The 114924-nt window shown below is 43.9% G+C and overlaps 3 protein-coding genes and 2 long non-coding RNA genes across 11 annotated transcripts; 2 read left to right on the forward strand and 3 right to left on the reverse strand.

Moving 5' to 3' along the window:
• Positions 1-1016: 1016 nt before the first annotated feature.
• On the reverse strand, positions 1017-10459 carry Nmral1 (NmrA like redox sensor 1). The gene is made up of 5 exons (XM_021185110.2): positions 10179-10459; positions 5906-6144; positions 3736-3985; positions 2962-3152; positions 1017-1319 (listed from the first exon to the last, which is right to left on the reverse strand). Exons 1-5 carry the CDS (start codon positions 10216-10218, stop codon positions 1140-1142), a joined length of 900 nt encoding a protein of 299 aa, XP_021040769.1. The 5' UTR covers positions 10219-10459; the 3' UTR covers positions 1017-1139.
• A 7175-nt stretch (positions 10460-17634) lies between these two features.
• On the forward strand, positions 17635-54563 carry Hmox2 (heme oxygenase 2). 3 transcript variants are annotated; one of them, XM_021185273.2, is made up of 6 exons: positions 17635-17823; positions 50867-50988; positions 52008-52125; positions 52957-53448; positions 54079-54205; positions 54294-54563. In XM_021185273.2, the coding sequence occupies exons 2-6, from the start codon at positions 50903-50905 to the stop codon at positions 54419-54421; spliced, it is 951 nt and encodes a 316-aa protein (XP_021040932.1). In that variant the 5' UTR covers positions 17635-17823; positions 50867-50902; the 3' UTR covers positions 54422-54563. The 3 variants fall into 3 exon arrangements, with proteins under 3 accessions (XP_021040932.1, XP_021040933.1, XP_085688575.1); XM_021185274.3 differs by lacking the exon at positions 17635-17823 and adding an exon at positions 37284-37443; XM_085832449.1 differs by lacking the exon at positions 17635-17823 and adding an exon at positions 50238-50407.
• LOC147000571 (uncharacterized) lies at positions 21328-26751 on the forward strand. Its single transcript, XR_015045720.1, has 2 exons — positions 21328-21731; positions 26045-26751. It is a non-coding gene; the product is annotated as an uncharacterized LOC147000571 (long non-coding RNA).
• A 642-nt stretch (positions 54564-55205) lies between the features above and the next one.
• Positions 55206-78623, reverse strand: Cdip1 (cell death inducing p53 target 1). Of its 5 annotated transcripts, none has more exons than XM_021185056.3 (6): positions 78486-78623; positions 58994-59058; positions 58401-58508; positions 57997-58152; positions 57101-57374; positions 55206-57005 (listed from the first exon to the last, which is right to left on the reverse strand). In XM_021185056.3, exons 3-6 carry the CDS (start codon positions 58483-58485, stop codon positions 56894-56896), a joined length of 627 nt encoding a protein of 208 aa, XP_021040715.1. In that variant the 5' UTR covers positions 58486-58508; positions 58994-59058; positions 78486-78623; the 3' UTR covers positions 55206-56893. The 5 variants fall into 5 exon arrangements, with proteins under 5 accessions (XP_021040715.1, XP_021040716.1, XP_021040719.1 ...); XM_021185057.3 differs by lacking the exon at positions 78486-78623 and adding an exon at positions 78161-78344; XM_021185060.3 differs by lacking the exon at positions 78486-78623 and adding an exon at positions 77705-78092.
• A 17594-nt stretch (positions 78624-96217) lies between these two features.
• On the reverse strand, positions 96218-108291 carry LOC147000572 (uncharacterized). The gene is made up of 3 exons (XR_015045756.1): positions 108177-108291; positions 98165-98215; positions 96218-96329 (listed from the first exon to the last, which is right to left on the reverse strand). It is a non-coding gene; the product is annotated as an uncharacterized LOC147000572 (long non-coding RNA).
• Between the last annotated feature and the right edge of the window lie 6633 nt (positions 108292-114924).

Here is a 114924-nt window from a genome sequence, read left to right on the forward strand (position 1 = left end):
CAGAGGTCCTGAGCTTAATTCCCAGCAACCACATGGTGGCTCACAACCATCTATAATGGGATCTGATGCCCTCTTCTGGTGTGTCTGAAGACAGCGATAGTGTACTCACATACAAAAAAAAAAATAAAATAAATCTTTTTTAAAACAAAAAACAAACCCATACACAGGTTGAAGTTCACAGAGGTATCATGAAATCTCAGCAAGTGACTTGGGTTTTCTGGGCCTTTGTTACTCCCTCTGAAAAGCTTAGAGCTAAGTTGACCTATCATGCAAGTCTTAGCCACAGGCACCATTACCTCAAGTCCATGGCTCTGCCACATCTTTCTGTTTGTTCTATTTTAATCCGCCTCAAGCAGCACAATAGCAGGGCCTAACCTCCATGCTGCTGGAATCACCTCCCACCCAGAACTCCGAGTTACTGCTTAGTAGTTTCTGTGTCCATCTTGGCAGCTCTTGACCCAACTGAGCAGCCCTCTGCACCGTGTTCTCTTGGCTCCTTTATGTGATCGCTCTGGTTTCTCCCTCCTTCCCTCCTGCACACCCTCCTAAGGCATGGCTCCTCTCTTCTCCTTCCTCAAAGTCCCAGACACCTAAACCCCACCTCTCTCTTCTCCCCAGCTATTGGTTGCTGGCATCTTTATTTACCAGTCAGAATTAACTGAAGGCAGGTTCCCAGAAGCTCCTTGCAGACTCCAAATCTTGGAGGCCAGCACTTAGCGTTAGAATACAAGTAGTGTTAGGCCTACCTACGACAGTCAGTCTTCCGTCAACAATTCAGAGTGCACAGGTGGCCTCAGTGCCTGTGGTCCTGCCTGCCTGCCTGGGAGTGGTCAGGGGTGTTGCCTCCCAGTGCATGCACAACGCTCAGGGTTGAGAGTGGAGTAAGTACTTCATGACTTTAAACACACCAAGTAAGCCTGCGCCTCCTATTCCGGTTTTGTTGGTTTTGTTTGTGTGCTCTCAGGGCCCGTTTCCATGCAGCTGCCCCTCCAGCTCACTTCCCACAGACAGAGGCCTTTTCTTTTGGGAAATCATCTGTGAAAACAATGGTTTTATTTGGGAGGGGAAAAAAAAAACTAAACACAGAACTGTATACAAGAAAGAGTATTGTGCTTGTTGTCCCCACGAGTGCTTCAAGATCACAGCTGTGCAAAGTCCCCTTTGTGCTGCTCCAGCCACTGGTCCAGTGTCTGGGCTTTGGGGTTGAGTCGCAGGGTCAGATGAATGTTCCGATCAGGTTTCAGGATATAGAAACGGAACATGTTGGCCAAGTCTTGAGCCCCCTGGAAACCAAGCTTCTCGTAGTCCTCAGGAGTTGTCTGGAAACAGAGAATCCACCATGTCTGTCTCCTCTACAGCCTTGGTGATGCCAGAAGACTGGCTTCCTCCAGAGTCCCAAAAAGCCAGGGTGGGCTGGGTATCACCCAAAACTATGTTGGCCCTAAAGCCACTAACTCAAACCCTTGCCGTAAGGCCAAACGAACACTTTCAACTAGAAAGCCAGAAATACGGAAACCCGAGCTCTCCCTGCTACCTGGCACCCATCAGTTGAAAGGCTACTCTTTCAAGGTCATGGGATGAAAGCCATCCATCCTGCCTTTCAGAGCAGAAATCAACAGTATCACTTTCTTGTTCAAAAGCCAACACTATTCCTATTTTCCTCCCAAACCCAATCTAGCCTTTTGTGCTCCTCAGGCTCCATCTTCATAGCTTAGTCCCGCCTCTTTTTAAGGCCACATGGCCACTTAGTGCACTTATTTATTCTTTTGCCCCTCACCCCAGATGGCTGTCTTGTAACTTACTCTGTAGACCAGGCTAGTGGCACAAACACAAAACATTTTTAAAAGATTCTGGTGATGCACCCCTTTAATCCCAGCACTTGGGAGGCAGAGGCAGGTGGATCTCTGAGTTAGAGGCCAGCCTGATCTACCCATTGGGTTCCAGGATAGCCAGGGCTATATAGAGAAACTCTGTCTTGAAAAAAAAAAATTAAGGAAGCTTTGTCTATTATTATATTTAATTCTCACAGCAACCCTTGAAAGTGGATACTATTAGTATACCTGTTCTATAGGTCTTAAGAGACAGGTCATGGAATGTGTCCAGGCTCCTGGGCTAGCTCTGGGCTGGAACCAGGCTCTGAAGCCCAGGATCAGCTCCCCAGACCCCACTTCCTGCTGATGTTCTGCTTGGGTCCGTGTGAGAGATTTGTGGGTGACTTAGACGTCTTGACTCAGCATTTCCCAGGATGTTTTTAATGAACAGGTTTTGGATTCATAAGAAGGAGAAATACTAAAAACAGTGTTATCTGGAGGCCTGGACAGGAATTGTGAGGTCAGCAGAAGGAGGCCAGACTTGTCTCTCCCATTGTCCCTCTAACACCCGTCCTTCAGAGGGGCTTGGCAGACTCTCAGATTTCACTTCCCCAAGGGGTCAAGGGCCACAGGATTAACAATTGCTCAGATAGTCCTTCCCACCCCCCAACCCCCCAGAAGACCCCTGTGGGGGCCAGTGAGATGGTTCAGTAAAAGTACCTACTGCCAAATCTGATGACCTAAGTTTGGTCCCCAGGACCCATGAGGTAGAAGTAGAGAACTGACTGCCATTAGCTGTTCTCTGCAGAAATGCTGAGGCACATACATGTACACACACACACACACACACACACACATTTGCACATAAATAATTGGCCAAGAAAAACAAAAAACAAACAAACAAAAAACCTAGCCAGGAGTAATGGCACACACCTTTAATCTCAGAACTCAGGAGACAGAAGCCAGTAGACCTCTGAGTTTGAGGCCAGCCTGGTCTACATAGTGAGTTCCAAGACAGCCGGTGTTACATAGTAAGACCCTGTCTCAAAGACAAACGAAAACAAAAAAACCCAAAAACTAAACCAAAACAGAAAAATGTCTGGGGAGTTAGGGGCTGAGGCGTCCCAGCTCTGGGGAGGGAGGAACCCACCTTGGCATGATGTACAGCCTTGCCAGTGTGCTTGCTAAGCAAGGCAGCATACTCCTCTGCGGTGTGCCTGCAGGTACTGAGCCCGATGTTCTGCCCTACGAACTCTTCTGGCTTCTTCAGCAAGCTGAGCACCACAGGGCCCAGGTCACTCACAGACATTCCATCCATGGGGACATCACCCATGGGCAAGTCTGTGAGAACAGAGAGGGTTTCCCAGCAGTCAGTTCTCTGGGCATCCACACACATCAGTGTTGGTCTTTGTCTTTGTGTGGTGCCAGTGGTCTGACATTCCCTGGGTGGGTAGAACTCCCAATCTCTGTGCCAACAACACCAGCACCCTCAGAGGTGATATTCATAGAGGCAAAGAGTGGCCAGCAGCCACCAGCCCTATCAACCTCGCCTCTAGTGCTTCCTGCTCTATCTACCCACTTGACCAACTGGCAGGACACAAGCTGGCCAAGGTTCCTTTCAAGCTGGGCCAGGGCATCCTGTTCGTTTACAAACTGGACAGCAAGCACCATCCACATCCTCTGCTTCCTCTTCTGAGAACAGTAATAACCCTGGCTGGGTTTCTCATTCCTCCAAGGGACCAGTGTTAAACCATTTCACAGAACATGGAGTCACGGTCTACCTAGATGACCTGTCTAGTCTCAAGCCTAACGTTAGGGGACCCGGGCTTAGACCAGAGTGATCTGACAACAGTCCCACTTTGGGCTCCAGCTGATGCTCCATGTACTGAGAACTCTGTTTCACTGTGTCGGGTAGGGCACTCACCCAGCAAGAAGCTTTTTCCATCTGCAGCTTTCTGGGGCAGGAAATAGGAAAGGAGGTTCTCGAAATAACAAGGCAGCCGCACACTGGTCATGGGAACACCAATGTCTCGGAAGTATTCCTCCACCTCCCCTTTGCCATCAAAGTGTCCTGCGGCCAGCTTCCCAGCCGTCAGCTTCCTGATGTTCTCCAGGCCACTGTACACTACATAATGGAGGCCCAAGCGTTTGGCTAGATCGGCTAGAAGCTTGCCCTAGTAAGCAGGAAAGAAGAGACCACAAGGGCAAGAGGAAGAGCATGAGTCCCTGATCCTCTTCCTCTACCCCAAGGAAGCCCTCGGCTCAGGAATAATGTTCATGTACAGCACTACACAAAGCTTGCAAACTCTAGGGTCACCTTTAAGCTCATGGGTTTTCTAAGGAAAAGGGAGCCAAGAGGTGAAGCCAGGAAGATCAGGAGTTCAAGGCTAACCTCAGCTACATGAGACAATGTCTAAAAAAAATTGAAAGATTTAAGACGGAGCAGATCTGCCTTGGGAAGGGCACAGAAGCCTTTTTGGTGTGCATACCCATGGCCTTTGTGACCATGGCGCTCAGCTGACACCGTTGGAGAGCTCAGAGCCATCTTCGGAGAAGATACAGCTTCATGGTTGAGCACATGAGCCACTCAGGGTCATCTGGGTTGAGATGAACGGACTTCTGTGTGACCCAGGACAAGTGGTCTAACCACTGTGACTCCACTGCTTAATAAACAGTGATCTATGTCATTAAAATTGGGGGTATATAATCGCATCCCTCCAAAAGATCTGTCCGTACCTTACCCCTGCAAAGTTGTAAATGTGACTTGATTTGGGGACAAGGTCTTTGTAGGTAGCATTCAGAGTTGAGAATTGACCGTCCTAGATTAATTACATGACTCCTAAATCCAAAATAAGTATTCTCCTAAGAGAAATGAGCCAAGGGTCTGGAGTGGAGGCTCATCAGTTAAGAGGCCTGGCTGTTCTTCCAGAGGACCAAGATTCAGTGTTCAGCATCCACACAGCAGCTCACAACTGTCTGCAACTCCAGTTCTAGGGCATCTGTCACCCTTTTTCTGGCCTCCGTGGATACTGTATGGAAGTGGTACACAGACATAAATGCAGGCAGCACCCCTGTGGTGATCTGAATGAGGACAGCCCCCGCAGACTCACTTGTTTGAATACTTGGTCCCACTGGTGGGGCTGTTTGAGAAGAATTAGGAGGTGTAGTTTTGTCGGGGAAGGTGCGGCACTGGGAATGAGCTTTCAAGTTCCAAAAGCCCAAACCATTCCTTATGTAGCTCTCTTTGAGCCTCTTGCCCATGCATCAGAATACTTCTCCAGTGCCTGCCTGCCTGCCTGCCTGCCTGCCTGCCTGCCTGCTGCCATGCTTCCAGCCATGAAGATCATAGACTCCTACCCTCTGGAAGTATGAGCCCTGATAGACATTTTTTAAAAATAAGTTGCTTTGGTTATGGTTCCCTTTACAGCAACAGGCAATACCACAAACAAAGTAAAAATAAATAAATAATAATTATCATCATCATCATCATCATGCCAGGCATGGTGGCATTTGCCTATAATCCTAGCACTGAAGATCACAAGTTCTCGGCCCACTTGGGCTACATAGGCAAGACCTGGCCTTACCCCTCCCTACCAGAATAAAACACAAGAAGCCACGAGAATATAGAAACAGATATTGGTGTGACACAGCCATAGGCTTAGTCACACCCAGAGCCACAGAAGCACTGAGGAAGCATTTCTCCCCAAGCTCTAGAAAGGACCGTGATCTTCCTGACACCTTAATATGCATCTCCAGCTTTTAGAACTGTGAGGCAATTTCTGTGCTTTTGAACTACTCAGAGTAGTTCTCATGACCCAAGGGAGCTCACAAGGGCTTCCAGGAGTAAGGACACAAATCTATTTCAACCAGATCTTTGTCCCAAGTGCTGTGGGATGTACGTGGTTTATCCCTGCAAAGGGTTCATGAACTAGGTCGAGGGTGTGTCCTGCATCAGTTTGCAGAACAGTTTGGAAAATAGCAGGGGCTTCAGTGTTCTGCCCTCCCTTGCAAATCAGAGCTACCTTCTGGATCAGCTGGGGTCCACAGGCCTTGCCTGAGACCCACTAAACCAAGCCCTGGCTCCTCATACCTACCTGCTGCACTTCTCGGTCCTGGCTGCATGTCTCCCAGTAATTGGTCACAATGAAGGTGGCATGAGCTCCAGCCAAGGCCAGCTCCATGCTAGCTGCATCGTCCTGGTCTCCTCGCACTACCTCAGCACCTTGCCGCTTCAGCTCTTTGGCTGCCCTCTGCTCAGGGTTTCTTGTTACCACTCGGATCCTGAATGTCCCATCTTCTAGCAATGCACGGGCCACAGAGCCACCTTGTGCACCTGTGAAGAGTCAAATATGTCACAACCACCAGAATCAGAGTGAAAGAACAGTCTAGAAGGGATTACTCCACCAAAGCAAGCCTGCCCAAGAAACACGGTGTCTCCTTAACCTGTCTTTAGGTTTTCTATATTTGTGGGGAGATTAGCTAGTTTTGTTTTTAGACAGTCTTGCTGTGTGCCCTAACCTGAACCTCAAATGTAGCACATGCTGGCCCTGAACTCACTGGGTGTTTTTTATTAGAGAATTTGAACTCCTTCTCCTTTGGGTTCATTCTCGGGAATGTTGGGAATACAGGGATGAACCACACCACAACATGCCTAATACCCTTTTTTTTTGGAAAGTTTTCTATTTTATGTGTATGAGTGTTTATAATGTATGTATGTATATGTGTGCCTGGTGTGCCTGGAAGCCAGAGAGAGCTTAGAATCCTTAAAACTAGAATTACAGACAGTGTGAGCTGCCTTACATGGGTGGTGGGAATTGAAGTCAGGTCTTCAGTAAGTGGCTCTTTACTTTAAAATGTATAATTTGGGCTGGAGAGATGGCTCAGCGGTTAAGAGCACTGACTGCTCTTCCAGAGATTCTGAGTTCAATTACCAGCAACCACATGGTGGCTCACAACCATCTGTAATAGGATCTGAAGCCCTCTTCTGATGTGTCTGAAGACAGCTACACTATACTTATATAAATAAAAATAAATAAATAATTTTTTAAATGTATAATTCAAGAGATGATGGTGAGCCGGGTGGTGGTGGCACACGCCTTTGATCCCAGCACTTGGGAGGCAGAGGTAGGCGGATTTCTGAGTTCGAGGCCAGCCTGGTCTACAGAGTGAGTTCTAAGATAGCCAGGGCTATATAGAGAAACCCTGTTTCGAAAAAACAAAAATAATAAAAAATAGAATAAAAAAATAAGAGCTGATGGTGTAGTCTGATAGTAGTGTTTGCCTAGAATGTTATATGAGACCCTAAGTTCAATCCCAAACACTGTACACACAACAACAACAAAGGAATAAAGTGTATAATAAAACTCTTTTAATGTACTCACTAAATTGTGAAGCCAGTTTTATCTAACTCTGCCACCTTGTGTCCTCATCCCCAAAGAAGCCTCATCTCCATTAAGAGCCATTCTTTAAGGGCAGTGGTGGCACATCTTTAATCCCAGCACTTGAGGAACAAAGGCAGGTGGCTCTCTGTGAGTCTGAGGCCAGCCTGGTCTACAGAGTGAGTTCCAGGACAGCCAGAGCTACACAGAGAAACCCTGTCTCCAAAAAAAAAAAAGTATTAAATAAAACATAAAAATATAAAGGACATGGATATACATGTGCTGCTAGCTAGAAATGTAGATGTGGGGCTGGTGAGATGGCTCAGTGGGTAAGAGCACCCGACTGCTCTTCCAAAGGTCTGGAGTTCAAATCCCAGCAACCACATGGTGGCTCACAACCATCTGTAACAAGATCTGACTCCCTCTTCTGGAGTGTCTGAAGATAGCTACAGTGTACTTACATATAATAAATAAATAAATCTTAAAAAAAAAAAAAAGAAATGTAGATGTGGGCCAGTGAGCTGGCTCAGGAGGCAAGAGGCTTGCAGCCAAGTGTGACCACCTGGACCTTCACGTGTGCACTCCCAAGCAGTACATCAAAAAAAAAAAAAAAAATTGTAGATTAATCTTGAACTGACAGAAGACAGTCACCAAAGGACACAAGTGTGATTCCATTTGCATGAAAGTCAACAGGATAAACCCCAAGTAAATTAGTGGTTGACAAGTTAATGGAAGGGAAATGGGAGAATGACTCTTGTTGGTTTTGTTTCTTGTTTATTTGAGGCAGGGTTTCTCTGTGTAGCCCTGACTGTCCTGGAATTCACTCTGTATACTAGGCTGGCCTCGAACTCCCAGAGATCTGCCTGCCTCTACCTCTTGAGTGCTGGGATTAAAGGCCTGTGTCACCACTACCCAGCAGTTTTATTTATTTTTTTATTATGTATCAGTGTTTTGCTTGCATGGATCTGCACCATGTGTGCAGTACCTGAGGAGGCCAGAAGAGGGAGTTGGATCCCCTGGAATTGGAATTAGATAGTTGTGAGCAACCAAGTAGGGTTGCTGGGAACCAAACCCAAGTCCTCTACAAGAGTAACAGGTGTTCTTCCTCTGAGCCATCTCTCCAGCCTCGTTTTAGTGCATTTTCTAAGCAGACAGTGGCCAGTGTATCATGTCAGCTACTCCAGGGGCTGATGGGGGAGGGCAGTTTGGACCTCAGAAGTTTACAGCCAGTCTGCTTGGATGACACAATCCAAGAAAGGAAAATTGGGCCAGGTATGGGGGCCAATGCCTCCAATCCCACCACTCAGGGAGCAGAAGTAGGTGGATGTCTGCAAGTTCAAAGCCAGTTTGGGCTACATGTTGAGTTTTTGGACTAGCCAGGGCCACAAAATGAGGCTGTGCCTCAAAACACCAAAAGCAAAACTTTTTCTTTTCCCAACTGTACTGTAGGGGTGGGGGTGGGGCACAGATCAGTGGTAGAGCACCTGACTTGTGAGGCCTTGGATTCCATCTCTAGCACCACAAACACTTAAAGCCCCAACAGTAAACAACAGCCATAATTGAGGTGAGAAAGCAGGGTCAGAAGCTGCAGGCTATGAACCACGGAGTGGCTATGGGTAAAGGCCCAAGCCTAACACTTGAGTGCCATTTCTGGGACCCACATGGTGGAAGGAGAGAACCAATTTTTCTTCACTTTCACCTCCACAAGTGCTCAGTGGCAATGTGCACACCCACAACATAAATAAAATTTAATGACACATTGTAATGGGCTACCCTAATGAGGTTCTGTCTTGAGTAATAATAATAATATGACCCTTCTCAAAATAAAAATAAATAACAGGGCTGGAAAGATGGCTTGCAGTGCAGGCTGCTCTCACAGAGGACCAAAGTGTGGCTTGGTATTCACACATCAGCTGACAATCACAGCTCAAATTCCAGGGGATCCAGTATCCTCCTCTAGCCTGGTCAGGCACTGCCAGCTGGGGTATAGACATACATGCTTGCAAAACACCCCCACACAAAATAAGACTAACTTCACAACCACCTCAGTTCACAAGTTCAGCATGTGATTCAGAGGTACAGCCCTTGCCCAGTATCCAGGAAGCCTTAGGTTTAATCATCAGTCCTAGAAAAGTAAACAAACAACAAAAACAAACAACAAACAAAACCCCTTAGCTATTAGAAAGGAAATTAGGTGGAGCAGGTGGGGAGGTGGGTGGGAGAAAAGTGGCATGCTGCTGTCTGAAAATGTGGCCTATGCGTACATTTATTCTGGTATGAAACCAAGGAAACTTGTCATCTAGGGGAGGAGAGGGAGAAAAGTCAATTTCAGTATTCTGCGCAAAAGGATGCGCACACATGCCTACACACACACAGAAGTCGCTCTGTAGACCATCTTGAACTTTCAGAAAGCCTCCTGCCTGTTTTAGGAGCGACTCCATGCTTGATCATATATATTTAGTTGCATATATATATTCAAAACCAACCTGCTTTTGTAAGATTTGTGGTAGCTCAAAATGACCACTGTTGTAAAAAGTTAAGTAAATGTCAAGATGTTCTTTTCCCAGAATTGGCCTCCTGTCCTTAAGTTTACTCGCTACGAGATAGTCCTCTGATTGTTTAGAAAAAAGCCCACACAATGTCTCCGGTCCTTTAGTCTGCCCCCTTAATGCGGTTAAAGGTTAACCAATGATAAACTGCCAGCCCTAAACTGTGACTGAGAACTGCTCTAAAAAATGTATAAAAGATGTGGTTTAGCTACTCGGGATCGCTTCCATCCCGATTTCAGGACTCCCCCAGCATGCTGAATCAATAAACCTCTTGCGTTTTGTATCGATCTCTGTCTCTGCGTCTCTGTGAGTGGGACATCCCGGACGTAAGGCTTTTCAGGTTTTACATTTTCAGGTTTTGCCGCCCCCAACCACCCATATGTGTGAGAACCACAGCCGTTCTTCCTACAAACAAAGGTCCGGAGGCCTGGCTCGCTCACCTGTGGCTCCAAAAACCACCACCAGTTTCCTATCAGCCATGGGGTCCAGAGCCCAAAGAGCGTGATCCCAAGAGGCTTGGGGTGGCAGAGTTGGCGAAGGGCAGAATCTCTACCCTGAGACGTCCGGTCCCTGAAGACGTCCAGAGATTCTGTCTGGCAATACCCAGTACCAAGTCCCCAGACCACAACTCGGGTGACAAAAGGGTAAAACAAGGGTCCGAGAATGGGCTTTGGCGGGATCTGCAGGCCTACAGCAGAGTCCACTAAAAAGGAGGGGGGGATGCAATTCTGTGCAAGCCGCCAGCCCCTACTGGAACCTCCTCTACCCTAACAGAGCCCGTTCAGGCCGCGCTAGTCTGTGGCCTGCCAGCTGCCACGCTTCCAGGGGGGGCGCCTGCGGTCCTGGTCCTGACCCTTCTCTTGCTCACTCAACCTGCCCTCCCCCGCGCTCCAAGGCCTGATGGTTCCTCCCTTCACGCTCCTGCTGCTTCTGGGTTTAAGCGCCCGAGTGAGCACATATCTACATTACGTAAAACATTGACCTATACTCATAAAATGCTTTTGGTATTATTTATTCCTAGGATTGCTATTTATTATTATTGTAATTGGTTTTTTTTTTTTTTTTTTTTTTTTTTTTTTTTGGTTTTTCGAGACAGGGTTTCTCTGTGTAGTCCTGGCTGTCCTGGAGCTCACTTTGTAGACCAGGCTGGCCTCGAACTCAGAAATCCGCCTGCCTCTGCCTCCCGAGTGCTGGGATTAAAGGCGTGCGCCACCACGCCCGGCTATTATTGTAATTGTTATTATCGATGTCCCACGATGTAGTCATCTGGCCTGGAAGTTGATATGTAGACCAGGCTCTGCCTTTCCAGTACTGGTGCCACACCTGGTTGACTTGGCTACTATTTTAATAAATACATGAGCATCTATCTTCTTTTGCACACATTGGCTGTCACCTAGTGGCTTGGCTCTTAACCCTCTGAAAGCTATCTGTGGGACTCCTTTGTATGTCTAATTAACTTTTGTAGGAACTGTAATTTTTTTTTTCTTTTTTTGAGGCAGGGTTTTCTTTGTGTATCCCTGGTTGTCCTGGAACTCACTCTGTGGAACAGGCTGGCCTCAAACTCACAGATCCACCTGCCTCTGCCTCCAGGTGCTGGGATTAAAGGCGTGCGCCACCACCACCACCACCAGGCTCTTTTTAAAGACAAGTGAGATTTCTATTCAGCTCACACTTGGGTGTGCCATATAAGTTCTCTGAGAAGTTATTGCTGAGTGCACCATCCATTTCCAGTCCTTAGTTTCTCTCACATCAAATTCCTCCTTAGCATCTTCTCCAGAGCATAAATTAGAGCATGTATTCCGTTGCTTGGTTGCTAATGGCTCTGGAAGAAGTGCCTGCACTAAGACAGGCAAATGACTGTTGATGAATTAGTTAACCAATAAGCTGTGAATACTGCAGCTCCTGTGGAAGCCAAAAACACCCACCACATTAGTTTACTTTCCTTTGAATCTAGCATTTGAGATACCCCAGGGAATCATTTGTTTTTGATGTGTTTATTTTTTAATTTATTTTTATCATTTTTAGTTTTGTGTATGTATGTGTGTGGGCAGGTATACATATAAGTTCATTTTGCCTGCAGAGGCCATAGTGTGAGGAGTTACAGATGTCCCCCAGCCACTGGAGTTATAGATGTCCCTCAGCCACTGGAGTTACAGATGTCCCTCAGCCACTGGAGTTACAGATGTCCCTCAGCCACTGGAGTTACAGATGTCCCTCAGCCACCGGAGTGGGTGCTACACATCAGACTCAATCCACTGGAAGAACATTTTTGTTTGTTTTGTTTTTTGTTTTGGGACAGAATCTCTTCTATATAGTCCTTGCTGTCCTGAAACTCACTAGGTGGATTAGGCTGGTCTTGAACTCACAGAGATTCACCAACCTTTTGACACCTGATGTGTGGGTTTTGTTTTGTTTTGAAAGGTTTATTTATTTACTTTATGTATATGAGTACACTGTAGTTGTCTTCAGACACACCAGAAGAGGGCGTCAGATCACATTGCAGATGGTTGTGAGCCACCATGTGGTTTCTGGGAATTGAATTCAGGACCTCTGGAAGAACAGTCAGTGCTCTTAACCACTGATCCATCTCTCTAGCCAACCCATGGTTTGTTTTTTGAGACAGGGTCTTATTATGTAGTCTAGCTGGTCTCAAATTTGGGAGTCTCTTGCCTCTGCCTCCAGAATACTGGTATTATAAGCATATATCACTCTGCGTGGATGGTTATGCTATGTAAGATAGTGACCCTTGCTTTAAAAAAATGCATGTGCTTATTATTTAATAAATTCACATTTAGGGCTGGAGAGATGACTCAGTAGTTAAAAGCACTGACTGCTCTACCAGAAGTCCTGAGTTAAGTTCCCAGCAACCACATGGTGGTTCACAACCATCTGCAATGTGATCTGACGTCCTCTTCTGGTGTGTAGAAGACAGCAGTAGTGTACTGATACACATAAAATAAATAAATAAATCTTTAAAAAATAAATGAATTCACATTTATATTTTTGTTTACATTTACAAATGCATGTCATTTGTGAATTTTCTTTTAATAGCATATGTTAGTTATCTGTAATAATGGGTAGACATTTTATGCATGTATAAAGTCACCACATTCGCCCCCTACTATCTCTTCTTGTTCTCCTGCTCCTGCTCATCTCCTTCCTTTCCAGCCAGTCCTCCTTCTATTTTCATACTTGTTTTTTTTCTTTTTCTTTTTTCTTTCTTTTCTTTCTTTTTTTTTTTTTTTTTTTTTTTTTTTTGGTTTTTCTAGACAGGGTTTCTCTGTATAGCCCTGGCTGTCCTGGAACTCACTTTGTAGACCACGCTGGCCTCAAACTCAGAAATCCACCTGCCTCTGCCTCCCAAGTGCTGGGATTAAAGGCGTGTGCCACCATGCCCCGCTACTTGTTTTCTTAAAATATTTTATTCTAAAATGAATGAAAAAATAAATAAATTATAAAAAAAAATTTATTCCATTTTTGCCTTTGTGAATATGTGTGTGAGTGTGTGCATGTGACTACAGGTGTCTGTGGAGAACAAAAGATGGTGTTTGCTCCACTGAACTGGAGTTACATTTGGCTGTGAGATGCTTGGTGTGGGTGCTGGGGACTGAGCTGCCATCTTCTGGAAGAGCAGCAAGTACTCTTAACTTCTGAGACATCTCTCTAGCCCTACACACACCCCTTTTTTTCCATAATGATTTCACTATGGTTGCTTACTGCAGCTTGGGATAAGTGGAGAGGTCATGTATTGGAACGTGGGCATCCACTTATGAATTTATTTTGTGTATATCTCTTGTCATCTCTGCCACCCTATGATATTATGCTTCTGTGCCTCTGAGACCAAGGGAATCCACATCTTACTGGGGTGTCAGGCAGGTGCTGAGCAATTGTAGAACACTGCAAACATCTGTTAAAATCACTCCTTGATGTTGATGCTAAGTTCTTCAGTTCCTATTGTAAACACTCCTTCGGTTTCATTTTCTTGCCGATAAGCAGAACCTTTGGGGAACTGAGACCATCCAATTCCCTAATCAGCTGCTGTTGGACTTGGTTTTGCTGACTTAAGTAAAAGAATTGTCAAACTGAGTTTGAGCCAGCTGGGCTGTATTGTGCCAGCACCAGCCACCTAGAGAAAACTAATGATTGCAAGCTTAAAGATTGTCAGCTGCTGAAGGCACAGCTTCTTCAGCAAGGGCTGTTTGAAAGTCTGCTATACCAACCTATTGCTTAACAAGAGCCCCAGTGAACTCTAAATAATCTTGCAATTATTTCTATTTAGGGAAGAGGGGAAACAGGATTTCTTGTGGCCTAGCAAAAAGATGAGTGTGATTGGTCTTAAAAAGCTAGGCTCTGAATGGTCCAAGTTCGAGTCTCAGTATCTCTCATTGGTGCTTAAGAGGCAAGACTGTGATTGGCCAAAACAAATAGCTGAGGTTTGTCCAAAGCAGATGGCTATGACTGGTTTCTCTTCCAAACACCCTTGTCAGGCTGTGTAGGGTCAACTCATGGGTTTGCCACAAGACTTCTCTCAGCTGGCATAGCTGCCATAGTTCTACCCGGCAGCTTCTTAACTGGATGAATTTTGGTTTTGTGTTATTTCTGTTCTTCCCTCTTTTCAATAGAGTTGGCCAAGAGTTAAGATGGAGAAGGCAGCAGAAACAGAAGTGGAAATGGAGGGTTGTTGGAGAACCCTGCTCTTAAGGTCACAGTCTGCCATATCTGATTAGCTCTCTGAGCTCCCTGCAAAATGGAGGACTTCCTTCCTCAGAGGAGCTTCCCGTTCTGTGACTAACCTTACTTAGAGAGTGTCTCTGGGCACAGATGCCTGACTTTATCTGTGGTGTGACTCTGAACAGAGCTCTCTACAAACTCTGGATGCCTCAGTACATGAGTTCCACTCTAGTTTCCCACCTGAATGATAACTGGGTGCTGTGTTATAACCAATCCACCATTCCTGCCCATATGGTAAGTAGGTAATGTGTTTAGGACCAATCAGCCCTATCCACCCATACCTGAAAAGCCTTATATACCCTACCCCTGGAAGAGTAAAGTAGAGCTGTCTCACTGACCATGTCCCTGCAAGTCTATCATCCTCACAGCCCTCTGAACCTGCTTTCTGCTCTTGCTTCCTCTGCCTTCATGAGCTGGTGGCCAGCGACCTCTGAGGAGAAGAGAGACCTACAATAGGTGACTCAAGAGGCAGCTGTGTGGTTCGTGGAACCACCAGGTCAAGGCAGCCAACTATTTGACATCAGAAAAGGAAGTTGAACAGATGAAGAAAAGCCAGCATAGGAAGGACAGTGGATGCAGAGAGACAAGAAAGAGCAAAGAGCTGAGACTGAGGGAACCAGAGAAGAAAGACTGCAAGGACCTGGGCACAGAACTGCCAAGTCTTCAGGGTCTTAGGGTCTGAGACTCTGAACCAACACTATAACCAACCTTGCCTCTTAGCACTGATCTCCATCCTTCTGCGAGGCCACGAGGAAAAGAGCTTTTCTTTTAGCCTAGGTGCACATCTTTGTAAGGTCATCTTGAATTCACTGAGACTCGTGAAATCAAAAGGTCCAATACAAACTGTTTGAACCAGCCTTCGGGAGCCCATATGATCATCTGTAATCATCAGTTAGCTTTCTTGAGGTGTCTGTGGGGTGTTCCAGATGTCTGGTACTGGCAGAAGAACAGCCATTTGGATGACAGTCCTTTCCTTAAAGACAGGTAGGCATCAAGAAAGAGTCTAAGGCAGCCGTCAAATGAAGAGTCACACTGGACCACCCTGAACATCTTTGCTTACTTTTAGAACCACAAACATTAGAAGGAGTGCTTGCCTTTAGCTAAGTGTTAGTGCTAAAATCACTAACAGTGGTTTTAACAGCTGTTGGTTTTACCAGAGCCCAACACCTGTATAGTGCCCCAATAAGAGATGGGTCTCGGGCTGGTGAGATGGCTCAGTGGGTAAGAGCACCTGACTACTCTTCCGAAGGTCTGGAGTTCAAATCCCAGAAACCACATGGTGCTCACAACCATCCGTAATGAGATCTGACTCCCTCTTCTGGAGTGTCTGAAGACAGCTACAGTGTACTTGCATATAATAAATAAATAAATAAATAAATAAATAAATAAATCTTTAAAAAACATTAAAAAAAAAAGAGAGAGATGGGTCTCTTTAATCTATCTTGCTTCCAACTGGCACCCATCAAGTGCCCTAATGATCACACCCACCCCCCAGGAGAACACCTGACTGCCTCCACTTTGTTAAAAAGCCCTACTGAGCTGGGCAGTGGTGGCGCATGCCTTTAATCCCAGCACTTGGCAGAGGCAGGTAGACTTCTGGGTTTGAGGCCAGCCTGGTCTGCAGAGTTTCAGGACAGCCAGAGCTACATATTGAGATCCTGTCTAGAAAAACAAAACAAAAGGAAGCCATAGGAACTGAAGGACCTTAAATCGTTATGATATCAGGACACCCATTGGTGCCAGGACAGATCTAGCAATGAATAAATTAGGTAAGAAAAGAGGTGGTACTCTGGTTTTTGGAAATGTTCACCATGAAAAGCTCTGATAATATAGCACAGTGGCAGAGTTCTTGTCTAGCATGCTGGAGATCCTGGATTCAATCCCTAGTAGTGCGTCCTCTTTCAACAACAACAACAACAAGAACAACAACAACACAGAAAAGAAGGCTCTGAGGAGAGCTTACATGAACCACTTTCTTGTAACTCTGTCCCAATAAAATCCAGCACCCTGGTCCTGCTCATGGAGAAACTGCCTTCATACTTTGGTCATCAATTACATTATCTAGGCTGCTTCCAGAACTTGTTGGTTTTGTGTGAATAGTGTTGAGTAGGAAAAGATTCTGCAAATTTGGTTAAAACTTCTAGTGTGGAACTCTTCCTAGCTTGTGGGTGCATCGTGCACCTGAATAACAGAGAGGTAGAAAGAGAACATTTGTTGGGTTGGGGAGACATAACTCTGCAAAAGGAAGGAGCTTTTTTATGTCCTCCTTGCTCAATGACACGGAGACCTTTATATTTATTATAAAGGTGAGGCGCAGAGCCAGGCAGACTCTAAGCTATCCTCACCAAGTATGCTGGCCTACTTCCCAGCCATGTGGGCCTTTCCTGCCTTCTCAGGCTTGCTCTGGCTCCTCCTCCTTCACTCCTGTTCTGTTTCGTCTCCTTCCTCTCCCACCTGAGATGCTCTCCCTGTCTCTGGCCTCAGAAGTCCTGCCTTATACTCTCCTGCCCAGCCATAGGCTATTAAGCTCTTTATTTAACCAATCAGGAGGTGATAGAGAATAATATTTTATAAAATACTGAGTCATACTAAAGTCGAGACTGGAGCTGGACCTCTGGGTACAGGAATCAGACTAAGAATACAGAGTGCACAGAAATGTCCCTCAGCATAACTCAGTAAGAGAGCTTACTCAAAATCTAGAATTCCATCTCCAGCACAAAACCAAACCAAAACTTTAATAGTTAAAAAAGTAATTAAGTGCTGGGCAGTGGTGGCGCATGCATTTAATAACCCCAGCACTTGGGAGGCAGAGGCAGGCGAATTTCTGAGTTCGAGGCCAGCCTGGTCTACAGAGTGAGTTCCAGGACAGCCAGGGCTATACAGAGAAACCCTGTCTCGAAACACCTCGCCCCCCACAAAAGAATCTAATAATTCTTCCCCAACAAGTTACATTCCTAACCCGTTGTGTTTTTGTTTCAGCACTGACAAATGCTCACACTGTAGCCTAGGTTGCTCTTGAATTCTCCAACCTCAGCCCCACCCCTGTCCCCCACCGAGTGCTGGGATTCCAGGCTTGAGCCCCCACTCTCGATCAACAAGCAGTTGGCTTTTGCTGACACGCCTCCTTCCTCTCCGGTTAATATTACTACTCCCCACTCCGAAGCTTTCTCGGAAGGCAGGGTCGGCTCGCCCACGAGCCTCCCGCTAGCTGCCGCGCGCCTGGGGGCGTGGCCTGGTGACTCCGCCCCTCGCTGCGTGCGCACGTCCTACCGTCCTGGCGCTCGCCCTCTCGGCTGCGAAGGTACAGAGAGAGTCGCAGACGCGGGGACTGAGTGACCTGCGGAGCTACTGACGGTGAGTGGTCCGCTCTGTGCCCGGTCCTCTCCTCCCGGCTCCTTGCATGGCGGCGGCCTTCTTCGAAGCTCTGCTCCGCTGTCTCCCCGCGACTCGTCCTCAGCCCGAGGGGACGTCGGGCGGGGGGTGGCCGGAAGCGGGCTGAGGCGGGCGAGGGAGCGAGCGGGAGACTGGGGGTCGGAGAGGGGGCGCCGAGCGGACCTTGAGCGTCAGATGAGCCCGAAACCGCGGACGTCGCGCTCTAGACGGCCTTTGAGCTCCATCCCCAAGAGTCCTCTGGTGTTCCCGTGGGCACAGCCCCTCCCAGCGTCACGAATGCTCTTGAGGTGACTCCGGGGTCGAAGTTAGTGCAGCAGCGCAGCACATGAGCCTACCTGAGGTCCCAGAGGAGCCCGGGGCGTGGCGGCCTTCTTGGTCAGCCTTCAGTGGCTCCCCTCGGTGGCAAGATCCCTTAGAATCCCTATGGGGACTTGATGAGTGACCTGTGGTTCCGAGTGCAAGACTGGGAGGACTCAGTCGTAGATGTAGCCGGTTGGTCTGGACCAGGAGGTCACCTGTCACCACCAAAGCACAGAGCTCCAGGTGACTTAATTGTTCTGTAAGAACTGCCGGGACCGCCTTGCACACTGCTTGCACAAGGACTGTCTGTGTCATGCCGTTTAAATTGGTTCTGAAGGACCAGTTGTGGCCTGTGTTCAGTTGTGGGCACCGCAAACCAACTAGAGGAGGGAGTGTTCCCGAAAGACAGAAACATCATATACTGTCCAGTTGAGGGAGAGCGCTTGCTCTTCAGTCCTTTCTAAATCCTTGAGTGTTTTACCACCTATAAAGTGAGATTGTTGAGAGACTCGTGAAGTAAATCCACTAACATCCCACAGGCGAGATAACGGCCCGGAGATCTTAGTTATGCATGGACATCCTGTGATTTTTCAGAAGTGGATTAGAGATTAGAAATGGTTTTGTTTAAGTGGTCATACTGGCCTTAAACAGTCCAGTCATGTAGAAGGTTTTGTGTGTTCCTATTTCTGGTATAGTGCTACAGTTTATAATAGTTATTATAAATGTCATTTAATACATAATTATAAAGATTATTTTGGCGATGCAGTTTGAACAAGATGAGCATGTATTTTACTACTGAGCCCACAACCCTACCCAGTGTTTTGTGTTTTGAGAAGGAAATCTTGCCATGTAGTGTGCACTAACTGAATTTGAGATCCTCAGGCTCCTAACTGCTAGGATTATGATGAGCTTGCACTATAGTGCCCAGCCTAAATCTTTTTTCCCCCTCTTTGAGTCAGGCTCTCTCAAAATTATTTAGTCCTGTCTTTAAACTGTCTCTATAGACAGGCCTCAACTCACAGAGATCCCACTGCCTCTGCCTCCTCTGTGCTGGGATTAAGGTATGTACATCCATCATGCTGTTTTGTCAATGTTTTTAGTTTCTTTGAAGAGTAAAAAGTATTCAGTTTTTTCTTTTTTTCCCAGAAACATCACAAGACATAATCTGTTTGCTAGGAGTTCCCAGTTCAGTAGGATATTTATAAATTCACTTGATAAAAATTGGTAAACATTTGCTGATAAAGTGCCTCAGCCAAAACACTGATTAGGGTGTGAGGATCTGTGAGCCTTGGAAAGTTGTGTGTTTACTGAATGGCCTGATCTCACTGGGGACCTGAAGAGGAAATCCTGCAAGGCCCCTGGTTTGACTTGAGTTCCTTTCTTTCTTTGCTTGTGGCAGTCAGTTGAGACGTTGAGTCACTAGATATAGGAATATGAGTGCTCTACAATTGCTAAAGCCACTGAGCTACAGAGGTCAAATGTTAATTGTCTTTAACTTAGTCAGATGTGTTGAAACTTGGCAGACTTGGATAGTTGGGCCTACCTTGACTTTTAAAAATTCCTTTAATAGCTGACTGTACTGGACAACTGCCCTTTGCATCAGAATTGCACCAAAAACTGGAATATCACCCTTCCAGAAGGCAGATCTTTTAGAAACTGTAATTGCATAATTCAGAGTAAAATTCATAACTTAGCTTTTCACTCCTTGGAGAAACAAAACAAAATAAAACCTCAAATGGTCTTTGAATCTTACTGGCCATAGTTAAGTAAAAAATTAAATGTATTCCTTTTTTGGATGCTTGGGAAGCAACCAATGGGAATTTCGGAGCTGGTATAAGACAGTGATCTGCTGTAATTCCAGCATTTGGAGTTGTTCAAGGACATTCTTGACTACTTATGTCCATTGGTGTTTTTCCCACGTTTGTGTCTATGTGAGAGTGTCTGATCCCCTGGAACTGGAGTTAAAGACAGTTATGAGCTGCCATGTGGATGCTGGGAATTAAACCTTTAGAAGAGCAGTCAGTGCTCTTAACTGCTGAGCCATTTCTCCAGCCCCCTAATACCAGTTCTTGGCAATAGAGAGAGATTTTTTTGCTTGCTAAAATTTGTAGCCAGGCATTGGTTTTTAGACTTTTTTTTGTAGCATCTGAGCTGGAGTTGGGGTGCAAGGTAATCTACTTGAAAATTCAGGAGCAGCCAGACAGTGGTGGCATATGCCTTTAATTTCATCGCTTGGGGGGCAGAGCAGGCAGATCTCTGAGTTCAAAGTTCAAAACCAGCCTAGTCTATAGAAAGAGTTCTAGGATAGCCAAGGCTACACAGAGAAACCTTGTCTTGAAACAACAACATTACATGTATGCTCATCAGGGAGGTCGGAGCACAGCTTGTGGAGGTTGGTTCTCCTTCCACAGTGAGATCTAGGGATCAAACTCACATCGTTAAGCTTGCACTGTTACCAGAGGATCCATCTTGCTGTCCAAGAAAGAGACTTTTTTTTTTTTTTCGGTTTTTTGAGACAGGGTTTCTCTGTATAGCTCTGGCTGTCCTCCTGCCTCTGCCTCCTGAGTACTGGGATTAAAGGCCTGAGCCACCACACCTGGGTAGAAAGAGACTTTTTTAGTTGGCTGTTTAAATTTTAAAAACTGAGATGGGGGTTGTTGAGGTTGGAGAGCTCCGTGTTGGTTCTTTCTTTACAACCATTTGAGTCCCAGGGATCAAACTCAGGTGGTCATGTTTGGTGGCCTTTCTCCACTCTACTCTCACTGGCCCTGTTTTGCTTTTGAGATGAGGCTTTCACTTTGTAACCTAGAGTAGACTTGAACTGGAGATCCTTCTGTTTCAGCTCTTTGAGTGCTGGTATGACAGTGTTTCCCATTACACCCAGTTAAAAAATGCATGCCCTGCTTTTTTATTCTTAATTTTTTTTTTTTTTTTTTTTTTTTTTTTTTTTTTTTTTTTTTTTTTTGGTTTTTCGAGACAGGGTTTCTCTGTGTAGCCCTGGCTGTCCTGGCACTCACTTTGTAGACCAGGCTGGCCTCGAACTCAGAAATCCGCCTGCCTCTGCCTCCCGAGTGCTGGGATTAAAGGCGTGCGCCACCACGCCCGGCTTATTCTTAATTTTTTTAGATTATTTTTTACTTATGAGTGTTTTGCCAGCATGTTAAGTTGTGTACTATATGTGCACCAAGTACCTGAAGGTCCCTTGGATCTAGAATTATGAATGGATGTAAGCTACCATGTGGCTTACAGATCCTGAACCTGGGTCTTCAAAAGCAAGTGTTTTTACCCATGGAGCCATCTCTCCAGCTGCTGTTCTTTTTAAAGACAGTCTTACCTGACTGGCCTGGAACTCCATATATTAAGATTGAAGGGATCTTCTGCCTCCTAAATATTGGAATAAAAAATTTCTTTTCCTTCTTTGACACAGGGTCTCTCTCAATGTGCTTGTATGTTAACCTGAACTCACCAGGATCTTCATCTTCTGCTTTTCTAGTGCGGGGATTGTTTGCACTACCATTCCTAGCCCAGGCTTTAGTTTTTATAGCCACAAAAGTGGTTACTAATGCTTGGTGAGTTCCCAGTCTTTGGAACCTTTAAATACTGCTTATTTATTTAAGATGGGGATTACTAAAACCATCTATTTGGTAATTCTGAGATTGGGACTGGGAATCTGTGGTTTTTAGGATTTGATTCCTTTTTTTGTTGCGGGGGTGGGGGGTGGGGGGGTGGGGGGGAGGAAGAGGGTGGTAGTTCTCTGTGTAGCCATGGCTGTCCTGGAACTCTCTGCAAGCTATGCTGGCCTCAAAAGTCTTGAGAACTGCCTGCCTCTGCCCCTCAAGTACTGGGATTAAAAAGTGTGTATTACCAACATCCAGCTAGAATTTGATTCTTGCCTGGCGTGGTGGCGCACGCCTTTAATCCCAGCACTTGGAAGGCAGAGGCAGGCAGATTTCTGAGTTCGAGGCCAGCCTGGTCTACAAAGTGAGTTCTAGGATAGCCAGGGCTATAAGAGAAACCCTGTCTGGAAAAACAAACAAACTAAAAAGAATTTGATTTTTTTTTTTTTTTTTTTTGGTTTTTTCGAGACAGGGTTTCTCTGTATAGCCCTGGCTGTCCTGGAACTCACTTTGTAGACCAGGCTGGCCTCGAACTCAGAAATCCACCTGCCTCTGCCTCCCAAGTGCTGGGATTAAAGGCGTGCGCCACCACGCCCGGCCCCAAGAATTTGATTCTTGATTAGTCCTTTGGAATAAAGCCCAGACTGAGCAGAGAAGGGAATGAACTGGAAGACTTAGAAGTTAATGGGCTACATGGCAAAAGAGGACGACAGGGTAATTGTCAGTACTGTTAGCTGTGTTCTCAGTTTGTGTGCAAGAGGCCAACCAAGCAGATGTTACCCTCTTTCTGCCTAGGGGAAAATTAAGTTTTGTCTCAGGAATGGCTTTTGTTTCCTTCCCAGGAGTATCATGAACCTAATTATTGACATAGTTCTCAGTAACTTTAAAAGGGCTTTAGGGAAGAACAGAATAATGAGCCTGCTGTCTTGTCCCTAGCTTGCCTTGAATACTCCCAGCTTTTGCTTTTTTTTCCCCCTGAGATTTTCTTAGTTTTAAGAGACACTGGTTGTACTGTAGTTTGTATTCATTTACCTGAGAGTCCAAACTACTCTTTTCTTTCTTTTTCATTCTCTCTCTCTCTCTCTCTCTCTCTTTGGCAGGTACTCATTTTGTAGGTCCAGGTTCACTTTGAATTTATGTTGACCCTCCTGAGCATTTTGCATGTGGGGGTTACAAGCAAGTGTCCAATTTGTGACTTATTAGTACTTTTTATCTTTTTTGTTTGGTTGGTTGGGTTTTTTGTTGTTGTTTTTTCAAGACAGGGTTTCTCTGTGTAGCCCTGGCTGTCCTGGAACTCACTCTGTAGACCAGGCTGGCCTTGAACTCAGCAATCCGCCTCTCCCTCCCAAATGCTGGGGTTATTAAAGGCGTGTGCCACCACTGCCCAGCTACTTTTTATCTATTAAAAGTACTATATTAGTACTTTTTAAAGCATATGTTGTTAGTTAATCTAGTTGTCTGGCTTGTCTCTAAAGTAGTTATTATAATTATATTTTTCTGACAAACATGATGACCTAAGCATACAGGTGAACTGAAGGAATTGATGGGTAGTATATTTGAAATTAGAGCTACTCTGTCAAACCTAGAATCTCCATGGTACTGTTATCTATGTTGTATAGCTAGCATGTGTAGAATGTTGCACCCTGTTACATGTTATATTTTTACTTTTCCTATCACACTTATTTGAAAGCTATTTGAAATCCAAAACAACATCCTAAGCCCTCTTTGCTTTTTTTTTTTTTTAATTTTTATTTTACGTGCATTGGTGTTTTGTATGTGTGTATGTCTGTGTGAGAGTATCTGAGCCTCTGGAACTGGAGTTACAGTTGTGGACTGCCATGTGGGTGCTGGCAATTGAACCCAGGCTCTCTAGAAGATCAGCCAATGCTCTTAACCACTGAGCCATCTCTCCAGCCCCCTTCTAGCTGAAGAGTGTATTTGTTGATAGTATGTAGCAGCACTTGCTCAAATAGTATAATTCCCCTCATAGATCCTTGATTTGCTGGTTTCTTCTGGAAGCTATTACTGTGGCCCCTCTAAAACATTTGTTTTTAATTTCTTCTAAAATGGGGGGGGGGCACTGAGTCAGTAAAGTGTTTGCCATAAATGCCTGATTTCTGATCCCCAACATGCATGTAAAAAGCTGGTGTAGGGGTTAGAGAGGTGCCTAAGAAGATAACTTGGTTCTCTTGGAGAGGACTAGAATTATGTTCCCAGCATGGATGGTTCACAACTCCTTGTAGCTCAAATTCCATGTGATACAATGCCTATATTTGGCCTCCACCAATACTTGCATGCTTGTATACATACAGACTGACATACAGACACACATATCTTAAGGGAGGGAGGGAGGGAAGGGTGAGTGAGCGAGTTCTTGGGGCAGCACACATCTGAAGACTGCTGGATATAGGTAGATTGCCGGAGTTGGCTGGCCAACCAGTCTGGCCATATCTATAAGTTTCAGGCTGTGGGAGAGATCCTGTCATTTTTTTTTTTAAAGGTATAGAAGCAATTGAAGAAGACAGATGATATCAACCTCTGGCCTTCACATACACTTACATGTATATATGCACTTATATGCACATGTAAACACATAAAACGATATGGGTGAACAACTAGATGGGTGAGATGTAGGCAGTGGCTTTGAGTGTCTTTCTGAAATCTCAGCCTATTCTTTCTAGTAGCTAGTCTGTCTTGGCTCTTTGAATTTTTCTGTGTATATGATTGGTTATATCATTAACCATTGTTATATCATTTCAACTTTTACCTCTTTTCTCTCCAGAAGAGGTCTGAGATTAGGACTGAAAGTGTCCTCTTTAATACATTGGTTATTTTCACTAGACAGCTCTGAAGCTATCCCAGAGCACAAGCAGAAACACTGCATTAGAATAACAGACTCTTCTTCTATCTGGGAAACTTACGAATTCAGCAGCTCTGTGACAGACTATGATTTAAAACCAAGTATTAGAACCAGGGTGGAATTTTTTGTTGTTGGTTTATTGTTTTGTTTTGCTTTTGAAGCAGCTACCTCCAAACTCACAGAGATCCACCTGCCTCTGCTTCCCAAGTGTTGAGATTAAAGGCGTGTACCACTATATCCAGTCAGAACTAAGGATTCTTTTTTTTTTTTTTTTGGTTTTTTTTTTTTTTTGGTTTTTCAAGACAGGGTTTCTCTTTATAGCTCTGGCTGTCCTGGAGCTCACTTTGTAGACCAGGCTGGCCTCGAACTCAGAAATCCGCCTGCCTCTGCCTCCCGAGTGCTGGGATTAAAGGCGTGCGCCACCACGCCCGGCAGAACTAAGGATTCTTATGTCATTCTCTGTAAGGACTAAAGGAACTATGTATCTCTTAAAAATCTCAGTATCACACTGGCATATATTTCCAAATTGTAAAGGAGTTGACATGTTAAGTACATATGCCGAGTGGTATGAGGATAGCGGAGCAGAAATGTGAACCTGTTGAGGGGCGTGGTGGCGCTTGCCTTTAATCCCAGCACTCCGGAGGCAGAGGCAGGCAGATTTCTGAGTTCGAGGCCAGCCTGGTCTACAAAGTAAGTTCCAGGACAGCCAGGACTATACAGAGAAACCCTGTCTCGAAAAACAAAAACAACAACAAAAAAAGTGAACCCGTTTGGGAAGTGTGTATTCAATCTCTAAGCTGTGCCAAGTGAAGTTATACTAAAGACATCAAAAATCTTATTATTATTACTTACTAGGAACTGTTATTCTTACTAGGAACTGTTCTCATCTTGGAAAACCCAGAACAGTACAATTGCTGTAAGATTTATCATTATCCTCCTGATGATCAGTGTTTTGAGGAGTCAGGAAAGTTAAAGAGCTGAAAGATTGAAAAGTTGGAGAACTAGAACCAAACCCACAGTAGGTCAGGTAAAAGGAAAAGGAAAGCAGGAAGGAGTCCAAAGAGGAGAAAGCTTTAGACAAGTCCCCAGTTGTAGTGCAAGTCTCATGCTCAGAAAGTGTCACTCATAAATTTCTAAAACAGGGTTTTTAAAAAAAAATTTATTTTTTATGTATATATGAGTACACTGTAGCTGTCTTCAAACACATCAGAAGAGGGCATTGGATCCCATTATAGATGGTTGTGAGCTACCGTGTGGTTGCTGGGAATTGAACTCAGGACCTCTGGAAGAGGCTAAGAGAGTCTTAACCTCTGAGCCACACCTTTCCAGCCCCCTAAAAGAGGGTTCTTAGCCTGAAATTTTGGGTGTATAGGTTAACTTTATGGAGATCTATTCTTGGTTACAGATGGAACAGGAAACTTCTTTTTCTGTATAAAATAATCGATTTGACCTGGAATCCTTCATCTGATTCTCAGCACAATGAAGAATGACAAAGGGTTATTTCTGGCAAATAGCCTTCCTTCTCATATTCAGAAGTGGACAACTGTATCTTTCTACCTGTTAGACACTATTCCAACTGAACTACATCCAGACTCAGACTTTTGTCTTTTGCTTTTCAGCAAATGGTAGTCATTGATTATTTTTTTCTTTGTGTTGATAACTAGGGCCTTGGTGTGGTGTTTTAAACTATAGTATGTGAATTGGTTGTATAGTTGTATTGGTTTTACCTTCTAGTGGTTAGCTCCTTTCTTGAAGGAACAAATGTAAAAAGGTGCTGCTGTGAAGTGCAGACTCTCAGGACAACTGAGAGGATACAAGGATTTGTTTCCTTAAACTGAACTAGACAACAAGGAATTTCTGATGGAGTCTGAGAAGCATTTGTTGCCATGATTGTAAAAGAATTGCTCCTGGGCCTGGAGAGATGGCTCAGTGGTTAAGAGCACTGGCTGCTCTTCCAGAGGTCCTGAGATCAATTCCCAGCAAACACATGGTGGCTCACAACCATCTGTAATGGAATCCAATGCCCTCTTTTGGTGTGTTTAAAGGCAGCTACAGTGTACTGATATAAATAAAATAAATAAATCTTAAAAAAAAAAAAAAGGATCATGAAATGCTCTTGCAGAGGACCAAGGTTCAATCCCTGGTACCCACTGGTGGTTCACAACATTTACAACTCTAGTTCCAGGATCTAACTCTCTCTTTTGACCTCTGAGGTCACCAGGCATACATACATATGGTACATATAATCACAAGAGTTGAAAAGCCGGGTGTGGTGGCGCACGCCTTTAATCCCAGCACTTGGGAGGCAGAGGCAGGTGGATTTCTGAGTTCGAGGCCAGCCTGCTCTACAAAGTGAGTTCCAGGACAGCCAGAGCTATACACAGAAACCCTGTCTCAAAAAAAAAAAAAAAAAAAAAGGAGTTGAAACATGCATATATTATGTTGTAACAAAATTAATCTTAAATTTTGTATCAATATACAAAGATTTTAACCAATGAAAACCTTAAACTTGTATCAATATACAAACTTTTGTGCCAGTGTAACAAAAGATATCCTCAGTACTGCATCAAAATATAAAGATCTCTTATCAATGTTAGATTATGTCTATAAAATATTTTTAGTTTAAGAGTAGATTTAATAGTCTACTCCTATTTGTCTAGTTTCTTATATTTCTATATTCTCAATTTTCTTCTCAACCCGTTTTTCCCTTACTCTGGTGGTTTGAATATGCTTGGCCTAGGAAGTGGCACTATTTGGAGGTGTGGCCTTGTGGTAGGTGTGGCCTTGTTGGAGGAAGTGTGTCACTGTGGGTGTGGGCTTTGAGAGCTTCCTCCTAGCTTCCTGAGGATGCCAGTCTTCTCCTATTTGCCTTTGGACAAAATGTTGAACTCTCAACTCCTCCTATGCCATGCCTACCTGGACACTGCCCTCTGAAACAACTGACCCTCTGAAACTGTAAGCCAGCCCAGTTAAATGTTGTTAAGCGTTGCCGTGGTCATTATGTGTGTTCAGCAGTAAAATCTAAGATCCTTACCTAGGAAAGGATAGAGAAGAGGAAAGGAAGATAGAAATTCCTGAGTCTAAGCTCCCTATTTTGTTTTCTCCCTGTCCATTACCATTATTATTTGCAGTCATCCCTAAATGACAACATATCTATAAATCATAAAATGACTATAACCATCCACCCTAACTTAAGGGACTGGGACTAAGGCAGCCTTATAATTGCTTCCTGCTGAATTGGGGTGAAGAATTCCTGTTTGGGTTCCCAAAAGGAAATTGGAAAAATGGCTAAGTCAAAAGAAAGCTAGCCAGGCGTGGTGGCACACGCCTTTAATCCCAGCACTCGGGAGGCAGAGACAGGCAGATTTCTTAGTTTGGGGCCAGCCTGGTCTACAGAGTGAGTTCCAGGACAGCCAGGGCTACACAGAGAAACCCTGTCTCCAAAAACAAACAAACAAACAAACAAACAAACAAACCCTGTCTCCATAAATAAATAAATAAATAAATAAATAAATAAATAAAGCTAGCTGGTATCATTTGTTGTCCAGTCTCCATACTTTGAGAAAGTTCAGAGCTTAACTGAAGTCCTGATTGGAACTTCTGATCCTAGAGAACCATGGGCACTGGGTGGTGTAGCACAACACCTGGAGTTCTCCATGCTACTGAGGTATCTTGATAGCCTGAGCATTTAGCCAATGAGCTTCCATTCCTGGGCATCTGGGATCAGCAGTCCTTGGTGAAGCTGTTCTAAAAGCAAGTCTCTGGAAACTTCATCAGTTTGAGGCAGGATCAATCAGGGAGCTGGAACAGCGGGTTTCAGCATCTCAGCAACCCTGAGAGTGAGTTCTGTCAGGGCTACCCTCTTGGTCTTCCATTCTGTAATATATAAATCTTAGAAGCAATATACACAGTTCTATAAAGACATCTGAATGGAATGTGCAGGGTGCACATATCAATTAAGGATGATTTTTCTGCTCTTAGTTTGAACAGGTGAAAAAGACAACTGCCTTTTTTTTAGAGGTTAGTTTGATTATATAACCAAACTACAATATAAATCTCTATTCAAGCTATCTGAAAGGATAGCACGATGAATCCTGAGGACTATGTAGCCAATAAGACCCATTGGCTATGTATAGCTGAAGTTCTGGCTAGAGACATTTTTATGTCTTAGCCAGTTTCAGGGCTGTTCCCATGTAGAGGGTTCAGCAAATCATGTTACCTATCCTGTTTGGTCTTCTTGATTTTTTTTCTTCCTGTCTGTAGCCGAGACCCCTATCAAATCTGATTCTTATTACTTTGGAAAGATTCCAGAGCCTTTCTTCTTACCTTTTAACATAAACTTAGAGCCTGTCTCCCAAAATAGCATATCCTTTGTCTGGCAGTCTAAAGTCATTCAGAGTATAGGTTAATCCAATTTAGTAGCCCCTTTTCTATCTTGGTCTGCTTTATTTTGACCTATTTCGTAGAGAGTTTGTAATACCATCACAACTGTAGAACTTACAACTGCTGTAATTTAAAACAATTAAAACAGTTGTTTTATTGAGACAGGGTGTTTCTGCGTAGCTTGGGCTGACTTGGATTTGCTCTATAGATTAGACTGACCTCGAACTGACCTCGAACTCACAAAGAACCTGTGTTCCTGCCTTTGTCTTCCAAGTATTGAGATCAAAGACCTGAGTTTATTTACTATTTATGTACCCTTGATAACATATCAATTCCCATTTCTTTCTCCCGTCATTGGAGATGAGTATCTCTGTGGATAAATACGTCTATATCCCCCCTTCTCTTTTTATAATTCAAGATTGATGTGGGTGGGGTGGGCAGGGCAGTGTGTGTGTGGGGGGTATGGGGGCCTTTTGGGATAGCATTGGAAATGTAAATGAAGAAAATACCTAATAAGTAAAAAAATAAAAATACAAAAATCACAAAAAAAACAGAAACAAAAACAAAATAAAAACCAAACAGACAAAAGAGATTGATGTGTATTTATTTATTGATTGATTGATTGATTGGTTTTTTGAGACAGGGTTTCTCTGTGTAGTCCTGGCTATCTTGGAACTCACTCTGTAGCCAGGCTGGCTTCGAACTCAGAAATCCGCCTGCCTCTGCCTCCCAAGTGCTGGGATTGAAGGCGTGTGCCACCACGCCTGGCTATATTTATTTTTTAAAATTATTAAGGATATTTATACTTATTCTTAAAAGCCTACATACTATCTTTAATTTATAAATGTGTCATTCTGAAGTTTAGAGTGTCATTTGCAAGTAGCTGAATCTATCATCAGAGGGTCCCACTCTGACTTTATTGTGTAGACCAGACAAAGAACCTTTTATTGGACTAAAGAGAAAACATCTTATGTATTGTATGGATGCATCACCTATCCATTAAAATGCCTGTGCTCTATGGCTTAGGCAAGAAATAGAAGGTGGGACATCGAGAGGAGAAAGAATTCTGGTAGAGGAAGAGGTGGGAAATTTGTTGGGAAGATGTGATGAGATGGATGCATGGTACCTTTGCACAGATAACCAGCCATGTGGCAGAATGTAGGTTAGAAAACATGGGATATTTTAAGTTATGTTTATTCAGAGAAGAGCCTAGCTATATGGCCAAGGTATTTGTAAATATATTTTGAGTCTGAGTTTTATTTCTGGGAGCATGAGGCTGGAAGGAAGAACCAGGGCCAAACTTCAACAATTTGCCTCTACCTTTGCCTCTGTTTCTTAACTCTCTGGGAGCCCTATTATGATTATTACTATTATTATTATTATTACTTTTGTGGTATATGCCTTTAACCCCAGCACTTGGGAGGCAGAGGAGGGCATCTCTTTGAGTTCAAGGTCAGCCTGTTTTACACACTGAGTTCCAGGACAGCCAGAGAGCTATGTAGTAAGACCCTGTCTTTTCTTTTTTTTTTTTTTTGGTATATGTCTGTATATTATGTATGTGTGGGTATGTTTGCCAGTGTTTGTTTGTCTATGTGAAGGCCAAAGGTCAACTTCAGATAGCTTCTTTTATTTAATTTTTTTAAAATTTAAATTATTTTATTTATTTACATTGAAAATGTTGCCCCCTCCCAGTGTTTTTCACCCCAACCCTCTTCCCCTTCACCTCTGAGAGGGTGCCTCCCCCAATCCCCTTTCCTGGGGCATCAGGATTCTCTCCCACTGAGGCCAGATAAGGCAGCCCTCTGCTACATATGGAGGGGAGGAGCTAGGACTAGCTCATGTATGCTTTCTGGTTGGTGGCTCAGTCTCTGGATGCTCCCAGAGGTCCAGGTTGGTTGACATTGTTGGTCTTCCTGTGGGATTGCCATCCTCTTCAGCTCTTTCAATCCTTCATCTAACTCTCCCACAGGGGTCTTGACCTCAGTCTAATGGTTGGCTGTAAATATCTGCATCTGTCTCAGTCAACTGCTGGTAGAGCCTCTCAGAAGACAGCCATACTAGTCTCCTGTCTGCAAGCACAACATGGCATCAGTAGTAGTGTCAGGGTATGGTGCTTGCCCATAGGATGGATCCCAAGTTGAGCCAGTCACTGATCAGCCATTTCTTCAGTCTCTGCTCCCTTTTTGTCCCATTTCTTTTAGATGGGAACAATTCTGGGCCAGAAATTTTGAAGGTGGGTTGGTGTCCCTGTCCCTCCACTAGGAGCCTTGTCTAACTGTAGGAGGTGGTCTCTTCAGGATCCATCTCCTCACTGTTGAGCAATTTTGGCTAAGGTCACCCCCAGTGAGTCCTTGGATCCTCTCACATTCCACATCTCTGGGACTTTCTAGAGGTTCCCCCAACTCCCCACCCAGGCAGCCACATATTTCCATTCATTCTTCTGGCTCTTTGGGTTTCTCTCCTGTTTTCCCCTCATACCTGATCCTGCTCCCCTTTTCCCTCCCGTCTCCTCTCCCTCCCTTCAGGTAGCTTCCTTAGATTGCTTTCCACTTGGAGTTTTGAGACAGGCAGGGCTTCACTAAACCCAGGGTTTGCAGTTTGAACTAGATTGTCTTGTCACTGAGTCTAGAATCTTCCTACTGTTGCATCTTGCCCCATACCCTACTAGGGTTACAGGTGCATGCCACCATGCCCAGTTTTTATGTGGGTACTGGGAAATTTTAAATCTTCATGCTTGCACAGCAGGAACTTTACCCACTGAACCATCTCTCAACTCTGCTAGGCAAGCATTCTACTATTGAATTGTATTCTCAGTTATATATTTATTTATCTTTAAAAGGTGAGGCGGAGATTTAACTTGCTTTGTGGAAGGCTTACTTATTATGCTCTGAAGCTCTGGGTTTGTTCCCTAGTACTGCCTAAACAAAACAAAACCACAGAGGTCACTCAGGGCTCTCAGACTTTCCAAGACCTTACAGAATTCAAAGATGGATGGTTGTGGTTGCACTGTGCCCATCCATGGAAAGTGAGGGGGCCTATCTAAAACAATGTGACCCTCTAAAGAGTGAACAGAAAGCACCACATGCTTGATGCTCTCTCAAGGCCAGTCTTACCCCTACTAGTAGTTTCCGCTATAAAAATACTGCTCTGTAGAGTGATATCCTGTCATTAACTACATAGCTATTTTCTTTATTTCTGTAATTATATTTTATTTGTATGTATGTAAGTTTCTCTCTGTCTCTGTCTCTCTCTGTCTCTCTCTGTGTGTCTGTGTATGATTATCTGTGCAGATGGCCACAGAAGCCAGAAGAGTATGTTGGATTCACTGGAACAGGAGTTATAGGCAGGCCTTACTTGAGTGCTAGGAAACTCTGGAAGAGCAGCAATTGTTCTTAACTGCTGAGCCACATCTCTCTAGTCCCCCTGAGATTCATCTTGTTATTCGTTCATTGTCTTGTCTTCAGCTCTTTGAGCATGCCTCAGTTTCTCTTTCCTTTTTTTGAAAAAAATTTTATGGGTTTTTAGAGACAGGGTTTTAAGTATTACCAGCCCTGACTGTCCTGAACTTGCTTTGAAGACCAGGCTGGCTTTGAATTTACAGAGATCCACCTGTTTCTGCCTCCTGAGTGCTGGGACTAAAGGGGTATATCACCACGCCCTGCTTAAGAATACCTCAATTTGCCGGCGTGGTGGCACACGCCTTTAATCCCAGCACTTGGGAGGCAGAGGCAGGTGGATTTCTGAGTTCGAGCCCAGCCTGCTCTACAAAGTGAGTTCCAGGACAGCCAGAGCTATACAGAGAAACCCTGTCTCAAAAAACCAAAAAAAAAAAAAAAAAAGAATACCTCAATTCTAGAAACCATTCATCCAACAAATTCTTTATTATGTTTATGCATCATAAAATGATGATGCAGAAGAAACTTGAAGTAGTAAAATTGATGTTATAAAGGATTTACTAATAAACTTGCTTATGAGCCAGGTGCATGTTTCAGGAGGCAGAGGCAGTCGGATGTCTGTGTATTTGAGGCCAGCCTGGTCTACATAGTAAGTTCAGGACAGCCAGGGTGGTTAAATAGAGATACCCTATCTAAAAACAAACAAACAAAAGCCCAGTGGCTTAGGAAATATTAAACTATACAAAGTAGAATTTAGTTGAACACTCTAGTGTACCTACTAGGTTTGTTAGAAACTGTTAGAAAACTTTGTTACATAATTGAAGGTTTCTGACTTAAAACCAACCACTAGGTCCATCCTCATATCATGCTCAAGGGTAGTTCAGGGGGCCAGCTCAGGGCTACAACCATAATTGAGTCCTGTTCTGCCTTAAAGTTCCTCAAGCTCTTATTAGGAAAACTGTAATTCTGTTAAGTGGGCAAGATAGACCTGGCAATGACTCCACAAAGAACAATACTGGTTTGGTTAGGTTCCCTCCGTCCGTCCGTCCCTCCCTCCCTCCCTCCCTTCCTTCCTTCTTTCCTTCCTTCCTTCCTTCCTTCCCACTGGTGTACTTAAGAAATAAGTCTGGGAGCTAGAGAGATGTCTCCATGGTTAAGAGTACTAATTGATTATTTTTTAAAAAAGATATAATTCTGGCAATATCAATATACAATTCTGGTGATATCTTTGCTGTGCAAATATCCCATCTGTCCAAGTAGCCAGACTTGAGTTTCCTGTCTTTGTTTAAATTGTTAAAAGTGTAACCTGGGGCTGGGATTGAAAGAGATTTAAGGATGACAACGTATGTGGAATGCATAAGCCTTCTCATTGGGCGTTAGCCAGAGTCCGGGTCTTGATATTAAAGATCTTTCTTGCACGACCACTCCCTGGCCCCCACCCCAGACAGGGTTTTCTCTGTGTATTCAGGGCTGTCCTGGAGTTTGGTTTATTAGACCAGCTGGCCTCAAACTCACAGAGGTCCTCCTGCCTCTGCCTCTCAAGTATTAGCATCAAAAGATGTGTACCATCACCACCTGGCTATATCCCCCATTTTTTGTTTGATGTTTTTTGAGATAGGGTCTTACTATGTGGCCCGTCTGACCTAGAACACACTATGTAAACCAGGCTGGCACCAGATTTGTGGCAATCCTCTTGCTTCAGCTTCCTGACTGCTGTGATTACACCTGTGCATCACCTCACCACATCCAGCATGTTATTTTGAGACAGAATCTCTCCACCTGACTCCTGTCTTTCTGTTTGAGCATTCTGAGTTTTGGGATTACAGCTGTATGAGTGTATGCCTGTAATCATCCTCTTCAGTTTTGACAGTTTCAGACTCATTTATTTTCTCATACTACCTTGCAGAATTGTTACTACAGAGAGTAGAAACTCAGAGAAATTAAAATAAGTAGATTTTCCTGTCTTTTTTCTTTTCTTTTCCTTTTTTTTTTTTTTTTTTTTTTTTGAGACAGGATTTCTCTGTGTAGCCCTGGCTGTTCTGGAACTTACTCTGTAGACCAGGCTGGCCTCGAACTCAGAAATCCGCCTGCCTCTGCCTCCCAAGTGCTGGGGTTAAACACATGTGCCACTACTGCCCAGCTTACATGTTCCTGTCTTATGTTTTGTCACATAAGCTTGTACATGACAGAACCAGGGTTTGCTTCTAATTGTGAGCAATGAAAGCTTGTGCTTTAACTACAGCTACATCCATGTGATGCCTCTTGTCCCGTGTAGCCAGCAGGCTTCTCTGTTGACTGATTTCAGTTAGCTTTTATTGAGTGCTTACTATTGTTGAGACTCTAGAGCTCATCACTCAGTACCTCATTTCAACCTCTTGTTTGTTGTAATAGCACACATGGTAGACTGCTATGCAGGAAGATGTCTGGGCATATGCCTGTTGCTAGATTTGTTGAACTCATTTTCTAGAAACATTCAGATGGAGAGATTCCATCTTCAGGCCATAGGATAATGTAATATGATACAAATACTAAAATATGTATCTAAACTAATAGTCATATACAACATTCACGTAAATAGCAAATGACTTTGGGTTGGAAAGATGATGTTCTGGGAATCCACTAGTTAATAAAATAACACAACTCAGAAATATCTGGTGTAAATTAAGTAAATGCATGGTAGCAGCCTGTTTCTTCTTCCTCTCAATCCTAGGGAGTATCATTGAGGAGCCAAAGTGTCTAGAAAGTTTTTCTAGAAATCTCGTGGAAAGTTCTGCTAAGTAATCACTGTGTCACTATTATTTTTTGCCTTTTAAATATAATTATGTGAGGTATGATACAGGTAACTTTTTGCTAACAGTGAATGATTGTGAATTTATCTTAGAAATTTGATTGAGGAGCTGGGCGTGGTAGTGCCCGACTTTAACCCCAGCACTCAGGAGGCAGAGGCAGGCGGATTTCTGAGTTCGAGGCCAGCCTGGTCTACAGAGTGAGTTCCAGGGCAGCCAAGGCTACACAGAAAAACCCTGTCTGGAAAAAAACAAAAAAAAAAAAAACAACAAAAAAAATTGATTGAAGATATAGATCATTTGATAGGATGCTTGTCTTATATACATACGGTTCTGATTTCAATCCTCAGCAAAAATAAAGTTTGATTGCATTAAAGTACATTCCTGTATATTGACCAGCATCTAACAGTCTTTTTCACACACACACACACACACGATTTCTCTGTGTACTCCTAGCTGTCCCGGGACTTACTCTGTAGTCCAAGTTGGCCTCAAACTCAGAGAGATTTATCTGCTTCTGCTGCTTTTTTTTTTTTTTTCCCCAGAGCTGAGGACCGAACCCAGGGCCTTGCGCTTGCTAGGCAAGGGCTCTACCACTGAGCTTAATCCCCAACCCCTGCTTCTGCTTCTTAAGTGCTGAGGTTAAGGCTCACACCACCACTGCCCAGCATTTTATTTTTAATTATATTTGTATACATCTGAATGTATTTGTGTGGTGCCTGCAGAGCCAGAAGAGGGTGTCAGATCCCAGGAGTTAGAGTTACTGGAGTTACTGATAGTTGCTAGTTTCTGGTAGTTGTGAATCACCACCCAACATAGAGTGTTTGAATTCAGTTTCTCACTAAGAACAGTATGTGCTCTTAATTGCTGAACCATCTCTCCAGCCCCAAAGGCTTTTTATCATAGAAAAAACTTGATGAGTCTATACTCCAGTGTGTGGCTCTTCCTATGGGACATAGTTGTCTGTATGTAAATCAACCGTTATTTAATGAGAACACAGTTGAAGACCCTCACTCCTAGAGACTTCTGGTGCTTTGCTCATTAAGGTAGGAAAAAAAGTGTAAGATGAAAGTTGAGTCCTGACAGTCCCTCAAGGCTGTTCTTGAACAAATAATAAAAGAATAAAGGCTGTGCTTTATTCTCTACTACTATAGATTCAAAGCTATATAAAACATAAAGCAGCCATTGGAGTTACTTGATCTTGTTGAGGAATGTCACTGTTAGGAAGTCTTGGAATACTCCCATACTCTGTAAGCCCCTAGGAAGCATATACGATGAAATGTAGAAGGTGCCAGTTGATGAAAGTCTTAGCTTGTAGTTGTTGGTTTTACAGAACTTTTCCTCACTCCTCTTATCCTACCATTTCCAAACAACAAAATCTTTTTTTAAAATTAAAATTAGATTTCTTATTTTTTTTAGTTTTATGTGTGTTTTGCATGTATATATGTATGTGTACCATTTACATTCCTGGCATCCACAGGAATTCAGAATAGAGTATTGGATCCCCTGGAACTGGAGTTAAAGATGGTTGTGAACCACCATGTGTGTACTGAGAAATGAACCCAGGTCTTCTGGAATGAGAGCAAGTGCTTTTAACCACTCTCCAGCCCCATTATTACACATTTTCAGAAGCAGATAGGACTGCTTAGATTTTTAAGTTATCACTACACAGACCCAGAAATGGGTTCTCTCTCCCCCTCCCTCCTTCTCTCCCTTTCTCCTTTTCCTCCTGCCCTCCCTCTCTCCTGCCCTCCCTCCTCTCTCTCTCTCTCTCTCTCTCTCTCTCTCTCTCTCTCTCTCGTTCTCTTGCTCTTGTGCTCTCGCTCTTTTTTCTTCCCTTAAACTCACAGAGCTCTGCTTGTATGTCTTCCAACTGCTGGGATTAAAAGCCTTCACCACCACCTCCCAGCTTACACACTGAGATCCCTGGATCTCCTCTCTTGGAATCACCACTCCTGGCTGATTCTTGTATCTAGATCTTCTGTTGCTCTCGATTGCTATGGCAACTAGTGCTATAGAGATGTGGAGACCCTATTGTGACTTCTTTAGTGTAAGAATGCCTCCAGAGCCTCTAATTTTATTATCCACCAAGGCTTGATAGGTCTGGCTGTTTCTCTCCAGTCACAAGAGTGTTGGGGTGTGCCACCTCCCCCTTTGGGACCACCTTGGGTTGCCCTCTTAACAAAGTTGGCCTTACCTAGGAGCAGTCATCTTGGATTGTATAATTTGAATGAGCCAAGGTAGGTGTTTGAGAGATAGGAAGTGCACCTCTTAGTCGTGTGTGTGTGTGTGTGTGTGTGTGTGTGTGTGCGCGCGCATGTGGAGGCTAGAGGTCAACACTGGGTACTTTGCTCAGTCCTTCTCCACCTTAGTTGTTGAAACAGGTTCTCTCACTAAACTTGTTGCTCATTGATTTGGCTAGGCTGCCTGGTCAGTGAGCTCCAGGGATCTGCCTTTCTCCTCACCCTCAGAACTGAGGCTAGAGATGTGCCACTGTTTCTATGTGGGTCATGTGAATCTGAATGCAGGTCCTCATTGATTTTACCCACTAAGCTGTGTCCTCAGCTCACTTTTAAAATGGAAGCTTAAGTATTTATATTTCAGAAATCATAGGGTTGTGCTTTTCATTCTGAAACAAACTAGAGTTTATTACCTTCCTGTAGGAATAAATGCAGTGTGATACAGGCACCTGTACCTCAGTTTCTGTGTAGCCTGGAGTGTGTGGTAATACTACCCTAACTCTCACATGTGTGAACCAGTGAAAACTAGTTGGGGACACAGGAAGAATCTCTTGCATTCTGAATGACTCAGATTTAGTTCCAACTTGACTGTCACAGTGTTTCATGTAGCCAAAGCTGGCCTCATATTTACTTTGTAGCCAAGAATGTCCTTGAAGTCTTCCTGCTTCTACCTCTGGAGTGCTAGGATTACAGGGCTGTACCAACATTTTCAGTTTATTCAGTGCTTGGGATTTAACCCAGGTCTCTGTCTGTGCTGGACAAACACTATACAGCTGAGCTATAGCCCCAGCCAAATTTTGGTCCCCCTTCCCCCCTCCTTCATTAGATTAAGGAAACAACACAAGGCCTCTGCGATTGTTTCATTTTAGCTTTGTTGCTCTCTCTCTCTCTTTTTAAAGATTTATTTTTATATGCATTGGTATTCTGCCTGCATGTATGTCTATGTGAGGGTACCAGGTGGACTTTCAGACAGTTGTGAGCTGCCAGGTGGGAGCTGGGAATTGAATCTGGGTCCTCTGGAAGGGCAGCCAGTGCTTTAGTGAACCATCTCTTCAGCCCATTGATTTTAGTTTCTTTATAGTCAGTAGAACACTGCTGAAAAGTGCTTTAGCCTGATGGAGTACCCAGATCTGTCATGCTTATGGCCCATGGTCCTCTGTTTTGCCCTACAGGAGAATAGCTTCTAAGGCTCTTTAGTGTTACTAGAGTACCTGGGAGCTGGGTGTGCATTTTGGAGCCATCTTAATTGCTGATTCTTTCTCTCTCTCCAACCTGATATGTGATTCTTGTAGGGTCCACTATCAGCTCAGGACACCCCAAGACCAGGTTCTCAGCACAGAGATTTATTTGCCCTAGAGGGACAGAGGGCAAGGAATAAGAGACAAAGACAGGAGATAGAGGACAGGGAGAAGGGAGAGGGGGAAGGGATATTTGTCTTGGGGGACAAAAGACTGCCTCTGGATAGAGAGGACACAGATGTAGCCCATAGGCGAATGGCAGTTTATAAAGGTAAAGGGGAAACCCTGTGCTTAATTTAACTGGGCATGTTAATTAAGTGAGCCAAAGGGAAGTTCTCATTGCTGGACTTCAGTACTTTGATAGCTGGGACTTAGTAGTCAGCCTCAGGAGGAGGAAGTGGCCAAGTGAGGAGGGAATAGACATTGGTGGCTAGGTAGTACTTTAGCTAGGTAGTGCTTTAGCTAGGTAGTGCTTTAGCTAGGTAGTGCTTTAGCTAGGTAGTGCTTTAGCTAGGTAGTGCTTTAGCTAGGTAGTGCTTTAGCTAGGTAGTACTTTAGCTAGGTAGTGCTTTAGCTAGGTAGTGCTTTAGCTAGGTAGTGCTTTAGCTAGGTAGTGCTTTAGCTAGGTAGTGCTTTAGCTAGGTAGTGCTTTAGCTAGGTAGTGCTTTAGCTAGGTAGTACTTTAGCTAGGTAGTGCTTTAGCTAGGTAGTACTTTAGCTAGGTAGTACTTTAGCTAGGTAGTGCTTTAGCTAGATAGTACTTTAGCTAGGTAGTACTTTAGCTAGGCAGAGAGAAGGAGGGAGAAGGGCAGGGCCTGCCAGAGCCATGTTTGCCATGCTCTGACAGGCTATAGTTTCTTCAATTCTCAGTTATTTTTAAAAATTAAAAAAAAATTATACATGTATTACAGTGCATTTTGACTCTATACTTTACAGCTCTTGCTTTTATAGAAGCTGATGACAGCCTTTGTGCCTGAGTGAAAGAAAATTAGTGACTACTTATGTATGTGGTACAAGGTTTTAAGCTCGCTCAAAATTATCAGAGCCTTTTCTTTTCTCTGCCTCTACCCTACCCCACCCTTTGCACCCCATTGAATTGAATTTCTTTGTGTAGCCTTGGCTGTCCTGAAACTCATCTGTAGACCAGGCTGGCTTGGAAATCAGAGATCCACTTGTCCCTGCCTCTAGAGAGCTGGGATTCCCACCTTTTATTTGTTTGTTTGTTTTTTATTTTTTTGTTTGTTTGTTTGTTTGTTTTTGAGACAGGGTTTCTCTGTATAGCCCTGGCTGTCCTGGAACTCACTTTGTAGACCAGGCTGGCCTCGAACTCAGAAATCTGCCTGCCTCTGCCTCCCCAGTGCTGGGATTAAAGGCATGCGCCGTCACGCCTGGCCCCACCATTTTTTTAAAAATTATTTATTTTGGTGAGATCTTTATCTTAATGGTTATCTAGGGTTTATCTGTGTTTTTTGTTTGTTTGTATTTTCCCCAGCATTTCTTCAAGGAAAATTGGTGTTTGTACTTTTTTTTTTTTTTTAAAAAGAACAAAGAGTTCTACTAAGGGTTGCTAGAGAAATGGCTCAGGGGTTTAGAGTTCTGACTGCTCTACCAGAGGGCCTGGATTTGATTCCCAGCACCAACATGGCAGCTCATCACTTCTGTAACTCCAGTCTCAGGAGATATGACACTACAAGTATACATACACAGACATAGACACACACACACCACACACAGACACACACACACAGAATACTCTAACATATACATACATGCAGGCAAAACATCTCTACACATTATATATATATACATATATATATATATATATATATATATATATATATATATATGTATATATATATGTATATATATATGTATATATATATATACACACACACATAGATATACACACATATACATATAATATATACATATATCTATACTGTTTATAGTTACACACACACACACACATCCTGCTTAAATCATTTTAGAATTCAGTCAAAGTTCTATCTGCACATTTCATTTTTTCTTACGATACTAGAATCACTACCTTCTTGGTCCGGATATTTATCTCATACAATGTTAGATGGTAGTCAGGGAGCAGGAGGAGTATGCTGTTAATTTAATTTATTGTAGGAATGCCCTCCCTCCCTCCCTCCCTCCCTCCCTCCCTCCCTCCCTCCCTCCCTCCCAGTCTGGGACTATGAGAAGAAGTAAGCTTAGTGTTTCACATATGCTGGGCAAATAGGAAGGCTGTTTAACCAGTGAAATAAAAGAGTAAATAAAAAGGGAAGAAAAGGAAACATGACTGGTCCTGGGCTTCAGTACCAAATGATTGGGGAAAAAAGGAAAAAGGAAAGGGATACGAGTGTTCCTAGGTATGGTCGAGAGAAAGTTTGTTATAGAGTTGTGGGAGAGTGTAGTTAGGCAGGGACACCTGACCAATCCAGACTGAGCTGGGCCATGTGAGAAAGGGGGAGGGGTGCAGCAGCCAGGAGACCAAAAGTACAAAAGGAGTGAGCCTGTATCCAGAGTGGATGGATTTATATAGGGGAGAGGAGCCCAATCCCCTGAGCTGTAGAGTTCAGGGTAGGCCAGCTAGAAGGACCCTGTAACAAGATGGAGCAAAGGGATTGTTGAGAGAATCTGGGGCAAGGTCTGCTTTGATGTATTAAGTAGGCACCACAGTCATTTGTTCCAGGTTTGAAACCTAACACCCAGGACTCTTGATTTACCTCAGCAGTCAGTTTCGGATCCTTCTCTGTATGTGTTTACCATTGCATCCTTGGAGTTTTGACTGCTAGTGCTAGTATTTGGACATGCTAGAGATGAGGGCACCCGTCTTCCTCAATTAAAAAAATGCTTCTGGAAGGAGCCTTAGACATCCTGAGTTGATGTCACTTATTGAGGTTTATAAAAGGCTGGTGCTTTTAGATCAAGTTTTTGTTACTGTTTTTTGAGATTAGGTTTCACTATGTAGCTTAAGCTGCCCTGAACTGCCTCACTCCCCCATTAAAAGATTACAAGGATGGACCACTACACCCTGATTTTTCTCCCCAGTGCTGGGGTTAGAATATAGGACCTCAAGAATACTAGAAAATGTTCTGCCAAGGACTAACCTACCCTGTGCATTTAGCTTTTTTTTTTTTAATTTTTATTAGATATTTTCTTTATATACATTTCAAATGCTATCCCAAAAGTTCCCTATACCCTCCCTCCACCCTGCTCCCCTACCCCCACTCCTGCTTCTTGGCCCTGGCATTCCCCTGTACTGGGGCATATAAAGTTTGCAATACCAAGGGGCCTCCCTTCCCAGTGATTGCTGACTAGGCCATCTTCTGCTACAAATGCAGCTAGAGACACGAGCTCTGGGGGGTACTGGTTAGTTCATAATTGTTCTTCCACCTATAGGGTTGCAGACCCCTTCAGCTCCTTGGGTGCTTTCTCTAGCTTCTCCATTGGGGGCCCTGTGATCCATCCAATAGATGACTGTGAGCATCCACTTCTGTATTTGCCAGGCACTGGCATAGCCTCATAAGAGACAGCTATATCAGGGTCCCTTCAGCAAAATCTTTCTGGCGTATGCAATAGTGTCTGGGTTTGGTTGCTGATTATGGGATGGATCCCCGGGTGGGGTAGTCTCTGGATAGTACATCCTTTCGTCTTAGCTCCAAACTTTGTCTCTGTAACTCCTTTCATGGGTATTTTGTTCCCTATTCTAAGGAGGAATGAAGTATCCACCCATTGGTCTTTCCTCTTCTTGAGTTTCTTGTGTTTTGCAAATTGTATCTTGGGTGTTCTGTGTTTCTGGGCTAATATTCACTTATCAGTGAGTGCATATCTAATGACTTCTTTTGTGATTGGGTTACCTCACTAAGGATGATATCCTCCAGATACATCCATTTGTCCAAGAATTTCATAAATCCATTGTTTTTAATAGGCATTTAGCGTTCTTGCTACTTAGTCAGATTTGTGTCACTGGGTCTTTACTTTTCCAGGATTCCCTGTCTGATCTTGCTGTTGATAAAGCAAGAGGTTAATAGTCATCTGTTCAGTGAACTGTGGAGTTGAACTTCAACAAATCAAATGAGGAAAGAGTGAAGTTTATGTAAAAAAGAGTGAAACTTGTATTAGATTTCCTGGGGAATGACAGTGTCAGAGTTCAGAGACCTTGGCCCATTTATTATGGAAACTCAGAAACTGTTTATCGAGATAACATGGTCTCCATAGGGTGTTGAGAGGCCTCTATTATCAAATGTCTTGTTGGGTTAGAATTGATTTAGCTGTCTGTTGTCCTAGCACCCAACACAGCTAACAATTAAACTGAGCCAGCCCAAAGAATGCCATTTGGTGTGGGCATTCTTTCTTGCCTTGGGAACATGAAAAGAATATTGCCATTTCTTCACACTGCAATAGAAGGGCTGTTTTCTGGTATGACGTGTCTAGAATCATATGAATTGGCTGGATTTCTCATACTTCCTTCCTCATTGTTCCACAGTTGTCCCGTTGCTATTTCTTAGTTTTTGTGCTGTTTGGGAAAGGATCTCATGTATCCCATGCTGGCCTTGAACTCTTATATATCCATCTTTGAACCTCCTGCCTTCACCTCCTGCGTGTTGGCGTATGCTACTGTGCCCAGGTCACTAAACCTAGTTGTGGTGAAACCCGGCACTTTCCCAGTTGTTAAATCTTACCAACACTTTCTCAATAAGAGATCGGCATTTAAGGCAGCATTACATTTATTTCATATAGTATTTTCATGAAAGGTATCATTGCAGTCCTCATAGCATTTGAGAAGGTGAGTAGTTTTTCTTGGCCTGTTTTATGGATGAGGAAACTCAGCTTTCAGGAAATTATGGCTCATACAGTGCCAAGAGCTACTGAAGATGGAGACTTCATCTCTCAAATCAAAATATTTTTATCCCCAAAGTCTGGGCCTTTTATGCAGGGTCAAGCTGCACCTTCCACCCTTGAAGATGAGCTGGGATTCTAGTAATTTCTAGCCATAAGTAGGAGTCCAGAGGTAGCTGCAGTATACTGGCAGGTCCACATAGCATGTCCCTCCAATACCAGGTGAAGTGGCAGCTAACCTAGAAAACAGCTTACATCTTCTCTGTACATCCATTTGCTACATGGCTACATGAAATGCAAAACTGGTCCCTTAGTATTTAGTTAATTCTTTTTGGTTTTGTTTTTTGTTTCTGTGTTTTGTGGGGTGTTTTGTTTTGTTTTGTGTGTGTAGGGGAGGGGTGTTGTTATTGTTTTCTGAGACATGTTTTCTTTTTGTAGCTCTGGCTGTCCCTCTGTAGATCAGGCTGGCCCCAGATCCATCCACCTGCCTCTACCTCCTGAGTGCTGGGATTAAAGACATGTGCCACTACCACCCAGCTTAGTTAATTCTTTTAAAAATTATTTTAATTACTAGGGGAGGAATTTGGTGTGCTTTGTGTGGGTGAATGTAGGCTTGTTTGGGACTTGGTTCACTCACCAACCCACAATGATTTTCAGGCTCATGATCAAAACAATTTTACCCTGTTTATGTGCAATTCTTACAAATGCTAGATTTTATTTTCCCCCATCCCTCTTGGCTGTTTTGTATTGTTTTCAAATAGGGTCTTACTACATAGCTCAAACTGGCTTTGGCATTTCTGGCAGTCCTCCTGTTGCACTTCTCAAGTGCTGTGATAACAGGCATTCACAAATGCTAGATTTTAAATAGTGCTAAAGAGTCCAAGTTACTCTCTATGCTGCCTTCAGGAACTGGGTTTATTATGTTGGTCATTTCCTGGTTCTGGCAAGGTCTGAAAAGCTCACCCAGGAATGCCTAATACTAATTCCATTTCCTAAGGTTGATACTGTGAATCATTCCACAATATATGCATGTTTAAAATCATCACATTGTGTACAATAAATATATATAATTATTTGTCAACTAAAACTTTGAAAGTAAAGAGAAAAAAGAACCAGATCTGAAGTTAAAATCAAATCTTATACTGGCCAATTTAGAGTCATGGCACCCAACACATAACTTTCATTTAGCTTATATTTCCAGTGCATTCTGTGTGCACATTGTAACAGTTATAATGCAGGTTGGAGGCTATGAGGTGTGCTGATAAACTGAGTCTGAGGGAAATCTTCATCTGCTGGGTAGGAAGCTTCTTGTTTAAGTGGAGGTGGTCACATATAGGGCAAGATGGTGCCAGTTCAATATAGGACTGAAATCTTGAACTGTAGACAGCCATTTCTTTTCTGTGTTCAGTATAGAATGAATATAAGAAGTCTTTATTATTAGATGGGAAATGAACCATGATATAGTCCTTAGGTTACATTTCTGCTAGGCAGCAGTGCTCTGAATTACCTGGCCTTGTGAAATTTTTGGAGCTAGTCTCCATGAAGGAGAGTTTCTTTGAATAACGTGTTATTTCAGAAAGTCATGGTGCCTTTGCAGTGATTTACCAGGAGCAATGTCTTTGAGGTGGGTGTTCTAGATCTGCTGGGTGTGTCTGTAGGAACCTCTTGCTGGAAGTCTCTGTGATAGGAACTTGCTGCTTCACTCAAATCAGGTATTAGCATGAAAACCATAGCTGATTGAAAAACAGCTGGCTGCATGAGAATATAGAGTAGCAGTCAGTTTTTTAAAGGGGGAGGGTGCACAGAAGTGACCTTTCTGGAACTTGTGATAGCAGAAGGGCCAAGGACTGACTTTCTTGTTGATTAGTTCAGGAACTATCTTAACTAGTTTGCTTATACCATCCAATTCCTATCTCTGGGTTTCCTTCTTACCCTTTCCTTCCTTGTATTTATTTGTCTCTTTCCCTTTTTTTCTTTCTAATAGGACCATGCTACATAAAAGAAACAGCCAGTTGGCTAAGTTGTTCGACAAAAATTATGACTGAAAGTTTTCCAAATTTCCTATCAGTATTAGTGTACCTATATACTGATGTAATCCATGCTGGGCAAGAACTGTACCTCTGAGCCACACCCCCTGTATGCTGTTATGTATAGTTGTAGTCAGTGGTTTGGCTCTTTTAATGTGTGTGTGCATGATCACAGCTTAATCAGCTTGCCATAGCTGTGCTAGCATTCCATTGTTTACTGTCCTTTGAGTAACTTAGTGTCCTTGGCTGTCAGGCTGTGTGATTTATTTTCTTACTTTATAGTGTGACTATATATTATTATTGTACAGATTGCTATAAGCAATTAAAAAAAAGATTTATTTATTTATTATTTATTGTAAGTACACTGTAGCTGTCTTCAGACACCAGAAGAGGGAATCAGGTCTCATGACAGATGGTTGTGAGCCATCATGTGGTTGCTGGGATTTGAACTCAGGACCTCTGAAAGAACAGTCAGTGCTCTTAACCGTTGAGCCATCTCTCTACCTCTGAAAGAACAGTCAGTGCTCTTAACTGTTGAGCCATCTCTCTAGCGCAGCTATGAGCAATTTTAAAGAAGTATATCCTAGAGTGAGCAGAGGATTTGGAAATGTATCTTTTCAGAGATTGGAGATAATTGTTTCCACTGGGGCAAGGTAACCTCTTAGTGTTACTCTATATGGTCAGTCCCTTGAGGAATGGTGATTAGGTGACAGGAATGGACACAAGTTGTCTCCCTTAGCAGTAGCCTATGATGGTTGAACGTGATACTGAGCCTTCCCAGGAAGGGAGCTTTCAGACACCTTAAGGACTCAGTATTCTTTAAAGGGAATAAGTAAATTGTACTTGGAGTTTAGAAACCTTAAAATGATAGGCAGAGGGCTATTAGTATTATTTTATTATTTTAAAAATATATATTGTAAATTAGATGTGGTAATACACGTGTGTGATCTAGATGGCTGAAGCGAGGCTGGAGGATTGAGATTGAAAATAATCTGTCCGGGTGGTGGTGGCGCACGCCTTTAATTCCACCACTTGGGAGGCAGAGGCAGGCAGATTTCTGAGTTCAAGGCTAGCCTGGTCTACAGAGTGAGTTCCAGGACAGCCAGGGCTACACAGAGAAACCCTGTCTTGAAAACAAAAAAACGGAAATTATCTGGGCTAAACCAGGCATAGTGGTGCTCACCTTTAAAGCAGAGGAAAGTTGATCTCTGTGAGTTCAAGGTCAGGCTGCTCTTCACAGTTCCAGGATGGTCAGAGCTACATAGTGAGATGACCGCCTCCCGCCCCCCCCCCCCAAAAAAAAAAAAGAAGAGGAGAGGAAGAGAGAGAGAGAGAGAGAGAGAGAGAGAGAGAGAGAGAGAGAGAGAGAGAGAGAGAGAGAGAAAGGAAATAGTATAGCCCGAGCTACATAGCCAGATTCTCTATAGGTCAGGCTATTTTCAGTCTCAAAGTAAGATACATACTGTTGGTATATTTAACACCTTTCCTCTGCCCCTCCCCTTTTATAGGCCTTTTTCCAAGGATAATCTGGAACTCCTGCCCCTACTTCAAAAGTACTAGGATAACAAGCATGTGCCATTATACCTCTTCTTATTCCTTCCTTCCTTCCTTCCTTCCTTCCTTCCTTCCTTCCTTCCTTCCTTCCTTCCTTCCTCCCTTCCTCCCTCCCTCCCTCCCTCCCTCCCTCCCCCCTCCCTCCACTACCTAACTACCTAGGCTTAGAGAGTGTTTTGTTTTGTTTAACACCAACAAGGCTTTATAGAAAGTCCAGTATCCCATGTCCTGGAGCAAAAATAGTTGAAAAGACAGCTGTAGCCCTTTCTTGGAGCCAGACTTCAGTCTGTTTCACTGGCTGTAAAGACCAAAGTAGGGGCTAGCAGATGGTAAGATTGAAAAGGATGGTTAGTGGGATGGTTTGGGGGGGGGGGGCAACACACACAAACTAAGTGTTCAGAATATGAAAATGATGAATGGGTACCAATGAAAGCCAACTTTTCCTTTTCCTTTAGTATTTTTAAAAGATGAAAAAGGTCTTGTTGCTTAAGAAAACTACACTCTAGAATGAGCATTTTGTAACAGATAAAACAGGAATTATACTTAGTCACTGCTATCCATTGTAATAATTGAGGTACAAGTATCATTTTCAGAACCATTGAAGTGATAAACAGCATTAATATTATTTTACTGTTTTATCTACCTCCACACATGGTAACCTTTGTGGCTGTGCTCGTCCCTGACATTGCCATGCTGTACTTTGAAAAGCAAGGGATCTGCAATTCTAAGATGTTTAGCTTTGTCTTCAACATCATGGTGCAACCTAGAAGCTCTGGAACACTTTACTGCACTGTACCCTTCTCTCTCATGAGTAGCCAAGGGCTCTCATCTTGGTACTCTCTTTGCCTTGTTGCTGTCACTGAGAGAGCAGAAGCATTTCTTGTCTGTTAGAGTCCCCAGAGGTGTGGGGCATAGCCTCCTCAACTTTCACTGCTCCGCCCCTCATCCCACCTCCTTTCCTGCCTTTTTTGTGCATTTGGTTTTTTTTGTGTGTTTGTTTGTTTGTTTTCGTGGTCTTAATAAGAGACCAAACCTATTCCATCTTGGGACCAGCCTCCATCTAAAAAAAAGAAACCAAAAACCTGAGAACTTGAACTGCAGCAGAATCCAAGTTCCCAAGTTCCAGAAAGGACCCCATGGCTTGTCCTTGGTCCATATCCCAGGGTTACTCCCTAGCTATTTCCTAGCAACAGCTAATCAAAGATTAGTCTGATTGTCTGAGATGTACTTTCAGACAGTTGGTGATTGTTCACAGTCTTGCTTCAGGACACCCACCTGTCAGCTTACAATAGTTATTCTATTAGATGCCTGCCAGGCTGGATACCCCCTTCCCATCCTACTGTGTCAGGGTTGGGTTGGAGGAGAGCCCAAGCCTGAGCTTGTAATAGAGACCCTAATGTGAGTTGTGGTCTTTTGGGGTTCATGAACACTTCTGGGCATAACAGTAGTAGGTAGCCCTGATGGGCAGGAACTCAAATTATAGACTTGTAAATCCACACTAGTTGTTTGCAAATCCTTAGAAGGCCCCTGTAAGAGTCACCCTACAATTGACAAAGCTTGCCTCAGCCCCTCATGAGGAATCTGGCAGCAGAGAAGCCTTGTACTACTATCGTTATCATGTTGTCTCTTTAATCTGCTGCCCCGACATTCCCAACTTTGAACCCTTATATTGTCCTTCTGGAAGCCACTCTACATTCCATGTTTGATGGCCATCTGCCTTTACATTCTGATGGACAATTCTGTGTACCATAGTTCAGAAGAATGTATGCTTTGGAGTCAAGCGAATGTTGTCTGTACTATGTAATTTTTTTTTTATTTCACTCTCATATTTCATTAAACCTCAATCAGAATGCAAGAAGAAGACCTGGTTTATTGGCACATATCTGCAATCCAGTACTCGGGAGGCTGGGGCATTAAGATTATCACAAGTTTAGTTTGGGCTACAGATCTATTTCAAAAATGCTCAAGAGGTGCTGATGTGTGTTTATTAAAAAAAAAAAAAAAATGAAGGGGCTGGAGAGATGGCTCAGTGGTTAAGAGCACTGACTGCTCTTCCAAAGGTCCTGAGTTCAATTCCCAGCACCCACATGATGGCTCACAACCATCTATATAGCTACAGTGTACTCATACGTTAAATAAATAAATCTTAAAACTCTGGGGTTCAGTTCTCAACACCCACACAGTGGCTCACGACCATCTGTAACTGCAGTTCCAAAGGATTCTCAGTACCCTCTTCTGACTTCTCGGGCACCAGGCATGCACATGATACACATACATGCAGGTAAGACACTCTGTATATGTTAGCTTAAAAGAAATCCACTTCATTTTTTTTTTTTTTAATTGAGGACTGTGCTGAGCAAACCACACACTACCCTAAAACCCAAAAGATGGCAGATAGGTCCCTAGAAGAAGTGATATGTACTAATATGATCCTGTAGGGGGAGGTATGTTTTTGATATATTTTGTTTTTGTTTTCTTTCTTTCCAAGGGCCTTAGCCTTTTCTCTTTTTCTTTCTTTCCTTCTTTCTCTTATTTTCTTTCTTGCTTTTTTTTAAGACAAGGTTTCTCTGTGTAGTCTTTACTGTCCTGGAACTTGCAATGTAGACCAGGCTGGCCTCAAAATCAGAGCTCCATCTGCTTCTGCCTTCCAATTGCTGGGATTAACAGTGGGTGCCATCACTGCCCGGGCTTCCAAGGGTGTTTTCTACAGGGCTGGACATTTGAACCCAGGGTCTCACACATGTTAGGCAAGCACTTTTCCCTGAGCTACATACACTCCTACCTTATGGGCTGCTCTTACACCTAATTGTCTCCCTTGTGGAAAATGCTCAGTAAACAAGCACTGATTGAGGTAGAAAATTTCTTCTTTTCCTTGGCCCAGTTTGGCCAGATATGGCTCCAGAGTTGGAATTTTTGTCTTTATGAGTGTCTTTCTTAGTTGGTGCTATTGTGTCACACTGCTCATCTAGAAAGTTCCCCATGGGTGCCCCCTTTATATACTGCTAAAGTAGAATAGTCTCCAGGGATGGAGGATGATATGTTATGGGATTGTACTTTTCTTGCTGATGAAAGCTCAGCCTTGAAGTAGGTGTGGGAATTAATCAGCTAGTTTATTATTCCACACACCCGGCAGAGTACAGACTAGGCTGGGGACAGTTTGCTAGGTGACTTATTTGAAGGTACCTCAGGATTGTTGATTTGTTCTATTCTACAGTGGAGCTGTTAGGCACAGCCTGGCTTAACTAAATTCTTGTTAATACTCTGTTCTCATTCCTCTCATCTGGCAGCCCACAACAGGTAAAACTGTGGTAAAATGGAAGCTTTGCATTGTTACGAAGCTGAGAGGTCCTGAAGCTTTTATCTTTTTTTTTTTTTTTAATGTAGCTTTCTTTTATGTCTTTGGTAGCTTTTTATTTATGTATAATTTCAAACATGCAGAAAAAAGATTAGCCTCGTGAAGAACTTCTGTATCCCTTTTAGCCAGACTTTCAGCACTTTCGCCTTCTTGTTTCACATCCATACAGACATCTTAAGTGCTGACAGTAGTTGCAGATAGCATCCCATTTACTTCTGAATGCCAGTGTGTATTGCCTAAGAACAAAGCATTATTATAACCCACTGTCCATTTTCAGATTTGTCCATATTCTGAAATGCTCCCCGTAATGGCAGAGCTTTGAGGTGCAGGGCTGTCTCCTCTGTTCTGTTGGCTTACATCAGAAAAGGTTACTCAGTCATAAATTCCTTGTGTTTCTACAGGACCAGAGTGAGGGCAGCACAGACTACTCAGCCACAATGTCTTCAGAGGTGGAGACCTCGGACGGGGTAGATGAGTCAGAGAAGAAGAACTCTATGGCACCAGAAAAGGAAAACCATACCAAGTGAGTGAAAGCAACTGGCTGCTGCTTCTCAGGAGGCCTCCACACCTGTCCTGTCAGTGTGCCTGACTCAGTGTGTACTAGGAAATGCTCATCAGCACTGAGCTGTATAGATGTTTGGATACTAGCCCCTGCTGCGCATTGTTCCTTAGCTTCTCATTAGAGTCCTGTCACTGGCTAAGTTATTTCTTATATCTTACTATATTTGCTAATAAACCAGTTCTTAGGACGTGGGGTGAGATACAAAATGATCAAAAAAAATTAGTGTGCAGAGACTAGACCACAAGAAAACCAAATTTTTCTTATGCTAACAGATGGAGTGTATAGATACACAGGCGTCCTTCCTAGGTTCCATTGTACTTATGATGATACTTTTCTTCCATATCCATTTGTTGATGTAACTTTATCCTGAGTAATTCTATTAAATATAAAACTGGTGGACGCAGTGGATTTCTGAGTTCAAGGCCTTCCTGGTCTACAGAATGAGTTCCAGGACAGTCAGAACTACACAGAAACCCTGTCTCAAAGACAAAAAGAAAAAAGAAAAGGAAGGAAGGGAGGAGGGAAGGAGAGAGAGAGAGAGAGAAAGAGAGAGAGAGAGAGAGAGAGAGAGAGAGAGAGGCCAACTAAGCCAACTAAGCTGCCTCTCAGCTATCTTATCTTCCCACACCTAGGCCCAGCCACACAAAAGGCAGCTCTTTCCTGGATAGATTTAAGTTTTGCTTCTTCAGCCACTAGGTGGCTACAGAAGCAAAGCATCGTTCATTTGGGTGCTGACTAACAAGATACCAATCCAGGCACTTTTGAGGAGACCATAGTAAACTTCATGTCCACTGAGTTTTTGTGCCAGATTGTCAAATCTCGCCCTGTTCTCAGCTCAGTTAACTCATGCTGGACTGAAATAGTGTCTGAGCAGCTCCTGCTTCCAGTCTCTATCTTGGCTCTAAACTGTCTTTTGCCCTTTAGTCCTTCCTGGAGAACTGGAAAGGGCTACTGTCTCACTCAAAGTTCATCCCCCACAGAATGGCAGACCTTTCTGAGCTCCTGAAGGAAGGGACCAAGGAAGCACATGACCGAGCAGAAAATACCCAGTTTGTCAAAGACTTCTTGAAAGGAAACATTAAGAAGGAGCTATTTAAGGTTTGTGTCCCTCGGTCAGATGGGGGGTTGGGTTCTAATCTTTAATAAGGGGTGGGAGGTGGGGTGGCTTTAGTCAGCTGAGGAAGTTGCCCTGTAACTACTCTAAGAAAGAAGCTGCTGGGTCTCTGCTACTTTTTCTTGAAGATAGTCTGGCTACATAGTCCATATAGGCCCTAACCCTGGTTCTTCATCCTTACTTCCTGAGTACTAGGGATGAAAGGTATGTGCCACCATGCCCAGCCATATATTTGTTTTCCTGGTGTTAAGCCATGGCTATCCTAGCATTAATGGAGTAACAAAAATATATTTACAAATATTCACTAGCAGCTTCCTAGGTGTATTAAAGTAGTTAAATATATTTTAAAAGGGTCACAGTTGGGTCTTTAGGAACTGGACAAGTGGCCTGTCTTGAGCCATTCTTAAAACAAGGTGATGGTGGTGGTTGGGGGTACTGGAGAGATGGCTCAGAGGTTAAAAGCACTGTCTGCTCTTCCAGAGGTCCTAAGTTCAACCCAGCAACCACATGGTGGTTCATAGCCATCTGTAGTGAGATCTGATGCCCTCTTCTGGCATGCAGATAAAGCCCCTATTCATTCTTATATATATGCGTGTGTGTGTGTGTGTGTGTGTGTGTGTGTGTGTGTGTGTGAGAGAGAGAGAGAATGTGTGTGTGTGTGTGTGTGTGTGTGTGTGAGAGAGAGAGAGAGAGAGAGAGAGAGAGAGAGAGAGAGAGAGAGAGAATATAATCTTAAAAAAATAAAAACATGGTGGGTTCTAGAGTTGCTGGCTTGGCTTATAGCTCTCTTCCACAATCTTCCATCACACTCACAGCTGGCCACCACTGCACTTTACTTCACATACTCAGCCCTTGAGGAGGAAATGGATCGCAACAAGGACCACCCAGCCTTCGCCCCCTTATATTTCCCCACGGAGCTACACCGGAAGGCAGCACTGATCAAGGACATGGAGTATTTCTTTGGTGAAAACTGGGAGGAGCAGGTGAAGTGCTCCGAGGCTGCCCAGAAGTATGTGGATCGGATTCACTACGTAGGGCAAAATGAGCCAGAGCTGCTGGTGGCCCATGCTTATACTCGTTACATGGGGGACCTTTCAGGAGGCCAGGTGCTGAAGAAGGTTGCCCAGAGGGCACTAAAACTTCCCAGCACTGGGGAAGGGACCCAGTTCTACCTGTTTGAGCATGTGGACAATGCCCAGCAATTCAAGCAGTTCTACCGCGCTAGAATGAATGCCTTGGACCTGAATTTGAAGACCAAAGAGAGGATTGTGGAGGAGGCCAATAAAGCCTTTGAATATAACATGCAGGTATTACTGGGCACTGATCATGGAACCTGATCCATGGATGCATGAGTTCGATTCTTTTAGCAGTAGAGACAAAGCCAGAGATTTCTTGAGAGGCTATTGGTATCATGACAAATAAGCTCCTACATGCCCTAGAAAAAGGTGAGGGAACCAGTTAGCCATCAGGGAGCATGGAGCAGTGTATGGCTCCCAGGAGACCTGGCTTGAAGCCCGTAACTAGTGCTGGAAAGGGCAAACCCCCAGCATTTGAAAGGTCTGAAATAGACCTATTTCTCTCTATCTCACTACAGGATGTCAGGGTTGTGGAATGGTATAGAGCCAAATTCATTGGGAAGTAGAATAAGTAGGTTTTATAAGTCTCAGGTAGGGCTGATCTTACAGAAGCCATTTCTGTCCCTAGTACCTCAGTGTTGGGAGAGGATAGCTGTGGGCACTCAAGTTGTTAGTAGCAGTTACTTGAGCTCCCACTAAGACATATGCAGGATAGTTTTCACTTTTCTGGCTTGATGTTCAGCTGGTTTGCAGTCCTCATCAGGTGTATCTGGGCTCTAGCTTCTCCGTGGGTCATCTGTAGAGTGTAAATTCTGAGTCTCCTTAGTTTAGGGATGGCCTCTGATGACTTCTGTTCCTCAGATATTCAGTGAACTGGACCAGGCTGGCTCCATGCTAGCAAGAGAAACCCTGGAGGATGGGCTCCCGGTACATGATGGGAAGGGAGATGTACGTAAATGCCCCTTTTATGCTGCTCAGCCAGACAAAGGTAGGTTGTGGGTCCTGAACTAACATTTCTGGAGCAGGTATATCATTGCCTTCCATTGATGCCATGTCTTATGTTGTGTTGCATGCAGGTACACTAGGAGGCAGCAACTGCCCCTTCCAGACAACCGTGGCTGTGCTGAGGAAGCCTAGCCTGCAGCTCATTCTGGCTGCCAGTGTGGCCTTGGTAGCTGGACTCTTGGCCTGGTACTACATGTGAAGGACCTGTCATGTTTGCATCCTACCCCAAGTGACCTGTTCCCATCCCTATCTCCACCTCTGCCTAAAACTACCACCTCAGGTGACTTTTTTTTAATGCTGGGTTTGAGAAAACAAGCAACCAATAAAAGCCAGACACTAGAGCCTCTGCCTAACAGCATTTTCTCAGATAAAGGATGTCACTCTATTAACAGCCAGTGCTCTACTGCAGTCAGTCTTGGACTTCTGATCTGGCAGTGCTCCAGGAATTTTGCCATTTAGGAGGCCTGGGTACACTGTTTTCTTAGCAGTACTTGGAATGGTCATTGCCATGCTGGGAGTGAGATGCCCATACACACAGGGTTTGTGGGAAAGGGTCATGCCAGCTGATGATGGCTCAGTTTTCTAGGCCTTTTGACAGTCTTTTCGAGTGGAAGCTATGCATTCCTGCCTCCAAAGCCTAAAGAGCTTATTCTGCATAACCAGGATCTCCCTATAAATAAGTCTATTAGCCTGATCTGTCTCAACTGACTGGTGTACCTGCCATAGCACTCTAAAAACAAACGCCACACACTTCCCTCCTAACTGGGATAGGATAGAGTCCCTCAGAAACAGCATACAAACAGCATGACACACCTTGCCAATTTCCTAGCACCTTCTATATTTCCATGTATTCATGCTAAATACCATAAAGATCCTTAATTATCTGCTTGGACCTGTGATTTTCCTAACTCAAAATCTTTGAGGTTTCTTATTTCAAAAGCACATACTTAGATTTAAACAATGCATGGTCTAAAATAGAAATATGAAGTTAAATATTTTTATTAGTAGGAATCTATTCCTATAAAAGTCTTTGTGTGAAAAAATGGTAGAACAGCAGGGAAACTCAGAAAGACTTGAGCCACCACCTTCACAGTTCAGAAGATTGATTTTACCAAGAACTGAGTGCCGAGACTTCAGTGTGTCAGCTTCAGACTGTCAGGTCTTAGTCCAGTAGTGCGGTCTTGTTTAAGGACGAAAGAGCTATAGCTATAGGTTAGGAGGTCACTAAGCTAAGACGGGGCTCCAGTTCTCAGGTTCTTCAGCCTGGGCATCTAATTATGCAAACGGCAGAAACCAATGCCCTGGCCCAGAACAGCTGGGTTCCCCCAGGGCAGGTCTATATATAATTCTGGTTTGGTGTAATTGGGTTCTTAAATGTGTTGTTTCCCAGGCCAAGGCTCCTGCCTGCCACTAGACTACCTATAGTCCCACCCTGTCTCTCAGAAAAGAAGGAAGCCAGGCAAGACAGCAGAGGCCCAGGGCAGGGGAGTGAAAGGGCCATTTAATGAAACTACAAACCAGGCCACAGTTCACAGTGATAGGAGGCCATGCAGTGTGAGAGACCAGGAGAGGGACAGCAGCAGGATACAGCGTCCACACGGGCATATTCACAGACTGTTCAAGAAATGACCAGGTTTGGGTCTATACCCTGGGCACGACTCATGTCCCTAGGATACTCCCACCACTTGTGACTTCTTCCTGGTCCCCAGCCCAGTGCCACAGCTGTTCCTACTGAGCTCCAATATGGAAGCAAGTCAACTATGGCAAAAAGGCTGGCACTTATTCCAGAGACCAATGAACCTACAAGGAGGCACTTCTGATCTGCCATGTCACAAACCACCAGGCAGAAGTTGCACCCCCACATAGCACAGACACAGAAGTAGACAGGACATGGGCATTCATTCCTTCCAGTCCCAGAAAATATAGGGGTTCACAGAGGTGTGGCCAGAAAGGAGCTCTGTACACTGACTGACTCAAAGAAGCTAGGTAAGAACAGGGGCAAGTTCTTCTTGGTTACCAGAGCTTTAAATAGCCCAGGATCCTCTTTGCTTCATACCAGGTAGCTCTTGAGTGTTTCCATACCTGAGAGTTCTGAGGTCCAGGGCTGGCAGTCATTCTTTCTTTCTTTCCCTATCTTGGTACCCCAGACAAGAAGCCCCACTTAAACCCAGGCCTTAAGACCCTGTCTTGCTTGGGTCTACTTAACTTTAGATGATACTCTGACTTCATTCCAGCAGGTCAGCAACAACTGTGGTTCCAGGTTCTACCCTCAGTGTAGGCCCTAGTCTTGGGGACCCGTTAATGCCTCTGGGTGCTTTTGGTCCCAGGAAGAGTAAGGACCAGCCTGGACCTTATACTTATACAGAAAAGGAGAAATGAGGGCCCTAGTAAGAGCCTCTCTAGCTTATCTTCTGAATTGCAAATGTCCAAGCAACACACAAGATTAGTGCCACCCCATGCCACCCACTGGCCCTTGGCCTTAAATCCAACAGAATTGTTGCTGGAAGAGTCGGATGCTCAGGGAAGGGCAAGGTGAGGACAGGATTTCCAGAGTACAGTGGCAGAACTTCCAACCCTAAGTGGGGAGTTGAGGGGATAGTGACCACTGAGCATGGGGAGCAAAGCACATGGGGGCCAGACTAATAGGTGGGGGAGTCCAAGTCTGGCTCTGTTAGCACAAGCGCTTGTATGTGCAGATGTAGGCTTTGCAGCTGGGACATGTGTGCGTCACATCCTTGAAGTCATTGATGAGGCAGGGGATCAAACAGCAGCCCAGGTCACACCTGAATTGAAGACAGAGATAGGCTGAGGCCTGAGAAGGCTCAGGCAGCACATAGAGCCCCAGCAGCACCACCACTTACCAGTGCCCCACACCTACCCCATGAAGCAGCAGAAGAAACCCAGCACAAAGTTCATCAGGCCTATCTCGTAGGAGATCTTGGTGGTGATGGCCTGCTGGCAGTGAGGACACACTGTCTGCACTGGTGCGCCTTCAAAGATCTCTCCCTGCAGTACTGTCACCGTGGTGGCTGCCCCTGATGGGACCAATACGGTGGCCGTGTGGCCCCCAGGGCCAGGGTAGGGCCCTGGTGGGTAGGGTCCTGGTGGATAATAGCCCATAGGTGGGTGAGGGCCTGGAGGAGGGTAGAAACCTGGAACAGCACACAGAAAGGTCACTGGCTGGCTGGGAGAAACACAGAACATATGATCCCAACACTCAATGCACAACCCACAGCTTCTTGCTGTCTTCCAGAAGAGGGCCAGAGTGTCAGCAGGAAGAGGCCTTGGCTCAAGGTGACCATTTATAATGACCCATTTGATCCCTACCACATTAAGACCAAGACAGATGTGGCAGAGAGCTAGGAGTATATAGCTCTACTCCACTTAACTTCCTTGCCTCTGGCATGCCAAGACTTCTTTTATGCCTGCAAGGATAAGGACTTAAGTAAAAAGAAAAGTACCATTTCTCTATGCATACAAAGCTTTTGCAAGTCAATATCTGAAATACCAAAGACAACCCAACCTAACCCAGATACTGCAGGAACCACACACGTTGGGCCTGAGTGTAGCGCCAGTGAGCTACTGGTGAACAAAGGTCCAGGCCTTCTTTGGGGGCTTATGTCCTTAGTAGGAAAAAACTCCCACCTTACCACAGTCCTTAGCATGAGCCACTATAACCTTCCTTGGTGGATGCAAAGTTCCTCCTAGCTGCCATTTTCATTTTATATGGAATGACTGGTGACTTTCCATAGTGAATTTGGGGTCTTAACTCACCTGCAGGCATGTAGGTGCCATCTGCATTCATATGGGGGGGCACAAAGCCAGGCTGAGGCACTGGTTGGCCAGGTGGCTCATAGGGTGGAGGGGCAATGTCAGCAGAAGGTAGTGGCATGCCTGGTGGAGGCTGCATCACAGCTGGCGAGGTTCGGCCTGAATAGAGATGGGCAGAAAGAAGATGGCTCAGCTTCTGCTCCACACAGAAGCAGGACACAGGATGACCCTGAAGCAGGATTTGAAAAGCCCCAACTACACTTGGAATGGAGAGCTGTGACAGGGATCCCAGAAGGCAGAAGCCAGTAAAGACCCTTAAGACAAAAGCCAATGACAGGGTACTGGCCCAGCAGTCCCATTAATGGGCCTTATCCAGACCTCTACCAATGATAATTTAACATCCTTACCTGGGGTAAGTGGGGCTCCACTTTTTTCCTCCAGTAGTGGGGCTGTAGGACCTCCTGGATAAGGAGGGGGTGGCTCATTAGACATCTTTGCTGCTGATACTCCTGGATCTGGAGGAGAAACAAGTTTAGCTCCTTGCTTCCATGCAAGGCCAACACACTAGGTTGTGACCATCTTTCGATGCTCATCAACCCACACACATGCATGTTTTCTCTGGCTCCTCTCAGGGAGCCTCTGGCTCAAACTCAGCTACCTGAGCTCTTCTACCATTTCCTTTCCTCAAAAGTGTGACAAGGACCAGGGTTGGTGGCTAGATCCAGCAGTACCCTTGGGATACTCTATCTCTGCCAGGGACAACCCACCAGAGCTACCCTCCTTTATACTGCTCCATGGTCACCCATATTTTTTTGGAAGCTGGAGGGTAAGGACAGAACTCTTGGTGACAAGGCCCAGCAGTCCTGTCTGAGAACCTAACCCCAGTCACTACCCAAGGAAGCTTGGCACCTACAGTCTCCCAACTCAACTGAGCTATGGGGGGCAGACTTTCTACCTTTCTACTTTCTGCAACATGGTTTGGAAAGGGGTGATTTCTTACCTCAGATTTCTGGTGCAGAGAACAGAAGTAGGTGAGAGTAATTCAGCGGAGGCAGATCTAGGAGGCTATTTCAGGGAAAGAGAAAGCAACAACTTTAATCCCAGGCTTCCAGGTAAGCTATTTCCCCAATACTCACAGCTTAACCACCCCACACCCCGAGTGGCACAGCTGCTGAATCCTCTGTGGGCCCACCATTCTCCATCCTATAGATCCAATTCCAAGGCTTGAAAGGAAGCAAAAAGAGTCAGCTGTGGGTTGGTGTCTGGCTCTGGCTTGTCTCCTGTTTTGCTTGGTATGAAAAGGAAAGAGTCAGTCAAAGGAAACAATCTGTTTTATTCCTTTCATCAGATGTCCAGAGTACCTGCTATAAGGCATTAGTGGAGAAGTAGACACACTCAGGTCTTACCTTCACTCTATTTAACATAAAAGATTAGTCATTAGTAGCAGCTTGAAGTGGGGACTGCCTTTTGTTAACTACAAAGCAGTAAGAAATCGAAAAAGTCCAGTACTACGGTATGTTCAATAAAAACGACATTTCTAGCAAAGCCTAGAGCCCTTACAGTAAGTCCAAACACAGAAGTACCAAGCCACTTAAATTTTTTTCCCATTTTGAAATAGAATCCCACCACTGTGTAGTCCAGTCTGGCCTTCAACTCTTCATCTTCCTGCCTAGTCTACCATAAGCTAGGATTATAGGCATATACCAGGACAACTTGCTTCCTATGTTTAACAAATCAGGGGCAGGGGCTGAGGGATCAGATCCCAAGCTTTGGGGTCAAATTTTGTGGTGATCTGAATAGGAATTGCCCTCATAGACTAGTGTTTGTCCATTGAGAGTAGCACTTATAGGAGGTGTGGCCTTGTTGGAGGAAGTGTGTCACTGTGGAGGCAGGCTTAGAGGTCTTATGTGTTCAATCTAGGCCTAATAATGTGGCAGTCTCCTGCTAAAGATCAAGATGTAAAACTTTCAGCTCCTTCTCTTGCACCATGTCTGACTGCATGCCACCATGCTGCTTCTCAGCCTGTTGATAATAGACTAAACCCCTAAAACTGTAAGCTAAACCCAATTAAATGTTTTTTTTCCTTTTTAAGAGCTGTGGTCATGGTGTCTCTTCACACTAATAAAATCCTAACTATGACAAATTTTAATACAGGTTTGAGAAACTCCATTCATGATCAATGTAGCCTAACACCCTCCATGCTCTTCTGCAGGAAGTTACTGCTTTGCCTGCACACAACTGCAGCTTCAGCCCATCTTTCCTTAGGCAGGCCCACATCTGAGGCTTCCAGGATCCACTACTTCAGATTATAGGACTACTCCTCTACAAAGCTATCCTTGCATTTCACAGTCCCCACCTACAGATAATGTCTGACTTTGAAATGCCATGAGCATTTCATTCAGCTGCTTTGGGTGCTGCTTGTTCCAAGTAACGATAATAGAGTGGAAACCTGCTGGGTGTCCCAGCAGTGCAACCCTGCCTGGCTTCCTCTCATTCTGTATGAAGCTCTACCAGAGAGTTGCATACTCTACCTTTGCTTGGCCACACCCACCCACCAGACTGAGCTCTTGTTTCTCTGAAGAACTCCAGATGGGAATTTTCACAGGAACAAGGATGCAAGTGACATTCTGAGATGCCTACCAAGACCTAAGGAACACTACAGAGTCATGAAGCCAAGCAAAACTGCTTTACTCCCCAACCCCAGGCCAGGCCATGTAGACTGACTCAGCTTCAAGTTAAAACAAAAACAACCCACAGTCTTGTAATTTGGGGTCAGCAAAGCACCAGAACTCCTGCTCCCTCAGAGGAGAAAGGATCAGCCTTGTTTCCAGTAAACCGAATGGACAGCAAAGAGATCTGGAGTCAGTCAAACCTGGCCTCAAGTCCATGGCATTAGCATGTCAAAGTCCTTACCTTCCTGTATGAGAAACCTCCTTCCCCAGGCCCAGACAGAACCCAATCTCTAGTACATCCATCGGGAGGAGGTCCTGCTGAGAGGTGTTCTAAAGTTACATCTTGGTGATAGCTACAAAGCTCTATTAACATATTAAAAGCACCAAACATAATTAACAGTGGGAAATCATTCATACGAATAAATTGTTAGGCAATTCAATGAGTATAAAAATCACAGATTATACTAAGACAGCTATAAAAGCACTTAATCTTATGGGATCCTGTTGTATATGCAATTCATCCTTCACCAAAACATTATGTAGCATGTGGCTGTACTTTGAAAAGAACATGATTCCAAAATAGGACCCTGAAGGCAGTATTGCGTGGTATGATCTTGTCAACCTGGCACACCTGGGAAACAAGACTCTCCAATGAAGAACTGCCTCCATAAGACTGACCTTCAGTATGTTTTCTTGATTGCAAACTGACATAGGAGTGGCCAGCCCACCTTGGGCAGTAATAACCCTGTAGGTCTGGCAGCAAACCAGTAAGCAGTGCTTTTTGGTTTTGTTTCTTTTTTAAGGTTTCCCCTTGAACTACTGTCCTGGCTTCCCTTGATGGTGATAGACCTGTAAGCTGTAAACTAAAACAAACCCCTTCCTCTGCAAGTTGCTTTTGGTTATGATGTTTTATCACTTCAACAAATTGCTGTTGTGATTAAAAAAAAAAAAAAAAAAAGGGACACTTGAGATGGAAAGTGAGAAAGAAATGGGGCCTGGACTTTTGGTGTGCCGGGTTCAGTTGCTTTCCTCTTTGGGTCTTTTGCTTCCCAGACAAGTTTCAAGTACAGGTCGCAGGGGCCTGAGAACTGTCTCTGGCATTCTGCTTGGCTCTCAACTATTTATTATGCAGTGCAATTGATTTAACGCCAAGGCAGAGCCTGGCTGCTGGTACAGGGCCCCTTGGAGTGGGGGCATATCTCCTGGCCAGCACAGCATAGGGTCTGAAGGCAAACTTAGTTCTCTGGTTGAAGCTGTCTAACACAACAACAGAGGGTAACCAACATACTCCCATGGTCTTTCTGTTTCCCAGAGTGCCAGTGAGCAGGCATTCTACTAAGGCCAGGAGAAGAAAGGGGAATTTTGAGTCCTGAGACCTATTGGTGCAATCAGACTGGTCAGCTCTGTGCACGAATTCTCACAGGACTGAAGACAAGTACTGAGGGGATGAGGTAAAAGGTGAGTGAGGACAAGGCTCAGAGGGACTTTCTGACATGACTTTTTCCATGTCTACAAGACCAATGGTTCTCCAAACTTTTGTTCTGTGGACTTCTTTATACCAGGTTATCAAGGACTTCAAATAGACTATCTCTCAATATGGCATTAGAAAATATTTAAGTACTTAATAAAGAATTTTTAAAAAATTAGTTTGGCCATGCAGTGGTAATGGTGCAAGCCTTTAATTCCAGAACTCAGTAGGCAGAAGCACATCACTGTGAGTTCAAGGCCATCTGATCTACAGAGTTAGTTCCAGGACAGTCAGGCTACACAAAAAAACCCAGTCTCTAAAAGACAAAAATAAAAAAGTTCAAGGATAAGGATGTAGCTTGGGGAGAGCAATCTCCTTACATATGCAAGGTCCTAGGTTCAATCCCCACCATAAATAAATAAATAAATAAAGCAAGTGAGATCACAGTGGCAAATTAAGTTTCCAAAATTCCGATTACTATTCACCAATAGAACAAAATTTAACAGTGGCAACAAACCAATTACACATTTATCATCTAGGAATGGTGGCTCAGCATTTGGGAGGTTGTGGCAGGAAGACTGCTGTAAACTTGAAGTAAATTGAGCTACAGAGTAAGACAAGGCCTCAAAAAATCCAAACCAAGGGTCAAAGAGATGGCTCAGCAGTTAGGAGCATTTGTTCAGTTCTCAGCATCCACATAGTAGTTTACAACCATCCAGTTCTAGGGAATCCAATGCCCTCTTCTGATATCCACAGGCACCAGGCACATATGTGATAAACCCGGCCCAACACTCATACATATAATTTTATTTTTTAATCCAAGCCAGTGGGCTATGAAGATAACTCAATAAGTTAAAGTGTGTGCTGTGTAAGTCTAGGAACCTGAGTTTGATCTTTGGAACCCATAAAAAGTGAAGAACCAACTCACTGAGTTGTCTATTCACCTCCATTCAAGTGCTGCAGTGTACACACCCTCACAAAAAAATGCAAAGAAGTTATAGCAACATAGGGAGACAAAAAATGTTTCCCTATGGAATAACTTTGCCTATATTCAACACGGTATCTCTGAATGCCTAAATCACCCATTTGTTTGTGCTGGTAATTCTTTGGGGAGGAGGGGAGCACAGAAGAAGGAACTTAGGACCTCAAATGTGCACTTTGCCACTAACACCCTGCATTAAAAAAATAAAGTGTGCTTATATCTGTTTATCTGTTTGCTAAGGTGTGTTGATGAGTGGCTTTGGAGCCCAGAAGAAAGTGTCAGTCTCTTGAGCTGTAGTTATAAGCATTTGTGAGTCACTTGTTTTGGGTGTTGGGATCTGAGCTCTAGTCCTTAGGACTGAGCAGCACAAGTGCTCTTAACTGCTGAGCTATCCCTCTAGCCCTCTGACAGTTGTTTTTCTGGGCATGAGGGGAAAAAAACAGCTACTTTGAACCATAACTTGAAAAACTACAACTGTGTATATGCTTTGCTCCCAGATAGCTATCAATCTTGAGGTTTTCTTGCGTGCCTCACACTTTATCACACAAAATGTTCAAAAGCTATGTACACACACATACCAATAATTAATAAAGGTGTGCTTGCTTTGGCAGCACATATACTAAAGTTCAAATGATACAGAGATAGCACCCTCACCCCCTCGCACAGGATGATTCATAAATTCAAGTGACCAGTAGTTTTTTCTTTGTTAAATTTCTGTAAAATTCTTTATTAGTTGTGTTTAGGTTAATAACCATTTTCTTGTGCTAAGACTTTGTGTAAAGCTAATGGAAAAGGTTTTTTACCATACTCATTTTGGTAAGCTCTTGCTGCTATTAACTTTTTAAAGCTTTATTGTTTGTGTACATATGCCATGGTATGTGGAGATCCAAAGAAAACTCTCTATAGAGTCTGTTGTCTCAGTCCACCTTTATGTGAGTTCTGGAGTAGAACTCAGGTCATCAGGTTTGCCTGTTAAGCATCTTTCCCCCCAGAGCATCTCACTGGCTAGCTACTAACTTTTGACTAATAAAATCGTATCTTTAGCTAGGTGGTGGTGGTGAACACCTTTGATCCCAGCACTGCGGATCAAAGAAAGCGGTTCTCTGAGTTTGAGGCCAGCCTGATCTAAAGAGAGTGTTCCAGGATAGCCAGAGCTATACAGAGAAACACTTGTCTTGAAAGACCAAAACCAATCAGAGAAGCAAAAAAATCTAATCTACCTTTAAACATAAAAAAGCATAAAGCTAATTTTTATTACCTTTATGTGTGTGCTGCTTTGAGTACTGGTAAAGACTGGTGCAGGTCAGTACCCCTGCCTGATCCAACCTAGGCTCCAGTGCTTTCTTTTCATGTGATTCTGAGGCATCCATGCAGATACTAGTACAATGCAAAGTCAAGGTCTAATACTGGTTTTGCTCTACTAATAAGACAGTCCAGCCGGGCGGTGGTGGTGTATGCCTTTAATCCCAGCACTTGGGAGGCAGAGGCAGGTGGATTTCTGAGTTCGAGGCCAGCCTGGTCTACAAAGTGAGTTCCAGGACAGCCAGGGCTACACAGAGAAACCCTGTCTCAAAAAAACAAAAAAAGAAAAAAAAAAAAAAAAAGACAGTCTGACCTCCTGCCCTCAGGAACTCTCCTTCCTGGCTGCAGAAGATAACCACTGTTCTAGAGAGACCCCACTAGACTGAATACAGGGTCAATTGCCTACTGCCAAAGAGACCTAGAGTCTTAGGTTTCCCTAGGGAAATCAGAGCCTGTTGTTGTTCTACCTGAAGAGCACCCCAGGGAGGCACCTGCTACTGTGCAAGCTTTTTAAATTAAACAAGCAGTTGGGACAAGGACTCTGCATCAGCCTTAGTAAGTCCAACTCCACCATTATCTGGCTCAACATCAGAGCTTGTTTGGTTAACTCATTTGCCTTCCTCTCAGAATGGAGAAAGGTTACCAGAATGTGTACAAAATGTCCTCTGCTGGACTGCAGGGGTTGGCCCACAGAACACTGAATAAAAAGAACCTGTTACATAGGCCTGAGGTGGTGGTGTACATCTTTACTTGGTAGGCAGAGGCAGGTGGATCTCTGAGTTCCAGGTCAGCCTGGAATACAAAGCAAGTTCCTAAACAGCCAGAGTTCTGCACAGAGAAACCCTGTAAACTGTGTCTCTCAAAAAAAAAAAAAAAAGAAAAAAGGAAAAAAAGAAACAAGAAACAAGAGCCTGCTACTGCTACTTTACTACTTGACAGGAACAATGCCTCTATCCTGGAGTTATCTGATCACTGATCATGGTGCCTGTGGTCACCCGCAATGACCTCATTCAAAGACATATAGACCCTAGTCTGAGCAGCTCACCCCTGTGGCATCCATTTCCAAAACAGCAGAGGTCATACAGAACCTCTGTGAGAAATCCTCTAGATTGCTCTCCTGTTGGACTGCCCTCTTAAGACATGTGGGGACTTGCCTAGAGATCCCAAAGTCAGCAGCACCCCTGGGAAAGCGTTCTACCTGGACCCAGAGGCATGCGACTGTGCTGCATATGCTGCAGAGTGGCATTCCCAGGGTCATTTCACTACCACTGTCCCTTCACAGAGGTGGTCCCCTGTGGCATCCATGGATTATGACACCAGCTGCCCTCACATGGGCCCCTCTGTCTCTGGGAGTAGGTCTTTGGCACCTGGCCAGGGGGAGGGCACTCTGCTTCACCCATGGCCTCCCATTTGCTGAACAGGGCAGGAGGCCATGCAATGTGATGGGTCATCACAACCAGTGGGCACTACGAACCTCAGTGTATCACTGGATAAGACTGGCCCCTGGGTAACATCCCACGGCTGCCCTATCCTAGTTGCCCAACTACCCCAAAAGTATGTGTTAGCACAGGCTCATGTGGTGGAAATTTGAAGGAAAGCCATGTGGGGAGATCCAGATGGCTGGTGCTGCTCTTGGAACAACTAGCAACCAGGCCAGCATCACAGCTGAGTCAGCACTCATCTCAACTACTCATTGTTCTGGGCTCTAGACCCAGCCCTGTTCAAAGCCCAGAAGGAAGGCTTGGAGGAGACAAAGTCCAACAGGCAAAGGAAATAAAGGAAACAGTGACTAAAGTGGCTATGCTGGCTGGATAGGACAACAGCATTGAGGCTTGCAGGAGGACCCAGCTACAGGGATTACTGCTAAGGTCCAAATCTCAGATCTCAAGACACAGCGGGTCAAGGAAGACAGTCCCAGACCTCTCAGTGGCAGAGTACTTGCTTAGCATCTGTCATGGTTTGAACGTGCTTGGCCCAGGGAGTGGCACTATTTGGAGGTGTGGCCTTGTTGGAGTAGGTGTGTCACTATGGGTGTGGGCTTTAAGACCCTGGTCCTAGCTGCCTAGAAGCAAGTCTTCTGCTATCAGCCTTCAAATAATGATGTAGAACTCTCAGCTCCTCCTGCCTGGATGCTGCCATGTTCCTACCTTGATGATAATGGACTCTGAACCTGTAAGCCAGCCCCAATTAAATGTTGTACTTTATAAGACTTGCCTTGGTCATGGTGTCTGTTCAGAGCAGTAAAACCCTGACTAGGACAACATCCATGAAGCCATAGGTTCAATTTCTTGTAGTGAAAAGTAAAAACTCAGGAAAACTGGAGCTACATAGTAAGATCCTGTCTTAAAAACAACAACAACAACAATGGGGGGGGGGAACAAAACCATAAATGTAGCAAAGCCACCTTCCTTTCTTGCCTGTCAATGGCATACATAGGTCTTCCTGGCACTCTAGTATCAGGATAATGGTTGAGGCCCTAGACAAATTCCTTAGTCTCTGACTTGTTTTGGAAAATGATATTCTTGTGAGGCAGAACTAAACTCCACATGCTGGGCAGAACAGGCTTTACGCAGGTAACAAGTAGTGGTTATTTCAGAAGATGCTTTTAATTGAACTACTGTGTAAAGAAACATCGTCCACTCCTAATGAAATCAAGGCTATGATTATGTCACATTGAAAATAGTGACAGATTGTAAAGAATGACAGCCTCATGAAGTAGGTGGCTCAGACAGCTAGCTGCACCCAAAGCCATCCTTCCTGCATCTTCCCTTCTGTTATGAAATCAGTGTATTAACTAATTCACTCCTGCCCTAATTACAGTTCCCATAACCATCTGACTAAGCTCTGGTCAATACTGGCCTTAGTGCCTGGGCCATAGAAGGCACTGATGGAAGTCAGCTCAGTCTAGACCATGGACCTTCTCCTGGCTGGGCTTATAGGACTTGGTTACAATAGTGCCGCAACCATGGAGAAATATACTATGTATGAAAGATGGTCATGGAGACTCCAACCACTTCTAACTGTTCCACTGATAGAAATAAACCTGTTTTAGTCAATTATTGGTAAATAACTTCTAATTATTAGAAAAGAACTACATTAAAAACTAGTATTACTTGGGCCTAAAGGCATACATCTTTCCAGGAAATGAATTATCCAAACATTTCTATTAACTTTCCAATTAAATGGCTTTCTCCAGGTGACAGAATATTGTCTGCTAGGGGTAAATGCTTTTTGTTGTTTAAAAACAGACCCCAGCCATATCTAACGATGGTATATAACTATGCTGAATGCAAACTTTCCAGTATGGCTGCTTTAAGGTTACTATGCACTAAGCTCTGTGAATAAGCCTAATAAATTCAGTGCTTACCCAGAGTAAACTTTGGTAGAATCACACCTTGGTCTGTTGTTGGGACCACATGAGTGGGCAGACATTATTTATTTATGCCTCCCCAAGGAAAGGCATTTTATCAACAGAAGCTATCATGGGCCTCTACATTGAAATCCTTTCTCAAAAAAATTAAGGGTACCAAAAAGCAAAACAAAAAGGGCACACACAAAAAAAAACCAAAACAAAACAACAAAGAGTTAGGGGCTGTAGTTCAGTGTAGAACACTTGCCTAATATGAGCAGGGTCCTGGGTTCAATCTCCAGCACTATATACAAAAAAGAGAGACAACTAGAGGCCCTGGAATGGGGCCACACAATCCTAGCACTCACTTCAGTGTGAACACCTGGCTGCAGAAGCCGTTGCTAATGTATAGAGAATACGGACGGAGCATTTACCATGTTGACATAGATGCCCTTCATGGGGACAGAAAGGAAAGGCTCACAGTGAATGCAGGTATGCCAATGTCTCAGACCCACACCATCTTCCTCTCCACCAAGGTCTGCACAAATCTGCAGCTAAGTCAGTGTGTAACCAGGCCAGGACTCCTACAGCTGCCCAGAGACAATATGCTAGGCAAAAAACAAAGAGAACGCCAGGCATGAGGGTGCATACCTTTAATCCCAGCACTCAGGAGACAGAGACAGGTGGAACTCTGTAAGTTCAAGACTAGCCTGGTCTACATATATTCAGTCTCAAAGAGAGAGTGGAAGAGGAAGAGGCATTGTTCACAAAGTCCATTTGGTCTCAGAGAACCCTGGTGAAGGCTGAACCTGTCTACAACTGTGCTGAGAAGACAGCCAGTGTGTTTCCACCTCCAATCCGAGAGACCTGCCCAATCAGCATCAGCTAGTCTATGAAAGTCTAACTGCGGTCCATCTTCCACCAAGTCCCAGCAGAGGCAAGCCAAGAGGGGTAATGCCACTGCAGGCCCTGACCATTTCTGGCTTGTATCAATGAGGGTACAAGTACAACATGAGAAGGAAGTGAAAAGAGAAGGAGAAGCCAAATCAAGATAAGACTAGTGGTTCCAGCTGGGCATTGGTGGCACACGCCTTTAATCCCAGCTCTCAGGAGGCAGAGGCAGGCAGATTTCTGAATTCGAGGCCAGCCTGGTCTACAGAGTGAGTTCCAGGACAGCCAGGGCTATACAGAGAAACCCTGTCTTGGAAAAAAAAAAAAAAAAGACTAGTGGTTCCAAACTTACAAGTAGGTATGACTTCTAGGCCAAGATGAGGACAGTAACTGTGCACTGACATCCTAATGATTTCTCACCAATGCTCTTAGCAAACACCTTTCACTCCCTGTGACCTCAAAAGAGGGGCCACAAGGGAGTAGGTTAATTCTCCTTTTCTGAAGGAAAGCTGTGCTGCCAGGTATATTCCACTTTGAGGGCAGCAATTCCCACAAGCAAAGGTATCTATATGTATTGTCTTGATGTTCGGCCAAAAGGATGGCTAACTCCATTGCAACTACAAAGTAACTGCATTCACACCTCAAAGGACACTTATCTACTTTTAACAAATATGGAAAAATGGTATGGACTAGGATCTAAATACAAGCAGTTAAGAACAGAGTAATCCTCCTTCAGTAGTGCTCTCTGGATAGTGAGATCTTGAGAGGTTTGTTCATACATAAATACAAATGCGGAAGCCTTTTACTTATGTGTAGATTCTAGTTTTTCTTTCTTTCTTTCTTTCTTTCTTTTTTTTTTGGTTTTTCGAGACAGGGTTTCTCTGTATAGCTCTGGCTGTCTTTGTAGACCAGGCTGGCCTCGAACTCAGAAATCCACCTGCCTCTGCCTCCCGAGTGCTGGGATTAAAGGCGTGCGCCACCATGCCCAGCGATTCTAGTTTTTCTATGATGAGCACTAGCTCCTTCTTCAAAATGCTCAAAACTGTTAAATATTATTATTTTTCAAACCAGAATGGTGCCTCAGACTATGAGTGAGTTCTGGAGAAACAGGGGCTTCTGAGAACTCTCCCTCTCAGATGTCACAAGCATCTTTTACTGCATCTTCCTGGGTTTTGTAGAGTAACTCCCACTTCTCTTCTGGATCATTGCCCAGGGCTTTGGGTAAACTGTCAAGTTGGCTAGGTCTTGCATGGAGAGCCAGCAAGTCACTTGAGGAGGAGGGCAAGCAAGCAACTCCCCAAGGGACACATGATACACTAGAGAGTGATGAGGTTCCTGGGCTTGAGGCAGGTGATGGTTGGTTCTAAGCCACGAACACAGCCTAGGCTGGTCCTGTGCCCTTGCCCTGCTCTCTGAGCTGTTTCTGTGTTCAAGAGCTTGTTTCTATATATTCTGCTGCTAGCATAGAACACAATGGAAGTCCACATAAGAGAGGAAATGAAGAGCAAAAGATGGAAAAAGGGCTACAGCTGCAGGCACAACCAGAGATAAACAAGTTGTCGGCACCTGTTACAAGGCAGGCCATGGTGACTGAAAGCTAATTTTAGAAACACCACAAGCCTAAAGACCCATCTCTTAAGCCACCAAAATGGAACCTTATGGGAGAAAAGTCCTGATATCTGCCTGCAGTGAACTGACACAAAACAGACAGCCTCTGGGTTATTTTAACCATTATTCTGACCAAGGACAACACACAAACCCCTGATGTGCAGTCAAACCATGTAGTCACGACAGTCATAGCCACCAGGTGCAAGGTTTTTGTTTTTAAGATTTTTATTTTTTGCTGGGCAGCGGTGATGCACACCTTTAATCCTAGCACTTGGGAGGCTGAGGCAGGTGGATTTCTGAGTTCAAGGCCAGCCTGGTCTACAGAGTGAGTTCCAGGATAGCCAGGACTACACAGAGAAACCCTGTCTCAAAAAAAAAAAGGAAAAAAAAACCTCAATTTTTATTTTTTATGTGTATGCATTTGTGTGTCAGTTCATACCATGAGTGTTCCAGTGCCTGCAGAGGCCAGAGGTAGGCATCAAATCACTGAAAGGAATTACAGATGGTTTTGATCTACCCAGAACTAAATAACCGCTGGGCTCCTTTATCTCACACAGCTCACTAAGTGCTCACCCTCCAAACTTTCTCTCACAAAAATGAGATGACATCATCTTTAAGATACTGATCTCTCATGTAATAGATCACTTCCTCTATTATTCTAGGGAAATTTCTGCTTGGGGGAAGATAAGCTACAGAGATTTGTCACTGCTAATACTAGATACTTTGTAGAAATCACAGCAATTACTAAAAGAAAAGAAAATACCACAAAACATAGCAGACCTGAGCCAGACCTCAACAACTCTTTAAGTTGCTGTCAAATGATTTTCCAAGAGCAATTTAAAAACAGAACACTGTATATGTTAGCATACACTTTTAAAAATGGTATTGAACTCTGTAAGTTCAAGGCCAGCTTGGTCCACTTTTTGCCTGGACTATACAGTGAGACACAAAACCTGAGAAATGTGTCTAGTGCAGGGTCACAGTGGAAACTTATCAATAGCCTGCCCTGTGGAGCTGTGCACAGATGTCAGCAAAAGCACCCAGGAAAAAACAAAACACAGAGAATCAAAGTGGAAGGCAAAGCTACTAGTATTTTATATGCAGTATACTACACAGCAGAAGCTAAACCAAATTCCTATTACTTGAAGTAGACATGGAAGCCTGGAATGTTCACCTATCAGTTGGCACAATAGCTCTGGGTTTGGGAAATGGGAATGTGGTTTGCAGTTGTCATTGGCGTGTATACATTTCTCTTCAGATATCTCACCTTTCTGGCTAGAAAAGCATCAGAGATAACTGAATCTGAAGTCTCTGCTAACAATCATTTGGGTGTCAAGCACTTATTAAGCAGGAGCCATGTAAACTACTGGAAACCACAGCAGAGAGAACAGAAGCAGCAGGTTGGGGAGTGGGCTCAGGAACGATGTAGCTATTCTGGTTACTAGAGCAGAGCCAGGCCTCAGCTGCCCTGACAAATACTCAACACCCCTGCCCTCCTCCAGCTCTCTTGCCACATGCTCCAAAGTGTTCAAAGTACACTGGTTGCCCAGGATGGTGGTCCACGTATATACGTATTTGGAAGGTAGAGACAGGAGGATCAGAAGTTCAAGGCCAGTCTCAACTATATAGAATGTCTGAGGATGTCCTGGGCTGTATCAGACCCTGTCTCGAAAACAGTAACACTGCCATACATGTGAGTGGGTGGGGTCCTCTGCACTTAAGTTTACATGGATTTCACAGTGCCATGAACAAAAGGCTGAAGTCCTAGGAAAGCAGGGCTGGAAAGAAAAAGGGAAAGAAAATGAAACGTCTCCTTGGGCTGAAGTCTCTCTACATTTCTCAAAGCTCACAGGCTATCTATTCAAGGACCTTAAAGGGCAGTGTGACCTCATGAAGTCTTTGTTCTACTAGCTTATTTTAGAATGAATCCAATGACTGTACACTTGAGGATTCAACTCTCCATTCAAAACTGTATTTCGAGGGAAGAATGCATACACCATGGTTCTGTGCTTTCAGAGCTGGTAAGCTCACAGGAAGACAACTGAAATTCAGGCAGTACCTGATTTTATTCAGCCAATAAACACTGTCTGCTATGTGTCAGACCCTTTCCAAGGCAACCTGGGTGGGAGACATTTCCCTTAACAGATTGAGGAGAGGAACTATAAACAGAGAGGTACAGTGATGGAGGAATAAGAATTAGAGGAGTCCTACAGAGCTTAATTCTACACAGGAAACGCTTCACCGAACATGCAACGTCTCAGCACAGGCAAAGGTGAATTACACAGTATGGGAAGAAGTCCAAGCAAGAAGTTACATGCAAAGGTCCCCAGAGCAAACTGGCTAGAGGAGATCCTAGGGGGCTCCCACACTGAGTGCAGGAGGCAGGCAGGAGAGCAGTGGGATAAGTTAGGAAATGGGGAGGAGGTTAAGTTGTCCCAAGTCTCCCTTTGCACTGTGTGTATACCATTATCAAATAGGCAGCGGCTAAAGGGAGAAACCTACAGTATTTGGTACCTCTGGCAGTGCTGGGTATAGTTCCTTTTTGGCCAGTTTGAGGCCACAGAGAAACAGGTCATAGTGTGGCTAATCTCCAGGAGGCACAGGTAAATTAGGCATTTATGGAAGCCAAGCTTGACAACACCAAGGACCAAAACTAAGGCTGGATCCTTAAGGGACACAGAACACCCGGGAAATCTGTGAACTGAGAAGGGATCGTTTGAGTTCTTCCCTGAACAGAGCAGGGTTCTTCAGGTCTGAACATGGGCCAATTATATCAGTGAATTCATCATTAGCTAAGTTTACTTTTCTAAGTGAGTATTTATTCAAGAGCCAAGACCCTTGACTCCTTAATTCAGGCAATTCACTGCACCCAAGAGTAATAACTCAATTCACAGTCCCAATCCTCAGATAACTATAGACCCACCTGGGAACCTGGATCAGAAGAATTTACAGAACAGGCAAGACCAGCAGCTGGCTCTAACCACCAGGAGAGGTCTGTGAGCCAGGGACCCACAGGACAGTCCTATAACCAGGGCATTAGTTACTTTCAGAAGAGGACCAAACACTGTGCTCAAGAGCCCAGACTAGTACTTGGGGACAGTCTCTCTATGGCTCATAAAATATGTATACTACAGCTTGGCTGACATTCCTAGGCAGGATTTCCCCCACCTAGAAGGTTTATTTCTATTTGCCATACCCCAGTCACCAAACGAAATGGGTGAAAGGGGTTCTAAACATTTTTCTTTTTCAAAATTACAATTTACTTATTTATGTAATATGTGTGGGCTCATGTGCCATGGTATGCCTGTGGAAGTCAGAGGACAATCTGAGGGAGTTTGTTCTTTTTTTTTTTTTACGTGTGTCCTGGGGATTACACTCTAAAGTCAAATGCCTTTACCTGCTGAGCAGCATGTCAGCTGCTTTTTTTTTTTTTTAAGTGTGTACAGGATTTTGCATCTATGTCTGTGCACTGCATTCATTCAGTGCCTGAGGAAGCAAGAAGAGGTGTCAGATGCCATGGAACTGGGGTTACCACAGCTGCTGGGAATTGAACACACATTCTCTGGAAGAGTAGTCAGTGCTCTTAACTACAGAGCCATTTCTCCAACTCTGAAAATTTAAAACATTTCCTTTAAACCTTGACCAGTATTCTAATTCTGCGGTTAACAAACAAAACAAAACAAAACAAAACAAAACAAAACAAAACACAAACAAAAAACCTCAACTTATCTGATGGCAAAGTTTTGAGAGAAAATGTATGTTCAGCCCTATATTCCAAACCTCCTTCAGTCTACTCCAGCCCTACCCACTGTACCTTGCATGTCTCTGAACCATCTATCTGTACATACCTGCTGAATAAATGAGTCCATGAGATATTAACCTCCCTGACGCCCTGCTAGTCCTAACACAAATGCCCATTATTCTCAGCTCCAGAGGCAGAGCACAGCCACATCTGAGGTAGATGTCACTGTCTTCTTTCTGAAAGTGCCTTTATTTATGGCCAATATTCAAAACAAGAAAGAATGCCACTTCTTGAATCACAATCAGCTCCAAGGAGGAATAGTCATAGTGAGGCCAGGAAAGCTCCCACTTCTGTGGCCCCCCTTCCATTTAATCCTGTTATTTTAGGATATGAAGGCCTGCTTTGTTATTATTAGGAACTCTTGCTGCTTCCTCTGCTAGAAGGGCTATTCCTAGGCTACCTCCTAGAGCAGTGGTTCTCAACCTTCCTAATGCTGTGATCTTTTAATGTAGTACCTCATGTGTGGTGACCCCAACCATAACATTATGTTTATTGCTACTTCATAACTAATTTTGGTACTGTTATAAATCAAAATGTAAATATCTGTGTTTTCCAATGGTCTTACATGACCCCTGTGACAGGACTGTTTGATACCCACAGAGTCACGACCCATAGATTCAGAACCACTGTCTTAGGCAGATGCAGATGACAAGTGCAAATCAGCCAAGAAACAACAATAAATACACAAAGGGCACTGTGTCCTTTCCCATTCCCCCAACTTATACCGTCACTGAACCATAACAACTACTCATCAAGTAGTATAGAATTCTTCTCAAACACCACCCAAACAACCCTGCCACCTTACTACCTACGTCCACTGCGTTTCTTCTAAATCCCAGGCACAGCACACAATTGGATCTGAGTTTAGACTAAATTAACATTTATTGATTATGTGGCTTCTCAGGCACATTCAGAGATTTAGTTAAACTGGACACCTTGTAGTTAAGAACTGATAAGCAGCTGGGTGGTGGCAATGGTGTCTTCAATCCTAACATTCGGGAGGCAGAGGCAGGAGGAGCTGAGTTGGAGGCTAGCTTGGTCTATAGAGCAAGTTCTAGGTCAGCCAGAGTTACAGAGAGAATGTCAAAAAACCAAAAGGAGGAGAAGGAGGCAAAAAAGGCAGAGGAGCAGAAGAGAAAGAGGACAAAGAGGAGAAAGAGGAAGAGAATAAGAAATAACTGACAAGCTAGATCACCCAGTGGACAGACCCATAAAGGATTCTCCTCATGACCATATCAGGAGCATGGTGACAAGAAATATTTTCTTTAAAGAAAATGCACTATAACTGCTTTCAAGGGAAGAATAACAGCGTTTTTTGAAACCAAACCTCCCCTGCCCATCTTTTAGGTTCAAGCAATCCTTCCACCTCACCCTTCAAAGTAGCCAAGAATGCAAGGATGCACTGCCAGGCTGGTTTTTTTAAGACTTCTTTGTGTCCTGCAGTTTCCTTTTCCTTTTTATTTTATTTTTATTTTCTTTTCTTTTTTTCAAGACAGGGTTTCTCTGTATAGTCCTGGCTGTCCTGGAACTCACTCTGTAGACCAGGTTAACAAAAACAAAACAAAACACAAACAAAAAACCTCAACTTATCTGATGGCAAAGTTTTGAGAGAAAAATGTATGTTCAGCCCTATATCCCAAACCTCCTTCAGTCTACTCCAGCCCTACCCACTATACCTTGCATGTCTCTGAACTCAGAAATCCTCCTGCCTCTGCCTCCCAAGTGCTGGGATTAAAGGCGTGCGCCACCATGCCCAGCTGTCTTGAAGTTTCATGTCCTTTCTTTTGTCTACCATGAAGGAATCTTCTCAGCACTTAAGAGCAGGCACCTGCCTTCATCTGGTCTGGGTGCTATTCTTCACTTAAATGTAGCTAGCACATGAGGTTCTAGGAAGGGCAATGGCTTGTCCTAAAGCTTCAGAGTTACAAAGAGGAGCCTTCAGTGTGATCTGTTATCTCAGGAGCCTTCAGTGTGGTCTGTCATCTCAGGAGCCTTCAGTGTAGTCTGCCATCTCAGGAGCCTTCAGTGTAGTCTGCCATCTCAGGAGCCTTCAGTGTGATCTGCCATCTCAAGTCTAGGAATACTTGTCCCAGGACCCTATTATCACTAGAGTTGTCTGATGACTCAAAAAAGAGGCATCAGGTAAGGCCTAAGGGGCCACAGGCTCAGAACTGTGTGGGTGGTAGTTCTGTGAGGGGAGGTAGTTATAAGGTAGGCTGAGGGCATAGAGCTGCAGCCTCTGTAGTGGGATACCTATCCTGCAGCCTCTCCTACAAGACACAGTGCCTCCCAGAAATGAGTCCATTTCTATTGTGTACAATCTACTTCTAAGTTCTCTCACAGGCCAAGAAATCTCCCATCCACACTTCCAACCCCCACCCCAGGAAAGACCAAGAACTCTGGAGAACTCCATACATGCTATGTCTCACTAGAAGATCTTTTACTTACAAGACAGAGAGTTTCACAGAGCCAGTCTCTTCTCCCTTTCAAATGAAGAGTGTGTGTGACAGTCTGGTGTTCATAGCTATGGAGCCAAGTACAAAGGCCCATGGGACTCAAAGCTGTAACTATGAGGTCACCAACTGTGCACTTCAACCCTGTTCTAAAGCTTAAAAAACATCCATGGCACCAGTAGGTTCAAAATGGGCAAGCTTGAAACATACAAAAGAGCCAAGAGAACAAGGCCAAGGACTGAACAAGCAGACAACTCACTTTAATTATTGCCAGCATAATCTGCTGGGACAACCAGGCCTCTGGGACACATTCCATTTTCTCTCTCTCTCAAAACAGTTTTGTCCCCTGAAGTGTTCTTTACACAGTCCCTCTTTCTTCTGGTCAGCTACCTTAAGTCTTCTCAACATCCATGTAAAGGTCTTCCTGGTTCTAAAAACACATCCTATAGAAACCCTCCAAAACCCTTTGGATCGTCAGGACTGGGAGGCAGACTGATTTTCAAATAGCCAAGGTGGGGAAAAATCAATAAGCAACAAGAATTCTAAGTCTAGTTAATAATATGTAGCTTTACTAGGAATGGAAATATACTGTTATCTGCATGTACTTTGGCATGAAAATAAAAGACTGATGGATAAGTACCCAATAAAGATATTAATTGTACATTCTAGGTGGTAGTCCATAGGTGTGCACTGTGAAGTTCAACGGTTTTTGTATGCTTTGAATTTTTCCTAACTAATGTCAAGGTAGAGGAGGTCTTTGAGACAGTGAGTGACCAAAAATATCTTTCTTATTATGAGCAGAGAGCAAGAAGAGCAGACATGCTCACCTCTTTCTTCCCACCCAACTCTGGTCAGCACCAACAAGAAGCTAAGGACCAGAAGGAGCAGTCCTATTTGCCCAGAAAATGCCCTGTTTGGAGTACACTACAAAACTGATATAAAAACTACTGAATGCCCTCTCCCCAAAGCCCCTGATCCTTACTCCTGAAACACAGGTTCTCAGTCCCAAGTATGCATGAGAATTTCTGGAGAGCTTACTAAATGCAGATTTCTGGGCCTTACCCCATAAATACTCAAATCAGATCCTGGGGAATGGGGAAAGTCCAGGTCTTTCTGATGCAGAGGATCCTACCCTGATCACTCCATCTTCCTTGACACCTGTTGAGAGGTCCCAGTAGACCCACCTCCTCCAAGGTCCTGGATGGCTTGGAGCTTCCCCAGCCCCTCGCCTTCCTAACGTCCTGCCGGAGCGCCACGTAGAGCCAAGTCTAGACCTGCAAACCGGCGGGGGAAGGAGGTCGAGACGGCCTCCTCCAGGACCGCCAAGGTCACCCGCGGGTCTCTGAGGCTTGCCTCAGGGATCCTCCCCGACCGATCGCCGTTCCTCAACCCTCCATAACCCCGAGGAAAATGGCTCGTACAGCCGTCCCTTACAGAAATGTAGGAAGGCGTGATAATCACCCGAGTGGGCTGGCCCTTCTCTGGCTGATATCCCCTGTCTGCAGGCCCAGTTCGCTCGGGGCCCTGAAATGCTAGCCCTCGCAGCCCCGCAGCTGCAGCCACGCCGAAATCAACTGCCCTGATTCTGCGTGGCGTTTCGAAGGGAATGGACTCCCCCAGGACAACCCAGGTCCGTTTACCTCGGAATCCAGGAGCTGAGGCCAGAGGGACAGAGATCGGCAGTGGTCCGGCCCGCGGCTCCGAGGAGCCCCTCTACCAGAGGACTCGCAGCACTCACCGCCCCCGCACCGAGAGGACCCTGGAATTTGTAGTCTTTCGGCGCACCCGCAGCATTCCCTGAGGCGGGGGCCTACAGCTCCCGGCACCCACCGCGCGGCGGAGGGGGTGAGGGCGGAGCTCGGCGGGCTAGGTCACGCGGGCGGAGGGTTTCGAAGCCTAGCCCCCGCCTCGGCGTGTGAGAGGGGTCCCATCGGAAGCCCCTTGGAAGTCTCAGAGGTGACTCACCGTCAGTTCCAGCCCCTCACCGGCCAAGCGCTGCCGCAGGAACGGCTGCCTCAGCCCCGTAGCTGTCCAGAGGGAACCGCAAAGCTGTGGAGAAAGGCCCAACCTCCTGGCCTCGCGCCTTAGGGCGGGGCCTCGCGCCTTAGGGCGGGGCCTCGCGCCTTAGGGCGGGGCTTCGCGCCTCACGCAAAGAGCTTGGATGACGTCAGTGGAGGCTCGTTGCGGATGGGCGACGAGCCAGTGGTAGTTCCCCAGGCCCTTCTGCTTGGGAAAAGGCTGGAAAGAAGGATGGTGGTGCTTGCGCTCCCTCAGGCCAGCCAGCCAGCCGTGCTGCGCTCCCCTAGAGTTGAGGGAGAGCTACCACCCTTGCCCTAAGCTGCCCGGGCTTTCATGAAGCTGTGAACCACACCAGCTGTCCCTGCCCTCACACAGCTTCCACTCTGACAAACGATACACAAATAAGCCACAAAATGACCAGCATGTCAAAGGAAAGCAACAGGATGTCCCAACAGAATTAGAGTGTTGCCTCTGAGTAGGGAAGGTAGGAAAGGCTATGGTGGGATGAGGTGGGAAGTAAAGAAAAAGACTGGCAGTGATGGCACACGCCTTTAAACCCAGCACTCAGGAGGCAGAGGCAGGCGGATTTCTGAATTCGAGGCCGGCCTGGTCTACAGAGTGAGTTCCAGGACAGCCAGGGCTACACAGAGAACTCTGTCTCCAAAAAACAAGCAAACAAACAAACAAAAAAAAAAAAAAAAAAAAAAAAAGAAAGAAAGAAAGAAAAAAAAAAAGAAGAAGAAGAAGAGAAAGAGACTGGCATAGAAGAACTTTTGAAAGGCACTTTGGCCAGTAAGGTAAAGACTGGAAGACAGGCTAGATGCAAGTCACCAAGGTCATCAGTGAAGTTTGGATTTATTACACATGGAAACTAAAGCTCTCTTCTTTTTCTTTTGTATTTGTGTGTGTGAGAGGCACACATGTATGTCAAAGGGCAACTTTCAAGAGTCAGGTCTCCTTCCAGCATGTGGGCTTTGGTTCTCACTCAGGTTTTCCAACTTGGCAAAGACCCATGAGCCATCTCACGGATCGTTTTGTATGTTTAGGCAGGGTGTCCCTCTGAGTCTTTGATTCAGACTCAAAACCATCCTCCTACCACTCAGTCTGTCAAGTGCTGGGATTACAAGCAGGGAGACATCACAGTTTGAGGAGTTTTAAGCATTAGAACTACAACTGAGTTTCACTGGTCACGGGTTTTGTACTGCACATTTCATCTGACCACTAACATATTATTCCAAAATCAATACTTGTATTTTAGCGTTTATTCATGGACATATGGATCCTGTGCATTGTTAACTGAGGTTAATTAAGAGCAACCTGTTACAAAATATTGCATGTATAGTGTTAGTGGTTTTGTTATTTAAAATGGCCCTAAGAGTAGAGTTGAAGTGCCATCTAGTGTTTCTAAGTAAAACTAGATTTGATGTCCTTTGTGTGAATTATACCCATTAATGATTAACTTGGAATTACCAGTAATCATCAGTGTAACATTAAAGGAATAAAAGCGCTTCCCCTTTGAGTCCTTCAATCAGGAACAAGCTCAGAGTTTGTTTGCTTGTTTTTGTTTTTTCATTTATTTTATGTATAAGTGCTCTATCTGCATGTACACCTGCATGCCAGAAGAGGGCATTAGATCACATTACAGATGGTTGTTAGCCATCATGTGGTTGCTGGGAATTGAACTCAGGACCTCTGGAAGAGCAGCAATTCCTGAGCCAGCTCTCTAGCTCCACAAGTTTAGGTTTTAATTCTGTACTTCATGCTTCTTGTGCCTTCCGTCCTCTGTTGTCTGAATTTGTGACTGCCTGAAGGCTGTCTTGTGAAGGTTTGTTCCTGTGTTTGTGTGTCTCTGTGTCTGTTGTACGAGCTGTGTCTGTACCTAACAAAGAGTACTCTGTCTTTATTGAATAGTACAGAAGACATCACGTGAGTTACAGTTACACTTTTACAAGGCATTAAGTCACTGCCTCCTCCTGATCCCAACCCACCCAGATAAGAACCACCCCATTGTTCATCAACCAATATCTTAGACAATGCTTTCAAACTTTGTTGTAGATTTTAAGAAGTTTCTCTCAACCTCTATTGCTTTCAGCAAATGATACACAAGCATTATCTGGGTGGGAGGCATGGAAGTACACATAATCTAAGATCATAGCTATGAGTTAGGTTGTAATGTTGATTATTTGGGAAACCCAAGGCAAGTTAAGGATTATTACATTGTCTTTTTTGTTTCGTTGGTTGTTTTTTTTTTGGGGGGGGGGGGGACAGGGTTTCTCTGTGTAGCCCTGGTTGTCCTGGAACTCATTCTGTAGACCAGGCTGGCCTTAAACTCAGAAATCCGCCTGTCTCTGCCACCGAAGTGCTGGGATTAAAGGCATGAGCCACCACTGCCCAGCACATTGTCCTCTTAAAGACAGTTTAAACAGTTTGAGTTCACAGTAGGATAGCAGCCTTAAGTGCTAAGGTTTTAATTAAGGTATTAACTTTGGCTATGAGGTCCAGCAAAAGTCCCAGACTATAGTGTGTAAAAGATATTTTCAGAATATTGCATTGCCACAGAAAAATGTATTAGATGAGTTACTTAGAATTACTTAGAAAAATGTATTAGATGAGTTTTGTGTAGGCTTGGCTTTAAGTTTAAGTAAACAGAACCAGTAATATATGTTAAATAAAATATATGTTAAAGTGTCTTTAAACATAAACACTCAAAAACACCAAAAACCAAGGTTGTATACTGATTAGTTGACAAAAGAAAAATGATGTTGTAGTCTCTGACTACAACAATTACTAATTATTTGTAGTAATTTGATAGACTATAGCTACCTCATATTCTGACTATTTATGATTTGACTGATGCTTCATGGGCTCACTCTGACTAATGTGTAAACAATGATTTAGACCAAGACCAGCATGTCGGAAGCTGGAATGCATGCACATAATGCAATTTAAATTTTTCTACTAACCTTCTTTTAGTAACTGTAACATGACAGGGTATAGAAAGATAGCTCAGCAGTTAAGAACATATAGTGCTCTTATAGAGGAGCCAATGTCAATTTCAAATTCAGGTGGCTTATGACTGACTAACTGCTTGCAACTCCAGCTCCAGGAGGTTAACACCTCTGGCCTCCACAGGTGCCCATACTCACATGCATGTGCCCTACACACAATTAAAAATAATAAAAATAACGCCCGATGGTGGTGGCGCACGCCTTTAATCCCAGCACTTGGGAAGCAGAGGCAGGCGGATTTCTGAGTTGGAGGCCAGCCTGGTCTACAGAGTGAGTTCCAGGACAGCCAGGGCTACACTGAGAAACCCTGTCTCAAAAAACCAAATAATAATAATAATGATGATAATAATAATGGCAGCTTAATGATATGTATTACTGGGTAAAAGTACTTGCTACCAATCCTGACAACCCGAGTTCAATCCTCAGGACCCACATAATGGAGAGAGAGAAATCACAACCCAGTTGTTGCATGACCTCTACAGGAGCTCTATGGCACTCCTGCCTCCACACACAAGAAATAAATACTTTAAAACTTTTTATGTATTCACGTATTTATTTATTTATTTATTTTGTTTTTTCAAGACAGGGTTTCTCTGTGTAGCCCTGGCTGTCCTGGAACTCATTCTGTAGACCAGTCTGGCCTCAGACTCAGAAATCTGCCTGCCTCTGCCCCCCGAGGGCTGGGATTAAAGGCATGTGCCACCACTGCCCGGTCTAAAACTTTTTAAAACTACAATTTTTTTCAATGCACATTAAAAAGTTGGGTGTAGCTGGGCAGTGGTGGTGCACACCTTTAGTCCCAGCACTCAGGAGGCAGAGGCAGCAAAGTCTCTGAGATGGAGGGCAGCCTGGTTTACAGAGAGAGTTCCAGGACAGCCAGGGCTACACAGAGAAACAGTCTTGACAAGCAAAAAACAAAAAGCTGGGTGCTCCAGCTGGGCCTGGTGGCATAAGCTTTTAATTTCAGTACTGCTGAGGCAGAAGCAGATGGATATCTGAGTTCAAGGCTAGCCTGGTCTACAGAGGGAGTAAGAGCCTAGACTACACATACTGGATCCCCAGAAACCTAGCCTATAAATGGGTCTCAATATCCCTAGTACTACACACACACTTTAAAAGAATTATATATATATATATATATATATATATATATATATATATATATATAATGAATGGATGAAATTCTGATGCTAAGGTCCTGTTCCCCAATTGGTTCTTGATTTGTCAGTAAAGAAAACTGGGGGCCGATTGTTGGACAAAAAGTTCAGGTGTAACTTCTGGGTCTCAGGAGGAAAAGGGAGACTTAAGGAAGGAGAAGGGAGTTTCTGCCATGTTTTGGCAGAAGAAGAAGCCAGCAGCCATGTAAGGTTCCAGGAGGAGCTGGGGCCTGTGGCCTCAACTACAGGTAGGTGGTCAAGGATGTTTGGCAGGAGCTAGGTGGGACTAGTCACTGAAGTTTAGGGCAGGTGGGAGGAGCAAAGATAAAAATATTATTAAGGGCACACTTTTCCAGGTGGGAGATAGTAACACCCAACAATTGTGCCAAAAAGGAAGTTGTAAAGGAACAAACTGTGTGTGTGTGTTTTATCCACAGATTCAAGGTAAGTTGGGAGAGGGCTGGTAGCATGGTCACCTCCTGAAGCACCAGTCACCTCCTGGAGCAAAAGGCTGTAGCTAAAAACTATACCCAACAAATATAGTTAAATTACTGTTTCACTATTTAATCAATATAAAAATATCAATGAAACATTTTACTTTTCTCCACAGTGTCTTTGAAAGCTACACTGTATTTTATTCTTACAACATATCTAAATTTAGACCTGCTACATTTCAAGAGTTACCACATGTGGTTTGCGGCTGCTCTATTGGATAGCACTGATCTAGATAGAACATTTATTCATTTACTCATTCAATCAAGCAAGGCCTTGTAGCCCTGGAAATACACAAAATGGAGTAAGGCCAAGCTCTGTTCTCAAACACATTGTCCAGCTGGGAAGCCTGGTATAGTAGCTTATTTTGGAAATGACAAAGTACTTTGAGACAGCTAGGTATGGTGGTGTATATAATCACAGCACTCAGGAGGTTGAGGCAGGATTGCCATGCATCTGAGACCAGTCTGTGCTACACACCAAAACCCTGTCCTTTTTCTCTTCCTCTCTTCTTTCTTTCTTTCTTTCTTTCTTTCTTTCTTTCTTTCTTTCTTTCTTTCTTTCTTTCTTTCTTTCTTTCTTTCTTCCTTCCTTCCTTCCTTCCTTCCTTCCTTCCTTTCTTTCTTTCTTTCTTTCTTTCTTTCTTTCTTTCTTTCTTTCTTTCTTTTTCTTTCTTTCTTTCAGACAGGGTTTCTCTCTGTATCCCTGGCTATCCAGGTATCCACTCTGTAGACCTGGCTGGCCTCAAACTCATAGAGTTGCACCTGCCTCTGCCTGCCAAGTGCTGGGATTAAAGGTATAAACCATCACCACCTGGTGTAAAACCCTGTCTTTAAAAAGTGGGGGGAACTGGGGAAATAGTTTAGTCAATAAAGTTCTTGTTAAACAAGCATGAGAACTCACTTAAATATCCATGGGTCCTATGTACTTTTATTTTTATTTATTTATTTATTTTTGTTTTTTTGAGACAGGGTTTCTCTGTGTATCACTGGCTGTCCTGGAACTCACTCTGTAGACCAGGCTGGCCTCGAACTCAGAAATCCACCTGTCTCTGCCTCCCAAGTGCTGGTATTAAAGGTGTGCACCACCACTGCCCGGCTCCTATGTACTTTTAATCCCAGTTTGGAATGCAGACACAGATCCCTTAGATTTGTGGGCCCCAGCCTCGAATAATCTTGGCTCATGAAAGATCCTGTCTCATAAAACAAGGTGGAAATTTGTGAGGAATGACACTGAATATTGACCTCTGGTCTTCACACATTCACACACATATATGTACATATCCAAACACATAAATACAGATACACTAAAAGGAACAGGGCTAGGAGGATAACTCAGTTGCTAAAGTCTTGCCTTACAAGCATCTGGACTTGTGTGCAGTCACCACAACGCACAGAAGAGGTCTGATGTGGTGACCAATGCTTACAATCCCAGCACTGAGGAGGGGGAGCTTGCTGGCCAACTAGGCGAGCCTGCCTGGCAAGATGCAAGCCAATGAGAGACACTGTCTCAGAAAACAAGATAGATGGCTCCTAACAATATCCAAAGTTGTCCTCTAACCTCCACACCTACACACATTAATATGTACCCACATACACAGGCCCGTGAGCCCACACAAACACTCTACTATCAACTGAAGTAGAAACCTAAGGGTTCTTTAGAAAGTCAGTTAGATGGTGTTTTGTTGGGGCGAACACATGAAGGAATGTTTTCCTAAAACAGACACAGGGGAGAGGATGTTCTGCTAAAGCAAGCACGTGAAAAGACAATAAAAGGTTCTTTACTAATGACACACATATATTGCTCCACCTTACTTTGCATAGTTGAGCTATATTTGTCAAGAAACCATAGAGAGAAACACACCAAAAAACTTCTGGGTGTACTGCAGTTTGTTTCTGCTTCCAAAGCCTTGGGCTGATTGGATGCACATACAGAGTTAAGACCCTTACTGAGGCAAGACACATGGAGGGCACGTGATATTTAGAAGTTATAAATAGGACTCCATGAGTAACAGAGACAGAGCTTGGCTTGCTGGCACAGCTAGCTGTACAATGCATGTGAGTCTCACATCTTTGCTGATCTTTACTTTCCTGAGAGAGGTACAGCTGAGAGCTTTTCCTGATATTCTGTCGGTCCCTCCTGCTGACTCAAGCCCAGGATGAAGTGGGAACTTAAGGGTTCTTTGTAAAGTTGGTTGGATGGTGTTTTGCTGAGGCAAACATGTGAAGGAACATTTAGCTGAAGCAGACACAGGAGAGAAGATGTTCTGCTAAAGCAAACATGTGAAAGGTGTTTGCCAGTGGATCCAGCTGCTGATGCCTGGTTACCTGTGAACGGAACTGCTGATTTCCAGAAAACACAGATGGGAGTTACTCCAAAAAAAAAAAAAAACAAAAAAAAAACCCAAAAACAAACAAACAAACAAAAACAAAAAAACAAAACAAAAAACCAAAAAAAAAAAAACCCTTTCTAAACAGGTCCAATTCCCCCATATCCTTTCTTTTCCACTACCTCTGGTGGGTGGTGGGTTACAAGGAAGGTTAAAGCATTTAAGAACCATCATTAAAATTAAGAAAAAAAAAGTTACAATCAACAAAAGTGCTGTGAGATTTTAGGAGTACCAAGCTAAAGAAGCCTTTAGAAAGGAGGTAGCAATAAGCACTGGATGTCTGGTTTCTTTTGTTGGTTTGTTGTTGTTTGTTTTTGAGACAAGGTCTCTCTATTCAGCTCTGACTGTCCTAGAACTAGCTATGTAGACCAGGTTGGCCTCAAACTCACAGAGCTCTGCCTACCTCTACTCAGATTAAGGCATGGGCCACCACACCCTGAATATGAAATGTGACAAGAAAATCCCTGGGGATGGAAGGACTCAAGAGGGAGAGCAGAGTCATGTTGTGAGGCCTTTGCCTCTGAAGTATAAACAGAAGTAAACTGTCGCTAGGAGTGGAGACTCTCATCAGCCACATTCCAGAAAGACAAACTGGAGCTGCCTGTAAATTCACAGTTTCCTGTTAGTAATCCCTAAAAACAAAAACAAAAACAAAAACTTCACTGGGTCCTGGAGAGAACATTTGTGGTTAAGAGTACTGGCTCCTTGTTGAGGTTTTGTCTATTGTAATGCTAAGGTTGGCCCCCAAAACCTGGAATCTTCATGTAGCCTCTGTGACCCTGCCCTAAGTTATTTCTGATTGGTAAATAAAGATGCCGACAGCCAATGGCTGGGCAGAAGAGACATTAGGTTTCCTGGGCTTGGGGTCAGAGAAGGAGAAACCACCATGGGTTTGCTGAGCCATAAAAACATGGCCCTGGCCAGGCAGTGGTGGCACACACCTTTAATCCCAGCATTTGGGAGGCAGACGCAGGCAGATTTCTGAGTTCAAGGCCAGCCTGGTCTACAGAGTGAGTTCTAGGACAGCCAGGGCTACACAGAGAAACCCTGTCTCGGAAACAGAACAAAACAACAACAACAAAAAACATGGCTCTGAGGGCTGGCCAATTGGAGTTAAGCCCAGATGAAACATGATAAATACTAAGTAGTAATTTGGGCTTATTGATCATAAAGTAGAGTCTAACAACATGGAGGCTAAGTATCTGCCCAGCTCCTGTGCTGATTAAGGCTTATTAAAAACATAAAGGCTGTGGTTTTTTGTTTTTGTTTTTGTTTTTAATCTAAGAACTCAATGACTAAGGCATGGTAGAAGGCAGGGTCAGGATTAAATCATTCCTGTAACTCTTACAGAGGGCCTGGGTTCAGTTCCCAGCACCTAAAAGGAGGCCCAAAACCATATGTTACCCAATTCCAGAGGAACCTACACCTCTTCTGACTTACAGTGAGTATCTATCCATGGTGTTTCATATATCTATATATCTATCTATATCTATGCAGGCAAAACATTTATATGCCTATAAGAAAATGAATAAATCTGAAAAAGAAAACAACAAAAATCACTGACTCAGAAAATTGGACATGGGTGCAGTTGTTACTTTACTCTGTCACGGGCTCCCTTTCACAAAAAGTTTATCATACAACAGAGCCAAAGGGTGTTAAAAGGGTCCCATGCAGTAGAGGCCAAATAAAACAGATTATATACACCTTCTAGAACAGTTGCCTATGAAAGTTTCCTAACTCTCTAGAGTCTGGTGTGGATCAGAGGTTAGAAAGCGGCAGACAGAGCGGCAGCGCTGCAGTAGCATCGTTAGGAGGTGGGAGGAAGAGCTCAAGAGTTGTGTGCTGGGGCTGAGGGATGGCTCAGCAGTTAGGAGCACCGCCTCAGTCTGGAACTCATTCTATAAAGTAGGCTGGCCTCGAACTTGAAGATTCACCTGCCTTTGCCTCCCAAGCACTGGGATGAGAGGTGTGCTCCACCACATTCCAGCTATTCCATCATTCTTATTAACAGCAGGTAGGATGTAAGTCCATTTTGTCACCGAGCAAACTACCCTCATTATCGTGAGTTCAAATCCCAGCAACCACATGGTGGTTCACAACCAACCGTAATGAGATCTGACACCCTCTTCTGGTATGTCTGAAGAGAGCTACAGTGAACTTAGATATAATAATAAATAAATCTTAAAAAAAAAAAAAAGAATTGTACGCTAGCCTGGGTCCAATGTTGTAAGGCAGACTAGGGTTCAAGTCTGTGGTGGTTTGAATATGCTTGGCCCAGGAAATGGCACTATTTGGAGGTCTGGACTTGTGGTAGGTGTGACCTTGTTGGAAGAAGTGTTTCATTGTGGGTGTGGGCTTTGAGAGCTTCCTCCTAGAAGCCTGGAAGCCAGTTTTCTATTGGCCTTTGAGTAAAGATATAGACACTCAGCTCCTCCAGTCCCATTTCTGCCTAGACACTGCTATGCTCCTGCCTTGATGATAATGGATTGAACCTCTGAACTTGTAAGCCAGCCCCAATTAAATGTTGTCCTTATAAGAGCTGCCTTGGTCATGGTGTCTGTTCACAGCAGTCAAACCCTAAGACAAGCTCTTAGGTCCTTAGACCATTGTGTGGCACTGCTCATGTAACACTAGCTTCTTAGGTCTGTTGTAAGCATGGACTGGCTTAATTGGGCTAGTAATTTAGGGTGCACAATAAAGGGTCAACACTTTATACAATATTAGCTGTTACTTGTTACATAATGAGGGTAGTTTGCTCGGTGACAAAATGGACTTACATTCTACCTGCTGTTAATAAGAATGATGGAATAGCTGGAGAACACACCTTTCATCCCAGTACTTGGGAGGCAAAGGCAGGTGTATCTTCAAGTTCGAGGCCAGCCTAGTTTATTGTATGAGTTCCAAGACAGCCAGGGGTTCACAGAGAAACCCTGAACACACACACACACACACACACACACACACACACACACACACACGCAGAACAAATAAGACTTTTGAAGTGCATGTGCAAATGAAAAGGCAAATGTACCTTCAAAGATTACCACAGTGGGCATGTTTTTGAGTCCAACACTCAGTAGGCAGAAGCAGAGAAATCACTGTGAGTTGGTCATATGCATAGCACATTCTAGGCCAGCTATAGTGAGATCATGTCTCAAACAAACAAACAAACAAACAAACAGATTAATCATAAACTCAAGAACTCTGCAGTTCTATTTGTAGGAATATTACACAAAGATCTGAGGAAACAGATCAATAAAAAGCCATGTGCACAAGCATGCACAGAATGCTCACATATAATAGAAAGTCAACCCACAGACTCTGACCGAACCACGGTCAATCTTCTCTGGATCCTTCTCCCAACTCAACCTTGACTTTTGGACATCTGCTGCTCTCTCAAAGCTGTCCTGTTTAAGCAGGAAGCCCTCTTATCAGTTACACCTCCATCCACAGTGTCTGACTTGAACCCTCATCCCTCAAGCTGATCAGATTGCCTGCCTTTAGCAAGAATCTCACTAGGTTTACCCTAGAGTTAACCCTGCCCTCTCTAAAATGTATCAACCAACTGCCACCACCGCTGCCATCACCACCAACAACAACAACAACCCCACCCCACATACAGTGGATATAAATCCCTGCTTTTCCTTCTTGTAATCAGAACCAAACCTATTTCAATGTTAGCCTGTTGCAACATTTCCTGAATAAAGTCTGTTTTACAAACAACTGCTGCTAGCTGTGTTTTCTTTAACACAATGTGAACGATAAATGTATAAACAAAACATTTGCTAGCCACACTATGGAATAATATTCATCCATTAAGAGAAATGTAATCTTGGGCTGGAGAGATGGCTTCGTGGTTAACAGCACCAACTACTCTTCCAGAGGTCCTGAGTTCAATTCCTAGCAACTACATGGTGGTTCACAACCATCTGTAATGGGATCTGATGCCCTCTTCTGGTGTGTCTGAAGACAGCTATGGTGTACTCATATATACATAAAATAAATTAATTAAAAATGAAATCTCAGTTCTGATATAGGCTACAGCATAAATGAAGCTTGAAAGGACTACTCTGAGTGAAAGAAGTCTTTTACATAACATGTCTATGTTATGGCCCAGAGCCCATGTGGTCTGTTTGGTTGGTTGTTTTTAAGATTAATCGTAATAGTTGGACATGGTAGTGCACCCCTTTAATCCCAGCACTCGGGAGGCAGATGCAGGTGGATCTCTGTGAATTTGATGCCAGTCTAGTCTGTGAGTTTCAGAACAGCCAGGGCTACACAGATAGACCCCATCTCAAATAATAAAATAAAACACCAAAAAATGATTTATTTTTATTTGTATGGTGAAGTGGAAACTTCTAGTTTCTTTGGAAAGTTAGTTATGTCAAATATGTTTTTGCTGGGACGTGCAGGTGAAAAAATGTCTTGCTAAAGCAGACATGTGAAAGACTTTTCCTGAAGCAGACATAGATGAAGGATGTTTTGATATAGCAAACAAATGAAAAGACCCATAATGAAGGAGTATAAATATGACCCTACAGACAGTGGAAGACCGCACTGAGCATTGGTAATGGTAACTTGAGGTAACACTGCCATTGAGAGAATCTTGCCTAAGAACTGCTCATGAGGTTCTTGCAGTTTCTTCAGGATTGAACTATAGCCTGGTGTCTGCTTGCTGAAAGGACTGGAGTGTAGCTGCTGGTTAAGTGCTGATATCTGCTTGTCTAGAGGACTGGTCTGCAGCTGCTGAGTCAGATTTGGTGTCTGCTAAGGGACTGAACTGCTGCCAAAGCAGATTGAGCTTTTCCCCAAAGAACTCTTGCTGAACAGGTCCACTTCCCCCACATCCTAATAACTTTTCTCTTCCACTGCCTCTGCTGGGTGGTGGGCTAGAGTTGAGGTTGAGCTCTTATTAAAAGTAGGTTGCAAAAAAATGTATGCTTACAGTATGGTGTTTTGCCTGCATGTACATTTGCACCACATGCATGCATGGGTGGAAGCTAGAAATTGGATCCTCTGGAGCCGGAATATCCAATACATGTTAGCCACCACGTGGGTTATCAGAACCAAACCCATATCCTCTGCAAGAGCAAAATGGGTTCTTGTTGCGACAGACCTGACCATGTTGTTTTGGGGAGGGTTGTGTAAAGATGTTGGAACTTTAAGCTAGAAAGGCCCTGGGTGTTCAAAGCTTGGTGGGTTGTTGTGAGAACTTAAAGGGTGCAGGGCTATACAGATGTGGGACACCTGGCTTGTCAAGTTTCAATGGGAGGCAAAGACTCTACTGAGCCATCTGATATTCTGAATTGAGAGTTTGTGGTTTTAGTTAGCTAAGGCTGAAGAAGAATCAGTTGTAACTAGTAGGAGGCCAGCAAACTGAAGCAAAATCTTTGCTTTCCTGGGGCAATTGACTCTGGTCAGCTGAAACGGAGTGATCAGCAGTGGCTAGGAAAAGACCATTTCATCACTGAGATGAAATCTGGGGATGTTTTTCCAGGGCCAGTACACAGAAGCTGTGTGGCCGAGGTTATACTCCTCCTGGCAGCCAAAGCTGCTAAGCGTCTCCCAGGTAATTAGTACTTGGATTTAAGGGCATAAAGTGGTCCTAAAGAACAGCTGAGGTTTGGTGCTATGAGAGGCCCAAAGAGACCATTGGTGAAGGTGCAGCCTCAGTAGCAGCTGAAGCCCCAGAATTGAAGGGGTCACTGAGAGAAGTTGAGGCTGCCATTGTAAGAGAACCCAGCTAAGGCTGTTGGTGAAAGTGCAGCCCAATTGCAGCAGGAGGCCCCAGCATTTTGGAGATGTCAGTACCATGGGATGACTGCCAAGAACAGCAGTGGCCTGGAGTGGAGCCAGCCTAAGACCAGGAGACAAGCTGTGTGCTGCAGGGGCAGAACCAGAGAAGTAACTCAAGTGCTTGGGAGGATATAGTCTCCCCTCCCCCAGCCTGGAACCTGCTTGCTCAGGGGTGGAGTTTCCTGCTCATTCGTTCTGCCACACCCACTGCTGGACCGTGCTGCTTTGCTGTTTGGAGCCACACATGTGCTCATCCTGCTACTGGACCCCGAGTTATTTGGTGGGAATCGGGTCCCCTCCCCCCTTCCTTTATAACTGAGTGTCTGAACAAGTAAAATAGAGCTTTGATCAGAATGAGACTGTCTTGGCTCCGTTTCTTCTTTCGCCCAGTCTAGTTCCTCTCTTTTTAGCCCGAGTTGCCATCTCAGTTAAACCGTTCGTTCGTTGTGAGCTGCTGGCCGGCCGCAACAGTTTGGCGCCCGAACAGGGACCTGAAGAATGGCAGAGGGATGCTAAGAGAAATGCTATTGGTGTGGAGCTCCACAGGAAAGGCAAAGGATCTTTGTATCGGGCATTGGAGCAACGAACAGGTACACATGCTAGCACTAGCTTAAAATTTCATTTTTGTAAGGTGTTGCTGAGGGTGCGGTAGGATACGAACTAAGCTATCACTTTCTGCTAGCTCATCTCATGCAGACCAAAAGCCCAGTTTTTTATTTACATATCAATTCAGTTATTTATTCCAGGTTACTTCTTGACCATCTCACAAATCCAAAGTCTGAGACCTTAGCCCCTTGACTCTTAGGAAGAGACAGCAAGCAAAGCATCTGTCATAAGCAAGAGACAGTAAGATAGCTCGGTGGGACCCTGCCCTGAAGTTACCATGCTGACCATGCCTGGACCTAAATTTTCACTGTCCCAGGATGACCTTTAACTTAGGAACCTGCCAGACTTTTTATCTTTCTAAAAGGCTGACTCATAGTGCAGCTGCTCCTGTTCCTTTAGACCTGCTTATCCCTTGAGTCGTACTTATACTCTCTCCAAACATCACATGTCCTCTCACGGGTCCTGCCTCAGCAAAACATCATGTGACTCTGCACCACATGACACAACCAGAAATTTCTACTTCGTACCCCCTTTCTGCTTAAAAATTGTCTTTTCCCCTACATTAACAATCTACATAACAGTAAAAATAATTATAAGAACCACAAAACTAAGCCGGGCAGTGGTGGTGCACGCCTTTAGTCCCAGCACTTGGGAGGCAGAGGCAGGCAGATTTCTGAGTTTGAGGCCAGCCTGGTCTACTGAGTGAGTTCCAGGACAGCCAGGGCTACACAGAGAAACCCTGTCTCGAAAAACCAACCAACCAAACAACAACAAAAGATACAATTGGCTTGGCTCTTTCTGTAACTGCTTGTGAAAGAAAGAAAACTAAATTCAAGGCCTGAGTCAGAGGGTTTATTCAAGGCCTAGTCAGAAGGTTTACAGACTTAAAGCCATAAAGATAAGAGAGTCGGGTCAACACAAAGGCTGTAAAGTCATCCCAGGAACCAACTAGCCATTAAGATAAGAAAGGCATGCAAGGACAATCTCTGGACAAGCTCAGATGAGTAATGGACCACCTGGCCTGGTCTCCTTCTGATAAAGTTTGAGTTTAACCAGATGCTCTGCCAACAAAGATAAACACCTCCCTTTAGAGTCACTGTCACATACTGCTTGCTGATGTTTAAACTGCCCAATTGTGTGTAACTGCGCCAATTTCTCCTACCACCCCCCCTTTCCAATATAAACCCCTAACTTTTGAGCCTTAAGGTCGGCTCCTCTGTCTCCTGCGTGAGATACATGTCAGCCCAGAGCTCCGTCATTAAACTGCCTCATATGGTTCCATCAAGATGGTCTCTCGTGATTCTTTGGGTGTGTGCCGTCTCAGGACATGAGTGGGGGTCTCCCCACTAGGGTCTTTCACTTGTTCTGTGGGATTATGTGGTATACCAGTAATGTACTTTATATTATAATATGCAAAGAATTGGTTAATCTTTTTTTTAAAGATTTATTTATTTATTTATTTATTTATTATATGTAAGTACACTGTAGCTATCTTCAGACACTCCAGAAGAGGGAGTCAGATCTCAAGTTATGGATGGTTGTGAGCCACCATGTGGTTGCTGGGATTTGAACTCCAGACCTTCGGAAGAGCAGTCGGGTGCTCTTACCCACTGAGCCATCTCACCAGCCCGAATTGGTTAATCTTATTGGATACATATGTGGGAGCATGTGGCCTCCCTTCCCCCAGCCTGGAACCTGGTTGCTCAAGGGTGGAGCTACCTGCTCATTCGTTCTGCCACGCCTACTGCTGGACCCTGCCTTTGCTGCCTGGAGGCACACACGTGTTCGTCCTGCTACTGGACCCTGAGTTACTTGGCGGGATATTGGGTTCCCTCCCCCTTCCTTTATAACTGAGTGTCTGAAAATAGTAAAATTGAGCTTTGATCAGGATGTTGTCTTAGCTCCATTCATTCTTCCGCCCCGTCTAGATTCCTCTCTTTTCAGCTTGAACTGCCATTCTCAGTTGAACCGTTCGTGTTGTGGACTGCGGGCAGGCCGCAACAGTTGGCGCCCGAACAGGGACCTGAAGAATGGCAGAGGGATGCTAAGAGAAATGACTGCTGTGTGGAGCTCCACAAGAAAGGAAAAGATCTTCGTATTGGAGCATCGGAGCAACGGACAGGTACACATGCTAGCGCTAGCCTAAAATTTCAGTTTTGTAAAGTGTTGCTGAGGATGCGGTAGGATACGAATCAAGTTTGAATCAGTGCTAACCCAACACTGTTTCTGCTTGGGGTCAGCAGCTCGTTAATCGGAACTAGATACGGAGACAGGCGGTGTGCTGCAGCTTTTTAGAAAGCTGCTTAGGTGGAAGAAGGAAGGGTTTAAAGTCATGGATCAGGCGGTTGTTTTTAGTTTTCAGGAGTTGTTTCAGGCCAGAGGAGTAAGGCTTGAAGTACAATTAGTAAGAAATTTTTTAGATAAGATAGCTGTTGTCCATGGTTCAAGGAAGAAGAAACGATAGATTGTGGAACCTGGGAGAAAGTTGGTGAGGCCTTGAATATCGCTAAGACAGATAATTTTACCCTAGGTCTCTGGGCGCTTGTAAATGATGCTATAAAAGATGCAATTTTTCCAGGGCTAAATTGCCCTCAGGCGGAGCTTGCACTCTCAGGAGGAGTGCCTATCAGAGAAGGCCTCCTCAGAAAAAGATCTTCTTAACTCAAAAATTGATAAATGTGGAAACTCTGATAATGGACTGAATTTTAACAAAAATCACTCAGATAGAGGAATTGCCCATTACCTTAATGAGAATTGGTCCTCTTGCGAATCTCCCGCTTCACCTATAGTCACCACTTCGGGAGGTGCTACTCATAGGGACACACGGCTAAGCGAGTTAGAGTTTGAGATTAAGCTTCAGAGGCTGAGTCTCAAGATATTTCTAGTTTAGATAATGATTAATGTGGTTCCTATCCTAAATAGTAAAATTTAAGATAAGATATAAAGCAATGCCTCTTTATTAAAGCATTAAAGCTTGCTTTAATAGGTATTCATACGTATTAATTGATATCCAAACTTCGTAATATGATAGTAATGCTTCTAATATTGATTTTAACAGTGATAAATTGTTTTAAACATAGGTTTTGCTTTCCCAAAGTTGTAGATATTATCCTAACCTTGCACAAAAACTTAAAAATTATGGTTAAAACTGCCATTGTTCCATTGACTGCAGCTTGCAGTTTGATTGCAAATTTAAGATTAATGCTCAGATTAAAAAGTATTTTATCTTTGAGTCAATACAGGGCTCTGGGCAGCCCCAGAGCGGCTTGTGGCCTTTTCTTTTGTTTTGCAAACAATGCCTAAAAAAGTTTTTCCCTGTGTTCAAGAAAATTTCTTTTTAACAGTGTTACAGATCTATTCAGATGTTTAAAATAATGCTTAAATTCAAAGATTTTTGCTTCTAGTAAACTGGTAATCACTAGAAATTTTTGCCTCTACGTATGGCTAATATAGCTTTACATTATGTAAGAAAAATGTTTATTGTTTCTGCTTCTTTACAAGAAGCCAAAAGTTTTAATCTTTCAGTATATATTGTTTCCTAAGTGGAAAGTATTTTATTAACTAATGCTTCTCAAGGGAAGTTTACCTTAAATCCTTGCTCTCACCCAAAAGATTCAGAGACAGTATCCTTTTATTATTTAGTGTTTTAGTTTACTACAAAAGGTTTTACAAAAAATAAAGAAAGCTTTTATAATTGTTGTTAATTGGTAATTAAAAATTAGTTGTGCCCAAGACAATTCTTCGGCCAGAAAAAACATTATTGTAAAGTCATTTTTCTCATCCTCCCAGCCAATCGTTGGCCCACGTGGGCCCAACTAGCTGCTGTGGGGCAAAGTCTTAAGACACACAGTTGCCCCTGTTCCCAACACAAATAATCTGGTTGTGTGCTGTAGATGGTGTTTTAAAATGCTGAACAATCAAACCTTAATTTATATATTAATAGTCAATGCTATATCTCTGAGCTCATAATTACTTAAAATTGTTCGTCCCTCAGATACTATTTATTCTCAAATTTACAATTGCTTATACATATTTCTAGTTAATAAATAAATAAATTATGCACGTGTGACTCTTTTTTTTTTTTTTAAGAATTAAGGGAGAGCCTTTTTTTTTTTAAGATTTTATTTATTTATTATTTGTAAGTACACTGTAGCTGTCTTCAGACACTCCAGAAGAGGGCGCCAGATCTTGTTACGGATGGTTGTGAGCCACCATGTGGTTGCTGGGATTTGAACTCTGGACCTTCGGAAGAGCAGTCGGGTGCTCTTACCCACTGAGCCACCTCACCAGCCCGCACGTGTGACTCTTAATAACTTTTCAAGCTTTCTAGTTACAACCGTTCCTTAAAAAAAAAAAAAAAAGATTGAAAGTGCAATTAGTCACTGCCCCTTTACAGCCAAATATTTAAATGTTTTGTCCAACAAGTTATTAATTCAAAAGGTTAGATATTGTAAAATTTTAAACTTTAACCTCTTAAAAGACAAAAGAGAAAAATTGTATCCCCATATATACTATTTAGTGCATTTACATGCACACTATTTAAAACATACCTTTATTTTCAAAATTTGAGATTAAAATGTCAAATTTAATAAATGCTTTTTAGTATTTTAAAAGGGTCTACTTATTGGCTTATAGATTGATCCTAAAACAGCTACCTTATTAGGAAAGGGGAAAACAGGTTCTCTCCACAGAACTCTACAGAAGCATATTGGTAATTCGTGTGCTGAGCTGACAGGTAAGTTAACTCAGTGTCCTGATTAAAAGGACTAAAAGATTAAATTCATGTTTTAGATCCATCCTTGCTTGTCATTTTTCCAGTTTAGACTAGCTTCTAGCCTTTTAACTTTATGGCAATAGTACATCAGAGACTGTATATTCAGACTTAGTAAAATTAGTCATTTAATAGAGTCATAATGATTTTTCACTCTTCTTCAGTGTGACCAGCCATTCTAACTCAATCTTAGACTGGTCTAATATTCAGTTCAATTATTAGAGATTCCTATATTCTAAATTACCTAGCAAAGTTAATTCAGAGCATTTCCCCCAAGGTCACCAAAGGCTCATCTTGCCTTCACCTTATTTGTCCTAAACTTTTTGCAAACTGACATTAAAGGTCAGTCTGCAGCGGAACGCCACTGGCACCCAGTTACTTCTAATTCTTATGCATTGGTAAAATGGAAGGACGCCCTGACTAATAAATGGAAGGGTCCGGATCCAGTTCTAATCTGGGGAAGAGGCTCGGTTTGTGTTTTTTCACGAGATGAAGATGGAGCACGGTGGCTACCAGAGAGATTAATTCGTCAGGTAAACACAGATTCTGTCTCTTCTCGTAAGTATCATTCTAAAGACTAAAATTCCTCTTGTGCTTAGAATTCAGCTGGGAGTGGAAGCTCCCAGAAACTGTTTTCCTCTGAGCCAATTCCCCTACAGGAGGCCGGAGATTAGCTTTAGTTTTACAATTTGCATCTAAATAAAGTACCTTGACTTCTCCAAACAGAAAATTTACATTGCTACCCTCTCATTGTTTAGATTTCTTTTCTCAAGCAGGTCAATCCACATTCTCCGGTTCTCCGCCCCTAAGAGCAAACAGGTGGTACTGCTAATCTCCCTTCCAAAGACATCCCAGCATGTGGCTTTCACTCTAAGATAAGATTTAGATTTACCAGGAGAGCTAGGGAAGTAGAAGTTTCATATATTTACAGAGATTAGTTCTTATTTTGATAGAGATGGGCATAGTCCCTTAGCTGGCCTCTGGCTTTTCACCCTTGCTGTTACTGCAAGGTGTCCTTAGTTCCTCAGGCTATTGGGAATAACAGAGATGAAGAGGAAAGACTTTCAGCTGCTATTTTAACCAAAATTAGTGGTGTTAATACTGACATAATTCTTGTCTAGGCTTTGCTAAATCTGAGGTTGACAAGTCTCATATAGAGACCGCGCATAGCTCAGAATTGTGCTACTGATTCATAATCATATGAAAACAGTATGGGTACCGCTTGGCGCAGGAGATTACTGCGGAGGGAAGGTCCAGCTTGACCGTTTCTGAGTTCCCTGTGCGACACACCTGATTTGAAAGAGGTTGGTATCTGACTCCAGCTAAAAACCAAAAATACCTAAGGCTCTGCCTCCCCTCCCCAAAAGATACCAAGAGCCACAGATGTGAGTTGTTATAACACTCACGGGAAGAATCAGGTCAATGTCCACCCAAGTCAAGGTTAAAGGCCCACTCATCTGTGGATGAAAAAAAAATCATTTAATCACCTCTGTTAAGCATTGCCTATTTAAACTTAATTAATAGGGGGGAGAGAGGTTGGAGACCTTACTGTCGTAAGGGCAAGCCCTTCAATGCCTCCCACCCAAATAAAAAAGCCAACTGGCCTTGTACTAAAGAGCTGGTCTTACCCCTTCTCCCTGTTTCCCTGGCTGCCATCCAAAATTGCGGAGGATTATTAGCTCAGTGTTATTCTAAATTTGTTTAGTTAAACTCAGCCAGGGTTCCAATGCCCTACTTAAAATGCAAACAGGTAGTTACCTATTCAGCACTAATTAGCATTATAAAGTCAGAGCCTATTCTGTTAGTGGTTTACTAGGATAATAAAGACAGTCTTAGCCAAATACAGTTTACCATTAGAAAAGTTAGGGAATCCCACGGAAACAGGTTTTTTCTTTAGCCCTAAGAACTCAGGCAGAACTATTGAACATAAATAATTTTTCTGCCTCCGTCCAGCCTCTTTTTTTGTTTGTTTGTTTGTTTTGTTAACTAATGGGAGGAGATGTGGCCTCCCTTCCCCCAGCCTGGAACCTGCTTGCTCAAGGGTGGAGCTACCTGCTCATTCGTTCTGCCACGCCTACTGCTGGACCCTGCCTTTGCTGCCTGGAGGCACACACGTGTTCGTCCTGCTACTGGACCCTGAGTTACTTGGCAGGATATTGGGTTCCCTCCCCCTTCCTTTATAACTGAGTGTCTGAAAATAGTAAAATTGAGCTTTGATCAGGATGTTGTCTTAGCTCCATTCATTCTTCCGCCCCGTCTAGATTCCTCTCTTTTCAGATTGAACTGCCATTCTCAGTTGAATCGTTCGTGTTGTGGACTGCGGGCAGGCCGCAACAGGAGCATTGTCAGGTTTTTTTTTGTTTTGTTTTGTTTTGTTTGTTTGTTTGTTTTTCGAGACAGGGTTTCTCTGTGTAGCCCTGGCTGTCCTGGAACTCACTCTGTAGACCAGGTTGGCCTCGAACTCAGAAATCTGCCTGCCTCTGCCTCCCGAGTGCTGGGATTAAAGGTGTGTGCCACCACGACAGGCTGCATTGTCAGTTTTGATTTGTGCTGGTATCAGCACAATTGCCATTATTTCCAATAATTGTGTAATTACACAACCAGTCTTCTCAGAACTTAAAGCGGCTGCACACTGAAACCCTAAGTATGTGTCAGTGGTATGGTCTATATACCTTTGTTTTCCAATTTCTGCAAAATGGAAAACATACATCTGCCAGATGTCATTTCTTTTGGTAAACCTGGGGTTACTACCAGCAGGTAATAGAGTTTGGTTGATAGAAAACACGGAGGACATCTAAAAATAATTATTTCTTTGGCTTGTCACCAAGTGATGGAATTTTTTCTTTAAACTTTTCCCATTAATATGATGTTTTTCATGAAATTATGAGGCTTCTAAGACATTTCCTATTAGTAATTGGTCAATTTCATCATTTCCTTGAGCTAATGGACCAGACAAAGCTGTATGAGACTGAATATGAGTGATATGTAATGGATGGTGTCTACTGATGGTGGCCTGTTGTAATTGTATAAATAGCAAAGTTAATTCCAAGTATCAGGTACAAATTCAGCAGTTTCTATATGCAAAACAACTCTTTCTGCATATAAAAAATAAGTAATTATGTTAAAAGGTTCAGGATACTCTAATAATCTCATAATGATTGCATGCAATTCTGATTTTTGAACTAAGGTATATGGACTTTTGAGCTCCTTGCTTATTTTATCTGATTTATAACCTGCCATCCCCATCTTGTTAGCATCAGCATAAAATGTTGATGCCTATGGAATTTATATTCTCTTTACTATACATGGAATAATCCAATGAGTTCTTTTTATGAACTGTATACATTTGCTTTTCATATATCTCTTATTAATTTTACCCAAGTAATTATTACAAGCTCTTTGCCAATCTGCATTGATCACCCATAATGACATAATCTCAGCCTTTGTGAAAGGTACCACGATTTCAGCCAGATCTGTTCCTGACAATTGAAATAATATTATTCTGCTTGTATAAGTCTCAGAAATCTTTTCTATATGTCTTCATTTTTTTTTACTTTGTTTATGAGCTAAGAAAGTCCATTCCATAATGCTATCTTCCCTTTGCATAATGAGCCCAGTAGAAGAATGAGTTGAAAGCAAAATGACCAAAATACAAGCAAGTTTAGGGTCAACTTGATCCACATATGCTTCTTGCAGTCTTTGTTCTACAAGGGTTAACACTTTTTCTACTTCAGGTGTTACACATCTTGGACTGTTTAAATCTGAATCTCCTTGTAATGCTTGAATCAAATGATGTACTCATATGTACTTATTCCAATTGTAGGCCTCAGCCAGTTAATATTTCCCATTAATTTTTAAAAAATTGTTGTCTTTTCAATTGGTCCCTGTAGATCTCTATCTTTTGTGGTTATTTTTGTTTGTTTGTTTGTTTGTTTGTTTATTGATCTTATAAACCAAATAACCAAGTGAATCTCCTATTTGTATTTTTTCTGGAGAAATCTGTATTCCCCAGCATGGCAGAATTCTTTGAGTTACCTAAAATGTAATTCTCTAAAATGTCATCTGTATAATGATAAATGAGATGTATAATGATAAATGATAAATGAGAGATAAATTAAGGGAATTGCTTATGAGTTATTTCTAACGGTTGTTGCACAAGGCACTGACATAAAGTTGGACTATTTTAACATTCTCTGTGGAAGAACCTTTCAGTGGAATCTCTTAAGCGGATGACTATTATCGAGAAATCAATCTTTCCCCATCCTGCTAAAGCAAAAGTATTGTTGTGGGGAGCGGGTGTGGCAGCAGTCCCAAGATGGCACCCGGGACTGCAGCCAAGTCTTATAAATTGCACCTGACTTCTTCATACACCTGAAAATAGGCCGCATCCATCGTGAGAACTGTGCAGGTGCACCATGATGCAACATCGGACCATATGACGAGTGATGATTCTGGCCAATGGACTGCTGTTACGTGGACTGGGCTGATGGGGCATGGTTGAGAGGTTATATAAGGGATTGCGATTGGGGGCAGAGATGGATACACACAAGGGATACACAAGAGACTATTCCTAGAGAGAGATTCATGCATGCATGTTGAAAGGTTCCTCAATAAACTGCTTTGAGAAGAACGTAGTGTCATCATTCCTTTCTGCTGGTCAGAATCAGGAGCGACATATTGTGAAAAAGCAATCTTTCAAGTCAATTACTATGATTTCAGTAACAAAGATGGTAAGTGAAGTCAAAGCTGTAAACAACACATTGGTTAAATCTCTTATCATCCTCCATTTTCCTGATTTCTTTTTTACAACACACACAGGGGAACTCCATGGGTTGGTAGACTCTTTTATCTGATGAGCCTCCAACTGTTCTTGTACCAGTTGTCCAAGTGCCTACATTTCTTCTTTTGTTATGGGCCACTGCTCTTGCCACACAGGTTGGTTTGTTGACCATTTTAGGAGCAAGGCTGTTGCTATGTGAGCAGTAGCCCCTTTTATAAATTTGGGAATTTGATTCCTGTGATCTCCTGATTTGGGACCATGAGAACAGCTTGTGATAGTTTTCAATCATCAGTATTAATACCTTCCTCAGGGGCATCTTCCATATCACCTCCAATTGCCTCAGTTGCAGTCCCTGCAATTGCCAGAATATTAATTGGCTTACCCCACTATTGTAAATGATCCCTTCTCCATAGGTTTATGGATATATCAGCCACATAAGGTTTCAACTTCCCTGTTTTCTCTTCTGGTCCCACACAGTGAATCCATTGGACACTTTGTCTTAATTCCTATAAACTGTGTGTAAACCTTCTGAAGTGGCCAATTTGGATTCCAAGACACAGGGGAAAGTATACTAGCCTCAGCTCGTGTATCTATCAAACCTTTTATGTCAACATTATTCATTTGCACCATTAATTTGGGCCTCTGATCATTGACCATTGTTTGCCAGGAGATGTTTTCCAGTATTCCCCAAAGCTCCTGTCCTTCCTTCTGGAGTGACCTTACCCTTAATGCAAGGAAACAACAACAGTTGAGCAATTCTATGCCATGCATCAATTTGTATCTCCTCACATAATCCATGAATCCAATTTCTTCCTTGCTATCACCATCTACTATACTGGGATGCACAATAAATCCTTGAGAAGTTACCCACTTTTCCCCAAGAATATTCCCACTGTTCCTGAGGGTAAGGACCATACACACCAGTGTTAACTTGTAACATTCAACTTTTGGGGATAGGGGAAGTCTGTGACCAGAATCAAAACTGCACTTCTTTCTGTAGCATGTATAAGTTCAGAAATACTTAATTTTGATTTTCTTTCCTGCTTGGTATCTTCTGGTTGACCAAAGGAAGATGGCTTGTATTGTTTATGGTGGGGTCTAGAGCTGACAAGGCCCTCTGTTTATTTCCTGATGGCAAGAGGTTACCTCATATGCCCCTCTTGAATTACCAATTCTTTGACCAATGTTTGCCCTTTTTGCAGTGGCTATAATACCCTAGAAACCTTTGTGATTCCTAACAGCCAGAACTGCTTGTTCTCTTCTAGGGTCACCATATTCTCTAGAATCAATGTAGCTGCTATTTTGCTATTCTGAAACTTCTAACCTTACCATTTCTTTGCAGTTGACCAAATTTACCACAATAAAAGCATTGGGCTATGACTTGCCCTATTGTAGCTACTTGTATTAAATATGCTAATTATATCCCCCCCCCCAAATAACCTCTAAGGGAGTGTCTGCACATACCCTTGTTGGTTCTCATTGGTAAATAAAGATGCCAACAGTCAATAGTTGGGCAAGGCAGAGAGAGGCTGGGATTTTATGGTTCCTGGGCTTGGGACAGGGAGGGAGGGAAGAAAGAAGGAAGGGGTCTGCTATGCAGGGAGAGTGTGGAAGAGAAGAGAGATGCCATGTCTGAGAAGAGTGGAGGACAGAGAGGCATAACCACCATGTGAAGGAGCTGGGAGAGCATGGCCTAGAGAGCAGCCAATTCTTAACATAGAATTAGTAAGCAATAACTTGGGATTAACTGCATGGAGGTTAGGAAGCTGCCCAGCTATTGTACTGATTAAGGCATATTAAAATATAAAGGCTCTGTGTGTGTGTGTGTGTGTGTGTTTCATCTGGGAACAAAAGCCATTGAGGAAACCTGCTGCCAAGATTTATTTATTAATTATTTCAACACCCGATGATATTAGCATGATATTAGTATGATGCTCCTGAGAACCAGTGCCAGTTAGCTCTCTTATCCATTCATCTACTGGGGTTCCTCCTGCTTTCAATGATCTGATTTCTCTCTCTTCTCTCTCTCTCTCTCTCTCTCACACACACACTCTCTTTTGATTTTTCAAAACAGGGTTTCTCTGTGTAGCCCTGGCTGTCCTGGAACTCACTCTGTAGACCAGGCTGGCCTAGAACTCAGAAATCCGCCAGCCTCTGCCTCTCAAGTGCTGGGATTAAAAGTATGCGCCACCACTGCCTGGCCTGATTGCTCTCTTAAATTCAGTATTCGTGTTTACAAAGGCCACTATTTCTATCAATGACTGTCTGGTTTCAGGGTCTAAGATAGCTGTATTTACAGCTGAGTCCAATCTCTATGAAAAATCTGTGAATGTGTCTACAGTTCCTGAAAGACCTACAACGTGAGGACTCCCCCATGTTCTGACTCAGGAGAGGCGACACCCCAAAATCACCCACAAGAAACGGTCTTGCTGCAAACTGCAAGAGGATTTTTATTCAAGAGCGCTCTCGGGCCCACGGTCATACACCACGCAGGGGTAGAGGACCATGGTGCCCCGAGTAGCTGGATAAGGGTGTATTTAAAGGAAGAAACCACAACTCAAGAAGGTGGGGAGGGCGTTGTTGGAAAATACCAAAAATACCAGTTAAGAGTCACAAGGAAGTGCAAAGTCACAAGTGTCAGGTTATCTCTCAAGACAGTTTCTAAGAGCCCCTAACAATAGCACATTTGCATTGCAGGTTCCAGTAATGGTCAGGGTGACTTTCTTTGAATGAACACTCTTTGAACCCAGGAAACAGATGGGTGGAGGAATGTCACTATCTGTTTTATGATTAGCATACCTTGGAGCATTGAGTCACAGAGGTCACATTTACAAGCCTGGGCCTAAAGGCCTAGCATTTTGTTTTTACGTTATCCTTTTTCATGTCCACTTCAGTGATTGATGTGGGAGGACCCAGCTCACTTTAGGTGGTAGCACTCTGGACTGGGAGTCTTGCAGGTTGATCTTTAGAGCAAGCCAGTAAACAGCACTCCTCCATGGCCTTTGCATCGGTTGCTGCCTCCAGGCTCCTCCTCTGTTTGAGTTCCTGCCCTGATGAACACACAGTGTTTCATCACAGCAATAGCGACCCTAAAATAAGCCAGAGCTGCTCTTCCATGCTGAGCCGTAGCTCCAGCCCCAAGAGGCCGTATGCTACGGGTTAGTTATCAGCTGAGGGCACTGTTAGGAGGCGATAGAAACTCTAGTAGGCAAGGCCTAGTGAGCAGTTAGGTCGTTTGAGGGTGTCTAGTATGTAAGGCCTCCTGAGGAATTAGGTCACTTGAGGGGGTCCTGGAAGATGTGTCTTGTTCCTGCTTCCTTATTGGTCTCTGTTCCTGAATACCATGAGGTAAGCAGCTTCTGCTACTCCCTCCACACTATGATGTTCTGCCCTGCCTCTAAGCCCACAGTAAGGAGGCTGTGACCATGGACTGACACGCCTGAAGTTGAGCCAAGAATATCTCCTAGCTCACCAACTTAAGTAGATCAGCTAACCACAGTAACTATGTGTGTGATAACTATGGTTATCATAATATATTGTTATATATTATGTATATATACTATATTTCCATATGATGATATTATTATATACTATATAATTTTTGTTAAGGATTTCTTATTTTTATGAGTACATTGTAGCTATCTTCAGACACACCAGAAGAGGGCATCAGATCCCATTATAAATGGTTGTGAGACACTATGTGATTGCTGAGAATTGAACTAGTGCCGCAGTCTCCGACCCGCAGAGACAAGAACAACACGGACACCAAGTTGGGTTCACCAGCAGCTTCTTCTTTTACTTGCAGCCTTTTCACTTACAGCTCTCTCCACTTAGGGCAAGGGCAATTCTCCTATACTCGCGCGGTGGCGACTGACCTCATCTCGCTCCACACCACCTCATCCAATCAGAATCACACACGCTCCAGGCACAGGCTGGATTGGTCACAGATAGGCTGACAGATCTGGATCACGAGAAATAGTCTAACTTGGCAGGCAGCTTACACATGCAATTTCACTGCGCATGTTTGGGCAAGGCAGTAAACATGGGGGGTTCATGGGGCCTGGCAATGGACCAGGGCGCCATCTTGGCCCATGTAGCCACATCTGCTTCCTGCAAACTAGGACCTCTGGAAGAGCAGTCAGTGCTCTTAACTGCTGACTCATCTCTCTAGCCCCTATAGTTTATTCTTTTGAGTCAGTGTTTCACTGTGTAGCCCTGACTGTCCTGGAGCTTGCTTTGTAGACCAGGCTAGCATCAAACTCAGAGATCCACCTGTCTGTGCCTTCACGCAGGACTCTATTCCTATCTTTTCGACGGTGCTATGATTTCAGGCTTGTGCTACCACACCCAGCTACTAAATTGATTTCCCTCAGTTTTGTCACAGCAACAGAAATGTGAATAACATAATTCAGAAAAGGCAAAGTTACAGACTGAATGATTCGTGGCTTCCTCGGGTTAGACAACTTCACTGCTAACAGATGTAAGTTTTCCATGTAACTCAGGCTGACTTGGAACACCTTATGTTGCCCTGGGTTGTCTCAAATGTGCCATCCTCCTACATCAGTTTGCCAAATGATGGGATTACAGGAATGTACCAGGCCTGCCTGTAATGATTTTTTTTTTCAGTGCCCAAGACTATACCCAGGGCCTTAACACATGCTAAGCAACAAGCAAACGTTGCACTACTGAGCTAAAGCTTTAACTCTGAGTTTTCTTTCTTTTTTTTTTTTTTTTTTTTTGTTTGTTTGTTTGTTTGTTTTTCGAGACAGGGTTTCTCTGTATAGCCCTGGCTGTCCTGGAACTCACTTTGTAGACCAGGCTGGCCTCGAACTCAGAAATCCACCTGCCTCTGCCTCCCGAGTGCTGGGATTAAAAGTGTGCGCCACCATGCCCGGCTCTGAGTTTTCTTTTTATGTTGATAAAAATAATGTTATGAAATTGTGAAGATGGTTACACATACTTGCAAATACACTAAAAGCTATTGAATTGTACAATTTAAATGGGTGGATTGTGTGGTTTGTAAATTACATCATAACACATTTGTTACTCCAAGGAATTCACAAAAAATTTAGATCTGTAACAAAATAACAGAATGCTACTCCCCCAACCCCCATCAAAGGTGTTGCATTTGCACTGCCTGCTCTGGACTCTTCATTATCTGTGTCTGAGATCAGGAGCCCACAACTGTGCCAGGAATCATGTTCAGCCTGACAGTGGCACTATTTCCTGGGGAACATCAGAACGCAGTTTCTTTATCAGAATATAGTTCTGTTACATCATTGGCTACTCCTAGCCTCGTGTGCACATGGCAGAGCTAGCCACCTTTTATTTTGTAGTGCAGATTTTAGCATAATTGAGACAGGAGAAATGTCAGAAGCTCAGCACACCTTCAGGACAGGTGCTTGTACACTTAATGGCCCTGCCACCACAAGAGAACTCTTCTGCTCTTGGGTAAAACTTAATCTCCACAGATTGGCCCCCAAGTTCCCAAGCACTTTAAAAAAGTCATTCATGTGCCGGGCAGTGGTGGCACATGACTTTAATCCCAGCACTTGGGAGGAAGAGGCAGGTGGATTTTTTAGTTCAAGGCCAGCCTGGTCTACAGAGTGAGTTCCAGGAGAGCCAGGACTACACAGAGAAACCCTGTCTCCAAACCGAAAAAAAAAAAAAAAAGTCATTCATGTACTGTGTGTATGTATGCAGATGCACGCATGCCAGAGTATTTGTACGAGTTCCATTCTCTCCTTACACTGTGTGGCTTCTCAGGATCAAACCCAGGTTGTCAGGCTCAACAGCAAGTGCCTTTACCCACTGAGCCCTCTTACTGTCGTCTTACTGGCTCTTCCCAAATATCTGTGATCACCTGCTCGCCCCCAGTTACAGAAACAGCCCAAAGGTAGGAAAATCAGGGTTTAGAAGTTCCAGAGCCAGTTCTCAATACAGTGACCCAAAGGACAAATCCCGTGTTGCTTATCTTTGTATGTTAGATCTTTCTAGGCTAGAATTAAAGTTAGACCTGATGAGCCACGTGCAGCTCCAAAGACTCAGGCACCTGACTGTGGCAGGAAGATTGGGAGTTCAAAGAAACCAGCCTGTGTTACATAATGAGGCCCTGTCACAGTCAGTCAGTCAATCACCTTGAGTTTTACACTGAGACTCCATTAAGCAGAGTACACTTTGGGCCTGCAGCTGTAGCTCAATGGTAGAGTCCTCATCTAGCAGGTACAAGCACATAGGCTCCATCTCTGGCACTACACGGTACAGGAAAAGGAAGTCTTGCCAGCCTTGGTCATTTTCATAAGCCTCAATTACTAGTGAAGTCAGAACCAAGTGGCTGCCCAGACCACGCCCATGACTGCAGCCTGGGGCCTTTCCCGCTCATTGGCCCCAACAGAAGTTCCAGGTTCATCTCACTTGGTGTTTTTCCCAATCTAAGCTAGAAATGATGGGCTACAGCTCTGAAGCAGAGCACTTGTCTGGGAAGGCTCTGAGTTACATTCCTGTGAGCTGGAGCTGAATGGCACCCACAGTATATGAACTGTAGAATGCAGAGGCCTGAGTTGACTAAAGGGTGTTTCGCATGCAGCTGTATTCACAGGAGCAGACGGAACCAGACGGAACAGTTCGGAGGTACTTACCCTCTGCGCTCTACACCTTCTCTTGCCACCTAGTGAATGAGTTTATATGTCCTTGGCTTGAAAACATCCAACAAAATCATGTACTCATTTTGAAAAACACAACTAATATCATGGAACACTTTGTGCTGGGTACCAAGCCAAGGACTTTGCAAATACACCTTTGTTCATTTCATCAGAGAGCCTAGAAATGTTTACCTCCGTCTCTCGAGCATACATGGAGAAGGGGCAGTTGGCGACTGGGGTGGGGTGGGGTAAGGTAAAGAACATGGCCAGGGCCAGAGCCCTGGAGCATCCATGGCTCAGGATTCTAGTCTGAGATAGACCCTACTACTGCAGGACTGCATGAAAATAAACACACACAATCGGGAGGAGGTGTTGGACTCAGGCCAGTTCTTGCAAAAATCCGTTTACACCCTGTCCAGGACAGAGTCGTCCCCTGAGTTGAACCAGCAATCTTCTAGAACCACTGTGGCATCAATCATTTGGTGGTTATAAATACCCAGATGTTTTATTTGTTTTGCCAATAATCCAGCTGAGAGCCTTGCATGTGTTAGATAAGCACCTTCGCCACTGAACTTTCCTTTGCTAGCTCGCGCTTGCTGTTTGGAGAAAGTCTGAAGGTATAGCTCAGGCTGATCTTCAATATACCCTGAATGAATCTATCCTCTAACTTGCAAGGTTTCTGTCTCTGATTTTCTAGTCCTGGGCTCCTAAGTGGGTATTACCGTGCTCATCTACTCCAAGACCTTTGCTATAGAACAGGGATTCCATCAAAAAACATACACCTTGTAAATATTCCTGGCTGACTGTACAACCTCTTCTTCACAGTCCCTTCCAAGCCTGAGGTAACTGTAGGGCCTCCCGCTATAGGTTTCCATCCTGCTGGCTTATGAAATTAAACTAAAGGTTAGTTCTCTCCATGTTTTCTACCCTTTTTTTTTTTTTTTTTGAGACAGGGTATCTCTATTGTTGTAGTTCTGGCTATCCTGGAACTCACTATATAAATCATGCTGGCCTCAAACTCAGAGAGGTCTATCTGCCTCTGCCTCACAGTACTGGGATTAAAGAAGTGTCCCACCACACCCAGCTCATGTTTGTAATGTTTTATAGCAATTGACTCAAGCAATGTGAACTTGATTGAATATTGCTTCTTCTGCCTGTGTTTATAACCGTGAAAGTTGCCCATTGTTGTGGCACAGTTATGAATCTTCCCTCCCATTGCTGTGTCCATTGGGTAACTATGCCACAGGTTTTCTGTTTTTTGTTTTTTTTTTTGGTTTTTCGAGACAGGGTTTCTCTGTGTAGCCCTGGCTGTCCTGGCACTCACTTTGTAGACCAGGCTGGCCTCGAACTCAGAAATCCGCCTGCCTCTGCCTCCCGAGTGCTGGGATTAAAGGCGTGTGCCACCACGCCCGGCTCAGGTTTTCTGTTTTAAAATTGTTTATTATGTTATTAAACAGGCAGGGGCACAGATGTGCACGAGTGCTGTGGTGCTTGTGGAGGTCAGCAGGATAAGTTACAGGACTGCTCTCTCCAGTTACCACGTGGCTCCAGAGCCTGAACTCCAGTTGCCAGGCTTGAGTTGTTTCTGCAGCCCAGTTTGTTTTGCTATCCTGGGTCTTTCTGGGGATTTTTGGCTCTTGTGCTTGGTGTCACAGATGCCCTTCTACATTATATGGGAATATTCCTGTTGGGCATCCATCTGAGAAATGTAGGCTGCCTTCAAGTCCAACACCATGTTTATAGTCATTATACAGAGAAGAGAATACATTTCCAAGAAACAATGAATGAAAGCTAGTTAAGGTCCCCAAACCCTTTCTTTTTATACTGGGTCACAGACATCCTAGGCTGGCCTCATATTTGCCATGTGGCAAGGTTGCCCTTGAACTTCTGACCCTCTTGCCTCTCTCTGCCACCCCCCCTCCTTTTAATGAAACCACATTGGTCACACATCAAGCATCTGCGTGAACATCAAGCATGGTGCTTTGTGTTTCTCAGGTTTTCCTGTTAGTGAACAAGCACAGAGCGTGTCTCTGGCAAAAGCACAAAAGTGCCTCCTCCTGAGACTCTCCTTCTGTCCAGCTGCTTTGTCCAACTTTGATACGATGTCTTTTGCTATATCTTATTGTGTTTTATTTTGTTATATTTGATTGCTATCTCTCAGAAACTTGTTCTTTTCTAATGAGAGACAGAAAAGAAGAGGATGTGGAGCGGAGGGAAAGTAGAGAGGAACTGTGGGAGGAGAGGGAGGGAAAACTGTAATCAGAATATACTGTATGAGAAAAGAATATTTTCAAAAGAACAGTATTATGGAAGGGCTTTGGGTTGGTTTTGGCTTACATCGGAAGGTACAGTCCATCATAGTGGGAAAGTTGGAACCCTCTTGAGAGAGTTTGTACAGGTAAAAGAAGAAACAAAAACAGGCTGGAAGAAACAAACATTAAGATGGATAGGAAAACATTAAAGAAGGGAGCGCGCAGTGCTAAGCCCCCAATGTAAGCAGTTGGGATGCGTGGAGACTAGAGATCGGCAGTTTTATGTTAGAACTCAGAAAGCGTTTTGAGATAAGTAAACTCGGAGAAAGGGGGTTGAAGGTCAGTACGGGAAAGAGATTTGGGGAAAACTCAGAAGTGAGGTGGAGGCCATTGCTGCTTCAAGGTTTCTTGGGCCGTGGTCAGGAAGCGTGCCCTTGGTTTCTAGGGAAGGGGGAGATGAGTTTGGCTACTTGAAAAATAAATTTTAAAATATGAGGATTACGGCGTGGGTAATGAGCATGTTGCCGGGTTTGCTTTCAGTTTAACTGCTTTCGTACTTCATTTAGGAGAAGAAGGAAAAAATCCAGAGAGCAGGGGAGGATATGTGCAGGCTCAGGCAGCCGCGTGGGCTTCAAGCTACCGCGTGATCCCTGGCCCCTAAGTGCAGCCTACGAGGTCTTGCCAAGGTGGGGGTTGGCAAGCGCACAGAGGACAATCACTTCAGTGGCTGCAGCGCCCTCCTCAGGGCGAGAAGGCTCACACTGTGAATAGTCAGATGAAGGGAAAATGCTGTCTTATTTTTTTTTTAAATTAGGTATTTTCCTCATTTACATTTCCAATGCTATCCCAAAAGTCCCCCATACCCTCCCCCCCCAATCCCCTACCCACTCACTCCCACTTTTTGGCCCTGGCATTCCCCTGTACTGGGGCATATAAAGTTTGCAAGTCCAATGGGCCTCTCTTTCCAGTGATGGCCGACTAGGCCATCTTTTGGTACATATGCAGCTAGAGACAAGAGCTCCGGGGTACTGGTTAGTTCATATTGTTGTTCCACCTATAGGGTTGCAGATCCCTTCAGCTCCTTGGGTGCTTTCTCTAGCTCCTCCATTGGGGACCCTGTGATCCATCCAATAGCTGACTGTGAACATCAACTCCTGTGTTTGCTAGGCCCCGGCATTGTCTCACAAGAGACAGCTATATCTGGGTCCTTTCAGCAAAATCTTGCTAGTGTATGCAATGGTGTCAGCGTTTGGAGGCTGATTATGGGATGGATCCCTGGATATGGCAGTCTCTAGATGGTCCATCCTTTTGTCTCAGCTCTAAACTTTGTCTCTGTAACTCCTTCCATGGGTGTTTCGTTCCCAATTCTAAGAAGGGGCAAAGTGTCCACACTTTGGTCTTCGTTCTTCTTGAGTTTCATGTGTTTTGCAAATTGTAACTTATATCTTGGGTATTCTAAGTTTCTGGGCTAATATCCACTTATCAGTGAGTACATATCATTTGAGTTCTTTTGTGATTGGGTTACCTCACTCAGGATAATGCCCTCCAGGTCCAACCATTTGCCTAGGAATTTCATAAATTCATTCTTTTTAATAGCTGAGTAGTACTCCATTGTGTAAATGTACCACATTTTTTTTTTGTATCCATTCCTCTGTTGAGGGGCATCTGGGTTCTTTCCAGCTTCTGGGTATTATAAATAAGTCTGCTATGAACATAGTGGAGCATGTGTCCTTCTTACCAGTTGGGACATCTTCTGGATATATGCCCAGGAAAGGTACTGCTGGATCCTCCGGTAGTACTATGTCCAATTTTCTGAGGAACCACAGACTGACTTCCAGAGTGGTTGTACAAGCTTGCAATCCCACCAACAGTGGAGGAGTGTTCCTCTTTCTCCACATCCTCACCAGCATCTGCTGTCACCTGAATTTTTGATCTTTGCCATTCTGACTGGTGTGAGATGGAATCTCAGGGTTGTTTTGATTTGCATTTCCCTGATGATTAAGGATGCTGAACATTTTTTCAGGTGTTTCTCAGCCATTCGGTATTCCTCAGGTGAGAATTCTTTGTTTAGCTCTGAGCCCCTCACCTGAGGAATACCGAATGGCTGAGAAATAGCTGTCTTATATTTATATCCCTGAATGTAAGGCGTTCAAGGGAGAAACCTACTGGGCAGGGGCTTTTTCATAAAGTAGCTTGGTCACATCCACCCGCACCTGTTTATACTAATGAGTCCTTCTGTTTGGGGGTGTGATGGGGACTACTGCTCTAACCGTCTGGAGTCCCAATTAGCTGTTTAACCATTCCAGGTGCTACACCCCTGTAATCTCGAAAGAATAATTGGGAATTAACTGGGACTCAGTTCCTGGGCAGATCCAGCTGCGATATCATGGGTATGGTCAATTATGTGGGCACATCTTGGAAAAGCAAAAAGGTTGTGATCAGATTGTTTTCTTCCACTAGTATTGTGAGAAGGATCTTTGACAGTCCTTGTCAAGTTTCAAGGCTCCAATTCCTTAAACCTGTTAAAACTCATTTTGTTTTTGATGGGCATAGAAGCTATTATGATCCTTTGTAGACTTGTGGTCTGGTGTTAAGCATTGAACTGCCCCTGGGCTAAGCATGAAGACCCACCCTGAACACCTGAGAGAGAAGAAAGGGGGAAGAGCGGAGGAAGCTCTGAGAGAATGAAGTCCCTAGTAAATGCTGTGGATACGGACACAGCCTTATCAAGACTTAAAGGGAAATGGGGGGGGGTGAGCCTTACCCCCCAACAACGAGGCTCAGATGGGACAGCCAAGCCTTCTCTTCTAGTCCACTTGTGTAGAAAATAGCCATTATAGCTTTTTCTCCCAAGGCATCTGTGGCCTGAAGACTGTTCCCCTATCCTTGCTCAGTTGTATGTAATAACCCCACCTTTCTGTTCAGCTCTCTGTAACACACACCCTGAGCATCCAGACTGATGCGGTCCTTCCATCTGAGAGCCCACCCCATCTGACCCCAGCATTTCCATGTCTGTGTGTGTGTGTTTCATTCCTTGGCTGCCTCTATTTCAAGTCCATCCCTGGAGCTATGTAAGGAGGAAGCACACTAACATTCTTTAAATTAAGATATCACAGGGGTTGGAGAGATGGCTCAGAAGTCAAGAGCACTGACTGCTCTTCCTGAGGTCCTGAGTTCAATTTCCAGCAACCACATGGTGGCTCACAACCATCTGTAATAGGATCCGATGCCCTCTTCTGGTGTGTCTGAAGACAGCTACAGTGTACTTACATATAATAAATAAATCTTTTAAAAAAATATTAAGATATCACCAGACACAGAAATGGTTCAGATACTGAGAATTTGAGGAAGAGAGAGAGAGAGAAAGATGCCTGCGTACCCAGCTTGTCTCTGAATGGTCAAACTGTGTTTGTATGGCCCCAGGTGTAACCTATTCCACTTCATTACACTCCCATTGTCTGCCTTTGGAGAATGCTCCCTTAAATATTGTAACACATGGCTTAGGCCACAGAGACATGGTCCTAAGTTAATACAGTCAGTTCTCTCCTATAGGACCACTTGGAACCACCTGTAGTTGCAAATTTGGGGGTACTGTCTCAATGCATCAAGGCAAAATGTAGCCTGTGGATGTTTGGCCACCCTTCATAATGCAAGATGGCCAAAAATCCGATACTGGTGACATTGGATGAGTATGCCTGACAGAGCTCATTAGTCATATGGACTCACAGCCCATGTGAGGACATGCAGATAGATGTACTTGGTTGCACAGGGAACCAGCAGGCATGTGGGAAGCAGGCTTTGTGGTAGCTGGGGCATAATGTACCCTCAGCTTCCCACAGAAAGATGTGGTGGGTTGTTTAAATATTTTCCAAGAGCTGGTATGAAGAGAACCCTAGCAATGAAATAGGCAAGTCTGAGCATAGCTGATCTGACCGATGGAGGAAGTAGCCAAACAGAAGCCTTTCCCCTTGGGTGAGGCATTTCTGTCAAGAGAAGTCAAGGGCTCTGTGTAACTTAAGTATAAAGGCAGCACTTGAAGTTTTACATCTCTCAGCATAGTGGGGACCCTAAAGGCATTCATTAAAGGGTATGTGGTGGTGAGATTGGGAAAGGGCTCAGTCAGTAAAGTGCTCACCGTGCAAGAATGTGGATCTGAGTTCAGATCCCTGGCATGCATGTAAAGGGTCTCCAGCTTGCAGACAGTTTGTCACGGGATGTCAGTCTCCATAACCACAAAAGGCAATGCTCATAAACCGCTCATGTGTCTCCATCACTGCATTCTGGTTTTGTTCTCTCTGGAGCACCCTAATGCACACTTTAGAAGCCCACGGGGTTGTTTTCTTTCCTCTTCTCTTCTCTTCCTCTCTCTCTCTCTCTCTCTCTCTCTCTCTCTCTCTCTCTCTCTCTCTCTCTCTCTCTCCCTCCCTCCCTCCCTCCCTCTCTTCCTTCCTTCCTTTCTTTGTTTTGTTTTTCAAAACAGAGTTTTTCTGTGT

Source organism: Mus caroli, unplaced genomic scaffold (assembly GCF_978045245.1).
Source record: "Mus caroli unplaced genomic scaffold, Mus_caroli_1 scaffold_17, whole genome shotgun sequence".
NCBI lineage: Eukaryota > Metazoa > Chordata > Mammalia > Rodentia > Muridae > Mus > Mus caroli.

Bases quoted from the DNA above. Each gene is read 5' to 3' on its own strand.
- Nmral1 (XM_021185110.2), bottom strand. From the start codon at position 10,218: ATGGCTGATAGGAAACTGGTGGTGGTTTTTGGAGCCACAG. The intron at 3,986-5,905 runs GTAGGTATGAGG...CCTGCTTACTAG, and splicing joins AGGACCGAGAAGTGCAGCAG to GGCAAGCTTCTAGCCGATCT. The intron at 3,153-3,735 runs GTGAGTGCCCTA...CTGTTCTCACAG, and splicing joins TGGAAAAAGCTTCTTGCTGG to ACTTGCCCATGGGTGATGTC.
- Hmox2 (XM_021185273.2), top strand. From the start codon at position 50,903: ATGTCTTCAGAGGTGGAGACCTCGGACGGGGTAGATGAGTCAGAGAAG. The intron at 50,989-52,007 runs GTGAGTGAAAGC...CATCCCCCACAG, and splicing joins GAAAAGGAAAACCATACCAA to AATGGCAGACCTTTCTGAGC. The intron at 52,126-52,956 runs GTTTGTGTCCCT...TCACACTCACAG, and splicing joins TTAAGAAGGAGCTATTTAAG to CTGGCCACCACTGCACTTTA.
- Cdip1 (XM_021185056.3), bottom strand. From the start codon at position 58,485: ATGTCTAATGAGCCACCCCCTCCTTATCCAGGAGGTCCTACAGCCCCA. The intron at 58,153-58,400 runs GTAAGGATGTTA...ATCTCTATTCAG, and splicing joins TGGAGCCCCACTTACCCCAG to GCCGAACCTCGCCAGCTGTG. The intron at 57,375-57,996 runs GTGAGTTAAGAC...GTGCTGTTCCAG, and splicing joins TGGCACCTACATGCCTGCAG to GTTTCTACCCTCCTCCAGGC.